The sequence below is a fragment of the Gobio gobio genome (assembly GCF_949357685.1).
Source record: "Gobio gobio genome assembly, chromosome: 18".
Taxonomy (NCBI): domain Eukaryota; kingdom Metazoa; phylum Chordata; class Actinopteri; order Cypriniformes; family Gobionidae; genus Gobio; species Gobio gobio.
Window position 1 is genome coordinate 18330721 of NC_137111.1, and position 144179 is coordinate 18474899.

General features: G+C 38.0%; 3 protein-coding genes across 5 annotated transcripts; all 3 read left to right on the forward strand.

Annotated features, from left to right (window-relative positions):
• Positions 1–7660: 7660 nt before the first annotated feature.
• pyroxd2 (pyridine nucleotide-disulphide oxidoreductase domain 2) lies at positions 7661–27313 on the forward strand. Of its 2 annotated transcripts, none has more exons than XM_079841997.1 (16): positions 7661–7734; positions 8671–8690; positions 8782–8875; positions 9172–9245; positions 12266–12421; positions 12543–12696; positions 12847–12908; positions 14290–14387; positions 14485–14626; positions 14750–14884; positions 15309–15381; positions 22643–22799; positions 23026–23180; positions 26084–26190; positions 26375–26495; positions 26663–27313. In XM_079841997.1, the coding sequence occupies exons 5-16, from the start codon at positions 12287–12289 to the stop codon at positions 26731–26733; spliced, it is 1410 nt and encodes a 469-aa protein (XP_079698123.1). In that variant the 5' UTR covers positions 7661–7734; positions 8671–8690; positions 8782–8875; positions 9172–9245; positions 12266–12286; the 3' UTR covers positions 26734–27313. The 2 variants fall into 2 exon arrangements, with proteins under 2 accessions (XP_079698123.1, XP_079698122.1); XM_079841996.1 differs by having other exon boundaries at positions 7682–7909.
• Positions 27314–28478: 1165 nt separating this feature from the next.
• Positions 28479–69541, forward strand: LOC307142657 (uncharacterized protein). Of its 2 annotated transcripts, none has more exons than XR_013818502.1 (16): positions 28479–28696; positions 33161–33234; positions 52366–52446; positions 52657–52713; positions 53296–53499; positions 53611–53736; positions 56124–56172; positions 60949–61039; positions 61127–61268; positions 61371–61475; positions 61993–62071; positions 62770–62803; positions 62910–62984; positions 63142–63180; positions 63444–63547; positions 66637–68716. XR_013818502.1 is itself a non-coding variant. In XM_079843681.1 (16 exons), the coding sequence occupies exons 1-16, from the start codon at positions 28642–28644 to the stop codon at positions 66761–66763; spliced, it is 1506 nt and encodes a 501-aa protein (XP_079699807.1). In that variant the 5' UTR covers positions 28479–28641; the 3' UTR covers positions 66764–69541. The 2 variants fall into 2 exon arrangements, 1 of the variants encoding a protein (XP_079699807.1); XM_079843681.1 differs by having other exon boundaries at positions 63078–63180; positions 66637–69541.
• A 33852-nt stretch (positions 69542–103393) lies between these two features.
• Positions 103394–139807, forward strand: loxl4 (lysyl oxidase-like 4; the record flags this gene model as incomplete). The annotated part of the gene is made up of 14 exons (XM_079842978.1): positions 103394–103688; positions 105928–106253; positions 106953–107167; positions 117503–117541; positions 117665–117878; positions 118991–119171; positions 124405–124559; positions 127833–128000; positions 129534–129696; positions 129786–130029; positions 135221–135336; positions 135420–135556; positions 139533–139644; positions 139737–139807. 14 exons carry the CDS (start codon positions 103394–103396, stop codon positions 139805–139807), a joined length of 2436 nt encoding a protein of 811 aa, XP_079699104.1.
• Positions 139808–144179: the final 4372 nt, after the last annotated feature.

Consider the following 144179-nt stretch of genomic DNA (forward strand, 5'->3'; position numbering starts at 1 on the left):
TAAGCTTTGGTTATCTTCTGTTACTTGAGTGAAATGCACAAAGCCACAAACCTCCTGTTTTTAAAACGCGCCTCTAAAAGCTGTCTGCAGTCCCATCAGCATGACGTTGATGCGTCATCTCTTAGCATATTTAGCATTGAGAGAGAGAACCACTTATGATCTGAAGAGACGGGCTCTTCAGTCAAGATGATTTCTCTTAGCTGAAGTATTCTTCTGATGGCATGGCCTTGAAGCATCTTTATTTGACGTGTCTTATGATGAAAGAAGGCTTTGAATTAACTGACGTCTCAAATAGTCAATGGGTCAAGTTAACCAGAATTAATATAAAAGGCTGATATTGAAACAGTAAATCTCAGCTAACACTTTACAATATCCTCCTGGGGCATAGACTTTTGTCCTCATGGATATTTTTGTATGAATTTTTAAGTCTGGATGTCTTGTAAAGAGCAGGATCTTTTTACCAAATGTTTGGAAGTTTCACAATGAAAACTGCCTCTGCTTGGTCTTTAAAAATGACTGACATCAATTTAGTGATCAAATTTAACACTCAAAAAAAAAAGATGCTGTTCACTTTATTTAAGCAATTCATGTTGATTTTACACAATTATATCAGGTTTCTGTTTCAAATGTAATTGATTCATGTTAAACTGACTTAAAACCGTTTCTCTTTGACATAACTTGATGTTTTCATTTTGAAATAACATGTTTCAATCAAGTAACCCAATCAAACAGGACTTTCACTTCCCATCATGCTTTGCAAAGGGGCTAAATTCGGAGAGTAAATGTTTAAATAAAGTGCTATTTGATGCATTTTTAACAAGATGAGAAAATGAAGAGACTTTTTAATGCTTAATGTTTTGTTAAAAGTTTGTGTTACCATTGTGGTGAAGTGTAGAGCGTGTGCTTGGGGTGAGGACCTGTTAATAACAATTAAAGTTGTTTTAATATTAAAAAACAACTACTTTGGGCATGCCATGAATGTAATAAAACCTGCATCTTCTGGCTTGCCAATAAGGTCTTGTAAAAGGTAGTGTAAATGTTGTAAAAAAATTGTATTCCACTAAATAAAAATATTCAATTAAACTGGATTACTTGTTTTGGTTTTTTTTTTTATATAAATTTTAGAATAATTAAACGTACTCGTTTTGGACAAAATTAAGAATGTTAACCTAATATAACTAAATGGCATTGAATTAACCTTACGTAAAAAAAATTGTTTACGGAAATAAACAATGTTAATTAAATTCAACATAACCCAATTATGTGGAACCTGTTGACATAAAAAAAATTAAGTACATCCAACGTATCATTTTTTTGAGTGTGAAAATATGATAATATTTTGTGAGTATCATTTAAATCTGACTCATTTTTGGAATGTTTGTCATAAATCTAAATCTGACTTTCTGTTACGATACAGGGCATTTATTTCATACATGTCGGACTTAAAGCATGTTTATGAATAAGGAAAGAAATTATATTTCAATATTCCTATGAAATATTAGATATTATCTTGAAAATCTTGCCAATTACTACTTCCATTATTACACTTCTTTTCCAATGTTGCCCCAAGAACACATTGCAAATTAGATACATAATGGAAAAACCCTCTTATGGCCATTAGACACACATATTGCATTAAGCAAAATTATATAGCAAATCATTCTGTTACATCTTCTTGATTGGTAATTTTTTTCTAAAAATCGCATTGTTTTTGCCTATTCATGTCTATTAATGTATGTTATATGTTTTCCCTGGTGTCCTCTACAGAGGACATAGTATAACAAATTAATAAAATATATTTAAAAAAAATTTTGCTCCAAAAAAATATTTTAATTTTTTTTTCTTATGCTCTACACAATAATGACACAAAAAAATACTAAATTCACAGAACTTTTTTTCTGGTTCTCAGGAGGATATAGTCTCATTTTATTGTTAACATTAGTTAACATGAACTAACAATGAGCAACATTTTAACAGCATTTCTTATCTTTATTAGTCAATTAATAGTGTCAACAGATTTGCAAACTTTTGATTTTAAAACGTATTGTTGGTAAATGTTGAAAATATTAATAATCAAAATTAAGAAATGTTGCAGAATTGTTCAATTGTTCTGATAATGTTTAACAAATGAAACCTTATTGTAAAGTGTTACACAAATTACCTATGAATTGAAGTACTAATACGTTTACTACTACTACTACTACTACTACTACTACTACTAAAATAACTCAGGAATTATTAGGCCTATCTATAAGAATAAACGATCTAAATTCTGAATTAAGAACAAGTCCTGCCCCAGCAACTCAAGTCTTTGCCGCCACCTATTGGAATAAAATAAAGTAGCTTTGTGGAAAAAAGTATTTTAGTGCCAATGCCTCTGCAACATGCAAATATATTCCCGTTTCCAAATGATGAATAGTTTTGTTCATATTATGTGAAAAAATTTGGTTACATTATTTTAACCATTTATCTAAAATAACAAATACATATTTTTATTTAAATGTATTTGTTAAAATGATTACATGCTATAATTCAAATTAAATTCAAATGAAACAGCTGTGCTAGCCACACATAATCGTTTATAAAATCATAAATAAAAATGAATTGTTGTACATATAAAGTATAAACTGCATGGTCAAAAAGTGGCTATAGGCAAATACTTAAGAAGATCATTAGTGATTATTGTGTTTCTAGCATGTTATATGTTTGGCTCTTCTAACCCTAATTGATGAAGTGTGTAGCTTTTCATTTCTTAAACAACCATTTTGGAAGACACATCATGGCCATATTCCAGGATGACAATGTCAATATTCATCAGGTTCAAAGTGTGAAAGAATGGTTTGGAGGGAGCATGAAGAATAATTTTCACACATGAATTGTCACCTCTGACTCCAGACCTTAAATTCAGTGAAAGTCTTTGGGATGTGCTGGAGGAGACTGCTGCAGGGGGGTTAATAAAGGCCTTCTGAAGCGAATCGATGGGTTTGTGTATCCATATTTAAAGGGGCTATATGCAACTTTTTCCCCAAAATAAACGTAACAATAGCCTTTTTATTTTACCATTTATGACTCAAACATCTCCTGATGAGCATACTGACACCTTGTCCGTTCACAGTGGGTGCACATAAGCCTGGATTATATTTTTCCTATTTTCTGGCGGGTCGTCTTTTCCCGCGCTGTCTGCGGATGTGACGTCACCACCGCTGCGAGAGCGAGCAGAAAATAAGAGCAGTTCTGTTTTTTGGCCACAGGTGTCAGTCGCGAGTTTAAATTTCAGAAAAACGCATATAGCCCCTTTAACACTTTATAAAATAAAATAGGTTCCGGCGGACCACCTTCCGTATTCAACTTACGGAAAAAGCGTAAACGATGACGTCGGACATAGAGTCACTTTCTTCGTAAGTTGAATACGGAAGGCGGTCTGCCGGAAGCTAGATATTTTACTTTATAAAGTATTAAATATGGTTATTTTTCTTACACAAACCCATTGCTTCGCTTCAGAAGGCTTTTATTATCCCCCTGGAGCATGTGGATTACTTTAATAATGGATGGATGCACTTTTTTGGGCTTCAAATAAAGCTTTTTTATATAATGATTCTATTCGTCTGAAAGAAGAATGTCATATACGCCTATGGCTTGAGGGTGAGTAAATTATGGGATAATTTTCATTTTTGGGTGAACTATCCCTTTAAATGAGATGTCAAAGAACACAAGACTTCTAAATATAACCACTGCTTCTAATTTTGCTTGCTATGTTTTCTTTTCTTTTTTTTTTTTGGTTTATCACATGTTGGGTTGGTCAGACAGCAAACTCATAGAATGCAGGCTTGCCACAAACAGGTGATCTGTTTATCTTATACAGTATAAGATAAACAGTTGTCATACTGGTCTTATAGTTCAAATAATCACAAGACAGAGCCAAATTATCTCAGATCAGAGCCACAGAAGCTCCATTGTTTTAATCTGAGATCATTTGGCTCTGTCTTGTGATTTTTTCCTTGTCCCTTGTGAGTACCAGACAAAGCTCTTTCAAATAACTTATCTTGGTGTGTACTTTTATTATGTGCTTTTATGAAGGAGCGAACGAACACACTCTCACTTTATTTATATTGAGGCATGCCGGATTAATGTTATTAGAGTAAAACACGGTTAATGCCTTATAATCTAAGGTAAATGTAAAGACCAGATTTATTTTAAATCACCCTTTGACCATCACAATTTCTACTTACCCTTGGACCTTGATCTAACACTATCAACAAGTTAGATGTTCATTGGCACTGTGAATCGTTATCCAGACGAGCAAAACAACACACAGTTAACAATGAATAACGATTTGTTGAGAGGTTGTTGAGTCCAACTGACCTTTTCACTTCACTTCTCTAGTGTCTCCACTTATTGGCAAATGCAAAAATGCTATATTCTGTAAATTTTTAGACCTCTGAATCATTTGAGTCACTGGAAAAAAGTAATAAAAGTGACTGCCAAAGGAAATGCTTTACAATGGAATCAATGCAAGAAAAAAATCTGATTTTGCTTGGGGAAAAAAAGATATCATGCACTGTATAATATATGCATGTATAAAGTTAGGTCACCATCAATGTTTAGGACAACACAAATGCTTGAATGTGAATGACAGCCCTGGTTCAAAAAACATGTATGGTAGCCTACTATGTCCAAAAACATGATAGCTTATGTTTTTATTATTATTTGTTAGTATAGTTTAATCACTTATAGCATAATCGACAAATATGATCATCATTGTGTTTTTATGTGCAAAAATGTAGTGTATATTTTCATGTATAAAGAGCAAATTTATGCTGTGAAAAAATAAAAAAATTAAATTTGGAAAATAATATTTTTTATTATATTATTATAATTTTTTTTACTCAATACTGTACTGTAATGCCATGTATTATTTAATTATATATTATTATTTTTTATTTATTTTAATCAAATTTATTTATTTAATTTAATGTTCTTTTATATTATTTATTTCTTTTTACAAATTACCTATGGAATTCCAAATCTGCCAAAATAATACACATATATACACATATATATATGTGACATATATATATATATATATATATATATATATATATATATATATATATATATATATATATATAAATAAATACGTAAATAAATCAATACGTAAATAAATACAAAGAAATGTAACAAAAGTATTCAAGCTCTTATCAGCCCTTTCCAGTGCTTTTACATGAAATGTGATTAATAGTGGATGATATTACGCGCTTTCATGTTAAAGTGTCTTGTTATTAGATCTGTTGAAGATGCGGTCTCTGTTCATGTGTGCCAAGACATTTTAGAAATCCCAACCGGGTGATGTTTTAAGGCCATGTCTGGGATAAAAAGTATGGTCACCCAATATACACACAGTTAGGGTGATACAAGATTTTGGCTTTCATTGTGTGACTTGCAAAGGCATGTCCACAAACCTCTTGCGTTTCGTTTGGTCACACCACAGGTGTCACTGTGGCCTCAAAGCTTCAGTACTGCCGCCCCCTCATTAGCATACGGACCATAGACTGTAACAAAAAAAGATGGACGACGCACTTTCACTATCTTCCATTGAAGTAAGTAAAGCCACCAGTGTCCAAATATAGCGCTGACATCTTGTAGCCTGAGTCTGAGCAGAAGTGAGTGTGAAGTGGAGCCGGTGATATCAAGATCCCGCCCACACTCACGCCAAATCAATCACACTTTTGTGAAATAAACAGTTATGGAAATGTAGAAATACAAGATAAAGCTCCAATCTTCTCCTGAAGTTCCCTAAAATGACTGTTGGTGCCTCAGTGACTACTTCGCTCAGAGAAGCTGTCAATTTCAGCTGTCAATCATAACGCCACACCCTCGTTTTAATAGCATCAAATAACTAACTAAAACCAAATGTATTTAAATAACGAACACTTGAACTCATGCTGCGTTCCAGACAGGTTTGTGAGCCCGTAAGTCACAACTTCAAACCACGACTCACGACTTTGTAGCGTTCTAGGCAAAGTCACGCCAAACTGCCTGAGCACAAGGAATTGTGGTAGCTAGATGTAAACAAAGCATGGCGTACCGTACGGGGCTGATGCTCATTTACAATAATTTATATCGCCAAAGGTGCTTACTCCTTGCTTATTTGAGGGAAACGGAGGAGGAAAAAATGGCGCATACGGCAAGAGAAGCTGTTACATTATTTTTATATTTGTTTCATAAACGCCGCATCCGTAGGAAGCTGACATTGTTGTTTCGCTGGCTATGTGACGTCAGAGCGCGTAACTGGGAGTACATCGATCTAGTACGAGTTCACGGGTGGGAAGTCACGCGTTTGACTGCCGTTCCAGTGCACTTTCACGGGTAGAAGGCTGGGAAAACACGGGTTACGGGTTGCCTGGAACGCGGCATCACATCAGTAGGGTGACCACACGTCCCGCTTTGCGTTGTACCACAGAGCATTTTCATGTCGCATATTGAGAAAATGTCCCGCATTTTCATCAGTCTGTTTGTTTTTAATGATCATATTAAGAAAACATGCATGCGTTCTTTTTCCTTTTTTAGAAAGCATTCTATTTCTTCTTTTTGCGAGTAACATCCCGCCTTACACAAATACAACAGCCGTTTTTAAAATCCTATCCAATGGTTGAAAAGAAAGGAGTAAACACGGTCACTAGTAGGTTGTGACGGCTGTCAATCAAAATGTGGAGTGGTGATTCATCCATGTGTTCCCTCTCAGAAAACGAATGGATAATTCTGTATATAAATTAATATATAAGACTGTCAATTTCATGTTGTTTTATGTTTTATTTGTTCATTTATTTTGTTGGATTGTAGTTGGACTTGGACAGAACTGTTTTAAAATAGTTATCTGCATGATGCCTGCTGCCTTTGGGCTCAGTGATGTTGAATTTAAATGACATGTAAAATAAAGATTATACAACAGTTTCAGGTTATGTTTTAGTGTTTGGTAACATGTTCCATATTGTCCCACACAAACTTAGTAATCGTCCCACATTTGGTTTGTTTGATGGAGGTCACCCTACACATCAGCGTGATAAAAACTGCCTAAAATGACAGAAACCATCTTTGGAAAAAATTAATTTGAAGTGTAATTTTACTGTTTAGTTTGTCTATGTCTCATTACATTGCATGGAGAGGGCGGAGTTTATGACCTATACATCCAGCCACCTGGGAGACGCTTTTGGTTCACTTTTCAGCACTTGTGTGGCATGCTTGTTTCATACAAAGAAATGTAAAAATACATAAATGTATAAATAAATAAATGAAAAAATAAATAAATGTGGAAAAAAAATGCAATTATACATAAATAAGGAAATTAAATGATGTACTCATTTATTTTGTTTTCCAAATTACGTAATAGGCCTATATATATATATATATATATATATATATATATATATATATATATATATATATATATATATATATATATATATATATATATATATATATATATATATATATATATATATATATATTTATTTATTTTTATTTTTTTACATTCCTTCTTATATGTAGGCTATTTATTTATTATTTTGGCACCTTTGGAATTCCACAGTCTGCTTTTCCACAGACCCCCCAGCACTCCCTATAGCGGGCCCCTGATCTTGTTGAGATTTTTTTTTATATATGTGGGGGCGGGGTGTTCTTGGGAAGGAAAGTTCTTGGGTGTACCTTGTACTTGGAGCTTTCCCCCAATATAGTGTGGTGAGAGGAGAAGTTGTGGAGTTTGAGCTTTGGGTTTGAGGGCTGTCAGGACTCGTCATGGCTGCGGCTGTCAGGGCAGGTCGCGCGCACAGAGGGTTTATTTCAGTGGCACGGCGCGGCAGCCACAGCAGCACTGCCCTCAAACCTCAATATGACGCGGTTATTATCGGCGCAGGTAGGCTACGGACATTCGCACGGCCTAAAGAATCAATAAAAATGTAGCATTGCAAGTTGCACGAATTTGAGTGCTTAAATGGGCGGGGCTTACCGCCCGTGTGTTTTCCGATTTGTTATATTACATGATTCTAAATAATTATTATTTTATGTGAACTCCCCATTGTGTATTTTTATATTTTACATTTCCCAGTGTCGTTGTCTAGCTCTAAAATATTATCCAGAGTGTTATGGAAGTAGCGAATAGACAACTTGGTCACGTGGGACCTGTTACCTTTCTCAGCGCTCCTCAGAAAGGGCAAATCACAGTCGTGTTCGAGTCGTTGTGGGGATTGTTTTATTCAAATAATTTAATAGAAACTTGACGGAATTTTAATTTTTATACCATATGCTAATCTTTAGGATCGATATTCTGTTTACAAATGTCCCCAGTGAGACCAAAAACGTCCAAAGATTTGAATGCACTTGAATAGGAAATTCGCCTTGCTGAGCCTCCATGCTCCCCCTGCAGGAATTAAAGTTTGTGTACTTTAAATTAAAACTTGCAGTGTTCTACCTTTTATACTTTTTCTTATCATTTCTAAAAAATGTTTGTCTCAAACTCCTGCATACTTTGAACCACAGTCACACTGTTTCATTAATCATCATGTTTCAGGAGAAAATACTGCTACATGCATCGGATGTTAATCAGTTATTCAACATATAGTAAATTATTGTAGAATTTTGAATAGCCTAAAATCTCTTTCTTTTATCCTTTTTTAGGTCACAATGGCCTTATCGCTGTAAGTACACACTCAATGTGTTCTCAATATATACTGTATGTTGTTGAACAGTTTAATCTCAAGAAACATTCTGTCGTAATAATTTGCCCAGTCAGCATATCTGCAAAAGGGAGGACTGAAAACAGCAGTCCTGGAGCGCAGACATGTCCTTGGAGGAGCAGCCGTATCTGAAGAGATTATTCCAGGTGTGAGTTCTGGTTTATCACCCAGACCAGGTTGCCTGAATCCCTTAGACTGGCCAAATATCTGGTTCTCAAAGCACTTTTGTTTTCATCCGTAATTACAAACTCAGCAGAACTCATACAGTATGTAGTCTAAGCATTTTTGGTTTAGGTTGATGATTGAACCTAAGGAAATATTACAATTCTGCTTTGGATCACTTTATTTTACATGGCTTTATTTAACCAGGCGAGTCACTCAAGAACAAGTTCTTATTTTCAACAACAGCCTGTACAAATGGCCTGTTTATTTTTATGTTTAGGGTTCCACTTTTCCAGGGCCTCCTATCTGCTCAGTTTACTGCGTCCACACATCTACCAGGACCTGGAGCTCAAGGTGATGTTCTTATTGATGTTACTTGCCCCATTCTCTTCTCTCACTTTAGACAGACCTGACAAACCTTGTGAAAAAGAAGTACACTTTAGCATATACTTTTAAAAAGAGTACTTATTTAGAAAATTATATAGCATACTTTAAAAGATTATACTTAAATGTGAACTGAATGTAATGTTTTTCTTTCTTTTTTTTGCATTTAAATGAAAATGTATTATAGTTTAAATTGAAATGCAATTAGCTGAAAGTTTTTGATATTTGGCATACTTAAAAAGGGATAGTTCACCCAAAAATGAAAATTACCCCATGATTTACTCACCCTCAACCCTTCCTAGGTGTATATGACATTCTTCTTTCAGATGAATACAATTGGAGTTATATTAAAACAATTTCCTTTAACAAATGTTATAATGGCAGCCCAAAATTTGAAGCCATAAAAAGTGCTTTCATCCATTTTACGCTCCAGGGGATTAATAAAGGCCTTCTGAAGCAAATCAATGGGTTTTTGTAAGAAAAATATCCGTATTTAACACGTTATAAAGTAAAATATTTCCGCCAGACCGCCTTCCTATTCAACTTACGGCTGCCATTCACTTCCATTATAATGCTTGGATCAGCCAGGGCATTTTTTTTTTAATATAACTCAGATTGTATTTGCCTGAAAGAAGAATGTCATATCCACCTAGGATGGATTGAGGGTGGGTAAACTATAGGATAGTTTTCATCTATTATCATATCAACTACCATTTTCTTAAACTATCCCTTTAATTCTTGTTTCTTTATGGAATATTGCAGTAGTTACTATAAATGATTTATCTGTGAACATCATAATTATTTTTAAAAATTCATGTGCCCTCGTATAATCTTTAATCAAAATAATTTACGCGCTACCCTTGCAGTGACATCTCTGATGACATGTTTACTGGCATGATGGCGGGACAACTTGTCACTCACATGAGATCACAGCAATAGCAATCACTGCAAACCCCAACCATCCAATCCTTTCCCAAAGTCCTGCCCTACATTTTTTCTTGTTTGATAAGCAGCTTCGCTCGGATATACTTCATAATAGGGAAGAAAAGCTATCACCAGACCAAGTTCAATCTTTTAAGATTGAACATTAGTCTGTCTGGGGATTCTGCTCTGTATTTTCTACTGCACAAGAGGCGTGATTAACCAGCATAGTTCAAATGACTCTCTATGCAATTAGACCATGGGCGTCGGAAGCAAAAAAAAATGTGGGTGGGTCCTCAGAATTTTTTTACTGGAGTAGATGCCAATTACAATAAGAACAAATATACCGCTTTGCTTGCTAAACGAAAAGTTTGGAAAGACAAAATTACGGAAATCGCCAAATCATTGAGAGCGGTAGTAGTGTAGGGGTAAGACGCACGGCATCAAGTTTTGACACAAATCGACCCGCGGTTTGAGTCCGCCTTTCGCAGAGCTCAATCTTCTCACTTTTCCCATCACATATCAGATCGGAAAGGCATTTATTTTCATTAAAAATTAAGAAAATATTAGAAAAGTGGAAATAAAGCGTCTAACGTGTTTAATAATAAGTGTTTATCGATTAGGGGTAGGTAAACAGACATGTGCTGAATGTTAGAGACGATAAAAGGGAGTGGGTCCAATATCATTGATCGTAAAAAGTGGGTGGGTCTTGTCCCAACCACATACAATGGTTCCGACACCCATGAATTAGACAGTCCTTTAACCAATCAGACCAACAATCCATCGCTTCTCTTCTGTTAAACCCACCAATAGCGCGCCAGGTGGATAAGCCGGTTTGTGACTGGTCCCCACAAATTTGTAACGGAAGCAGGATCGAAATATGTACAGGTTTCCAGCCTGAGCTGCAAGGCGAAACCAATTCGCCGGCAGATCGGCCTGGGTTTACCCAGTCTGGAAGAAAAGACTATCACAACTTCAGTTTACGTAAATCTTTAATTTCATAATTATATGTAATTTCATAATTTCTCCTGTTTTGTCCTTGAAATATGAGTTTATTGTACTGTAGTGGAATATACTGACAAGCATATATAGTAAACTAAAATATACTTTAATGTTATTTTTATTGGACCTTCTATATATACATACATTTTTCTTGTAAGTGCACATTTGTAATGATGAAGTTGCAATTTAGTACATTTAAAATATATTATGTTTAAGCAAAGTTTAAGCTAGTCCCAGACTAAAATGCATATTTGAGCTGTTTTAACTGAAAGCAACTTGCCATATCTTAAAATATGTCAGTGCCATTGTTTTGTCTCAAGATTCACAACAGTAATGTTTTTTTTTTTCTAAGGCATGTTTATAAAAGCCACTTAAATGTCCTAATTGAACTAAGGCCTAATCCTGGCTTAGTCTAAGCCCTGTCTGTGAAACCGGGCCTAAATGTAATATCAAATAACACACTACAGTTCAAATGATACTCAAACTAGTTTTAGTATCAAAATAACACATCAAAATAAGTGTACTTAAAGATTGACAAAAGATTATTAAAACAATAATTTAAAAGTAAAACTTGTGATGTAAGAAACATAAAATTGTACTCTCTTTAAGTGGCCATTTATTTCAATATCTGCAAGTACAGTTTTTTTAAAAAATATACTTTTGAGATTTAAAGTGCTCATTCAATACAATAAACACACTTCTTTTTCACAAGGGAAAGAAACAATGGTTCCGCTTTAAATGAGATATAACTACTAAGCACTAACATTTAAATCAATAATTTGATAAAATGCGCTTATTGTATACATATTGTTTTACGTTGTACCTATATTTAAAAAAATACCTGCTTGTAAAATTACATGTAATACATTTATGTAATCTAGAATGACACTGTTGAGCCTTCCCTTACATTAACCCACCCTGTAACCTACCCATACCACAGTTATGTTTTGATGTAAGTACATAGTAGTTAAAGACGCCTATTATAAAGTGTGACTGAAACAAGTTGCAGATGATTAATTACTTTTTTCTTTTAAGCTAAGATGACAGCAGTGTGTCTTTCTGTGCAGAAACACGGCCTGAAGGTGTACATGCGGGACCCCTATTCATTTACCCCCATGCTGGAGGATGGTGTGGGAGGGCGGCCACCACGGTCTTTACTGCTTGGAGCTGACCTGGCAATGACCCAGCAAGAGATTGGCAAATTCTCAGAAAAAGATGCCAAGGTTTTATGTCAACTTAGATTTTTTTCAAACTTTCCATCAAACTGAATATGGAATTTATATGATTTAATATGGGTTTTATATGGATTTAATATGGATATTTTTTTCTCTGTCCTATCACAAGGTCTTCCCTGATTTTTTAACCTATTTGGAAAGACTGGCATGTGCCATCCACCCTCTTTTAGATGCTCCACCCGTGGACATTCCAGGGCTGACTCAGGGCTCTTTGAGAAAGAGAATATCTGCCCTGAGGGGTTTGAAACCTTTGGTGAAGTCTGGTAATGATACTTCATGGTTATATAACAGACAATAAACCAGATTTCCCTCAATTATTCTGCCACTACTGAAATAAGCCAGAGAGTCTTATAAAACTAGGCCTTATAAAACTGAGGCATTAAAGTAAAATCCATGTGCTTCTATGTTTAAAGGGTTTAAGTTGGGAAGGAATATACCAGATTTCTATGAACTTGTTACAGCTCCAGTTATGAAGGTGGGTTATGCCTTCTCCTGACCTTGTCAGAAAAGAAATACATTACATTTTTGAATGTATTTGACAGCAAGTAAGCCAAACAAGAAGTAAAACTAAAAGTGTCTCTGAGAAATTAAAGAATAAATGTTATAATACTTCACAAAATTTAGATTTTTACTATATATGTATACCGATCAGGCATAACATTATGACACTGACACTGAGAGTCTTGGTCAGACTCATTGATGCATGTGGGGAGCGAAGGCTGTCCCATGTGGTCCGATCAAACAGACGAGCTACTGTAGCTCAAATTGCTCAAGAAGTTAATGCTGGTTCTGATAGAAAGGTGTCAGAATACACAGTCCATCGTAGTTTGTTACGTATGGGGCTGCATAGCTGCAGACCAGTCAGGGTGCCCATGCTGACCCCTGTCCATCCGCCGAAAGCGCCAACAGTGGGCACGTGAGCATCAGAACTGGACCACGGAGCAATGGAAGAAGGTGGTCTGGTCTGATGAATCACATTTTTTTTTTTTACATCACGTGGATGGCCGGGTGCATGTGCGTCGCTCACCTGGGGAACACATGGCACCATGCACTATGGGAAGAAGGCAAGCCGGCGGAGGCAGTGTGATGCTTTGGGCAATGCTCTGCTGGGAAACCTTGGGTCCTGCCATCCATGTGGATGTTACTTTGACACGTACCACCTACCTAAGCATTGTTACAGACCATACACCCTTTATGTAAACAGTAGCCTATTCCCTGGTGGTTGTGGCCTCTTTCAGCAGGATAATGCGCCCTGCCACAAAGCAAAAATGGTTCAGAGATGGTTTGAGGAACAAAGAGTTTAAGGTGTTGACTTGGCCTCCAAATTCCCCAGTTCTCAATCCAATCGAGCATCTGTGGGATGTGCTGAACAAACAAGTCCGATCCATGGAGGCCCCACCTCGCAACTTACAGGACTTAAAGGATATGCTACTAACATCTTGGTGCCAGATACCACAGCACACCTTCAGCAGTCTAGTGGAGTCCTTGGCTCGAGGGGATCAAGGCTGTTTTGGCAGAAAAAAGGGGACCAACACAATATTAGTAAGGTGGTCATAATGTTATGCCTGATCGGTGTATATATATAATTTTTATCAAATAAATGCAGCCTTGGTGAGCATAAGAAACTTTTTCCAAAAGCATTACAAATGGTAATTATTCCAAACTTTTGATTAGTAGTAGGCCTATATTTAAAAGTTGTATCTATCAAAACAAAACAAAATACAGATCAAAATATGCATCATTTATTTTGAGCATTGCCTAAGAAATTTATTATTTGTGAGTTTAAGGATGTTTTATGAAATGCACACAGCATTAGAAGCATTCTTTGTTGAAATGTCAGCTTTTGTTGTCTGTAGGTGCTCAATCGCTGGTTTGAATCAGAGCCGTTGATAGCCACATTAGCCACTGACTCTGTGATTGGCGCAAACACAAGCCCAAACAATCCAGGAAGTGGGTGAGGATACTTTGACATTAATGTGTTCGAACTGAGGCAGAACATCCTGTAATTGATGTTGCAGATACTGTATGATAAACTGTGCTTAAACTTGTAGATATGTCTTGCTGCACCATGTCATGGGTGAGCTGGAGAAGGAGAAAGGTGCCTGGGGTTACGTGGAGGGAGGAATGGGTGGAGTGTCTCAATCAATCGCCCGATCCGCCCGCTCTCTCGGAGCAGATATTTTTACCGACAGAGTAAGTATTCAGGAAGAAGGTGTAGCTGTTTTCTTAAGCCATTGTTTCCGTGCTAGCCATATTCATTCAAAGGAACCGGTTGTCCCATGGATATTAATCTGTGGCCTTCCTCGGGGCCTGTAGGATGTTGAACGAGTCCTTATTGGTCAGGATGGTTCTGCCAAGGGTGTTGTGCTGACGGATGGAACTGAAGTCCGTAGCAAAGTGGTTCTGTCCAACGCCACTCCCTACGTCACCTTCAAACAGCTCAGCCCACAGGTACAGCCCTGATGGTATGTCCCGAGATCATGCCAGTTCTCATTGTTAAATGTTTAAAAGCAATTAAGAGAATTTGTTTTGCATTATTGGATTTAGATATGTCATGACCTCATGATTATAGAAATGTATAGGTCATTCCTTCCACAGTTAATGTCATCCCATTCTGTCAACTGCTGTTGTAGCCTTGAGCAAATCACTTTATCTGTGTTTACTCAAGGAGTGACCCCATTCTTTAACTGACAACACTATCCACATGTGAGTGTGTTAGTTCGGTTTACACAGGCAAAAATGAAGAATCCCATTGAACCTATTTTTTATTTGTCCAATGTAAATAATAATAATAATGTGGAAAAATTAACAACCGTTCTACTTAAATGTTAATGACAACTCTGAATAATTGATGTCTGTGGTTGTCCTGGTAAAGGATGCCCTGCCAGAGGCATTCGTCACAGCCGTAGATCAGATTGACTACACCTCTCCTGTTACCAAGATAAACGGTATGATTACAGATCATGTAATGCTTCATTTCATTGAACTAAATATGCATTTTCTCATTAAAAAAACCTGTGTGCAAGGCGGCAAAAGAAGAGTGTTGGTTCTGTGTAAACATTCAAGGAAGCTTTGTTTGTTACCTTGACACTGAGCAAGCAAGCAAGACAAGAACAAAGATAATTCATTATGCAATAGAAGCATGAAAGAATACCAGCTGGAATTCATTGTACAAACACTATGATGATGTCATCACTGTCGTTGAATTTAAATGGTGAATATTCAGCTACTAATTTAATTTAAATAAATAAATTGATTGACTGAATAATTCAATAATGAAAAAAAAACGATTTATAATTAATTAGTCAAAATTAGCGTGTTAAGGCATGCGATTAATTTCTTCAGTTTAACCGTTCAAAATATTTATCGCAATTAACGCTGCATCTGTTTTTTCTGTCATCCTTGGCCTAGCATTACATTAGGCCTATGATCGCGCTCTTATTCATCCAAATCTGTCTGTGAATGTCCTGTCTATCATGTGACACACACATGGAGCACAGAAAGATGCGCGGCAGTATGACGCGCCACAATCGAGTTCTTTCTTTCGCTTGAACGAACAGTAACACACAGAATTATGCCAAAATGCCTGTTGTCGAGTATCCTCATAAGAGCCGTCTTAAATGAGTTAAATAACCCCTTAAATGAGCTTAAAGAGCTAGAAAATGAGATGCGCGACACAAGCGCGTCAGATCCGCGTCATGTGCAGCAGACATTAAAGGTCCCATTCCGCATGATCCCATTGTTCAAACTTTAGTTAGTGTGTAATGTTGCTGTTAGAGCATAAATAATACCTGTAAAATTATAAAGCTCAAAGTTCAATGCCAAGCGAGATATTTTATTTAACAGAAGTTCCCTTTCAAAGCCTACAGCGAACGGCTGGCTTGGACTACATCCTGGTACTTCCTTCTTTAATTACGTCAGTAGAACAGACTAACCTCCGCCCACAAAGAAACGCGAAAAAGGGGGCGCGGTCTTGTTGCTGTCCCACGTGGAGAAGCGGACGTGTCGCGTGGAGAAAAGGAACTGTTGCGTTGAGTGTGTTTATCGCCATGTCATCGAGACGCTGTTATTTTCATCCAGGAGTCAAATCACCTTTGTTTGGCTTTCCCAGGGACGCTGTAGAGATTATTGAACGCATACATCTCTCCGTTACGAGGCGTGACCTTTCCAACATGCGCTAAGCTGCTGTCGAATCACAACACAGGAACTGCTGGCACGTGCGCTAAGCTGCGGTCGAATTACAACACGGTAAGCGCTTGCACAATCAGAACTCGTTACGTGTTTCTGAAGGAGGGACTTCATAGAAAGAGGAAATCACCAGCCGTTTTTAGGACAGTGGAAACAGCGGTACACAGATAAGTACATTGTGTGAAAAATACTGTGTTTTTTTACACGCGAAACATGAACACATGTTATATTGCACACTGTAAACACAATCAAAGCTTCAAAAAAACACGAAGAACGGGACCTTTAAAGTGACAGCAGCCTAATTAACCAGTTGCTGTCATTAAAGTTGATCAAATTACAAAGGTAACAGAGAAAATGTTAGCTTTAATAAGGATTCATCTATATTTAATTTATTATTTATTTATGCAGATTGTTTGATAATTTAATTCAATTTCTGTATATTAGAATAATTTGTAAAACAGGGTTCCCACGCTTCTTGAAAGTACTTGAAAGTACTTGAATTTCAGACACATGGATTCAAGGCCTGGGAAGTACTTGAAAACAAATATAGGTCCTTGAAAGTGCTTGAATTAAATTTGAAATACATTTTGTTTAGAATGGTGTTATTTAAAAAATTGTCTATCAAAGACAGAATGAAACGTTGCTTATGTTTGGGGGGTGGAGGGGTAGCGGGGAAAAAAAACTTGAACCGATGGAGAGCAGTACATACACTTGCTGAAAATGAAAATGCGATTTTCTAGGCCGATATGGCTAGCTATAATAGGAACTATACTCTCATTTCTGTGTAAAAATCAAGGAACTTTGCTGCCGTACCATGGGTGGAGCGGAGCAATGAGATCACACAGCGCCTGAAAATAGGCTAACTTCCATCAACATAACCAATGTGACGACCTGCTTGCACAGAGAGCGTGCTGGGACTATTTTCAGGCTCTGTGTAATATCATTGCGCCGCTGCACCCATGGTACAGCTCAAAGCTCTTTGATTTTTACGCAGGAATGAGAGTATAGTTCCTAGCCGTATCGGCCTAGAAAATAACAACTTTTCATTTTCTGTCGCCCTTAGTACACGATGTAACTATACACATCACAACATGTAAATAGGAAAATGTTGCCATTTTTTTGTCACTTATTGAGCAGTAGGCTAGCTGGAGCCGTTTACCGCCAGTCTTTGTGCTAAGCTAGGCAAGCGGTCGGTGCGTCAGACAGAGTTGAGACACAACCAGACACGGAGATGAGAATGTATGGACTTATCTAACTCTGGGGGATACAGTGAATAAGCTAAAATCCCAAAAAGTCGGCGTGTTCCTTTAAGTAGCCTACTTTAAGAGGTCTTTCGTGATGCTAAATATGCTGGGTTATGAATCTGATAGGAGCTTGAAATAAAATAAATGGTGTTTGAAAAAGTCCTTGAAAGTCCTTGAATCTGGTGTTCATGAAAGAGTGGGAACCCTGTAATAAGTAGCCTATGATTTCTGTATACTGTTGGACAGGTAGAAAGGCTACAGGTAAATATGACATTTATTATATTGGGTTCATGTGAAGATTGTTTTAAGTGTAATTCAATTAAAAGTTTTAATTTATTTAAAGTCTAATAAATGTTGAAATTGATATAGCTTTCAAATATACTGTAATGTTTAATGTCTATCATTAATGTTTAAAAAATCACTTTCATAGAGACATCAGTAGCAGCATTAGTATCAGTGATACTGGCCTTCATTCATAAAAAGATGCCATTACAACAAAAATGTAAAATATACTGTCTTTAAAGGGTTAGTTAACCCCAAAAATTAAAATTCTGTCATTAATTACTTACCCTCATGTCGTTCGACACCAGTAAGACCTCCGTTCATCTTCGGAACACAAATGAAGATATTTTAGTTGAAATACGATGGCTCAGAAAGGCCTCCATGTACACAATGCACTTTACACTCTCAAGACTCATAAAAGGCACTAAAGACGTCGTTACAAAGTCCATCTCACTACAGTGGTTCTACAATAACTTTATGAAGCGACGAAAATAGTTTTTGTGTGAAAAAAACCCCTAAATAACGACTTATAGTGATGACCGATTTCAAAACACTGCATCATGAAGCTTCGAAGCGTTATGAATCAGCGAGGCGAATCAGCGGTTTTTAATTTTTAATTTTTGGGTGAACTAACCCTTTAAGTTGTTTCTACATTAATCTGGAGAGTAACTGAAATTATTACAAAATAAAAATATTTAAAAAAGGTTTTTAATTACAGAATTATTATATACACTGCATATATATATATACAGCACTGTAATTTAATTAAAAAAGTATAGGCCTGGTTTCACAGACAGGGCTTAGATTAAAGGTGGGGTAAGTGCTTTCTGGTAACCGATGTTGATTTCAAATCACTATTTTGATAGCTCCGCCCCACACATGCGTAACCCAGGCAACAACTATGGCGGAATCTGCTGAGGGTACGATGTCATAAATAAGTGAAAGCAATGTGTTACTATGGTAATGCAGGTCAAATGTTCAGTGAAAAATTTCAGCCCTTACATCTCAAAAACACAAACACAGTTCTCATGAACAACTCGATAGCACGAGCACGACAGTCCAACTAGCGAACATATTACAATTATGACAAGACTAGAGGGTTATAGCGATCACAAAAACACAATCAGTTCTCATGACCAACTCGATAGCACGAGCACGACAGTCCAACTAACGAACATATTACAATTATGACAAGATTACAGAGTGTATATCCATCACGAAAAGATGAACCAAAGGAAACAAACATATTAGGAGTTTATTATCTTACTTTTTGGACACACTTTGGGAGCTGACGCTTGAAACAGACAGCGAGGAGGTTTAGACGCACCAGGCTTATACGGTGTGGAAATGAATGGGTAATTATCATCGCTGAAGTTAACGACGATACGATCGCAAATAGACAAGCAAGCAAACATGACACATGAGCAAGCAAAAGCCAGCATATATTAGTTCTGTGGAACAAAACAAAATCAATGTTACTCGCTTATCGAGAAGAAATAAAGCAACCTCGGTCTTCGCCGAGTGTTTTATAAGGCCGTTATTTACACGGGTCCTACTTCTTGCTTGATCGTAAGACTTCTTTTGTTCCCCTGACATCTTCCACATTTGTTTTTATCTCCCATCTCTCTCTTTCTGTCATCGCTCGGCTAATGTCCGTCCTGTGTCGTGTCTTTTGAATAATGATGTGCACTGAGCGCTCTCTTCTCCCTGTCATTAGTAGACACGCCTCTTACTGCTGATTGGCTATAAGTTTGTTTTGGTACTCGGCAGAGGTGGGTAGAGTAGCCAAAATCTGTACTCAAGTAAAAGTACAAGTACTTACTGAAATATTTACTCAAGTAAAAGTAAAAGTAACAATCGTAATATTTACTTGAGTAAGAGTAAAAAAGTATTCGATGAGAAAACTACTCAAGTAGTTAGTTACTAGTTACTTTCGATCTGATTGATAAGAAGCGAAAACCCTGAATTTCAGGCTACTTGGAGAGCTTTCACACACCTCTCTGTAACACTTTACAATAAGGTTGTATTAGTTAACATTAGTTAATGTATTAGTTAACATGAAGTAACCATGAACAACACCTCTGTTCAGCATTAGTTAATCTTTGTCAACGTTAGTTCATAAAAATCCAGCTGTTCATGGTTTATTCATGTTAGTTCACAGTGCATTGACTAATGTTAACAATATTTTAATAATGCATTAGTAAATGTTTAAATTATCATAAAGATAAATAAGTGCTTTATAAGTGCAGTTCATTATTAGTTCATGTTAACTAATGTAAGCTAATGAACCTTATATATATATATATAATATATATATGTGTGTGTGTGTGTGTGTGTGTGTGTGTGTGTGTGTGTGTGTGTGTGTGTGATTAATGGTTAAACAGTGTAAATTAATGGTGTGCTGGGCTAACTAGAGCTCTTCTTAAAACATACTTTGTTCTTATATTTGTATAAGTATATAGGCTATTCTTTAGGTAGGAATAAAATACAATACCGTTTTTATTTGTATGTATTTTCTACTCTTCAGACAGGTGTCTGTCCGGATTTGTGTATAAATGCAAGACGTCACATTAGGCTATTCAATTTGTTTCGTTTTGTGAAGAAAAGGATATGTAAATGTGAAGATGAGAACGTTTGTTCGTGGACGTGTATTGTTTGGAGGATTCAAACGATTCATTGCTTGCACAAGAGCGCATATGAGGAAAACACTCGGACAGTGTGTGAAATAGTATTATAATAAGGGAAAATTTCCCATAGTTACCAAATGACCGTTAATAGTGTTCAAATATAGGCATCATTGTGACACTTACCGCTACATGTTCTTTTCAGGGTGGAATTCTTGTATGCTGAGAGATGTCAGTTCGTTGTGGTGCACACAACATGCATCGCATTATGAAACTATTCTTTTTGACATCTTGGAGTGAAAACATAGACTGAACTTGAGGCCACGGGCAATCTGCCTCCCGTAGCTCACACACATCTTCCGACTAAACGCGCGCTAATTATAAGCGGGTGATGCGTAGCAACCTCTCGCGAAGCAGCCTCTCCAACGTTTCGCGAGACTTGCGAAAGTCATATTCACTTATTTTAATATATATAATATAATTATTACCATTTGACAGTAACGGAGGAACGCCACCGAATGTAACTAAGTAAAAGTACAGTTTTTTCACAAGAAATTTACTTGAGTAAGAGTAAAAGTACCCATCTTTAAATCTACTCTAAAATTACAAGTTACCCAAAAAATGTACTCAAGTAAATGTAACGAAGTAAATGTAATTCGTTACTACCCACCTCTGGTACTCGGCCTGAGACACTTTTCTAAAACATTTTTGAAATACCACTTACCCCACCTTTAAGCCAGGATTAGGCCTTAGTTCGATTTAAAAACATGCCTTATGGTGTGCATCTTAAGACAAAACAATGGCACTGAGCCACTGGCATATTTTAAGAAATTTAAGAGTGCAAGTTGCTTTAAGGTAAACCAGCTCAAATATGCATTTATAGCTGCGTTTCCACCGCAGGAACTTTCCCCAGGAACTAGGAACTTTGGGGTGGTACTCGGTGTGTTTCGACCGCAGGAACCAGGGTCTAAATGAAGTTCCGGGTAAATATTTCCCCCTCCAAAAGTCCCTGCTCGCGACTGCGAGGTAGTACTTTTTCCAAGTTCAGGAACTTTCGGAGGTGGGACTTGTGCACTGAACGTGGTGATTGTTTGAGTTTACGCAGCATTTTATTTCAACCAGCATTTTTAAAAGTCATTTGTGAGGTTCGTTCTGCGTTCAGTAAATATCAGTCTTGCTCTTTCTGTCCGATGGCGCGCGTTCATCTTAACCATCTCACGGTCAATGTCTGTAATAGCTGATAACATGCGTTGTCTTATTTAAAAATCTAGCTTTACGAGCTTTCAGAATATGCTTTAGTATCAGTGCTCGTCTCTTTTCCACCATTTTGTTAATTACCTCTTTAGTAAACCAATACATAACCAGCAAAAGCAGTGCTGCTTGAATCTTCTCCACTTGTTATTGTTGCAGACACTGTGTCGCACAAAACGGAGGAGCAGTCGTGCGCAGTCCTACATCACCAGACTAATTTGCCTAATCTTCACGGTACTTTAGACCGCAGTGGAAACGCAGACAGTAGCAGGTCTGGGGAAAAAAAAGTTCCTGGTACAAATTGTTCTGGGTAATTTTGGTGGAAACAGGGCTTTAGTCTGGGACTAGCTTAAACCTTGTCTGCGAAACATGGGGATGAAGTAAAAAAAACCCCAAAAAAACACCTCAAGCAGAAATTACATACCTGTTTGTTAAGCATTTGGGTCTAAATTAGTTGCTAAAGGTTGATATGGAGAGCAAATTTCTAAACAGAATATTTGAGGAATATAAACAGTGCTGCCTTGCAAGAACCGTAATTAATGTGGTTTAATTGTTTTTTTTGTTTTTTCCTGTAAAGTTATTGATTAGTGTTATCTCTCTCTGTTTTTGCAAACGAACAGTGGCTTTGGACAAGCTGCCTAATTTCTTGGCTGCTCCGAATAGTGCGGATGGAAAACCAGGTCCACATCATCAATGTTCAATCCACCTGAACTGTGAGAGTGTGGAGGTGCTGGAGGAGGCCTACTTGGAGGGCCAGCAGGGACGCCCATCCTCCAGGTTGGCAAAACCTGGCAGTGCTGCTTATAATGGAACAACTAATATTTGCACATTACACACACATGAAGGCATCAGGATATCTGAATTTGCAAGTCATGACCAGGGTTTCACAGACAGCACATCTGTTGCTCTGGGTTGGGGTTTATGGTGATGGTTTTCCATTCTTTGCACCAAACCACATACATTTACATTAAATCCTCATTTATCTTCTGGTGTTTTTGTTTAGGCCAATGATAGAAATGACCATTCCCTCAGTGCTAGATCCGACTCTAGCGCCCCCCGGCTGTCACGTGGCGTCTCTCTTCATCCAGTTTACCCCATATTTGATGGAGGGTGGTCGTGCTTGGACCGATGAGGACAGGGAGAGATTTGCTGACACAGGTACCTAGTACCTTATTTGCATTTTTGTGTGCCGTTTGCAGGCACAGGCATTATAAAGCTTGTGTATGTAAGGTCTCGGGAGTCTTACATACAGTGTTGGGGAAAGTTACTTTTAAAAGTAATGTGTTACAATATTGCATTACTCCTTAAAAAAGTAACTAATTACATTACTTAGTCCACATTCACACAGCAGCAGTGTGTTGTCAGTCCTGTGTTTGAATCCTTAATATGGTTACATTCACACTTCAGTTATTTACAAAAGTGACGACTGCATTCTGTAACCGAATTCACACCCATACATTTTCAGGACTCACAACCGCATTGGACAACCGGACTGGGGTGCGTTTCCCGTACAACGACGTAACTCACTGCTTAACTACCATAGTACAATGCATCGTTGAAGAAATCAACTAGCTACTGGCGACTTTTTCCCAAAACCTTATTGTCGCAAATTTGTCGTTCAACCACGTTGGTTAATGATGTCATGCAGGTGGTGGAGTAATAACTTATTTTAATGGAATGGTTAAAGTTTGAATTAAAGCTTTTTTTTTTGCTATAAACTATGAACATGGCATCTGAGGACTTTTCTCAGTCATTTTGCTTTATTTCCAATTCAATCATTGGCTCGTCCTTACGTACTAGTGCACGTACGCACATGCACACTCTTTAAAAACAGTGCTTTAAATCTCTTGACAAACTAAAAGACGTAAATTATATTTGTATGTATTCTAAATAAAATATATAGATTATACTGAATGTCAGCTTGCTTATTTTGCTCAAGATAAGGATTTAATAAGTCCACATTATGCAAACAAGAAACTAGGGCTGTGCGATATTGAAGAAAAATGCGATATGCGATATCCTTGTTAAATAATGCGATATTTGATATGCGATACGATATTGCTTTAAGTGTGTAAAATCTATTTATATTATATTAAAACAAATATTTACAAACTGAGAATGATACCATTTATGTGTTTCACATTCTTTCTGGGAAAAGAAAGCATCGCTACATCTTCTGAAAGTGACCACCAGTGTTTTAGCAAAAATGTATGTCACAAATCTGACAATATAATTTTAACATCAATGTAAACAAACAAAACATGTAATGCCAATATTTAAAAATACCAAAAACTCTTTGCTTGACATGGTAATATATAGTTACAGTATATCAACCTAAAACTTAACATCAAGAACATCCAGGTAAGACACCTGAACTAGGGGTGGACGATTATTTTTGTTATTTTAATTTATCTTTGTTATTAATTTATCATTGTCTTCACATGAATTAAATATACACAAATACATAATAAAGCTACAAAGGTTATTCAGCCAAGAGCACTGAGTGATTTTCTCTTTTTCTTTTGTTGTTTGACAGACAGCGGCAGGTTTACTGTATTAGCAGGCTGTCACTTTAAGACATAATGCACGGATCCTATTGACACGCATTCGGTTTCTTTCCCCAACTGATATTGTTCACTTGAAGCATAATCGACTGTGTTTTCATGAATACTCATCAAGACCGCCATTTTGACACAACTGTGTGTGTATTTGACAGTTCAAGTGTGTAACAATAGGCTGAAAAAAGAACGGCTTGTGCGCTTATGTGTCAGACAGCAGACAGCGTGAGACTGCAAGGGGTTGTTTTTTGCAAGTTATTGTGTTTAATAACTCTTTTAACGTCAAGCAAGTCACATAAGTTACAGTCGTGGGCCCAGTCTATTCTCTGCTATATGCATCGAACTAAAACTTACAATTTGCACAATGTTGAAGTAGCCTTTTAAAATCATTCCGATATTGCGTGCCCTTGTGATATGCATATTGCGATATGTACATTTGCGATATTTCGATCATTTCAATATATTGTGCAGCCCTACAAGAAACTATGCTTCTAACCACAGGTCAAGAACTGTCGTTCCAACCACGCAACTTTGCGATGCTGTTTGCAAACGTTCGTTTGAACCACGGTTTCAGGAAACACAGACTCGTTGAACTATGCTGATAACGACGGAACTTGCGACCATAGTTGGCTAACGACGCTTTCGGGAAACGCACCCCTGGACAACTAGTGTCACAACCACCTGTCTATGAATATTTCGCAAAACTGCGATGGAACGTTTTTAGTTTAAAATTCAAGTTCTTTTTTGCAAGTGTTTAATGCAGTAATGCCTATATAACATACACATTCGTATTCCTTAAAAAACACATTTAGAATATTATTATACTGAATATTAATATTCTGACCACTTAGAGTATTTCTTGACCCCTAGACCCCTATGTATAATAAACAAAAGTTCTTTTAACATGACGGGTTATATTACTTACTGTACAAATCTTTTTATTGAAAGTTGAAATTCATGTGTTTTGTTGCTTTTGTACTGTCTGTTTCCGCACATGCACGAGTGCGCATGTCTAAGTGACTACATTATAGAGAAGACAGAGAATTTTAATTCAGTAGTGTAAAAAATGTAAAAGCAAATTAATTAAACTGAAAATTAAAGTGCATTACTTTACTTGTTACATAAAAAAAGTAATCCGATTACATAAAATGACGTTACTTATTGACACAGACGTTACACTGTGATATACTAAAGGAATAATTTATTTTACTGTTGAATGGATTTTTTTTACTAAGAACGCATTTATTCGATAAAAAAACAGTAAACAAATCACATGATCCTTCAGAAATATATAGTATAAAATATACAATTTATAATACAAGAACGGGGTTTCTTGTCTAGATTCTTTTGTGATATTTTGTGCATTTTTAAGACCGCCCCAACATTCCCACACAACCATTCCCACTCTACACAGTGACACTGTTTATGCTACCACAGTGATATCACATGCCTTGAAGTAATACAATCTTTGTCGTAATTGGTTCTTTGTTTCCCGTTTCGCAGCATTTGACTGGGTTGAACGTTACGCACCTGGATTTAAAAAGTCAATAGTGGGCAAAGACATCCTGACCCCTCCTGATCTTGAGAGGGTCTTTGGTCTCACTGGAGGGGTATGAACATATCATTTAATTCATTTAATTGACATTGACATGGACTTTTTTGTAAATGTATTGTTTTGTTAGTAATTTTAACAGTCATACAGAATCTAATAGATCGTTTTGTCTCTAAATCGTAGTTAATCGCTGTACGTTTGCTTGTCATATCATTCCAAACATGTATTTTTTTATGCAACAGAATATATTTCATGGCTCAATGTCCTTGGATCAGCTTTACCTGGCGAGACCTTTGCCCTCAGTCGCAGACTACCGCTCACCCGTCAAAGGATTGTACTTATGTGGCAGTGGCAGCCATCCAGGTCTGTGCCTGAATAAATAAAAGCTAAAATCGTGCGTGTTGGGTTTAGAAATGTCACCACATCAGTGTGATATCACGTTTCATAAAACCAGGTCAGGTAAATGTTGAGCTTGACGTGCATGACCTGCCCTGTGTTCTCCAGCATTTATCTGAGCTTGTCTCATTCAGGTGGAGGTGTTATGGGTGCAGCCGGCTGGAATTCAGCTCTTAATGTCCTGGCGGATTTCAAGCGACTGTGATCCCGGCCTTCGATGGGAGTATCAATTTCCAATGGGATATTTCAATGAAAGGAGAGATGGAGACAAATATTAAGTGTTGTTGACATTGTGTGTGATTTTTATGTCTTGCACAGCCTTTGAAACACTCCCAAAATGTTGCCCTATTTCATTTATTTTTTGTGAATTTGAGATAAAATCATGTAGTCAATTATAATGAATATAGCTCAATCCATAGCCTATGTTTTTTGTATAACCTGAAATGGAACATGTATGAAGAACATTAATTTACGTCTATGTTCATTATAGCTTGCTAACATAAGTACAACTTACTATTTCTACAGTATATACAGTAATATGTAAACTGCACACAGTATGCAAATTTCCTCCATGCTTGAAAATCTGGATGACCTACTACTGTACATAAGCCAAATGTGCATACAACACAACAATAAGAGCACAAAGTGCAAAAGTAATATAAAAGAGTGATGAATTTTTAACATCTGTTGATTAACTTGTTTGATTGATTTGCCAAAATCTACAACAAATTGTATTTTATTTTTGAATGGTAACTGGAATAAAGTCAGCATGAAATGCAAGTTGCAATGGTCTCTTCTTCCATATTGTGACATAAATCCAAGTGAAACGGCTTATGGAACTAGGGAAAAATATAGGGCGGGACTTGATTTCGTCCATTGGGATTTGATTGGATGGTTGTGGTTTGCTATTGGTCGATCTTATGTGAGTGACAGGTTGTCCCGCCCTCACGCCAGTAAACGCATCATCACAGAAGAGATGTTGCTGCAAGAGGGAGGGGAAGTTATTTAAAGATTATGAGGGCACATAAATGAAAAAAAAAGTGCATGGATAAATCAGCTATAATAAAAACGGCAATATTCCATAAAAATAATTTTGATTTCATAATGGCTTTAAAGGGATAGTTCACCCAAAAATGAAAATTCTGTCATCCTTTACTCACCCTCAAGTTGTTCCAAACCTGTATGAGTTTCTTTGTTCAGCTGGACACAAAAGAAGATATTTTGAAGAATGTTTGTAACCAAGTAGAGAGAGCAACCATTGACTACCATAGTATTTTTCCCCTACTATGGTAGTCAATGGTTGCTCTATCTGCATTGTTACAAACATTCTTCAAAATATCTTCTTTTGTGTTCAGCAGAACAAGGAAACTCATACAGGTTTGGAACAACGTGAGGGTAAAAGGAAAAAAGAGTAAAGGATGACAGAATTTTACATTTTTGGGTGAACTATCCCTTTAAGAAGCAACTTAACTTATAATGGAAATATTCAGACAGAGTTCTGAAATTGAGGAGCAACTTTATGCCATAGTGTTAATACTTTTTACAATTTATTGTATTTGTTACTGCCACTTATTCATCCATGCACTTAACTGCCACTTCAGACAATGAGACTTTTACCTCAGTATTCGTACTCAGGACTACTTCCTGTTCTCTACTTTAAAAAATATATTCTTTATCATATTTGTTACTGCCACTTGTTATTTTTCTGCCCTGCGAAATAGCACGTCACTCTCACTGCTCAGTTGTGCTATTTGTGGTCGTGTTTGCTAAATGTGTGGTCCGGTTAATCTTACTGTAAGTCTGAGCCTCGACACAAGCATTTCAATGGCCCGTTCCCCCCGGTGTAACTGCAAATGACAAATAAATGCCCCTTGACTCGACTGGTGAGAATTATGGCTCCAAGACACTGGGCCCTGCGGCCCTTTAAGACGCTCGTTCTGGGAGGTGCTTGAGTGCAGTTCAACAGACACGCCTGACGCTCCGCTCGACGCCCAGGAAGAGAAACAGCCACACATATATCGCCACAAGTTTAAATATGTCTATTCATTTAACGTTTTAGCATGTGTTTTGTCGTGTATATGTTCCTTTGGTGGCATTGAGGTAATAATGCTGGATGGTTGGACTAATGAAGTTCAGGTTGGATTTCTGCCGGTTACTGGGGCTCAGCGGTGAGTTTCACGTCTGCATGGAAACTTTGTTTCTGTCTGCCCGAGTTATAAAGTTAGTTTCAGAACGTATAACAAAGGGCACAATCCGCTTATCTCGCCGCAAGGCGCTTTAGTGACAGTGATATATAATGCGAGTCATTTTTATAGATATAAACGTGTATTAAAGAAATCATGATGCCAATTATGTAAATGTGGTTTAATATGTAACTGCGGTTGTCATCTGGATCGCTTTTATTTCTGGATGGTAATTCTGTGTCTACACGTTAATATCAATCAAATCCATATTAAATGTCTAATATCAAGTATTGCAAAGAATAGCCAACGAACCCGTTAAACTCTTAATACCTCACAGATTCTGTATTCATTTATTTACAGTTGACAATGGATTAAAGAAATGAACTGTATACGATTATCACAGGCTTTGTTTTATTATTTGAAACCGTTTCAAATACTAGAAATCTTAAAATACTAGAAATCACATGCAGCAGGCCTGTGAATCACAGACACACTAGATGTGATTTTTAACAGCTGATAAGTTCCTGTTTGAGTGTGTGTTCTGTCAAGAATAAACATTTTTAGACAAACCAATTCAGATTCATCCTAATTTAGTTATAGAATTTGTTATGGTTTTAGCATGATTTTTAAAAGCATTTTCATACAGTCATAAACAGGTTCTTCAATGTTTTTTTAGGATAGTCAACACATCATCTTATCTTAAACCATTTGGGGTTATTGAGTTACCCATATGATTCTTTGGAGATAAAAAATAAATAAATAATTATTGATCTTTGTTGGGAAATCTTAGCTGGTAGCTGTGTTTGGAACATGACTACTGGTTTTGAGAATGTGGTTGCTGGTAGTCCCGTAGATGTGTACATATACATTGGATGCCTCATTAGCGGCTGTTTCTATGGGCTGTTATACGTAAGCTGCTCTCCATATTGGAACGGTTAAAGCTCATTTGTGAACATTTGAAAGCAAGTAGTTAGACATGTATGTGCATCTGCATTAGATGATTTTGGTAGACTAACACAAAAAAAGACGAAGGCTTTGGCTAACATGACATTAAAACATGTACAAGACATGTACATGTGTAATGACAATAAACTTGAATCTCATCTCATCTCAAAAAGTTCCCACCATTTAAAAAAAAAAAAAAAAAAACGGTAATATTAAGTTAATGCAAAACAAAAAAACACACATTCTCATCTGTGGAAGGTTATCTCAGTGGTTTTTACAACCAGAGGCTGCACAATTTTGTGGCATCTAGGAAAAATCATTGGTTTCTATTGTGAGGGATGACAGCATCTGAAATTTTCATCGTGCCAAGATGGCGGACATGTCTGGGGTGCTGGCATCTACGTATACAAATGGGTGGACCAGCCAATGATCAGATAGAAACCTTTTAACGTTTCCAAAACACAGCTACCAGTTTAAAGGGATAGTTCACCCAAAATGTTTAGACTTTCGCTCATTTTCGGAAAACAAATAAAGATCTTTTTCATAAAAACTGAGACCTTCGGTCCCTCCGTTGATGCTTGACAGCTACGCAACTACTACTTTGATGCTTCAAAAATGTAATAAGATCGTAAAACAAATCCATATGAATTGAGTTTAGTCCAAATTTTCTGAAGAGACACGATCGCTTTATATGATGAACAGATTGGATTTAGGCTTTTATTTGCATATAAACCTTCATCAACTCCCACATCAGTTGTGGTTAACGGAAGCTCAAGCATGTTCGCTTGACGTGCGAGAACCAATGAGGTTCATCCTCATGTTACGTAGCACGTTTGAGCTTCCGCAACAACCAATGAGGTTCATTCTTATGTGTTATGCAGCACGTTTGAGCTTCCGCAAGAACCAATGAGGTTAATTTTCTTGTTACACAGAACTTTTGAGCTTCTGCAAGAACCAATGAGGTTCATTCTCGTGTGTTACGCAGTACATTTGAGCTTCCGCAAGAACCAATGAGGTTCACTCTCGTGTGTTACGCAGTACATTTGATCGTCTGCAAGAACCAATGAGGTTCATTCTCGTGTGTTACGCAGTACATTTGAGCTTCCGCAAGAACCAATGAAGTTCATTCTCATGTTATGCAATACGTTTAAGCTTCCGCAAGAACCAATGAGGTTCATTCTCGTGTTACGCAGCACGTTTGAGCTTCTGTTTATTTTCACTGATCAATGTTTAAATGCAAATAAAAGCCTAAATTCAATCTGCTCGTCATATAAAGCGATCAAGTCTCGAATATTTGGACTAAACAGCTCAAGTCATATGGATTAGTTTTACAATCTCATTATGAACTTTTTGAAGCATCAAAGCTCCATTGCATTGCTGCCAATGGAGGGACAGAAAACACTTCATTTGTGTTCCATAGATGAACGAAAGTTTTGCGGGTTTGGAACGACATGAGGGTGAGTAATTGATGACCGAATAAAATTTTTTGGGTGGACTATCCCTTTAAACTGGATTCTTCAAACCAGAGTTTTGGTGTCTGTACTCTGGACTCTTTAAAGCACAAATACATGGATGTACATGGATTCTTTGGGGAACTTGAAACCTTTATTTTTCATTGTGAGGTTTTTTTTTTCTCAGTTTCTTTTTTTTTGTGCATTACATGAAGTGCTGCTAGTTTGTATTGTCTAGTATTGGGCTGTACTCAACGTTGGTGGTAGAAATGTAAATGTACTTAAGAGCATGATCCATCATTAAATGCTGATGTGTACATAGCTTTTTCCCACCAGGGCTGTTGTTGTAAGTTTCTATTTGCCTGTCGGTTGCATTCACAGTAACATGATCGGAAATGTAGAAGGTTGACTGGGTATCTACCAAAATACCTTAAATAAACATCTTTGTTTAACATTGCAACATGTCCTTTTCTACATGCAAGTATTTACTTATTTGTAGTATGAATCAAGATCGCCCACTGCTGTTTTAATCAAATGGATTCCGCACTGACTGGCGGCATTGAAAACCGTATCAGTTGGGATCTTTTGCATGGAGCAGTTTGCATGATCCAAGGAAGATGTGACAAGCCAGGGGCCATCTGCGGTATCTGTATCTAACTAGGTAAATCAGTTTTTGGACCGCCATTGTCACAACAAGGCCATCGAAGTGTGAGATGAGTCACTTAAAGGGAAGTTTGCTGGTCGATGCATCACATCCCTGAAACCACAGGACTCATCTCAGATCACGGCCTGCTTCTAAGGCGACGCAGTGCAGCGTGCATTTGCCTGAGATTTGTGGTGCTACTTTGGCTGTGATTGATAACTGAAGGCGAACTGTGTGCATCTCTTTACTGTGTGTGTACACTTATGTGGGATATTAAGAGTGTTGTAATGGCTAATTAGAGTGGTTGAAGACATGGAAACCTTTTTTTCTTTAGAGCGTGTTATGTATCTTCATTCTCTGTACCAAATGAATCAGTTAACAAGCTCATGAAGTTCTTTCTGAAACAGGAATGCCATTGTTTGACTAAGTAATGCAAAAAAGAAAAGAAAAGAAAGTGGGACGTGGTCATTTTGTGCTATTTATGTCAAACAAAAATGTAGGTTTCGGACATTGTGCAGATGGTTGGTGTGTATTCATCAAAGCCCTGGGCTGAATGAAGGATAAAACTACTGTCAGGAATCCAATAAAAGAAAACAAAATGTGAAAAATGAGTCTGAAAACCATATGCTTAGATTAGCTAATGGCAAAATCCAAAAATCTGTCATTGGACGGTCTTCAGAGAAAGTATTGCTTTACTAGGCCGCCTTGTAAATGGCTTTCTTAAGGAATGTTTAGAGCTGTGTACTTTATGTGAGGCCGTGTAGCTTGGAGAAATGTCTGCGAGGTCTAATTTTACCATTGCAGCAAGGGAACTTTAGGAGAGCTGAAAACTGAATTGCTTTCCTGCAGGGCTTTAGGTCCCATGTTTGTTGAATGAGTGTGTTTTTCTTTTTGCTGATAACTCATTTTGCCCTGTTTTAGTTTGCTTTTCTGTGGCAGACATGATGTGAAATTAAAATCTTTACACAGCTGGACTCTGCAAATACTAATTAAACACAAACATCAGCAGACAAGGTGAAAAATATGACACACTGGCCTTGAGTTTATGTGCAGTTTTGTATTGTGGCTAATGCAATTAGAGAAGTAAAAACCAAGACTTGATTGATTGTGAAGGTTTTCGTGAGTTTGTAGCAATTTGAATGAAATGTGTCATTTCATAGTAACAAATGTACAGTATTTTCTTATTTTGAGTGTCATGTGAGCATTTGCATTGAATAAAGAACTAGGAAATAGTAAATGTTGGGATTTGATAATATGATACAAAACATGTGGCTTGTGTTGATTCTCATTTCTGCATTTATTTAATGTTTTAACTGTCAAACAGTGTGATGTTGGCTAATGTTATAGTGATTCTATTTCCTTGAATTGGACTTTGGATTTATGGATCGTTTTCTCTGCATCTTTCCACAGGCTCCAGTGATGAGAGGCCAGAGGAGATGGACACAGGTGCCCTCCCCGGGCAGAATGACCACACACTCTCACAGGTACAAGAACACTGGGCTTCTTTTTGTTTTGTTTTTTTATGATGTGAAAAGATAGTTAAAACCGTAATGAGAATGAGATGTCAAAATACCTGCATGTTTCCCTGTTGTTTTTGAAAGCTGCTTGCATATGTTTTCTGACCAATAGTTTAATTTACTTTACTTTTTAATTTAATACTTTAATTAAGGTCTTTTAACAACTATGGCTATTATTTTTTTGTACTATTTCTGATCGATTCCTGAGTGTAACAGTTCTCAGTAAAAAAAAATCAAACAAGGTTATTATAGTTTTTCATTTTTAAATTAGTTTTTATTTTAATATAGTTTTAAATTTTGCTATAAATTCCTAGCCTGGTCCAACCAGACCATTCTGGCCACTCTCCATTGACTAGCGTTAAAGGTCCCAAGAAAATGTCACTTTTTTTTTAACATTAATATAAGTTCCTCTAGCCTGTATATGGTCCACAAGTGGTTAGAAATTTCATTAAGTGTAAACCAAGCCCTGGGTATCCTGTATGGGATCAGTTTCCCGCCAAATTTATTGCAGTCACGCATAAAAAAATAATAAGCATGAATCAAAATTTTAAAAGCACATGTGAAAATATAACGCACAAAACTGAAAAATCAATGCAAAATTAACCAGAATCACAAACAACGCAGTCACGGAAATAAAAATAATAAGTGCAAATCAAATATTTAAACAAGTTTAAAATTATATTGCTCAAAACTGAATCATGAATTCAAAATTATCCAAATCGCTCACAAAATCATGTTTTCTGCTCTTATTTTAATTTTTTGCATGTCCGTGCTCGTTTCTCCTTTGCTCTTGTTTCCACATTCTGTGCTTGCGGTTTCAAATGTTGCAGTTCAAGTTTCATGTAAATTAGGGGCGGGTCTTAGCATCACCATTGGTCCACTAGTTTTAGATTGACAGCTCATCCTCAAGCCAATCAATTGAAGAGAGAAGTTGACGTCACTCCAATGCGACTCATGCCGCAGTTCAGCCAGCAGCTGTTGAGCTATATACGAGTATAACGTGTTCTATATCTGCAACGAAATACATTATTGTATTGTTATAAATATAATCTTAGGACTCTCTCCTTTTGTATGATAGACGTTTTAGGGGGGTTTCCTCACAATTAAAGCAGTAAAATGAACATGATCAGGACTGGGTGCTTAAAGCTTGGCTGTGAGCGAAACGCTTTCACTATCCGTGCGTCACTATGCACGGATGGGCTTTTATTTTATCCGCAACCTTATCACAAAATCCGTCGGCCCCAACGTTTTTTGACCAATGTTCAAAGCTGCATCCGCCCGCCATCCGCTGATTGTAGCTAAAGCCTTGTTGGGCGATGCAAGGCGATGCTGACGCCAGCAATCGTAATGCAAGGGACTGGCCTACATTAAACCTTTAACTAAAATAGTTATTGAGCTGTTTACACTGTCATATACAATAAAAGAGCCTGCACAGCGACAGGAAAGGAAAATAACGCAAAAAACCTGCCTACCATAGCCTATAGAGCATTTGACTGAAGGAGCTCATGCACCGCTCACTGGTAAAACGACGTGCGCTCAAATCCCGCTCCAACATGACATTTCTCTGTACTGTAGCCTACTTTACTTGTTTTAGTTTCATATGTTTAAATATTATAATGTTATTTTTTTCATTTCATTTAGCCTACGTTGATTATGAAATATTATTATGATATATGTGAGAAAACATGGGGGACAGAAATGATTTCGTTTTGTATAAATTGTTTCTTCATTTTAATCAACGTTTTGTCAACCAATTTCGAGGATTTAATAAATAATAAGCAAATATAGCAGACAATGGCATGGCGGCACCAGCGCAGCACGAACGGCTTAAATTAACAACTAGGAAAAAAAACTTTAGCTGGGGGCAGCCCTAGCTATATATTTCATATATATATATATATATATATATATATATAGGAAATATTACTGCTCAGGCATTCTGTATGCACACCGCAACGGTCACAATATGACCTCATGTATGTTTTAAAAACACAATTCAACATATAAATATTAAGCCTTTTTTTAATGGCCACGTAAAGTGTAGGGGAGCAGAACCTAATGCGGGGTTAGTTGTAACGCGCATGTTTTAACCCTTTCCACACATGCCAGAATTACAAAACTTAGTGTATTTACTAGTTGCCATATCAACATTATTTAGAGAAAAAATAGCTCCAAAATTAAAAAATTTCTGGAAGATATTACTGAACATGTTTTTAACCATAGCAAAAGTACATTTCTTACTTAAGTTTAGTTTTCATCTCTGTTTTTTTGTGTTTATTTAAAATAAGACAAATCCGATATTATTTTAATCTTATCTGTTATTTAACAGTTGCTATTGTTCTTTAATGCTGATCTAACCAGCAGAAGACACGAGCCAAGATTTAAATCCAGTTGCAGATGGGGTGTGTGTTAACACTGCGCCTATTAGAAGTATGCCATATATTATATACTTTTATGAATTCTTTTGAGAATGATAAAAGGGTGAATAATGTCTGAGAGTTAATGTTCAGAAATTATTCATTATTATTATGTTTTGAATTATGCTGTATAGCTGTATTTAGCCATGTGTTTATAGTCAAACTCAAAAATGCTTATATTTTTAATGATTAAAAAATGCCATTATTTTATTTTAAAAAGTTAATAATTGTATTTTGTTGACAAAATATTTTAGTTTGTCTTGTATATTTTTTTGATCATGTAACATTTTAAGAAGTTATTTGGTCATGTTACATTGTGCCCCACCTATGGGGCATGTTGTCACATTTCACTTCCATTCTTTCGGGGTAAATCAAGAAAAAAGTAAACACTGTATTAATGAAACAAAACCACATAATTGTACTAGACATGTGTGCAATTAATGTGGGGAAAAAATAAATAGCCTACTCTGAACCCCAAGTGGATTTACACAAACTGGGAAAGTCAAAAAGCGTTAGGTTGTGCCCCGCTCTCCCCAACAAATAAATTACTAAATGCTAAAAATAAATACATCTAAATTAACTCAAATTTGCAGCACCTCCACTTCTGCTGTTTTCTGCTGTGGATGTTATTGAATTTGTATAAGTTTAGCTCTCTCGTTCTCTCTTTTAAATGCCTATTCCCTGAGTGACTACAATGACTGGCTGTTTTAAGATATAACTAATATCGAAACAAAACCCAGGCAGTGTACGGGCTCCCTTGCAGGTTTGCTTAGTGGCCTACCAGGCGCTGCAACAATATTTAACAATGTAGGCCTATATGTTTTTTTTATTATTAATTTAAATGGTTGAACCACCCGCCCAAATTTAAAATATTAAAATATCATTTTTCGTCACGTCATCCGCCCGATCCGCGGAGTCCGCGGCTGTAACCACCCACTGCGCATCTCTAAGGCCCACTGTTTGTGCAAGGAAATATATTTGTTTACAATCATGAATATATTAAATATATCAATTTACACAATCAACATTTTAGAGGGGTTAATCATGACCCCAAATAGTTGGTTAGTGCCACTCTCATTCCAAAGAAATATTTTTCACAGCCAGTGGTGGAATGTAACCACATATGAATAATAAACATTATCACATCTATAAAACACGTCAAAACTTGATGAAGCACAATGAGAACATGTATGTTCAAATATTATAATTTTTTTTATTTATTTAATCTATGTTGATTATGAAAGTGAACAGGATAAGATGCGCAATGTGTCAGAAGACATGGGGGACAGAACTGATTTTGACACAACTTTTTTTTGACAAAACAAGTTTTGTTTTGTTGAAAGCCTTTCTTTTCAGTGAATTTCATTTTAAATAAATTGTATCTTAATTTTAATCAATGTTTTATCAACCATTTGCCTGGATTTAATAAACAATAAGCAAATATAGCAGAGTAAGCCAATGACAGGCGCCAGCGCTGTGTGAACAACGACTTAAATGAATGAATAGGCTACTAGAATTTTTATTTTATTTTTTAGTTGGGGGCAGTCCTAGCTATTTCAGATAGCCTATATTCGAACCAGCGCATGTCACAAAGGGCTTTCTGGGTTGAGGGTGCTGCGAGCGGAATGAGCTTCAGAAATTAAATAAATCTTCAGAAAGTCGCTCTGGAGGAAAATTACCGCTCTTTCTACGCAAACTGGGCCACAGATGGTAAGCACAATTACATTAACCCAAAACTAAATTAATTAAACTTTTTAAAATTATTAGAATAGACATTAATAGAATAAATTGTCATGCAAGTAGGCTACTTTTCAAATCAGGTACTCTTTTACTTAAGTAGGGTTGTCATTGTGGTACTTCTACTTTTACTAAAGTCAATATGTCTCTGGTTATTTGTAGCCTATTACTTCCACCACTGGTGATAGCGAACGCATTATAGCTCAACAGGCTGCAGTAAGTGTAAGTCAAGCGTCAGTAAGTGATAATGTTAATTTTACTGCTTTAATTTTTCCTAGTTGTTAATTTAAGCCGTTCGTGCTGCGCTGGTGCCTCCATGCCATTGTCTGCTATATTTGCTTATTATTTATTAAATCCTCGAAATTGGTTGACAAAACGTTGATTAAAATGAAGAAACAATTTATACAAAACGAAATCATTTCTGTCCCCCATGTTTTCTCACATATATCATAATAATATTTCATAATCAACGTAGGCTAAATGAAATGAAAAAAATAACATTATAATATTTAAACATATGAAACTAAAACAAGTAAAGTAGGCTACAGTACAGAGAAATGTCATGTTGGAGCGGGATTTGAGCGCACGTCGTTTTACCAGTGAGCGGTGCATGAGCTCCTTCAGTCAAATGCTCTATAGGCTATGGTAGGCAGGTTTTTTGCGTTATTTTCCTTTCCTGTCGCTGTGCAGGCTCTTTTATTGTATATGACAGTGTAAACAGCTCAATAACTATTTTAGTTAAAGGTTTAATGTAGGCCAGTCCCTTGCATTACGATTGCTGGCGTCAGCATCGCCTTGCATCGCCCAACAAGGCTTTAGCTACAATCAGCGGATGGCGGGCGGATGCAGCTTTGAACATTGGTCAAAAAACGTTGGGGCCGACGGATTTTGTGATAAGGTTGCGGATAAAATAAAAGCCCATCCATGCATAGTGACGCACGGATAGTGAAAGCGTTTCGCTCACAGCCAAGCTTTAAGCACCCAGTCCTGATCATGTTCATTTTACTGCTTTAATTGTGAGGAAACCCCCCTAAAACGTCTATCATACAAAAGGAGAGAGTCCTAAGATTATATTTATAACAATACAATAATGTATTTCGTTGCAGATATAGAACACGTTATACTCGTATATAGCTCAACAGCTGCTGGCTGAACTGCGGCATGAGTCGCATTGGAGTGACGTCAACTTCTCTCTTCAATTGATTGGCTTGAGGATGAGCTGTCAATCTAAAACTAGTGGACCAATGGTGATGCTAAGACCCGCCCCTAATTTACATGAAACTTGAACTGCAACATTTGAAACCGCAAGCACAGAATGTGGAAACAAGAGCAAAGGAGAAACGAGCACGGACATGCAAAAAATTAAAATAAGAGCAGAAAACATGATTTTGTGAGCGATTTGGATAATTTTGAATTCATGATTCAGTTTTGAGCAATATAATTTTAAACTTGTTTAAATATTTGATTTGCGCTTATTATTTTTATTTCCGTGACTGCGTTGTTTGTGATTCTGGTTAATTTTGCATTGATTTTTCAGTTTTGTGCGTTATATTTTCACATGTGCTTTTAAAATTTTGATTCATGCTTATTATTTTTTTATGCGTGATTGCAATAAATTTGGCGGGAAACTGATCCCATAATCCTGCTCTGCCTTTGAGAAAATGAAAGCTCAGACGAGCCGATCTGGAATCTTCCCTGTATGTCGTCATATGGGGGAAAGGTTACCTCCCCTTTCTCTGCTTTGCCCGCCCAGAAAATTTGGAGAAAAGGGATTCAGTTTATTTTAGTCGCAATGTCAGCCAAGGCTTTACAAACAGACTTTTACGATATGGATTTGACAGCACAGCCACAAACAGTGAGTAACAGTGATTTCTGATGTGTAGATAATCATTCAAGTTCACACAGACTTTCTTTCTAAATCGTTTAATACTGTTTATTAGGGGTGTAATGGTATATGTATTCGTACCGAACCGTTTCGGTACAGGGCTCTCTGTTCGGTGAGCGTGTGTACCGAACGGTTCCGAATGCAATCTTTAACAGAAACAGTAGGCTTGTTTTAAGCGCGGAACACACTTTAATCCTAGTTCCCTCTCTAACATATTAAGTATTCAGTCCATTTTATCACGAAATTCAAACGATAAATGACGTTTTGACGCTCTTTAATGTGATTACTGATCACTGTATATTCGCGTCAATTCAAGCGGCCGTGGCGCACGCGAGTGAACGCGATCTTCTCTTCCAGAAGAATAAACATGAATTAATATCTTAAGGTATGTTGAGGATAACACTTACTGAAACGTATCATATGTCGCGTAATCACTCAATCAGTGTTTCAATCGCGGAAAGACGTCAAACAGCTTGTAAACAATGTCACGCAGCATCATTTACATCAGAGTCAGAAGTCATTCAGTAATAATAATAATAATAATACGTTTAATTTATATAGCGCCTTTCCCAAGCTCAGTGGACATTTGCCCAGTCCAAGTAATGAGCGATTGCATTTGCAAATCGCACTACATTTGCAATACAACATGAAAAACAAAGGCAACAAACATTAATTACAGACAGCATGGTGGGCAGTTAGAGTAAAGATGCAACAGATTATTGGTAGTGAGTTAACATTGTGACTGTGTTATGTCAAGTTAACATTGTCATGACTGATAATACTGATTAAACAAATGTGTTTTGAGTTTACATTTAAATTCATTTAACGTGGTTGTTGTCGTGAGAGCCAGGGGGAGAGAGTTCCATAGCTTAGGGGCTGTAACAAAGAAAGACCTGCCACCCATAGATGATAAACGAAATCTCCACTCACAGAGGAGTTCAGTGTCCACAGCTGTTAATTCACTAGAGAAATTAACTCTTTCACTAAATATATGCACTATATTAGCATATATATATATATATATATATATATATATATATATATATATATATATATATATATATATATATATATATATATATATATATATATATATATATATATATATATATATATATATATATATATATATATATATATATATATATAATATATTCTATTTAACCTTTTAGTGATGTCTTGATTATTTAATGCTATGCTTAGATAAATCCATCATGAAAATGACAGTCACTAAGATTATACAGGGAGTGCAGAATTATTAGGCACGTTGATTTTCTGATCATATTTTTTTTCCAGGCACATTTGACCAATTCCAAACCACAGTAATCCTAATAACTACTATTGATTTAGTATTTAATAATGTATAAGTGATTTATAATTGTTCATGAAGGCTGGACATGAAAAACACCTTATATTCAGGTGTGCAGAATTATTAGGCATGTTTTCTTTTACAGATAAATTGAGCCAAAAAAGAGATTTAACTCAGACTGAAAAGTCAAAAAGTATTAAATGCCCATGAGAAGGATGCAATACTAATGCAATACTAGACATTGCAGTTAAGGCATGACCATTGGACAGTGAAATGCTCGTTGGGTCAGCAGGATCTGACAAAAACATGTGGTGAAGAAAAGACACCTGTTAACTGCAAAAGAATTAAGAATTAAGGTGAAGAATTAAGGTTGAAACCATCAGGAACCCTTTAGTCTCCAGCGCCACAATTTTCCAGAGCTGCAACCTACCTGGAGTCTCCAGAAGTGCAAGGTGTCAGGATCTCAGAGACTTCAGTTAGGTAAAGAATCCTAAAAAATGACCCCCACTAGATAAGAATCACAAGCTGAAGTGTTGTAAAATACATGAAGAAGGTTTTTTTATAGGCTTTATGGACAGATAGGTTGAGAGTGACTCTTGAAGGACCAGCACCACATCCTCTAGTATAGTGTTTCTCAACGGGGGCGGTACCGCCCCCCAGGGGGCGTTCAGAGCACAACGGGGGGCGTTGGAAGCAAGATTCTTGAAAGGGGGGCGTTCAGGTGTTCCTGGGGGGCGTTCACAAGTTTATACCAAAGATCCTATGCAAAGATCCAGGCAAGACAAAATTAAACATGTATGCTAATTACTTGCAAAATAATGCCTACCACATTATAAAATCTGCCTGTTTAATGCGACGTAAACTATATCGTTTATTTTACAATGACTAAAACGCTCAATCCGGTGGTGGCTAGAATCCAGCGCTGACTGGAATCACGCAGCGGAGGAATGGGAAGTTGACAAGCCATTAAAAAAGTATTGACTTAAGAACCACAATAAATCATGTTCATATTCACTCCGGTGATTAATTTTATTTGTATAAAGGTAAAACTTTTACATTTTTAGGCATTAATCAATGCAATGCCTAATGCCAAAATGTTTTCTTAAAAGCCCTATTCGCACGGGATTTATTGCCTGGTGACCTCTAGCCATTTGTAATAATTGCGGAGGTTGTTTGTGATCTTAATCCAGTGCGAATCGGCCATGTCTGTAATTTATAAAATTACCCCGCGAATGACCTACCATATTCCGCCGAACACACCCTGTGATAATATTAGTCCTATGCGAATCGCCATCTCTTGTGATTTGGCCAGGATTTGGAGGGTCGTATATAACTTTTGCAAGGTTTTTGTTTCCTGTGCGCATTTGTATCCACATTTCGCGAAGAACGAAGGCTGCATTCATAACGCACACCGTTATAGCCTAAATCCCTGTGCGGCTGTGCACATTATACTTTCACTTTAGAATTAGAGCCAATTTGGGAGCGAATTGCTTGAAAGGTGTGTTCAATATTATTATTAATGAAAAACACAAAAACAGAACAATACAATGACAAGCTCGCTTAAATGGGTGCTTTTACATTTAGCTTTAATCTTCTGCATTCATATTGTCAGTTCCTCACTCTTGTGATAAATGAAATCTCCTGCTGCTGGTCTGTGCTCAGTTCAGTTTTTAATTGTAACTTCTGTTCTCTAACTGAACTATTTTTATTACTAGGTTATACAAAATCAAAACGACGGTGGAAAAGTGATGTAACCGGTGTAACACCGACTATCGCAACCAGAGGCGAACCAACATTGAGTGGGGGCCCCAGGCAAAATTAACCAATGAGGCCCTATTTAAAAAAAAATTTAATACAGCCTATCTTCGTTATCTAATTTTACAACATTCAAAAAGTAGTCAAAACACATAAAACCAATATATATATATATATTTTTTTTTATATATATATTAAAAAAAAACTAAATAAAGTGCTTTTGTTTAATTAACAAAATGTCAATCTTCATCTTCATAAGAGAAGATACAATACAATATCTTCAAAATACAGTACAACCTTCATATTTATAACTAGGGATGCACCGATATGAACATTTTGGCCGATACCGATAACCGATAATTCTTAATATTTGAAAGCCGATAACCGATATATTGGCCGATAAATCTAAATACAAATTTTAATAAACTCTGAGAGCCTGATTACAAAAACAAAAGGCTCACCATTAAAAGCCATGTCCCAAACACTTCAACATAAATCAAACCTATACACTACAGTAGCCTATTTGAACCAGTGTGAGATTCCTTACCTTTTCAAATTAATTTTACACTCATATGGCCAAAAATTTTTTTTAACACTTTACAATAAGGTTTTAATTTTTGTTAGTATTAGTTAACCAACAATGAATGAACAATACTTCAACAGGATTTATTAATTTTAGTTCATGTTAATCTCAACATATTCAGACCCAAAGTTGTGTCTTTTAACATTAGGTATGAACTGTGAATGGACTGTTACAAAACACAAACATTTTATTACTAAAAGAAACAAAGGTTATTGCTCTCTGTTTGTTCATGATAGTTAATGCATTAATAAAATGAGACCTTATTTTTTAAATGTTACCAAAAATTATATTGTCTAAAAAATAAAAATAATATACCTAAATAATGCAAACAAGTAATTGAACAGCATTACTTAGGCTGCATAATAAAGAATCAGAATGCAAGTGCATGAAATAACCTCCGCACAGACGATAAAGAAATGGTTTTAATCAAACCATATTGTTGATGGAAATGATACGAGAACAATAAAAGTGCTAATTATTAAAAATAATGCTTCTGTGTTTTTGAAAAAAAAAATATGTTTAATATTACAGTAATAGTAAACATCTGTAATATTAGTCTAGTCTATTAGGAATAATGTTGCTGTTTGAGAGCGCGCTGAAGCTGGAGAGAATGAACGAACAACCATAAACTGAAGCGCTTAGAAGTTTAATTAACAACTAAACGCATCATATATGAGAACAATCAGATATTTATACAAAATAAATATAATATTACAACTTATATTAGCACAAAATCACGCATAGGTGAAGTGTTATAACTCCTGTGGATGCTCTTCCCCTGTTTGAGAGCGCGTGCTGAAGCTGAAGATGATCACCGGTACAGTGAAGCACTGCGGGTTATTGACTCAACGAAACACATCCTATATGACTTTAATCAGATGTTTATACTACAAAAACGTAATATTACGACTTACATATGCTTTAAATGACGCGAATGCACAAGCAAACTTGACTGTGCTGGTCAGAATGCGTTGTTGACGCTTCCCACAACAGCGCGCTGAAAAACAACTAAACCCAGAGAATTCACTACGTTTTATAACAGAAATATTCTCATTGCAGTGTTATGTAGCCTATAGGACAGTCCCAGTAGTTATTAATGCTGTGCATTTCTGTTTGAAATGCGCGCGCCGGTACAATGAAGTGCTTTACTGCATCGTTAATTAACTCAACCAAACGCATCCTATATGGGATTATATACACAAAATAATAAATATAATATTACAACTTACAATGGCACAAAAGGCTGTGAATGCACAAGCAAACTTGACTGTGCTCGTCATGAAGGTGTAACTCCGTGGGCGCGCGCTGAAGCTAAAGACCGTTACAATGAAGTGCTTTACTGCATCGTTTATTAACTCAACCAAACGCATCCTATATGATATTACATACACAGAATAATAATAAATATAATATTACAACTTACAATGGCACAAAAGGCTGTGAATGCACAAGCGAACTTGACTGTGCTCGTCATGAAGGTGTAACTCCGTGGGCGCGCTCTTCCCTCAACAAACGCGCTGAAACACAACGCTCTTTTACAGCCTATTCTATTCTCATTATCATTTTATGTAGATTATAGAAGACTTGCGCTGCACATGTTGCACATAACTGTATTTTCCTTTTCGAAGTGATTCCAAACATATTTAGAGCAATTCAAACCCATCATGGTGGACAGCGCGTCCGTCTCAGCTGAAGGAAATAATACATTATCTATCGGCTTGACTATATCGGTCAAATTTTCTTATTGGACCGATAACGATAACATCAAAAATAATCATTTATCGGCCGATAACGATATGTTGCCGATATATCGTGCATCCCTATTTATAACCAATTGTCACCTTAAAAACGGTGCTTTGTGTGGTGGTGACAGGAACAAGAAATTATCCGACATATAGAAATATGGTTATCATTTTAATCACTTTATTTTATTAGTTTATCAACTAGCCTATGTTAACTCAAACTAATTTAATGTAGAAGAGCTGGATATACTTATTAGCCTACTAATTAAATAGTGCACATTTATATTAGACTAATTTAATTAGGCTGCTTAAATATATAAGCTGGGTTCATGGAAGCGGCGCACACGCTTAAAGCTTGAGAAAAAACACTGGCAAAAGTAATGATTATAAATGTGTCAGAAAAAAATAACAAGGAGCCATTTTATTTGTTTATTATTAAACTAGTATTTTCTGAGTCAGTGTCGGCTGGAGAGATGAAGTTGACGATGCCGCCTCTCCGCTGCGCCTTGTGGACGCGCCTTTAGAGAGAAATGCACTTTTCATACGGATTACAACCAGAGAATATTTGTTTTCGATTTGAATTTGTTCATTTAAAAGTAGACATTTCAAGCTTTCAGGCTAGATATATTTCTCACATATATGTGAGGCAAGAAGCCTGATACGCTTAGTTTCGGTTCATTTATGAGATGCGCTGCAGACGAAAGAAAGCACGCGTCCTGTTTGCTTTCTTTATTTTATCTATTTTAACTATTTGTTGGAGCGAGCGGCCAAGCCAAACGGATAAGTTCTCTTCATGCTTAAAAAATCAAATCATGCATTTTATACAGTTTGAAGAAGGAGAGGAGGTGGCGAAAGCATAGCCTCAAAAGGCGGGGCCCCAGGCAAGTGCCTGCCTTGCCTGCCCTATTGCGACGCCTCTGATCGCAACAAGCCTAGATAACATAACAGCACGCGGTAAGGAACTGTTGTTTTATGATACATCATATGATACAGCTAAATCTATAACGAAAAAAAAACATTTATAAGTATTGACATCATATCCGGGAGATAAGTCAGTAAATACGAATAAAATCACACACTTTGCTTATCCTGTGCGAATGCATCCTGTGCGTAATTTCTAAATCACACGAGGTCCCCAGAAATACTAATCCCGTGCGAATAGGGCTAGTTCATCAAGTAGCCTAATTCACTGGTCAGGCATTATTGTTAACTCGCAAGACTGTAAGGAGAAAATGACAGTTTGACACTGTAATAACATTTAGGTAATGTATTAATTCCACCGTCACATCTGAGCGCAAAACGCTGCGTGGATAGTAGCTTATCAAGATAGTTAAAAAAAATAATTAATACTACAATAATTTAACGGTTCCTGTGTGTTTATTCTTGCTAGAAGCTTTTGTTTTTATTTTACTGATCATGAACAGGAATTAATCATGGCAAACCAAATTAGTTTTAATTTGTAGACTATTAATTAGGCTATAGCCTACCATTGATGAAAGCTGATACCAAGGAATTTAGGCCTATAATTATAATATTTATTTTATTCATGAAAAATCATGATTATATAATTTTTTTATTGAAAGTAGGCCTAAGGTTAATGATTAGAACCCTGTGAAATCCATTAATAAATAAATATATATATATATATATAAAATTTTGTTTTTATTTTTTCAAATTCCGCTAATTTTCCCCCGTAATTCCGTCTTAATTTTTCTGGATTCCGTTTTTTGGACTCCATTTTAATGGTTAAATATTTTTTTAGTAATAAAAAAAGCATGTCTAATTAATTTAAATAATGAAACCTATCAATTTTGCAAAAATTACAACTTTAGAGCCTTATGAAATAGCCTGTTTTCCCCCATCCAATTCAGTTTCATTTTTCAAATTCTGTTTTCAAATCAAATGAAGACATGAAATATTAATTTAATTTAAATTTTATTCATATGAAATTAAACAGTTTTTTGTCAACGTGAGCTTTATTGATAAAATTAAAACATGGAAGAGAACGTGATAATTCCTTAAAAATATAAGTTTTGATAATATTTTATTAGTAGTATTATTGCATTGAGACTTGTCTAAATTTTACTGTACAACAGTAATATATTTCTGTCAAATTAAACCAAACTTTTATTTTGACGGGTGGCCGTTTTCTCAAATGAACGGTAAAACGGGAAAAATGTTCAAGAAGTTCCTCTCAGAGCGGCTTGAAGATGAAGTTCATGTCAGGCTACAGAGGCTGAAAACACAGCGAGTGCTTCAGTGTGTGTGAGAACCCGCGTAATAAAACCTAAGTGCAAACATTACCGCTTTGTACACACACATATGTTGGTGCAACAACATTATGGGGACTCTTCATAGGCGGAATGATTTTTATACCGTACAAACTGTATTTTCTATCCCCCCACCCATAAACCCAACCATCACAGGAAACATTCTGCATTTTTACATTTTTAATAAAACATTGTTTAGTATGTTTTTAAAGCGATTTGATTTACAGGGACATTTAGAATGTCCTCATAAACCACTTTGATGTTGTAATACCAGTGTAATTGGTAAATGTCATTATACAAATTTGTGTCCTCATAAATCACATAAACAAGCACACACCGACACACACACACCATGTCCCCCCACCAGTAATAATGGTGGTAGATATTTCATTTACAGTGAGTATGACAAACGAGAAGAAAGCAAGAATAGAGGAGAGAGGGAGAAGGAAAACGATGGTTTTGGGAAACGAAGCCCAGTTCAGTTCGACAAAGGTCATTGGACAGGTTGGCCAACCATGTATGGAGGTGTGTGCAGGAGAGAAGGGGGAGACAACGACTTGTCTGGCAGCATTCAATGCAGAAGGCAGAAGTTTGTTTAATGCAGTTTAAATTTATGTGGCTACATAAAATTAAAATTGATGATAAATCACTATTTCCCTTTGCAGTTTGACTGGCCCATTGGTTACCTGAAACAGCAGCCCATTTTACCTGAAACAGCGGCCCATTTTACCTGAAACAGCAGCCCATTTTACCTGAAACAGCGGCCCATATCCTATATCTAAACATGAATATCAGCTGAATATAGGCTCATAGTTTGGGCTCTGCTGTTAACCTTTAATATTATAGTAATAATGTGCAAGTAAGGGCTCCCTATATAGTTTACAGCATTATCTTTAAGAAACTTTTAGTTATAATTTAAGTTATTTAAGGACCGACACATTTATTTCAGTAAACCACTGTTTAATTAAAAAAGAAATGAAAAGCCATTTTTTAAAAACTGCTGTACCGAACCGTGACTTCAAAACCGAGGTACGTACCGAACCGTCAGTTTTGTGTACCGTTACACCCCTACTGTTTATGCATCAGTGAATCAAGCCAGTGACTAAACGATCAACTTCACATGGTTTCTCTTAGTAGCATGAAACAAATCTGTTATTTAAATTGCGATTAGACTACAGAGAGTGATCAAAGAACACTCTCTTCACATGTCGCGAATATATCTGCACATTTGCCCAAACTGCCGTTATAATGAATGCTGCACAACGAAGCTCTTACTGTATTCATATCAATATTGTGTTTGCTGTTAGTTGTGGTGAAAGTATTTTGAACGAATTGCAATGACGAGATCACTGCATTCATAAACAGACTGTCTGTGTACTCAATGCTCTTCACTGCAGCCTTTCATGTGATGGGAAAAGATTAAAAAAAATAATGCTATAATCATAAAAAAATCCACGCCATGGTACCTTTTAACTTCCTTGAAGGCGGGTACTCTGTTAAAGTTTAAAACTATTGGATCTGCCCAGAGCCACTCTGGATCTGCCATAACCAGTCGTTTAACGTTTGGTCATAACGTATGTCATGTGCAAACTAGCGCACGACATCAACGTCATCGTTCTCAGCCACTCCCTCTTTTCACTTGGGAAAATGAAAATTGAGCAGAAGTACGTAGGTGTGCGGAACCAGGCTAATAAATTTCAGTTAAGTTTTAGTTTTTTACATTTCTATATAGTTTTTATATATTTAGTTTCAGTTTTAGCTTGGTAATTGTAGTTTAGCAGAGTTAACAGAACTCTTCCAGTGTAGACCAAAGCAAGACATTTAAGATTCAAAATCTTAAAATATTTTTTTGAAAATACTGTTACAAAAGTAATTTTCGTAACCATATTTTCCTTATGTCCATGACGGACATGCCCCGCACCCCAGAGTACTCGTTTTTTTGAGACCTATCGATGATCGAATTAACAAAAATGCCCATCCCTAATAGAAATAGCTCAGAAAGATTGCTGCTATATGACCGAGCATTTTACTGTACCAATCTTTTTTTTATGGCTAGTAAAATTTTGCATACAGGAGAAATGAGAATTCCATGGATTTGATTCATCATAGGCGGTTACATGCAGTCCTGTCAGACAAACTGTCCCACTTCTCCGTGATCTTCTGATTTTAATATTTCCTAATTTAGTAATAGGCCTATTATTCTGGATATAGTAAGTACATTTCAATCTTCTCATAACTCTCTGAATTTTACAAATATTTGGGATGCAAAAGATCCAATATAATTTGTGATATGTGAAATTATGTATGGAACTGACTTGAGGGCAGATTTTTTTAGCGATACAACAACATGCGACAGTGCTTTTAAAAAAAAAACTATTTTATCGGTAACAGGCTGTAGACAGCAAATTTCGCAATCTTTTTTAACGCGTATTCACTTTGTCGATAACAAACTTGGCTATAGTTATGTATATTATATTCCATTTCGTTCAATCATTCCTCATAAATATTACACACTGCACCTTAAACTCTTGTGAAGACATCTTAGTAATACAAGTAAAATAATGGTTTGAGATTGAACAAAGAACCAAATAAATGCAACTTATAAGTATACAAGTAAAATTGTGTGTGTGTTGTCCTGGTATTCCCTACATTGTAGGGAAATGTCTCCTCAAGGATAATATTATTATTAGCTGTAAATGTTTTGTAAAAACAAAGATAATAACCTGTCACCATCATGCAAACAGGAAATTTCAAACATAAAAGTACTTTACAGGTTTTTTTGCACTTGGAGGACATGTTTGGCTGTTGCACAAGTGTCTCACGCATGAAACGGGATTCTAAAAATGCTCCGCTCAAGTTAAAAAGAAGTTCAACTTGCGTCTCATAACCTTGAGTTACTTCCCATTCCACTGCCACAAAGCATTCTTTGTGAATAGCCGCAGAATTAGGACTAGAGATGTTACGGCCCTTCATTGACAGGAGAGCGGTTAATCGTACAGCCCTACTTACCTCACGTGCATGCAGCGCCATCTACAGGGATTTCCCTAAACAGCCACAGATCAGATTTCCTACCACAGGATAAGAGCTCATTAATTATGAATACAATTATACATTCATGAAATTATTTTATTTCAGTTTACGAAAATAAATTTTTCGACCAATCGATTAAGTCTTAGTTTCAGTTTTCATGTAACCGTGGTTCTCCACCAACGGTTCGGCACGCACTTGCACCACGGTTCATCTAAAATCTGACGACATGTATGCATCTATATTCAATTTCTATACCTGAGAACTACTGTTAGACACCTGAAAAGCACTGTTTATTTTATTTGTATTTTTCTCTATTGTATTTATTTGTGCTGTTGCTTGTAGTTTGATTAATTTATTTTTTTTTGACAGTAAAACATGAACTTTAATGACATCCCATTCTTAATCCGTAGGGTTTAATATGGAGTTGGCCCACCCTTTGTAGCTATAACAGCTTCTGGGAAGACTTTCCACAACTGTTAGGAGTGGTCAAAAATTCCCATAAACACATTCTTCTTGAAGCGCATTTGTGAGGTCAGGCACTGATGTTGGACGAGAAGGCCTGGTTTACAGTCTCCGCTCTAATTCATCCCAAAGGTGTTCTAGGTGTTCTATTGGGTTGAGGTCAGGACTCTGTGCAGGCCAGTCAAGTTCCTCCACACCAAACTCGCTCATCCATGTCTTTATGGACCTTGCTTTGTGCACTGTTGCGCAGTCATGTTGGAACTGGAAGGGGCCATCCCCAAATTGTTCCCACAAAGTTGGGAGCATGAAATTGTCCAAAATGTATTGGTATTCCTTTCACTGGAACTAAGGGGCCAAGCCCAACCCCTGAAAAACAACTCCACATAATAATCCCCCCTCCACCAAACTTTACATTTGGCACAATGCAGTCAGGCACAATGCAGTCAGGCAAGTACCGTTCTCCTGGCAACCGCCAAACTTAGACTCGTCCATTGGATTGCCAGACAGAGAAGAGTGATTTGACACTCCAGAGAACACGTCTCCACTTCTCTAGAGTCCAATGGCGATCCAACGTTTTGCATTGCACTTAGTGATGTAAGGCTTGAATGCAGCTGCTCAGCCATGGAAACCCATTCCATGAAGCTCTACGCACTAATCTTGAGCCACACAAAGTTTGGAGGCCTGTAGCTATTGTCTCAGCAGAAAGTTGGCGACTTCTGCTAACTGTGTGCCTCAGCATGCACTGAACCCCCTCTGTGATGGTCTCTTTTTGTTTTTTTTACGTGGCCAGTTGCTGTTGTTCAACGATTTGGAGGGGTGTCCCAATACTTTTGGCAATATAGTTAAGCACGTACCGAAATGTGATAAAAAACGAACCGCTACAAACCGTTTCTAATACTGTTCTTTCTAGTCAAAGAATCCTGAATTTCTTTTCATGGTTTCTGCAAAAACAATAAGCAGCACAACTGCTTTTAACCTTGATGATAATGATGATAATAATAAATATGTATTGAGCATCAAATCTGCATATTAGAATGATTTCTGAAGGATCATGTGACACTGAAGACTGGAGTAATGATGCTGAAAATTCAGCTTTGCCATCACAGGATGTATTATACATAATATGTGTAATAATATATAATATAATAATATTATATAATATTTAATACATACAATGTATTTAACTACAAAAGTTATTTTAAATTATAATAATATTTAAAAATATGACTTTTTATATCATATAAATGCAGCCTTTATGCGCATAAGAGACTTCTTTCAAAAACATAGAAAGAAGTGAATGAACTTTATCTTCTAGTCATGTCTGAACGTTCCAGGTCAAGGTCTGGTCAGTGTGCTCCAAACAGTTACTCCCCTCATATTTGTTGCAGTTGCTTTGAGGCTCTTTTGTTTCAAGAAACACTGTGTTATTTTGATGAATGTTTCACATTCATTGCTGAAACGTTCAAATGGTGTCTTGTATAATGTGCATTCTTCCACAGACTATATAATGTTAGACATTGTAAGAATTGTCTGCTCACCCAAAACCGTTACCCTGCGGTCATCTTTAAGAATTTTAAGCTTTGAGTTGCATTTGATTTGGTTAACCACTCATAGGGAGAGCAACACTGGCTTCATACATGTGTGCATTGTCAATCAGCATATGGATTTATGGAGGCCAAAGTCCTCCACAGTGGTTTTGTAACATTGTCAACCTTGTTTTAGTGCCTATAACTAAAGAAGTCTTTCTTTATTGGGTAAAATTGCCTTCTTAAACATCTTTGATGAAAGGCATGCTCTGAAACCGCTATTTTGCACAGTTTTTCTCTTCTGAAACTAATAAAGTTTAATTTTTGTTTTGTTTTTTGTTCCTGATACCCTGTCTCATTTGGGTTATTGTGTGTTCTACAGGATGTCTTAAATGGTGAGGAGGGTCTTAGTGAGGAGGAGAAGGCCAGGCGGAAAGCAGAGAGGCGCAAAGCCAAGAGGAAGGTGAGAGGAGATAAACTTTACCACAATAAGTACAAGAATGAATCACCTTTAACACAGTTTACTGTCAGAGCAGATCTATTAAGCATTGTTTTTTAAATTGTGCTCTTATTGTGAACACAGCCATAAATAGGCTGTATTTTATTGTATGCATTATTTTACTACCAAAAATAATAATACATTGATGATCATTTGTCTTTTTTTTTTTTCTAGCGGCAGCGGCAGCGGAAGAAACTAGAGCGGGTTAAAAAGGATGAAAATACTGAACAGGTACATTGAAACTAGTTTAATGGTGATGATGGTGTGAGAGGGCTTTGACACAGGATGTGTTCCTTCTGCATTTTTTTTTTTTTTTTTACATTGCGGCAGATCAGTGTAGCTCCTTTTCTCTCAACCACGGTTATTGGGTATTTTAAAGGGATAGTTCACCCTGAAATGAAAATAAAGCTATCTTTTACTCACCCTGCTGTTGTTCGAATGCCCTATGTCCTTCTATCTTTTTCGGACCTCAAAAGCAGACATTTATTAAATAGTCCTGCACGCGCTCATTCATGTATATCTATCCCTTTACACTAAATCTACCCATCACAGAAAACTTTATGCATTTTTACATTTTCAAAAAACATCACTTGGTATGATTTATATGCTGTTTTCCTCGTGGGGACCAAAACATTCACCACAAGGATTTTGCCAAATTTGTGGGAACATTTTGTACCCATAATATAGGGCTTGCCAGATAGACTTTGTCTATTGTCATTAAAAAAAAAAAAAAACCCTTGAATATACATTTTTTTGTATAGTCCCCTAGCTCTATTAACACGCTTTTAAAATGTGATATTTCTTTTCTTTCAGGAGGAAGAGGAGGAGGAGGAGAATGCTGGAGCTGATTCTGAACTCGACGAGTCTGAGGAGTCTGAGCCCGAGGAGATGGAAGATATTGGCCTTTCAAAGCTGGAAGAGAAGACAGTCGCTCCTCCAAGTACAAGTGTTTCTGGACCTCCACTGGCTTCAGGGAACAAAAGCAACCGGCAGCCGACGGCCCGTTCTAGTGAGGAGGTATGAAAAATGAGACGACCATACTGCCATAGCTGAGGGACTTCCAGAGTTTGCTGTTTGAATGTTTTATTGTTTAAAATGCTGACTTTGACATTGTTTCCTCATGTTCAGGACCCAGGGTGGGATGTGAACAGTGCTTTTGTTGCCAATGCTGTCAATCACATTCGACCCAAAGCTAAAAGTAAAGGAGCTCACAAGTCGAAAGAGAACAAGGAAAATGAGAGCAGGACCGGAGAAGTGAGTTTAAGTGTTTATTTAGTGTCCTGTGGAGGCCATAACTGCTGCACCTGGGTGTTGGGAATATTGGGTATTAACGTAGTTCATAAATCTGTATGGTGATGTCACGGTGGACTAGTGTTGTCACAATACAGGAATTTCCAACTTCACTACGATACCTTTCGATATACCACAGAAAAAACTGCCATATATACCGCCATACAGATATCATGTTTTTGATTAATTTGGGTAATTTGTTTGCAATAGCTTACGCACAGAACAGGGAGGCTTTATTTGAATCACTCACTGAAAAAAAGACCAGTAAACAGTCTGTAATAAAATAAGAACTAATAAACATATTGCAAACGATAGCACAAATAAATACAATTAAATAAACATGGCTTTAAGTTTTTCAGGTGAATCTAACGGTAGTATTCAGGTAAGAGATACTACAGAAATTAAATCAAGTGATCAAATTTAAAATAACTCTGGATAGTCTTTAAATACAGATTAATGCTTACATTTAAAGTTGTAATTCTCTCTTTGTCTTTTGCAGCAGGAATATTAGGCTGCTGTCACTTAAGAACTTATGCACGGATCCAATAAACTGTTACACAACATGTTTTCTCTCAAATATTTACCTTCCAAAACTGTATTTACCTGAATACTCAGCAAGACGGACATCATTTTGTATGTATTTGATCGCACTTTTTGTGTGAGCGCAAAACCTGCGGGAATTAATAAAATGATGCACAATACAACACTATTCAACTGCTGCGAATGAGACTAGTGTATGAGAGGAGGCGGTGTGTTTCAATTCGCCGTTGGAGAGATGAAAGCAAGAACGCACAGCTGGTTATCTGTGTATCGATACTGCAGAAAAGGAGATATAGAACCGTTTCAGATATTTCGATACATATCGATATTTTTGACAATACTACTGTGGACTTGCACAACAGATTTTATTCTTTAAAGGTGATAGAGCTGCCACTGTCCTGACAGATTGCATGTTTCACCATGCTATGCTTCTATCCAGCAAGCCCAGTTCACATCATGCCGGGTACACTGCACGATTTTCTCACACTGCATGACACACTCTAGCGTCTACCATTTAGTGTGCACATTACGCAACTGATCGGCGACGGGGTCACACATACACATTTCAATAGGAAGAATCACCAACAAATCTGTCTGGTCTACATTTCACAACCACACACAAATGAGAATTGATAGAGGAAATTGCATAAGATCATGCGTGAGAGAGGATTTTTTTTAAATGATGCAAGCAAGCTTGTGATCCAAGTTGTCTGTGCACCGATTTGCACAGGAGAAAATGAATGGGAGAATGGTTGCTTGTAGAAGCCATGCTTGCTAATGTTCTGTTGCAGGTCTGTGACTCCTCCCCAAGAACGTTCCCTTGCTCTCTCATTGGCTGTAGGTCGTCACAGATGTAATTTCCAATCAAAATGTTTCAATTGGCATGGCTTCAACTTTCTTTTCGATCAGCATTGGCCCTTCAACTGTCCTGAGCGTCGTTCACATTCGTGTTCTCACAACGTTGCATTGTTAACTCATAAAAAATGTTACCGGCCAACAGCTGATCGTTTCATGTACTCGCCAACGGCAATTTTCACTCGCATTTGGTGCTTGCTGAGTGTTAAAGGTGCTGTATGTAAGTTTTTCACTGCAGTACCTATTTCGACCACTGTCAATCCTACATACCGCACCTTTAATTTTAGGCACTGCTTCTTGAATGCGGCAAAATGTGCACAATGTTGCAGTATTTTGGATCAAATAAATGCAGCCTTGGGAAATAAACTTTATCTTTAATAAACATTGTACTATGGTAGTATATTATGATTTGGGATGTTATAATTATACAGTAGACAGAATTGAGATGCAGCCAGAGCTTTTGGATAATCATGTCACATTCTTCCTGATTTCGTCACACAGCAGAACTGTTTGTTCATACTTTTGAAACGGCATGGTATTTACATATTTTGAATGTCTTTTTCATGCAGCTTTAAATACGCTTTCCTTTCACTTTTACAAAATAGAGATGAGTCAGTTATTTTAATGGTAATCAGTAGCATGGCTATGCAATACATGGACATTGTTGAAAATAACCTGCAATTAATATATCAGGTAACACTTTATTTTAAGGTGACATAGTTGCACGTTACTACATGTACTGTACTTACTATAGTGATAACAGTAATTTGCATGCATACTTCCAAGTAACTAACCCTAACCGTAACTCTATAGTAAGTACAACACTATTTTTTAACTAATATTACTCTGTACAATGTAACTTCATCACCTTAAATTAAAGTGTAACCAAATATTATCCTTTGTAATATAAATATTTTATTAACCCGCAATTAATATATTATACTTTTTTTTAACAGGTCATTGGCTTATCAGATGCTAAAACTAAAAGAAGTGCCTTACTAGTAGGTGTGTAACTCTTTCTTTCTTCCACACAAAAACACACTTCTGGTCAGATTAAAGAAAGGAGGTATGTTAAGTATGTAATGTTTATTTGTAGTTCACAATTGTCATTATTTACTTACTGCTATATTGTTCCAAACTTTAAATGTGATGCTTTAGAAAAAAACTCCTGGACACTCTTTGGAAAACGAATTAAATGTCATCAATTGGCTTCAGAAGACTTGGCACATGTTTTGTATGGATTACTTTTATGGTGCTTTTTGTCTTTTTGGTAGGGATTACGGAGCCCCTAAAAGTATATGATGGTGGAAAAATACGAGATGGGTGGAACATTTTTTTCAATGCTTTTGCATTCTCTTGCAAACGTTTTGCGTTCCCCTGAGAAACGTTGCGTTTCCTCGCAAAACTATTGCATTCTCCCGAAAAACATTGCATTCGCTCGCAAAACCTTTTGCGTTTCCTCACACAACCTTTTTGCGTTTCCTCACACAACCTTTTTGCGTTTCCTCACACAACCTTTTGCGTTTCCTCACACAACCTTTTTGCGTTTCCTCACACAACCTTTGCGTTTCCTCACACAACCTTTTTGCGTTTCCTCACACAACCTTTTTGCGTTTCCTCACACAACCTTTTTGCGTTTCCTCACACAACCTTTTTGCGTTTCCTCACACAACCTTTTTGCGTTTCCTCACACAACCTTTTTGCGTTTCCTCACAAAACCTTTTGCGTTTCCTCACAACCTTTTGCGTTTCCTCACAACCTTTTGCGTTTCCTCACAAAACCTTTTTGCGTTTCCTCACACAACCTTTTTGCGTTTCCCCACACAACCTTTTTGCGTTTCCTCACACAACCTTTTTGCGTTTCCTCACAAAACCTTTTTGCGTTTCCTCACAAAACCTTTTTGCGTTTCCCCACACAACCTTTTTGCCTTTTTGCGTTTCCTCACACAACCTTTTTGCGTTTCCTCACACAACCTTTTGCGTTTCCTCACACAACCTTTTTGCGTTTCCTCACACAACCTTTTTGCGTTTCCTCACACAACCTTTTTGCGTTTCCTCACACAACCTTTTTGCGTTTCCTCACACAACCTTTTTGCGTTTCCTCACACAACCTTTTTGCGTTTCCTCACACAACCGTTTTGCGTTTCCTCACACAACCTTTTTGCGTTTCCTCACACAACCTTTTTGCGTTTCCTCACACAACCTTTTTGCGTTTCCTCACACAACCTTTTTGCGTTTCCTCACACAACCTTTTTGCGTTTCCTCACACAACCTTTTTGCGTTTCCTCACAAAACCTTTTGCGTTTCCTCACAACCTTTTGCGTTTCCTCACAAAACCTTTTTGCGTTTCCCCACACAACCTTTTTGTTTCCCCACACAACCTTTTTGCGTTTCCCCACACAACCTTTTTGCGTTTCCCCACACAACCTTTTTGCGTTTCCCCACACAACCTTTTTGCGTTTCCCCACACAACCTTTTTGCGTTTCCCCACACAACCTTTTTGCGTTTCCCCACACAACCTTTTTGCGTTTCCTCACACAACCTTTTTGCGTTTCCTCACAAAACCTTTTTGCGTTTCCTCACAAAACCTTTTTGCGTTTCCTCACAAAACCTTTTTGCGTTTCCTCACAAAACCTTTTTGCGTTTCCCCACACAACCTTTTTGCCTTTTTGCGTTTCCTCACACAACCTTTTTGCGTTTCCCCACACAACCTTTTTGCGTTTCCTCACACAACCTTTTTGCGTTTCCTCACACAACCTTTTTGCGTTTCCTCACACAACCTTTTTGCGTTTCCTCACACAACCTTTTTGCGTTTCCTCACACAACCTTTTTGCGTTTCCTCACACAACCTTTTTGCGTTTCCTCACACAACCTTTTTGCGTTTCCTCACACAACCTTTTTGCGTTTCCTCCTCACACAACCTTTTTGCGTTTCCTCCTCACACAACCTTTTTGCGTTTCCTCACACAACCTTTTTGCGTTTCCTCACAACCTTTTGCGTTTCCTCACAACCTTTTGCGTTTCCTCACAACCTTTTGCGTTTCCTCACAAAACCTTTTTGCGTTTCCTCACAAAACCTTTTTGCGTTTCCTCACACAACCTTTTTGCGTTTCCCCACACAACCTTTTTGCGTTTCCTCACACAACCTTTTTGCGTTTCCTCACAAAACCTTTTGCGTTTCCTCACAAAACCTTTTTGCGTTTCCCCACACAACCTTTTTGCGTTTCCCCACACAACCTTTTTGCGTTTCCTCACAACCTTTTGCGTTTCCTCACAAAACCTTTTTGCGTTTCCTCACACAACCTTTTTGCGTTTCCCCACACAACCTTTTTGTTTCCCCACACAACCTTTTTGCGTTTCCCCACACAACCTTTTTGCGTTTCCCCACACAACCTTTTTGCGTTTCCCCACACAACCTTTTTGCGTTTCCCCACACAACCTTTTTGCGTTTCCCCACACAACCTTTTTGCGTTTCCGTTTCCCCACACAACCTTTTTGCGTTTCCCTTTCCCCACACAACCTTTTTGCCTTTCCCCACACAACCTTTTTGCGTTTCCCCACACAACCTTTTTGCGTTTCCCCACACAACCTTTTTGCGTTTCCCCACACAACCTTTTTGCGTTTCCCCACACAACCTTTTTGCGTTTCCTCACACAACCTTTTTGCGTTTCCTCACAAAACCTTTTTGCGTTTCCTCACAAAACCTTTTTGCGTTTCCTCACAAAACCTTTTTGCGTTTCCTCACAAAACCTTTTTGCGTTTCCTCACAAAACCTTTTTGCGTTTCCCCACACAACCTTTTTGCCTTTTTGCGTTTCCTCACACAACCTTTTTGCGTTTCCCCACACAACCTTTTTGCGTTTCCCCACACAACCTTTTTGCGTTTCCCCACACAACCTTTTTGCGTTTCCCCACAAAACCTTTTTTGCGTTTCCCCACACAACCTTTTTGCGTTTCCCCACACAACCTTTTTGCGTTTCCCCACACAACCTTTTTGCGTTTCCTCACACAACCTTTTTGCGTTTCCCCACACAACCTTTTTGCGTTTCCCCACACAACCTTTTTGCGTTTCCCCACACAACCTTTTTGCGTTTCCCCACACAACCTTTTTGCCTTTTTGCGTTTCCTCACACAACCTTTTTGCCTTTTTGCGTTTCCTCACACAACCTTTTTGCGTTTCCCCATACAACCTTTTTGCGTTTCCTCACAATAGGGTTGTGCCGATGGACGATATCATCGTCCATTGTGATGGCTGACCGAAGTTTTGCTAGTATGACGTACACTACTCCTAGTCTCTTCTATAGTTAACCTAAAAACTTTGCAGGGATTGCTCTGTAAATTAAATTGAGAATATAACTAATACATATATGCTATTTTAAATAATAGTCTATGCCAGAGACGTTTATTAGTTATTTATTAGACGTGTGTAAGTCTGTGAAAATACCGTGTCAGGCAGGCTACACAAATATTGATCTTGACATTGTTAGCCTCTTGTCTTTCTTACACTGTACATTTAACTTCAAATATTTCATTTTGTACAAGAAAACAGCCCTTATTAATGAATTATTAACAGCCTATTGTAGTGTCTCAGGAAATCTTGCTCATTGTCACATAGCTCTTCTGTGGCTTTACTGCATTGAAGCGGCAGTTCAAGATAAACCCAGAATTCCGCGAACGTCAAATAACTTTTGTCTGGTTAATACTTTTAAAGACAATTAGCCTTGGCCATAATGTCACATCAAATAAGAATTAAGAATTAAGGTGATTCTAATAACACACATTTTTAAAACAGAAGAACAAGAAAACGGGAAAAACACTCAGACCGAAACTCGGCATTGCATTTCACTTATAATTAGCAGCACAATTAACTTTGTCGTGAAAAGAATACCATAGGCTACAAAATAAATTGTTATTAAAATATTGTAAAGAGGTCATATGAACTACCCGAATGAACATTTAAAAAACTATGCAAAATCAAAATTGAATAGCTCCGTAACGGATTGCGAAAAGTGCGTGCAATAACCTATTGTAAAGTGCGGATGAGTCATTAGTTGGGTTGGTAAAATAACGAAATTATAGTTAAGTAGAAAGAAATATTTATGTAAAGAGATATCGTAAAATAAAAATTGCTTATAAGTGCACTACTCTTCTTAAGTGGAAGAAATAACGTATTTCCCCCTCACGTGCAACCTATAGGAAAGTGCGGATGAGTCATTAGTTTGGTTATTAAAATAACGAAATTATAGTTAAGTACAAAATAATATTTATGTAAAGAGATATAGTAAAATATGTCCTTCAGCAACCCCCATCGCAATGTTTTAATGTAAACCTCGTCAACTGCCAATTTAGGGGACATTGCTCAACCCTACCTCACAAAACCTTTTGCGTTCTCCCGAGAAACTTTGTTTCCTTACAAAACCTATATATTTACCTATATATTTTTGTCCTCCCGTCTCATTTTCCCCCCCTTTACCATGTTCCTTTAGAGGCTCTGTACTTTGTGCCTTGACAGCACCAGTTCATATTCACTTTTATTGTATGAAAAAGATATTTCAGGATGATCTTCTGAAAGTAATACTTTTTGTGGTCCATGGAAGAAAGTCAGTCATACAGGTTTGGAATGACATGAGGTTGAGATGATGACTTAATTTTATTAATTTTTTTAGGTGAACTAGTATTCACACTTGAATTTCACGCAGTTAATCATTTATCATTTAAACATTTGTGCATTTGTTCTTTACTTATGCAGTCTCCTCCATGAGTCTTTCTTTCTCTTCACTCCAGAAAAAGGGATTCGATTTGTTCAGGAGGGCCAGTACACACAAGCTGTTAGTCTGTTTACAGAGGCCATCAAATGTGACCCCAAAGACTACAGGTGACGCTTTGATTTGACTCTAACCATATCCACATCTCTTTGCTTTTTTGTTCTTTTAATTAATTCACTCTTATAATTTGATAACAGATTTTTTGGGAATCGCTCCTACTGCTACTGTTGTCTGGAGCAGTACCCTTTGGCCCTCGCAGACGCTGAGAAGTCCATCCAGATGGCTCCTGATTGGCCCAAAGGTTATTACCGTAGGGGAAGTGCACTAATGGGGCTTAAGGTGCGACCCAGTGGCATATTAGTTTTTTTCTCCCTGTATTTGGAGTCAATCTGCATTTAGTTGAGGTATCAATAAATTTGCATGTGGATTTGTTTGTAATAGAGGTACAGTGAAGCTGAGAGAGCCATGGAACAGGTGCTAAAACTAGACCGAGACTGCGAAGAAGCCGTCAATGACCTCTTTTACTGTAAAGTGCAACAACTTACGGTAAGGACTGAAGTGGTAGACCATGGAGCTAGCATTAAGGCATCGACTGGGATTGTTTCCCAGGAAATGCACTAGTAAACATACTAATAAAATGTGTGTTAGGAATGCACAGTTACATCTTCATGAGAAAGCACACAAGATAATTAGTCATAAATCATTTACTTATGTTTTGTTGTTCCAAATCTTTGTTGTTTTCTTTTCAGTGGAACACCAATGGAAAAAAATAGCATTTCAATGACTCATTTTTAGAGCTTCATAACTGTGGTTGGAATAAAAATAACTCAGACATGCTAAGCATTTTCTGCTTTTATGTTCCACAGAAAAGCATTAGTCGAAACAGGTTTTGAATAACAACAGGATGAGTAAATGATTTTCCATTTTGAGTGAAGCATTACTTTAAGTTTCTGTTTTGAATGGGGTTAGATTTAAAAATACTTGCAAAAAACAATGCAATCCAGGAATAATGCAAAAGAAGAGGGTATCGTTTCAGGCATTTCCTTTCCTTTATTCTTATTAGGATCTTGGATATGATGAGGAGCAGAGTATTCAATTGCTGGAAAAATACAATACAGTGCAGGCTGTTGTTGCAGCGAAGGGTAAGAGCTCCTTGTTTTCCAGTCTGATTTTTCTTTAAAATGAACCACTTGAGGGTGCTATTGCTACACGCCGATTTAGTTCTAAGATATGAACATTTTGGTCAAAGAAAATAATGGGCCATGAATGATCAGAGATCACAGTACAAGTTTAACCCAACAAAGGTTTTTGTATCCTGTGGCATACAAACATTTGAGAGGCAGTGAAAGTGTAGGTCTTTTTTCTTGGTTTCATGTTGAAAAGGTGTTTGTCGGGGATATTTCGAACTAATGACTTTGTTCATACATTCTTTCTTGAGCTCATGGGCAGCATTTAAAAACAACATGTAGTGGGAAATCTACTCACCTTCAGATAAAAGTTGATGTATATCACATATTTACAATATTTGGAGGGGACTTGCATGTTTAATGCTTAATAATTTAGTTATATTGAATTCAGTTTTAGGTCAACAATACATAGATTTTATTTCAGGCGATTTCTGTCAACACTGTCTATGGCAGAAGGCAGGACAGTGTCTAGTCTAGTGTCTAAACAATAACATTTTAAAATTATGTTGTACGAATGTCCAGTCAATGTTTCTTACCATTTAAAGATTTCACAGCAAAAAAAACTATCAATCAGAGAGCAGCACACTCATCTAATTTCTCATGGCTAATTTGTCATGTTGTAATAAAAAAAAATATATATATATATATTACAGCTTCAAATCAGGACTGTGCTCTCCTTTTGCCAAGGTAAGCTGATTGCAGTATTTCTTTTCATTTCTTTTTTTATGTTTATATCTCCCTCTAATCATATGCGCATATTTCTCTTTGCCTTGCTCTCACTTGCCTTCACAAGTCCTTGCAATTCCTTGTGGGTGGGTAACGTGACCACAGAACTGACCGAGAAACATCTGCGGGACCTGTTCAAAATGTGAGATCTGATTCCACTTCGGCTTTTGCAATGATGTTAGTTCTAAAATGATTTCCTATGATTTTTGTTTTAATTTTTGATGATGTTTGCCAGTTACGGAGAAATTGACAGCATTCGGGTTCTGCATGAACGTTTCTGTGCATTTGTTAACTTTAAGAATGCCAACATGGCCTCCCGTGCAATGGAGAACCTCAATGTGAGTGAAACGCTTATAATAATTCTTTATTATGTATTGCTTGTTGTTGTTGTTGTTGTTAGCTGTTGTAGTAGTAGTGAAGACATTTTTGATCCTTAATTTATTTAAAATACTTGTAAAAATAATAATAATGGTAAATGAAATGGTAAACAAGCCTTTTTGACATATACTGAGTTGTATATTTAAAAAATATATTTTATTATTATTATTAGCAGCCCTATGTATTGTTTATATACTTGTATGCAAAACCTTTTGTAAAACAGGGACATTTTATTGAGAATACCCGGCTAGTGGTTCGATATCCAGATCGCCGGATTCAGAAAGTCCTCCCAACACCTGCCTTTCAACAACCTGCAGGGGCTGCTGGGTAATTCAATCTCTATGCTTTTAAAGGGATAGTTCACCTAAAAATGAAAATTGTCATAATTTACTCACCCTGAAGTTGTTCCGAACCTGGTAGTTTCTTTCTTCTGCTAAACACAAAAAAATATATATTTTGAAGAATGTCTGTAACAAAACATTGACTTGCATAGTACTTTTAAGGGGTGCACCAAAATCAAAATTCTGGATGCACTTGACCAAATTTAAAAAAAAAATATATATTTATTTTATAAATATAATTTTTTTTGTATAATTGTATTAATATTAGACTTTTTAAATTAAATAAATAATTATAATGATACTGAATTAAAAAAATACAAGCTAATAAATTAAACATTTTTATTGAACATAACTCAATAAAATTGGTCAGAACTGAAAGAATACATAATATATTTTTATATATATATATATATATATATATATATAATTTCATATTCTATTCTAACAGAATCAGATGTAACATTTATTTTTTGACCAATTACCTAAATAATGTATTACAAAGCTATTATTATCAGAGCATGTGAGCAGATAGCAGGGAGTGGATCGGTGAATGAGAGAGTAGCATAATTTTACCAGCGTTGCCCAGCATGGCTATACCACACCATATTAAGGCACAGTACGGCAAGTGCAATCAGAAACAAGTATACTACTACATAGACATTTCATGTTGGCAAATCATTTGAGCAGACTTGGCTTTTCTGATGAGCAAAAGCGGTAATTTTTCTTTTTTTTTTTTTGGGAAGTTAATTGGGCCCTTCAACTGTTTGGTTACCCATATTCTTCAATATATCTTTTGTGTTCAGCAGAAGAAAGACATTCATACAGGTTTTAAACAACTTGAGGGTGAGTAAATGATGACAGAATTTAAATTTTTGGGTAAACTATCCTTTTAATGATGAAAATTTTAATGTACAATGTATTGCCAAAAGTTTTGGGACAGCTGCCTTTACATGCACATGAACTTTATGACATCCCCTTCTTAAGGCCCTTTCACACCGGACACGTAACGAAAAAGCGAAGCAGAAAAACGAATATTTTGTGTGCGAATAAACATTTGCGGCGACAGCTGAGAAAACACGGACACTTCCTCATCCAGTGAAGACGAGCTTTTCATTTTATTTAAAAGACCCAAAAGAAGGTATTGGGTGCACCCAGTCTTAAAGAACAGAGAGTTTGAAGAAGAGTATGTTAATCTTGTACAGGAGCTAAAACTTTATCATGGCCTGTTCCGCACTTAATTTCAAATGTCTGTGGGACAATTTGAGGAGCTCCTCCAGAGACAGTAGCAGCGCATCTGATGAGACAAACACACACTTCAGGAACCAATCGATCCAGAGCAGCTGTGTTTCCATTTGAGTCACAATGTAAACATTTAAGTGGCACAGTCGTACTGACAGAAACGCATTCACTTTCTATAGTGGCGGACACAATTAGGTTAGAAAAAAATCAACGAGTTTTAACTCAAAAGGTTGTTATCGTTGTCTGTAGCCTACAGTGGGCAAACGCAGCTGCATCTGTACAGCTGTAAACACAACTACAGCTGTAATCTCGTGAGAAATGCGATACCTGGCAAAGATTAATGTTGATTGAATAGCTAATGACATCAACTGGACCTTTCGTGACCTTTGTTTCCTTGTATGTGATTGGTTTAAGCCTTTTCTGTCGCTGGGAGTGTAAAAAAAAACAACGAAATCGAAACGGAAAAAAATAAACATTGTTTGTTTCGCCGCAGCACATTCGCGTTCGGTGTGGAAGCACTCATTACACAAACAGCTGATCAAAAATAAAACCATAAATCGCGTCCAGTGTGAAAGACCTTTAATCCGTAGGGTTTAATATGGAGGTGGCTCCCCCTTTGCAGCTGTAACAGCTTCAACTCTTATGGGAAGGCTTTTCACATCTGTTAGGATTGTGTTTACGGGAATTTTTGACCATTCTTCTAGAAGCGCATTTGTGAGGTCAGGCACTGATGTTGGATGAGAAGGCCTGGCTCGCAGTCTCCACTTTAATTCATCCCAAAGGTGTTCTGTGCAGGCCAGTCAAGTTCCTCCACACCAAATTCGCTCATCCATGTCTTTATGGGCCTTGCTTTGTGCACTGGTGCGCAGTCATGTTGGAACAGGAAGGGATCATCCCCAAACTGTCCCCACAAAGTTGGGAGCATGACATTGTCCAAAATGTCTTGGTATGCTGAAGCATTAAGAGTTCCTTTCACTGGAACTAAGGGGCCAAGCCCAACCCCTGAAAAACAACCCCTTTGCTGGGGTAATTTGCACACCTTTGCACACCATAATCCCCCCCCTTCACCAAACTTTACACTTGACACAATGCATTCAGGCAAATACCGTTAACCGCCAAACCCAGACTCGTCCATTGGATTGCCAGACAGAGAAGCATGATTTGTCACTCCAGAGAACACGTCTCCACTGCTCTAGAGTCCAGTAGTGGTGTGCTTTACACCACTGCATCCGTCACTTTGCATTGCACTTTGTGGTGTAAGGCTTGGATGCAGCTGCTAGGCCATGGAAACCCATTCCATGAAGCTCTCTATACACTGTTCTTGAGCTAATCTGAAGGCCACACAGAGTTTGGAGGTCTGTAGCTATTGACTCTGCAGAAAGTTGGCGACTTCTGCGCACCTCAGCATGCGCTGACCCCACTCTGATTTTATGTGACCTACCACTTTGTGGCTTAGTTGCTATTGTTCCCATTTGCTTCCACTTTGTTATAATACCACTAACAGTTGACCGTAGAATATTTAGTAGTGAGGACATTTCTTGAATGGACTTGTTGCACAGGTGGCAACCTATCACGGTACCACGCTTGAATTCACTGAGCTCCTGAGAGCGACCCATTCTTTCACAAATGTTTGTAGAAGCAGTCTGCACGCCTAGATGCTTGCTTTTATACACATGTGGCACACCTGAATTCAACGATTTTGAGGGGTGTCCCAATACTTTTGGCAATTACAGTGTATTTGGATACAGTTATTTTCTTTAAGAAATTGTGACTACTGTATGTTCAAAAAAATGTTTTTTGAAAGAAATGTCCACACAAATCTGTTTTGTCTTTCAGGCCAAGACGCAGAGGTCCTGTCGACGAAGATGAGTGTTACTTCTGGAGGACCACCGGCTGTCATTTTGGAGATAGGTGTCGCTATAAGCACATTCCTGATCATCGAGGCAAAGACTGGCAACCTTGAGGCAACACTAGCCCCTCTTCCTCTCCCTAAGAACTCTGGGAGTTGACTGCATGACTGTAGGGACTGTAATCTTCACTTTGATTATCTGTAGGTCAGGACCAGTATTGTGGATCAGTGTCTTACGAAAGCTCTCTTGAGGTCAGGGTGCTTTGAACCTCACAGGGTTTCAAAGCAGACGGGACTATGGGAAAAGTGTCTCTTTTTGAGGGGAGGTTTGGGCGGGGCAGAGCGCCAGAGCATCGCTGCACCGCATCACCGTCTGCTGAGGTTTACACGGCCTCTCATATCGTACGCTCTCTTCTCTCTTCCTGTGCCAACACCACCAACCCAAAGAAGAGCCGTAGATCTGGTCTGACATTTGAGTTCATCCTGAGAGAACGACTGCCATACAGAATTGAGGTCACAACCCCTTAAGACGAGGATGGGAGAATCGTACCAAAGAATAATACTATGCCATATGTGGATTTTATGTTGATAGAGAGAGAGAGAGAGAAAGGCATTCAGGGAAAATTAGCTTAGTTTAGCGTGTGTTTTGATTTGATTCCACCACCTCAAACACACTCCAGCTTGTTCATTCATCATTTTTGTAGTAATTTTTAATTGGACTAAAGATGTTTTCCCTGCTACTTCTCTCAAACGGCCCTAAATTCAAGACCTGTGAGGGCATATCAGTATTGCAAAGGGTTAGAGCAATTGTTTGAATCTTTTAAACGCGTCACATCTCATGATAAATTATTTTCAGTTCTCCATTTTGATTTTCTTGCAGTCTTGCACTTTACCATGGTGGATGTTGTCCCCCTCCCCCCAGAGTAGATGTTTGACGACTAGATTTGCTAAAAGTATTGATGATTTGTGGTCATCGGTGGTATTTTTTCCCCCCATGGTATTTTCTAATAGCCTCTCATTGCCATTTAAATATTATTTACATTTCTCTATTAATACGAACACGGTTTTACATTCAACGCAGGGTTCAGTAGTAGATTGTCATGCTGCTCCACACAATTTAGAAAATCTTGTGGTTTTCTGTGTATATTATGCAAGAGCTCTGAGACAGGAAACTCTTGCTTTGGCACTTTTCATGCCGTCAGCACAAAGTTGGTATGGCGGTTTTCATCATTTCCTCTTTTATTTAACATTAAGTATGATACTGATTTCATCAAGCAATGCATTTGAAAACTCGTATGACCTCGTTGTGCTGTTCTGACACACTTAACCAAAGAAACACTAATGTTTACCTAGTGTACCACAGACAAACACATCTGCTACTTTTGTACATTACACTATTTAGGACTTTTTCCTCAGATTTGAGTTCTGACTGCATGGGCTTGGATGTAGTCTATAGTCACACTAGTGTTGTATTGGGCTTTAAACGTCATTTCTTGGCTCAGTGACAGTCCAGAGTGCCTTGAAAGCATTTGCTTTCCTACCAGATGAGTTATTTTAACATTAATATTTAAGCTGAGGTCCCCCATGAACAAAAAGGAAGTGACTTTTATTTTAGGCTGTGAAATGGGGGACAAACTGAATAATGGTGAAGTTGCGTGTGTTGTCACATGTTGATTTGGGATTGAAGCGTACAGCTGTGGTTCTCATTATTCTTGTTTTTATTTTTTAAACCTTGTTCAAATAAATGGGACTGACAACAGCGACAATTCCTCACTGTTGTGCTGCTCAAAGAGCACAATTCAGTCATACATTAAAGGACATTTATCACTCAAATTGAGGATTTTTTTTTGTTTTGTCATTTTCGTGAGATCTTTAAGAGTTTTGCTGATCATTTCCTCTTCTCCACATAATGAAATTATGGGTCACATTCTCCATTTTCTCTCCATTCTTTTTTCTTTCCTATTTTTAAGTCCCATTCAAGCTCCGTATTGTACTCATGTTTTCTTTTTACCCCTATTTAGCACAGCAATGGAAAGTCAGTCATTGTAATAAATGTATTGAAACTCCATTTTCTTCATCCTCTTCTTTTGGATGTGATTCATTAATTCATTTGTAGCTTGCTGCAAAGTAGCATGTGAAAAGATATGCCATGTTCATGTTTAATTCAGCAATTTTCCGTCCAGTTGTCATGGATATGCCATAAACTGTATGGTCATCCCCCCCAGTTTCTCTTGAAGCCAATTCGGAAGTGACTTAAACTGCAATTCATCGACTGGCCACTAGAGACAAGCTCCAAAAGGGAGCGGAATGTCATTGAGCTCCATTTTAAAATGCCCAACTTTACAACAGAAAAAAAAATGTTGACAGCCTGGTACAAATTGTGGGTTTGGTCTATACAGCTAATTTTGCCCTTCATGACAACTGTGAGGGGGGTGATTTTTTGTTTTGTTTTTTTGTTTTAAATAACTAATTTGTTTACATTATATAAAGCCTTAAAGTTCTGAATAATTAAGGGCGTGGCCACTTTGAGTGACAAGTGGATTGTTGTTTGTCTGCTGTCTGTTAGTCAAGTCACCTCAGCTCCGCTCCGCCCATGTCCCGCCTTTGTCCATTTTCTGTTATCCCAGAATGACGCACTGACAAGATGGCAAGGGCCGACTTTGAGGCTTCAAAACTGCTCTTCAGAACGCATGGGTGACGTCACAGACATTATTTTTTTACAGTCTGTGGGTTCACGGCACCTGTGAACACATGGAAATCTAAAAACTCATCTGATCATGCAAGTGCAATATTTTATGCTGTTCTTTTGACTAATTGAAAACACTGAATGTTAATTAATGATATATTACACAAGTTGCTTATCCTACTGCTCATAAAACATTCACTACTAGGCTTAAAGGTGCAGTGTGTAGTATTTCACGATCTATTGACAGAAATGCAATATAATATACACAACTATGTTTTCAGTGCTATATAAAGACCTTACATAATGTAACGTTATGATTGTATTATCTTAGAATGAGCCATTTCTATCGCCATACACCGTGGGTCCCCTTACAGTGAAATTGCAATTTTGCATCGTCATGTTTCTACAGTAGACCTAAACGGACAAACTTTTCTACAGAGCGCTAGTCACTCTCTCCAACGACGACATCTTTGTCCTTTGACCGGCCACCGTATAGCTTCTCTAAGTGCTTCTAAAGGGAGGGGTGAGTGTTGTGATTGCAATTTATGAGATGTAACACATTTAGATGGAAAGGATCTCAAGCTGAAGCCTACTGTTAGCCTGACAAGCCAGACCCACATCAAGATGTTGGGTCTGAGAACTCACCATTGGCAGGGCTCAATCCGAGGGGCGGGATAAACGGTTGTCTTTTTAAATTCCCTCTGCACGCAATAGCATAACGCTACAACCAACCAGAGCAACGAAGAAGGTGAAGTGGAGCTAGTTGATAGATTAAACTTTTGCCGTATCTGGTCTGCAAAACTCAGAACACATCTTCCTTTTTTTAAGAATGACTTCAGTGCTGTTCTTTGTTCTTTCCTCAAAGAAAAGCTTAACTCAAAGTCTTCCAGAGTCACGGCCAAAGTCGATTCGAAAGACCGCTGTTCGCCAGCTTCTTTGTTTACAAGTAGCACGCGGAAACGCGCCAACTCTGCCGTCATTATTTTTAAGCCCGCCCACTGACTCTATACACAATGTGATTTGGCCTGACCAGAGTTTGTTTTTTCCAGTTCGCAAGCCAACGGAGAGTTGCTAGACGCCCTGGCAGCAAATTAGATTTGCTGCCGCTAGGGTGCGTCTAGATTTCTAGGCTAGCCTACTGTAGATATAACCATTAAAATCCATGTATGAGGTTTCCTTGCATTAGTGGGGAGAATGATAGAGGCTAAAATGCTCTGCCATTCTGTTCTGCTTTTGAGCTTTTCTAAAACAAAAGACGATCAGTAACATTAACCTGTGTCAAGCGAATTATTTACGAGGCATTATGGTTAGATTACAAGTCTGAGAGAAAGCAGCTCTCCTGGATCTGGAACGGCCCGAGACTAGATGATTTCAGTAACATAACATCCCATAAACAAATGAAAAAACTGCAGCACTCACCTCCTCTTTCACCCATCATATTAGCCATCGACATCCTCTTCCAATCTGGAATAAAAACAATACAAAACAAAATACAATAAACTCTCCTCAAAAATACTCCTCCCAAAAAATACAAGAAAAACAAAAAGATAAAACTCGAAACCCCTAAAATAAGAAAAGAAAAATAAGATAAGAAAGTATCCTTAGAAATAATGAGAGCTATAACTTAAAAATATAACTATAACTGTAATATAACCATGTAGGCCCAAATGGGTACTACTCGGGGTTAACCCTATGGGCCCGGTATGAGCCCATTAAGAGACCCATCATCAACCCATCTGGGCTAACCCATGTGGGCCCTCCATGGAAACTGAGGACAAAATTAGCTGGGTCCCAGTTGGGTAACTCAGGTGGCCCCCAGATATCAGCCCATGTGCAACCCCTTTGGGCCCCACATGGGTGGGTTGGCTGGGAAGCTGCTCGGCTACTATGTTTGGTGTGTCAAATCCATGTATGGAATCACCCCTTTAAAAAAAAAAAAAACACCCACCTAGTTGACCCAAGTGGGTCAACAAGATGCCAATTTTGAGCCCATGCCCAAATCTGTAGCCCATGTTTAACTCATGTGGGCCCCACATACACGTGTTGGATGGGTTTTCTCTTTTCATGACGCGAAGCATGGCCAAATGACACATGCAATTTCCTGCCTAAACCATCCTGACAGGTCTACAATATAAACGCTTATAATAAACTTACCATAGTGAATCAAGGTAAGACAAAAGCACATTTTTGAAGTAGGATTGATGATGTATTGACTCAATATTTATATTTTATTTTGAACATAAAAGTTACAAAGTGTAATTTTAGCATTTTTAAACTCTCAACTTGCATCTGTTAACATTGTTTGTGTTAGTTTACAGTGCATTAATTAATGAACAAAGAAAAAAATTTACAAAAAAAATGCATTAGCCTACTGTTAAAATGTTTTGCCGTCATGATCATTAAATTGATCAGAAGTCCCAGAAAAGACATTATAATATTATAAAGATTTATATTTCAAATACATGTTCGTTTGAGAATCCTGAAAAAAAAAAAAAGTATCACGAAAGAAATAATACAATAAATGATAACAATCAGAAATGTTTCATGAGCAACAAGACGTCAGATTAGAATTTCTGAAAGATCATGTGACACTGATGACTGGAGTAATGGCTGCTAAAATTTAGCTTCGTCATCACATTTTAAAATGTATACAAAATTAAAAACCTTGTATAATATTTCACAATATAGCCGTTTTTACTGTATTTTTGGTCAAATAAATGCAGCCTTTGAGCTTCAGAGACTTACCAAAATCGCACCAACGTCAAACTTTAGAACAATAGTCATTAGTCCTCTTCCACCTTTCTTGAATAATAACTCCAAAATCAGGTGTGTATATCAGCTGACACTAGGGGGAGTTCTTGCACAGGATTCACAAAACCTCCTGAGTACAGTCCAAAATAAACTCCATATATCCAACATAAATCTTGATATAATGTGACTGAATATTACAGCATATATGTGACTTAATTTCTGTAAATCTAGTATGTGTAGAGCACCAGGCTAAAAATATCCAAAAATAACTGTAGCATCACAATTCTTCTTTCATCAACAGCACTTGAAAGTGACCTGTGGTTTGTCCCATATGAAGAGCACATGGCAAATGAAAATCATGAGAGTCAGGGAAAATTCTACTGTGTCTAACAGCAAGCTTCAACTCTATCGGGAAAATATGACTTATGCAACCTACGGCATATGCAACCACCAGCCTGCTGTTGTGGCCTGGACCCAGTGGTTTGTGGTCTGGATTTATTGTTTATGAAAGTCTTCTGATAACATGATTGTTGGTTAGAGGCCTTTGTAACCCAAGTCAGACCTTTCCAGGAAATGCATGTTTCTTATACTGAATTGACATTTTATAGAACATAAGCCTACGTGTAAAGCATTCTTGGTTTTACAGACTTGATTTAGATTCCGCCAGGATCAGGCCTTAGTTCAATTAGGACATTTGAGTAGCTTTTATAAACGTGCCTTAGAAAAGAACATTACTGGTGTGCATCTTGAGACATCATTAAGATATCTCCGTTGCTTTCAGTTAAAACAGCTCAAACATGCATTTTAGTCTGGCGCTATCTTAAGCAATGTCTGTGAAACCGGGGGTTAATCTTTTAACATGCATTTCAGTTGCATTGAGCCACAACCTCAGTGAATACTCATTAATTTATTGTTATTATTTTACTTTATTCATTGCTTTTTTCAAGAAAATTAATAGGCTTAGTTTAATCCCACCGGTCACAAATGTGACCACACTTTTTCTCACCTATTTTAGTGTGGTATTGCTTCTATTATGGAGCAAATGTTCATTTATAATGCAAATTTAAGATGTCTACATGAGTTCTGGGCAGGTCTAACGTTGCAGTTTGGTCATGTGACCACATATTTATTTCCTGAAACTACCATCTTAACACAATGATGACATCAAAGCTCAGAAATGACAGGCACATTTTCTAAGTTAATTTTTGAATAGCTTATAAATTTTTTTGCACACATCATCATGAAAGGGTTATCTATACACACATATTTAAATTATACTAATTTATGGTTTATTCTGTGGTCAGGCTGCAGGTAAACGAAGACGGTCACAATTGTGACAGGTGGTATAATACAGGGAGTCTATGTCCCCTATATGCTATTCTGTGTTATTCTTATGGACTCTTTCAGACTGAACTTGAGTCAAAATGTTGATCTATCTATTCTTCTGTCTATCTGTCAGACTGTCTGTCTATCCATACTTCTGTCTGTCTATCTATATTTCTGTCTGTCTATCTATACTTCTGTCTGTCTGTCTATCCATACTTCTGTCTATCTGTCTCTACATCTGTCTGTCTGTCTATATTTCTGTCTGTCTGTCTATCCATACTTCTGTCTCTCTGTCTCTACGTCTGTCTGTCTATACTTCTGTCTGTCTGTCTATTTATACTTCTATCTGTCTCTGTACTTATACTTCTGTATATTTGTCTAGCTATACTTCTGTCCGTCTATCTCTACGTCTGTCTGTCTATACTTCTGTCTGTCTGTCTGTCTGTCTGTCTGTCTGTCTGTCTGTCTGTCTATTACTTCTGTCTGTCTATTTGTCTAGCTATACTTCTGTCTGTCTATCTATACTTCTGTATATCTGTCTCTACTTCTGTCTGTCTGTCTATCCATACTTCTGTCTAACTGTCTCTACGTCTGTCTGTCTATACTTCTGTCTATCTATCCATACTTCTGTCTATCTGTCTCTACGTCTCTCTGTCTATACTTCTGTCTGTCTGTCTGTCTGTCTATTTATACTTCTATCTGTCTGTGTACTTATACTTCTGTCTATTTGTCTAGCTATACTTCTGTCTGTTTATCTCTACATCTGTCTATTTATACTTCTGTCTGTCTATTTGTCTAGCTATACTTCTGTATATGTCTCTACTTCTGTCCGTCCGTCTGTCTATTTAAACTTCTGTTTGTCTCTCTATCTATACTTCTGTCTCTATTTCTGTCCGTCTGTCTGTCTACTTATACTTCTTTCTGTCTCTCTATCTATACTTCTGTCTATCTGTCTGTATATTTATACTTCTGTCTGTCTGTCTGTGTATTTATACTTATGTCTGTCTGTTTGCCTATCTGTCTATACTTCTGTCTGTCTATCTATACTTTGTTCTGTCTATCTATACTTCTCTCTGTCTGTCTAGCAATACTTTTGTGTTTCTGTCTATACTTCTGTCTATGTGTCTGTCTATCTATACTTATGTCTATCTATCTGTCTGTCTATCTATAGCTATCTTTCTGTCTGTCTGTCTATTTATACTATTTTTACTTGAATACTTTTGAACTTTGATTTGAATATATGTTATATTATTCATTTTAATAGTTCAAAAAGTACAACAAATGTTACAATTTCAATTGAACTGTTGAAAGGTGTCTTTTTAATAAATTCAACACATTCCCAAAGTCATGTGAAATAATCGTGTTACATAATTGTGATTTCAATATTGACCAAAATAATCGTGATTATGATTTTTTCCATTATTGAGCAGCCCTACTATTTATACTTCTGTCTGTCTATTTGTCTAGCTATACTTCTGTCTGTCTATCTATACTTCTGTATATCTGTCTCTACTTCTGTCTGTCTGTCTATCCATACTTCTGTCTATCTGTTTCTACGTCTGTCTGTCTGTCTATACTTCTGTCTATCTATCCATACTTCTGTCTATCTGTCTCTATGTCTGTCTGTCTATACTTCTGTCTGTCTGTCTATTTATACTTCTGTCTGTCTATTTGTCTAGCTATACTTCTGTATATCTGTCTCTACTTCTGTCCGTCCGTCTGTCTATTTAAACTTCTGTTTGTCTATCTATACTTCTGTCTCTATTTCTGTCCGTCTGTCTGTCTACTTATACTTCTTTCTGTCTCTCTATCTATACTTCTATCTGTCTGTATATTTATACTTCTGTCTATCTGTCTCTACATCTGTCTGTCTGTCTATACTTCTGTCTATCTATCCATACTTCTGTCTATCTGTCTCTATGTCTGTCTGTCTATACTTCTGTCTGTCTGTCTGTCTATTTATACTTCTGTCTATTTGTCTAGCTATACTTCTGTATATCTGTCTCTACTTCTGTCCTTCCGTCTGTCTGTCTATTTAAACTTCTGTTTGTCTCTCTATCTATACTTCTGTCTCTATTTCTGTCCGTCTGTCTGTCTACTTATACTTCTTTCTGTCTGTCTACCTATACTTCTGTCTATCTGTCTGTATATTTATACTTCTGTCTGTCTGTCTATTTATACTTCTGTCTGTCTGTTTGCCTGTCTGTCTGTCTGTCTATTTATACTTCTGTCAGTGTACTTATACTTCTGTCTATTTGTCTAGCTATACTTCTGTCTGTCTATCTATACTTCTGTATATCTGTCTCTACTTCTGTCTGTCTGTCTGTCTGTCTGTCTATCCATACTTATGTCTATCTGTCTCTACATCTGTCTGTCTGTCTATACTTCTGTCTATATATCCATACTTCTGTCTATCTGTCTCTATGTCTGTCTGTCTATACTTCTGTCTGTCTGTCTGTCTGTCTGTCTACTTATACTTCTTTCTGTCTCTCTATCTATACTTCTGTCTATCTGTCTGTATATTTATACTTCTGTCTGTCTGTCTGTCTGTCTATCTATCTATACGTCTGTCTGTCTATTTATACTTCTGTCTGTCTGTTTGCCTGTCTGTCTATACTTCTGTCTGTCTATCTATACTTCGTTCTGTCTATCTATACTTCTCTGTCTATCAATACTTTTGTGTTTCTGTCTATACTTCTGTCTATGTGTCTGTCTATCTATACTTATGTCTATCTATCTGTCTGTCTGTCTATCTATAGCTATCTTTCTGTCTGTCTGTCTATTTATACTATTTTTACTTGAATACTTTTATACTTTGATTTGAATATATGTTATATTATTTATTTTAATAGTTCAAAAAGTACAACAAATGTTACAATTTCAATTGAACTGTTGAAAGGTGTCTTTTTAATAAATTCAACACATTCCCAAAGTCATGTGAAATAATCGTGTTACATAATTGTGATTTCAATATTGACCAAAATAATCGTGATTATGATTTTTTCCATAATCGAGCAGCCCTACTATTTATACTTCTGTCTGTCTATTTGTCTAGCTATACTTCTGTCTGTCTATCTATACTTCTGTATATCTGTCTCTACTTCTGTCTGTCTGTCTATCCATACTTCTGTATATCTGTCTCTACTTCTGTCTGTCTGTCTATCCATACTTCTGTCTATCTGTCTCTACGTCTGTCTGTCTGTCTATACTTCTGTCTATCTATCCATACTTCTGTTTATCTCTCTACGTCTGTCTGTCTATACTTCTGTCTATCTGTCTCTACGTCTGTCTGTCTATACTTCTGTCTGTCTGTCTGTCTGTATGTCTATTTATACTTCTGTCTGTGTACTTATACTTCTGTCTATTTGTCTAGCTATACTTCTGTCTGTCTATCTATACTTCTGTATATCTGTCTCTACTTCTGTCTGTCTGTCTATCCATACTTCTGTCTATCTGTTTCTATGTCTGTCTGTCTGTCTATACTTCTGTCTATCTATCCATACTTCTGTCTATCTGTCTCTATGTCTGTCTGTCTATACTTCTGTCTGTCTGTCTGTCTGTCTGTCTATTTATACTTCTGTCTGTCTATTTGTCTAGCTATACTTCTGTATATCTGTCTCTACTTCTGTCCGTCCGTCTGTCTGTCTATTTAAACTTCTTTTTTTCTCTCTATCTATACTTCTGTCTGTCTGTATATTTATACTTCTGTCTATCTATCCATACTTCTGTCTCTATGTCTGTCTGTCTATACTTCTGTCTGTCTGTCTGTCTGTCTATTTATACTTCTGTCTGTCTATTTGTCTAGCTATACTTCTGTATATCTGTCTCTACTTCTGTCCGTCCGTCTGTCTTGCTATTTAAACTTCTGTTTGTCTCTCTATCTATACTTCTGTCTCTATTTCTGTCCGTCTGTCTGTCTACTTATACTTCTTTCTGTCTCTCTATCTATACTTCTGTCTATCTGTCTGTCTATTTATACTTCTGTCTGTCTGTTTGCCTGTCTGTCTATTTATACTTCTGTCTGTGTACTTATACTTCTGTCTATTTGTCTAGCTGTACTTCTGTCTGTCTATCCATACTTCTGTCTATCTGTCTCTACATCTGTCTGTCTGTCTATACTTCTGTCTATCTATCCATACTTCTGTCTATCTGTCTCTATGTCTGTCTGTCTATACTTCTGTCTGTCTGTCTGTCTGTCTGTCTATTTATACTTCTGTCTGTCTATTTGTCTAGCTATACTTCTGTATATCTGTCTCTACTTCTGTCCTTCTGTCTGTCTGTCTATTTAAACTTCTGTTTGTCTCTCTATCTATACTTCTGTCTCTATTTCTGTCCGCCTGTCTGTCTACTTATACTTCTTTCTGTCTCTCTATCTATACTTCTGTCTATCTGTCTGTATATTTATACTTCTGTCTGTCTGTCTATTTATACTTCTGTCTGTCTGTTTGCCTGCTGTCTATACTTCTGTCTATCTATACTTCGTTCTGTCTATCTATACTTCTCTCTGTCTGACTGTACTTCTCTGTCTGTCTATCAATACTTTTGTCTTTCTGTCTATACTTATGTCTATCTATCTATCTATACTTCTATCTATCTATCTATCTATCTATACTTCTGTCTATCTGTCTGTATATTTATACTTCTGTCTGTCTGTCTATTTATACTTCTGTCTGTCTGTTTGCCTGCTGTCTATACTTCTGTCTATCTATACTTCGTTCTGTCTATCTATACTTCTCTCTGTCTGACTGTACTTCTCTGTCTGTCTATCAATACTTTTGTCTTTCTGTCTATACTTATGTCTATCTATCTATCTATCTATCTATCTATCTATCTATCTATCTATCTATCTATCTATCTATCTATCTATCTATCTATCTATCTATCTATCTATCTATCTATCTATCTATCTATCTATCTATCTATCTATCTATCTATCTATCTATCTATCTATCTATCTATCTATCTATCTATCTATCTATCTATCTATCTATCTATCTATCTATTTTACCTAATCAGTACTTATTTATTCTTTTGTTTCAGTTTATAGTGAAGTTTATAATAATGACCTTCCGGTTTCCTATAATTTCTGTCCCGTTGTCATCATTTTATTTGATTATTTGTGCCGGACTGCTGCATAGGAATGCTATATTTATCCTTTTTGAAACTTAACTAGACAATATTTACTTGGTGGAACACTTATTTAATCTGTTTAACCCAGTCTTTAAACTAATGCTGGAAAACATTTTGTAAATTCATTAACACCATAGACCTAGACTCCCTGCGTTCTACCACCGGTCACAATTGTGACCAGACATAAAATCAATTTTTTCATGGACTTTTCAATTATTTTTTTAAATAATCGACATTGATTGATTGTTTAATATCCTTACAAATACCATACAAATTCACATTTATATAAAATATCTGGGAAAATGTGGGATTAAATGGGTTCTTTAAAGGTATCATGAAAAATTTACTTTATTTACCCAATTATATTTTTTCATATTAAATCTTAAATCATGTACAATTAAATGTGTTTCACTCTGAAATATAATGGATTACTGGATTATTAAAGTCAAATGGCTTGTGAATATGACAGCTCAGATTGGTTTTGGAAGAATTTGATGAGAAATATTTGGGTTCCTATTGGGATTTCAGAATTTTGATTGCAGGCTTTAGAATCCTGGCAAACTTGAGAGAAGACATTGTTGAGAATTTTTTTTTTTAAATTGAGATTGTTTAGGTCTTCTTCTCAGGAGTAGAATACTTGCTCTGTTTGTTTCCATGCACCTATTTTTATGCGCATTTTGGTATATTTGCATAAAAAAACACTGTGGAAGGCAACGCCAAGATGCATGTATTTCTAAAAATGTTCATAAAGCATGACAAAAACATTTACCAAACCCTTCCACAAAAAAAACCTCACATGACAACCTTAACAACAGTGGATGTGATTGGATAACTGGACTAACCAGCAGACCAATTTAATTGCACAGCATCTCAGCATCCCAAAGTGCTGAGTCCCAATTTTCTACTTATACTATGCCCTAAAAGTATGTACTGTTTTTGTGAAAGGTCGCTTTATACTGGGCTCAGTCAGTACTGAAGTGTCTCACATGATTGCGTTCACAAACACCAGGCATCTGAACGCAAGATAAAACGGCAGCCATATGATTTCCTATATTTCTTCCTCGATTGCATAAACTAAAATTTTTATTACAGATATTTTGCACCAATTTGCCAGGAAGTGACGATTTTATTCTCTTGAACACATGGAATGAAAACGCTGCTTTATTCGCAAATGTTTTAGGCCAGGGGTGCCCTGTTCCTGGAATCTACCCTTATGTAAAGTTCAGCTCCAACCCTGATAACTGAACCAGCTAATTAAGATCTTCAGGAGCACTTGATAATTACAGACAGATCTGAACTCTGCAGGTAGGTACAGCCGATCTCCAGGATTGGGCATCCCTGGTTTAGGCAATATTCCAATATTGCGCATACTGTAAATTAAAGGCCCAGCGAAGTGCCTTGAAATGTGCAGCGATATTCAATGTGGTGAGGTAATTTCCACTGAAACAGGAAGACAGGGCGGGGCATATCAAGCAGCCCCTCCCCCTTTTAAAATAACCAATAGCGTTTAGTTTATATCACAGCTCAGCCAGGGCTGTTGAGCTTGGTAAAGCCGCAGTTTCCTCCTAAACTCCTCTGTAGCAAGGTTAGTTGTTATGGGAAGAAAGAGGCGGGAACTGGTGAATGTTCAATGTAACTTTGACAACAATGAAAAGTAAATGAACAAATGAAAGTAAAAGCGGCAGCCCCTCATGGACGACTGCCACGCACACATATTAAAACATAAACAAAACACAACGGGTGCGTCTCAATCAGCTCCCTAGTTCAGTAGTCCGGGCACTGGTCAGGGAGTCGGCCATTTTAAGGGCTGTATGTAGAATCCTTCCAGTGCACTGAAATGTTCGCTCCCTAAAAAGTACCACAATGCACCGCAAAACCCAGGGCGCATCGATGCTCACTATGCTCCCTTAACGGAAGCACGAAACTCAAATCACGCGAGCAACTCACTACACATAATGACCGATAACGACACGCGATATGTGTTTTTAAAAACAGAAACCATTATTTTATTATATTTCAGCATAAACATACATCGTTAGACAGGTAATGGACACAATCTAGCTAACATTTATCATTTATTTACAGCTGAAATGTTGCAAGTATATGTAACAAGCAAAGTATTTATCTTAATGTACTTTAAATAACATTACAAGTAATGTCAGAAAGATATCAGCTTTGCTGTTGTTCATAAATACCAGTAATGATGTTGTCTGTGTAGTGAGCCAGCGTCTTTTATGTCCTTACCAGTGTACACGATATACTGATTCACAAGCTCAGGAGCTAGGGACCTGAATGAGACACACCCAACGTAAAATCCAGGCCTGGTCCTCTCACGTCCTTCAATGTCATCGCTCCCGCTTTTATGCTTCCGTAGCTCCTCCATGAACGACACGAGACTGGTGTGGTGCACAGGTGATTCCTTAGCAATCACGCCACCGGCCTCGGGCCGTTCTCTCGCGTCTCTCTGCCCCGCCACATCCTCGATAACGCTTCAAACCACAGCATTCTGTGCAAAATTCGAATGGGTCCGAAACATTTTCTGGTCGGTGCCGACTAGCGCATATGATCCGCCCTGTACTATCGTGTCTCTGGACCGCTGTGGCTGTTCGCATGACACTAACGTGAAACAAGACTTAATTCGCGCCAATGGAAAGCATATATACACTGTCTAAATCGTTCCCTATCCCCTATATAGTGCACTCTGTGCCATTTACCATGTAGAAAATAATAAACGTGTGAACAAGTTACCAATTTTAGCCGGAGCTTCAGGGTCTATTTATAATGTAGGGGACGGGACGCTTTAGATAGATTCTAGAGAGCAATTGATTGGACAGAAAATCTGTGAGAGGCTGAAGTCTTTTAAATGCACATTTTGTCATTGTTTTGGAGCACACATGATTTCATGTAGACTTTAGATTCTTCAGATGAAAACAAAAACAATAGAAAGTAGTCACATGATGTTAACTTTTTTTTATTTTTAACTGTGCTCTAGTTACATCAGCAATATTGCAATTTACCGCTTTGCTCTGAAGTCTGGCAGTACATTTAAAAAACAAACTCAAGTGCTTTATGCAGCGTTTTGTGAAAAGCATGGCAGTATTTTTTTCAGACAGTGGTGCCCTTCATGGACGTGCGAGGCCTGCGTTATGAAACTTGCGACTCATGAGAAGAGAGCGAAAACAGGAGGTGACGGTGGGGGTAAACCGGAGGAGGTGCTATAATTTGAAAAGGCAGTTGTTTATTGTTGAAGAGCATGTATTTATTTCATGGCACCGCAAATTGTGGCTAAGGGCAGAGCCGGGTCTCGGTGGGTAATTACAGAGCTTGAGGCAGCGCCCCACCACAGCAGCGTCTCTTAAGAGCCTTTGCTTTCCCTTCACACACACACACACACACACACACACACAGTCAGCGAGGACTTGCCATCTATATCCATTAGACACACTGCACACACTTGCTGAGGAACCATCATCATGCTGAAGATGCCACCTGTGTTCTCAGCTAATGATGCTTCTAGCATTGTATTATGCGTTATAGGTAAAGTATGCGAACAGTCAAAGTTTGGATACACTTGTCTGAATTTGTTTATCATGGTCTTATAAACATTTTTGATGTAAAGGTTTATGCTTAAATGCTTGAAAGTACTTGGAAGACAATCTACAGTAACTTTAAAAAGTTTGGGGTTGGTAAGATTTTTAATAATAATAAAATATGTCATCTCTTATGCTCACCAAGGCTGCATTTACTGTAGTTGACCAGAACTACAGTGAAAACAGTAATATTGTGAAATATTTTTCCAATTTAAACTTTCTGTTTTTATATATTTAAGTTGGTTTGAGAGAGCCAACTTACTGAAACCATATTGTCTTCTGACCCTAAAATGTACAACTCTAACTCCTCCTAGAGCTTTAACTCTACAAACTCCAGAACTTGGTTCAGAACTTCAGAATGTTCTGACTTAGTGTGCTATATCTTTTCTAACTGATCAGACTTAAGGTTTTCCTAAAATTGACGATCAAAACTTGGAAAAATCCCATTGACTTTCATTGACGGAATGTTTAAAGGGATAGTTCACCCAAAAACAAAAATGTGATGTTTTTCTGCTTACCCATAAGGCATCCAAGATGTAGGTGTCTTCGTTTCTTCAGTAGAACACAAATGAAGATTTTTAACTCCAACCGTTGCTGTGTGTCACTCATATAATGCTTGTCGATGGGGTCTAATTCTATTAGAGTAAAAAAAACATGGACAGACAACTTCAAATTAAACCCCGCGGCTCGTGACGACACATTGATGTCTTAAGACAAGAAACGATCGGTTTCTGAGAGAAACCGAACGGTATTTATGCAAATATATCACCTCATATCAGACGAACGCTTCAGCTCTGCAGACTGCCATCACTTCCCGTGTGTGAGGTCAAAATTCTGGCCGGGTCATAGATATATACATAGATACCTCATTAGTGCCTGCGTGGATCATGCCGTGGATCGCTTGAATGAAGTATCTATGTATACATATCTATGACCCGGCCAGAATTTTGACCTCACACACGGGAGGTGATGGCAGTCTGCAGAGCTGAAGCGTTCGTCTGATATGCATAAATACCGTGTCTTAAGACATCAATGTGTCGTCACGAGCCGCGGGGTTTAATTTGAAGTTGTCTGTCCATGTTTTTTTACTCTAATATAAGTAGACCCAATCGACAAGCATTATATGAGTGACACACAGCAACGGTTGGAGTTAAAAATCTTCATTTGTGTTCTACTGAAGAAATGAAGACACCTACATCTTGGATGCCTTAGGGGTAAGCAGAAAAACATCAAATTTTCATTTTTGAGTGAACTATCCCTTTAAATGAGCCAAGACTATTCCATTCTATGTACTATTTCTAATCCACTGACACTCACTTACCTTCCATTCTATCTATTTATAATATAGCTGTCGATCTATCACTCTGAGTGAGAGTGTGTCTGAGTGAGTGAGTGAGTGAGTGAGTGTTGCGAGTGTTGCGAGAGAGTGTGTGTGTTTGTTGCTAGTGAGTGAGTGAGTGAGTGTGAGTTAGTGTGTGGGTGAGAGAGCGAGAGAGAGTGTGTGTGTGTGTGTGTGAAAGAGTGTGTATGAGAGTGTCTGTCTCCTCACTCACTCGCTTCAAACTTTCTGGTCCGCTTTCTCAAGCCAACTTCAAAGTTTGTCTCGACAATATTTTTTTTCTAGTTTATAATGTAATTTATTCTTGTTTTGCAAAGCTGATTTTCAGTACTCCAGTCTTCAGTGTCACCTTCAGAAATTATTCTAATATGCTGATTCGGTGCTCAAGAAACATTTCTTATTTTTATCAGTATTGAAAACACTTGTTCTGCTTAAAGGTAGGCTAGGGAATTTGTTTTATAAACACTTGTTGTTATACTTATTGAATTTCTCTTCACATCCTGATAGCAATCAATAACAGAAGTGGTCTAAATATTAAAACATGTACATACATCTTCTGTGGAAGTTTCAGGACCAGAAAAAAATGTTAGTTTGGTCCAAATGCAGTGATACAAATGTCCTCTCTGCCTGTCAACATATATATTTCCATACCTCCGCGCACCTTGCTCGTGCAGATATCACACGTCATCAGCACGTTCCACAAGGCAATGAATGCAGAGTTGTGGACAGACAGTCACCAAGCTCTGTGAACAAACAAACAACGGCTGTGTTCACGTCATGCCATAACAGTAATTACAAGATGGATACCTGCTGCGACATTCCACCCGGAGCTGTTCACATCCTCAGACTCCGATTTATGTGTTTCTATGTCAACACTATCACATGCCAAAATGAATCTGCAGCAGTCAGGTGGTAAAACTAGAGCTCTGTAAGTTGTTTACATTCATTATTATAATGTTATATGCTTTGAGACATGAGGTAGTTTAACGCCGTCTCTTGTCACGTGACGCTTTGCAGACTCTGCTGTGTGCATTTGTTTTGAAGGAGGCGTGGCTTTGGAGACGCTCTGAAGGGAGGGTGGGATCTCATGCTTTCAAACCTAGCTTGCTATTTTTTTCCACCTACTCTACCCTGTTTTTGTGGAAATTTTTCAGGATATATAATTTGAATTTGATCAATTTACTGGGCACTTTCTGAAAAAAGTATAAAAAAATAAAACTGACCCAAACGTTTAAATTGTACCTATAGCCTATTCATTTATTTGCAAAACTAAATTGTATTTACTTTTTTGAATAGTTGAGTTGATCCAGATTAGTTTTTTTTTATTAGAGTAAAAAAATTGTAATTGCAACTTAATTGTCACTTATATTTTGTGTAATTGTGATTTTATAATTCCCAGAGTGTTTTTATATATGTTTTATATATAATTGCAAATCTACATCTCAAGATGTTACTAAAGACACAGTTGCGACTTTGTAACTCACAATGTAACTCTGAGTGAGTACAGTTATAATCTACAGTAGACAAAGGGTGGCAACTAGGGGTGTAACGGTACACAAAGGTGATGATTTGTTCGGTACATACCTCGGATTTGAAGTCACGGTTCAGTACGGGGTCAGTACAGCAGGGGAGAGAAAACGAAATATAAAATTACTTTTTATTTATTTTTTACTAAACTGGTTTACTCAACAAATTTTCTCTGTCCTTAAATTAATGTGTTCTGAGTTTGTAACACCACAGACAAATGTGTTATTAACCACCCAGCCAAATTTGAATCATAAAAAAATCCGCCAAGTAAATAAAATAGCTTATCAAAATCCTAAAAAAAATAAGCAGCATTATCTGTTCTCAAATGCTGGGGGCGTGTCCGCTGTCAGCACTGAAACCACACCCACTCACGGGAAAGCTGCAGTTAGCACTCGACAACACTCACGTACAGTTCACGACAGCACGGATGAATGTCGTCGCGGGAGATAATCAGTTTGCCCCATTCTGCAGCGGATTATCAGTTTATCCCGGTTGTCTCCGATGAAAGTTTGTAAAACTATCCGGTGTAAAGTCACTGCAGAGGCAGGTGTTGGTGGTGATCCTCAGCTCTCCTTCAAGGTAGCTTTAGCTGTTTACAAAATTAATCCATCTCTTCTTGATATCATCGTTTTTGTTTTGTAAGCTGTTTTGTAAATTGTAGGCTGTAGTAACTAAACGGTACTGACAGTAACTCGCGATCCAGCGGGTGAACTGACGCAAATGTGCTCTAGTTAGTGATGGGGAGTCGACTCCAAAAGAGTCGATTCCTCGACTCTGAAAAGCCCCAGAGTCGGGGTCGACTCCAGCACAGGAATCGATTCTCGGTGTCGACTCTGTTGCTGTGTCCGAAATCGCTCACTTGTTTAATAATTCTCTAATCCCTATAAACTGCATGGCAGCTGAGGGCACTATAAGCAAGGAGTGAATTAAATGAAGCGAGGAATTCAGACACTGACATAAACATTGCGTCAGAGAGCTGTCGCGTTGCAGAAACTTTCACACACATTTATTTGAGTGCTTTAGCCTACTTTTAAATTGAAAACAGTCACAGCGACTTTAGTTTGTAATTATACATAGTAGGGCTGTAACGATTTGACCAAAAATAAAAACCTCGATTAATTGAACATTTTACCTCGATTGCGATTAATGAACGATTATTTTGCTCTTCTTTTTTTTTTTTGCCTCGTAAGGTTCAGTAATTTCCTGATAAGGTTTTTACTGTAAATATTTTCTACTATTAAAGGTGTTTTTTTTTCTAATGAAAAAGTGCATTTCTTTGTGATTTTAAAACACTTGAAGGAAACGGTTCACTTTCAGCAGTTATTGTCTATGGAGCAGATTTCTGCTTGTACATCAGATACAGATACATTAACACAGTAGGCCTACATTACATTTATTTGAATGCATTAATGAGAGAGTGATTGTGTGTGAATTACTCATTACCGTCTCTATTCATTATGAAGCTGCGGTTTGTACTTAGCCTACTTCAAAGGTATTAAAATATATGCTAAAACGGTTGAGTTTCTAAGCTACTTTAGTGACTTTACTTTAGTCACAGGACAGTGTTGACACTGCGTTTCTGCGCTGCTTTGCGCCTGATCTTCACGTGATGTGCGAGCTTCTGTCTGAGTGTTCGTTTGTCACAATATATCAGGCATTAGTTCAACATAATACACATCTGATGTTCTAAACTCGCTTTAATGTTCAAACTGGCAGGGCTTAAAACATACAAATGACAAAGCTTTGTGAGGATGCAGTTGAGGACGCGCGCGCGTTTAAAAGTTGAAACTGACCCAATAAACACAGAACGTTCCCCTAACGTTCCCATATGGTTCCCGTTTGGTTATTTTTGTAGGGAGCCAAATAAGAACGTTCTGGAAACGTTCTCTATTGGTTGTGTTTTTGTAACCAAAAGAGAACGTTCCCTGCAGGTTATTTTTGAGGTGTTATTTTATAACCTAAAGAGAACCTTCCCAGAACGTTCCCTGCAGGTTATTTTTGTGATTTATTTTATAACCTAAAGAGAACCTTCCCAGAACGTTCCCTGCAGGTTATTTTTGTGATTTATTTTATAACCTAAAGAGAACCTTCCCAGAACGTTCCCTGCAGGTTAATTGTGGGGTTTATTTTATAACCTAAAGAGAACCTTCCCAGAACGTTCCCTGCATGTTATTTTTGGGGTTTATTTTATAACCTAAAGAGAACCTTCCCAGAACGTTCCCTGCAGGTTATTTTTGTGATTTATTTTATAACCTAAAGAGAACCTTCCCAGAACGTTCCCTGCAGGTTATTTTTGGGGTTTATTTTATAACCTAAAGAGAACCTTCCCAGAACGTTCCCTGCAGGTTATTTTTAGATTACATTTTTTTATAATATATACGCAGGTTTATTTGTATATTTCGTTACTGCGCGCCTCTGATCTGTGCGTGCTTCTCCAGCACGCGCTTTCTTTCGTCATCCACAGAAAGACGCGCACTCGCGTAATTTAAAAATTAACGGTCATTTCGTTTTTACAGACTAACTAACATTAGTTTATCGATCTTTATTTAATAATGGGTTATAATTAATAAATATACCAGTGTAAATAGTGTGATTTCACAGAGATTTGACAAGTAATTGAAGACAACATGATGTTAACCGAGGAGATTTGGTTTACTGACCAAAAGAGAGAAGGCTACGTTCCGTTAATTCAGTGGTAAGAAAATAATGCAGTTATCCCAGTTAAAGTAATCTTTATTCATTATTAATGTCTGTGAATAAAATTCATATTTTAAAACCACATATTGTGTTGAAGTCATTGTTATTTGGCACTTAAACGTAGCCTACCTGGTTGTGGTAACTTAGTAGGTGTCGTCAGTGATACAAGTTACGAAATGCATAATTCAATCTTATTTAATCCTCCATATGAAGGTTTATGTGCTTGAATTATTTCTATTGATTAAATAAGTTCAAAACAAGACATGGTTTGTAGTAGGCTACTGATTATTGACGTCCATTCATCCGTTTTCCATGCCGCTTATACCATATGGGACGCGGGCATTGCTGGACGATTACTGACGCACAGCAGGGTAAATTATATCGGAGTAAATAGGTTAGGGGAACGTTCCGGGAACGTTCTGAGAACGTTCTGGGAAGGTTAGGGGAACGTTCTCCAAACCCTCAGGGAACGTTCTATTTACGTAAAGAGAACTTTCCTGGCTAACCAATAGAGAACGTTAGGATGTCTGTTCTGGGAACGTTCTGAGAACGTTCTGGGAACCAGAAACTAACGTTCCCAGAACGTTCTGGGAACCAAAAATTGTTATCTGGGGACACGCCTTTAAACGCATTTACTTGACAAACTTTATGAGCACGAAAGTGAAAGCGATCTAGCTTCGGGGCTTGCGTGCGCCGTGTGTGTGTGTGTGTGTGTGTGTGTGTCGGCGGCAGCGCGTATAGGCTATAAGAACGGTGATTAACTGACCTGTATATAAACTGTGTAAAACATGTAGTTACTATAGTGATTCTGGGCATCTATAAACACAGATAACTGCTCCTGCTTCTCTCTGTGTGCCTGAAAACTGCACTTGATGTGACTGACGGGGCGGAGTCACGCAAAAAACGAAATAACCGACATGGGAAAAATACGTCGGTTAGAGGTTCTGAATGTCGGTTTCGGTTATTTTTCGATTAATCGTACAGCCCTAATACATAGGCTTCCTCCATGCTAGCTTTAGTTCAATTGATAGTATATTAATGCAATATAAATTTGGTTCCCCGAGAGGGAACTTGAACTGCGTCATCGTGATGACACTTTGGGGAACGTCCCTCTTGTAAAGCGTCTGAAGAAACAGTAGAATCAGCCCAATCCGATTGGTGTTGCGTGATGACGTAGTATGTGACGGCATACCCGGAAGATACAAAGAGACGTCTGAATACAAGAGAGATAGCTTTTTTGCTCTTCAGCGTTAGCGCTCTGTGTTATCAGTCTGAAAGTGAAGTTGGTGTTGAAAACATTGTCCAAAGCAAACTATGGCGAGCGAGTGATTCAGGTTGTGTGTGCCTCCGTGTCCGCGCTACATTACGGGCACGGACACACATCAACTTTGTGTGCAGTGTCTCGGCATGCTGCACGCCCAGGCCGCTCTTGATGGAGCGGCCTGCTGTGATTGTGAACTGCTGCCGCTGAGAGGGCTGCGCTCGTGGCTGGCAGTCTTTGAGGAGACTGGCCAGCCTCGTGAGCCCTGCGGTTCTGGGCCTGCGGCTGTTGAGGCAGCGCGGCACCGTAGATCGTGGGGCTCACAGCGGGATCTGTCGAGGGGATATGGGACTGCTGAGGCATCTTCCCTATCCACCTCTGACGATTCCGATATCCTCCTGCCCCGTGTGGAAGCCCGCGATGCGGCTTCTTCCCACGGGACGGAGGGTCCGGTTCTCAGGCTGTCTGACTCTGAGGAGTCGGATGCTTTGAGGATCGAGGCGGATGATGTGGGGCTTTCGCCATCCCACACGCCCGCTATGGAGGAGCTTGTGGAGGTTTTAACCCACGCCATGGCCAAACTGAGTTTAGATTGGCCACAGGAAATAGTGCTAAGCTGGATGAACGCTTTTTCAGGCGTCGGGTTCAGCCTCCACGGCGGGGTCTTCCTTTCTTCCCCGATTTACACAACGAGTTGTGTAGATCATGGGAGAATCCCTTCTCAGCTCGTTTATCAAATCCCCCAGTGCTGGATTTTGCCAATGTGCTGGGGACGGCTGAGTAGGGTTATGCAGCGTTGCTGGTTGAAGAGGCGCTTGCGGGCCACCTCTCACCCGGGGCCGCTGCATCATTGAAGGCCCGATGCTGCCCACTAAACCTTGCCGCGATACCTCCAGGTTGGTTGGCAGGGCTTTTAGTGCGGCAGGTCGCACTGCTGGTTGTCTCCACACCATGGCGGTTCTGCAGGCATACCAAGCCGACCTCTTCAAAGAACTGGATGAGGGCGAGGGACCATCCCCGGATGATGTCACCGAGCTCCGGAAGGCGACAGATTTGTCTCTCCGCATTACCAAGGAGACGGCCCGCGCTGTGCAAAGGCAGAGTGTCGCCTCCCACGCCCCTCCTGAGGGAGCTTGGCAAAGGAGACGGCGCTCTCGCAGGAAGCCTTCTTAGCCTAAGGGCGACCTGAGGAACGTCATCCAGGCTAAGTAGGCTCCCAAGCGGTCCTAGCTTCGGCAGGGCCACTGAGAGCTGTCCCCTACAGGGTAGAACGATCGAGGTCGTTTCTACCCTGGGGCTCTCGGGGAATCGATGCTGCGTTCCCGCCGTCCAAGACGCTTCGGGCCAAGAAGGATGGTGGGTTGCATCTGATAATAGATCTCAGGTGTCTGAACCAGTCTCCGAAGAGATACAGGTTCAGGATGCTCACAATTCCAGCCATCGTGAGTCAGATCCAGTTCGAGGACTGGTTCGTCACGATAGATCTGAAGGATGCATACTTCCATATCTCTATCCTTCCATCTCACAGGAAGTTCCTGCGGTTCGCTTTCGGGGGCAAAGCGTACCAGTATCAGGTTCTTCCATTCGGCCTAGCTCTCTCCCCTTGCACCTTCACGAAGTGTATAGATGCAGCACTGGCTCCGTTGAGACTCCAGGGCATCCGTATACTCAATAATATTGACGACTGGCTCATTCTGGCTCGGTCGCACGATATGTCAGATCGACATCGAGATGTCGTTCTAGCCCACATAAGGTGCCTGGGTCTGAGACTCAACACGAAGAAAGCGTGTTGACGCCCTCCCAGAGGACTACGTTCCTGGGGGTTGTGTGGAATTCAACGCTGATGCGGGCACAGCTGTCCCCCGCACGCGTAGAGTCCATACTGGCGATGGTCTCAAGAGTAAAGCTGGGTTGCAGCCTCACTGTGAAGCAGTTTCAGAGACTGCTAGGTCTCATGGCAGCAGCGACCAACGTGATACTGTTCAGCCTGCTCCACATGAGACCCCTCCAGTGGTGGCTGAGAACCAAGGGGTTTTCCCCCAGGGTAAATCCTTTCCATATGATCAGGGTAACGCGCAGATGCCTTCGTTCCCTCATCAAATGGAAGAAGCCTTGGTTCCTGTCCCAGGGGCCAGTGTTGGGAGCGCCCTGTTGCCGGAAATCCATTTCAACAGACGCTTCCCTCACTGGTTGGGGCGCGGTCATGGAAGGCCGCTTTTCCAGAGGTCTGTGGGGGACCCGGCATTCTTCCTGGCATATCAACTGCCTGGAAAGGCTGGCGGTCTACAAGGCTCTGAGGAGCTTTCTCCCGGACCTCCGCAGCCACCATGTCCTGATACCATCTGACAACATGTCGGTGGTATCATATATAAACCACCAGGGGGGCCTGAGGTCGCGCCCTCTTTGCAGACTGGCGCATCAGGTTCTCCTGTGGTCCCAGGGGAGGTTGTCATCCCTCACGGCGATGTACATCCCCGGGGACCAAAACCAGGGAGCAGATATCCTGTCGAGACAGGGGCTGAGGCCCGGGGAATGGCGACTCCACCCCGAGGTGGTGGAGGCTATGTGCGAGCGGTTGGGCCCGGTGGAAGTGAATCTCTTCGCGTCTTGAGAGACGTCCAACTGCCCACTGTGGTTCTCCCTCACCCATCCGGCCCTGCTGGGGCTGGATGCCATGGCACAGACGTGGCCGAGGCTGCGTCTGTACGCTTTTCCCCCGATCACTCTGCTCCCGGGAGTTCTGGAACGTGTCCGCCGGGAGGGCATCAGCCTTCTCTTAGTAGCACCCTGGTGGCCCACTCGAGTATGGTTCTCCGACATCCCTCTGAGGAGGGACCTGTTATCTAAGGCCAGGGGTACGATATTCTACCCTCGGCCAGAGGTGTGGGATCTCTGGGTCTGGCCCCTGAGGGGGCCCAGTACCTAGGAGAGGGCCTGTCGGCGGGTGTCGTGGAGACCCTACTCAGTTCCAGAGCTCCTTCCACCAGGAGGTTGTACAGCCTGAAGTGGAATGTATTTTCCACTTGGTGTAGATAGCGGGAGGTGAACCCAGTTAACTGCCCGGTGGCTTCAGTGCTGGAGTTCCTTCAAGACCACTTCTCTGCCGGTCTTTCCCCTACCACACTTAAGGTGTTTGTGGCTGCCATTGGGGCTTTCCACGCACCTTTGGGTGATGGGCCGCTGGGAAGGCACCATCTGGTTGTACGATTCCTCCATGGGGCTCGGAGGATGAGGCCTGCGGCTCATTCCAGGGTCCCAACCTGGGACCTGGCGGTGGTGCTCGAAGGGTTGGCTGAGGCCCCCTTTGAGCCGCTGGAGTCGGCTGAGGCGAGAATCCTGACCTTCAAGTTGGCCTTTCTCCTTGCCATCACTTCTCTGAGGAGAGTGGGTGACCTCCAGGCCTTGGCTATCACGCCAACTTGCCTGGAGTTTGCCCCTGGCATGGTTAAGGCCATCTTGCATCCCAGTCCGGGCTACGTGCCCAAGGTGCCATCTAATGTGGCACGGTCAGTGGTTCTCCTGGCATTCCATCCTCCATCTGCGAGGCGGCTGGGTGGGCCACCCCGCACACCTTCATTCGTTACTACAGTCTGCATCTCCCTGAGACGCCTGCCGCTAGAGTACTCTCCCCCTAGTTGTGCCTGGTATCCAGCTTCACACTGGGTTCGGTATGATTGGTGCGGGATAGTTGGTACTCGTTTCCCAAAGTGTCATCCCAATGACGCAGTTTGAGTTCCCTCGAAGGGGAACGTCTCGGGTTATGACTATAACCCTTGTTCCCCGAGAAGGGAACGAGACACTGCGTCTCGTGTCCACCCAATCATCAGAGCGCTCGCTTCAAGATTCAAGATTCAAGATTCAAGATTCAAGAGTTTTATTTGTCACATACACAGTTATATACACAATATACAACTGGCAGTGAAATGTAAACAGGTCCGCTCCATGGACAGTGCAAATAACAGTTACAAGAAATTAAATAGAAATAGAATAAAATTAGAATAAAAAGTATTAACATAAGTAGAATTATAAATAAATCAAGTAAAAGATAAAAATAGGAAATAAGATAAAAATAAAAATATAAAAAATATGTGGATATGATAAGTGAGATAAACTGTAGACTTAAAAATAAGTGGTTAACATAAAATATATAATATGTATATATAAAGAAGTATAATGTGCAAGGTTTATTACAGGTTGTTACGCAGTAACAATAGGGACGTAAAGTGCAGTGCAATTGCAGTATGTGGATGTTAATGTTAAAAGACTGTATGTTTATGTGTGTGCGGGGGTGAAGTGAGTCACGTGACTGAGTTCAGGAGTCTGATGGCCTGGGGGAAGAAACTCCTCCTGAGTCTTTCAGTCTTTGCCATCAGGCTACGGAAGCGCTTACCAGATGGCAGCAGGGTGAAGTGAGAGTTTGCAGGGTGATTAATGTCTCTGATGATTTTAGTAGCTCTACCTCTGCAGCGTTTGGTGTAGATGTCCTGCAGAGACGGGAGAGCTGAGCCTGAGATGCGCTCGGATAAGCGCACCACTCTTTGCAGGGCTTTGCAGTCGTGACTGGTGCTGTTCCCGTACCACGCTGTGATGCACTGAGTCAGGACACTTTCTATCGCCCCTCGATAGAAAGTTTTCAGGATGGCTGGTGAAACCCTGAATTTCCTCAGCTGGCGCAGGTGGTACAGTCTTTGCCTGGCTTTTTTCACCTGTGTCTGGATGTGTGTAGTCCAGGTCAGATCCTCGGAGATGTTCACACCCAGGTATTTGAAGCTGCTCACTCTCTCTACCGGTGTCCCGCTGATCATGAGAGGGGAGTATGACCGATGCTGTCTCTTCCTGAAGTCCACAATCAGTTCTTTGGTCTTGTTAACATTCAGAGAGAGACAGTTGTCCTGGCACCATGATGTCAGTTGCTCCACTTCGTCCAAGTATGCCGTCTCATTGTTGTTGGAGATGAGACCCAGGACAACAGTATCATCAGCAAACTTGATGATAGAGGTGGAGCTGTGTGTGGACAAACAGTCATGGGTGTAGAGAGAGTAGAGCAGGGGACTCAGCACACAGCCCTGTGGAGCTCCAACACTCAGGGTGATGGAGGTGGAGGTGAACTGGCCTACTCTCACCGCCTGGGGTCTGCCAGTGAGGAAATCTTCAATCCAGAGGCAGAGAGAAGAATTCAGGCCTAGATCCAGGAGTTTGTGTGTTAGCTTAATGGGAACTATGGTGTTAAAGGCTGAGCTATAGTCAATAAATAGCAGCCTGACATAGTTCCCACTTTTGCTGTCGATGTGAGTGAGGCAGGAGTGAAGGACGTGAGAAATGGCATCTTCAGTCGATCTATTGGGACGATAGGCAAACTGAAGAGGGTCCAAAGTGTCAGGAATGGAGGAGCAAATGTTGTTTTTAATGAGTCTCTCAAAGACCTTCATGACTAAAGATGTGAGAGCCACTGGACGATAGTCATTTAGGCAAGAGGGTTTACTGATCTTAGGTACAGGGATGATGGAGGATCGTTTGAAGGAGGTGGGGACAACAGATGTAGCAAGGGACTCGTTGAATATGGATGTAAAGAGCCCTGCGAGCTGATCAGCACAGGACCGCAGAACACGACCTGAAATACCATCCGGCCCAGCAGCTTTCCTGACATCCACACGTTTGAGTGCCCTCCGAACCTCGTCCTCCGAGACAGAGATCACGTGACCGTTGCTGCTCTGAGGGACTCTCTCTGACGCGTCACTCGCCGGAGTCGCGCTGCCGCGATTACCATCAAAGCGAGCGTAGAAAGAGTTTAACTCGTTCACCAGCAACGGATCAGCTCTCACCTCTGCAGAGGATTTAGTTCCAAAAGCACAGATGGTTCTCAGTCCCTGCCACATCCGCCGGGAGTCGTTGAGTTGGAAATGAGATTCCACTCGGTCTTTATAGCGGAGTTTTGCGGCTTTAACGGCGCGCCGGAGGGCGTAACAAGAAGCTTTGTACTCCCTCATATCCCCCGTTTGGAGACCGGCATTGTAAGCGGTGGTGCGCGAGTTTACTGCAGTGCGAATTGAACTGTCCACCCACGGTTTCTGATTAGGGAAGGACGTTATAGTTATTGTTTGTGTGGCTTGCTCTGTCAGTGTGTTAATAAAGCAGAGCGCCACTTCTGTGAACTCGCTGACGTCCTCAGAACTCGCGCGGAACATGTCCCAGTCGACGTCATCGAGAGCTGCCTGTAGCGTGATCTCTGAATGGGATGACCAGCGTTTGACTTCCCTCCTCACCGGGGGCTCTTGAACGAGCCTTTGTTTATATTCCGGTGTGAGGAAAATGGCGGCATGGTCCGATTTGCCAAAAGCTGGCTGTGAACGAGCTTTGTAGGCGTTCTTAAACGGAGAGTAGCAATGATCCAGTGTGTTTGCTCCTCGTGTGGGACAGGAGACATGCTGGTGAAAGTTTGGCAATACTTTCTTTAGGTTTGCTTTGTTAAAATCACCCGCGACGATGAAAGCAGCGTCGGGGTGTTTGTTTATGAAGCCGCTGGTCACATCATGGAGGGCAGATAAAGCCAGCCCCGTGTCTGCTTGTGGTGGAATATAAACGGCAGTAGCGATGACCGAGGAAAACTCCCTCGGCAGGTAGAAAGGCCGGCACATGAGAGTTAAATGTTCCAAGTGAGGCGAGCAGGATCGCGAAAGAATGGAGATGTTCCTAGGATCGCACCATTTCTTGTTTATCATGAAACACACTCCACCGCCTTTAGATTTCCCGGCCTCGGCTGTTCTGTCCATCCGAAAAACAGAGAAGTTCTCGGACGGCGTCACGGCTGTATCCGGGACCGCTGGCGTGAGCCATGTTTCGGACAGACAATAGATGTTGCAGTCTCTCATGTCCCGTTGAAAACTTATCCTGGCTCTAAGATCGTCCATCTTATTCTCCAAGGATTGGACATTTGCGAGCAAAATGCTCGGGAGAGGAGGACTGAATGCTCTTTTTCTCAGTCTGTTGCGGATCCCAGCGCGTTTCCCGCGGTGTTTTTTGAATCTTCGCCGTCGACTCGAGTGGCCATTGTTCAACTCGGCGTCCCGGCGAATCTCAGATGGAAGATTGGAGAAAGTGTCCTGAAACAGGTCAGTGTAGCGGTAACCAATTTCCAGTTCTTTCCCTTCATCGCAAAGAACGCTATCTCTGTTGTGTTCAGACGTCTCTTTGTATCTTCCGTGTATGCCGTCACATACTACGTCATCACGCAACACCAATCGGATTGGGCTGATTCTACTGTTTCTTCAGACGCTTTACGCGAGGGGCGTTCCCAAAGTGTCATCACGATGATGCAGTGTCTCGTTCCCTTCTCCGGGAACAAGGGTTATAGTCATAACCCGAGACGTTTTCTATGGTTAACCTTGTGTTCATAATCATTAAACTAAATCATAAAAAAACCTCACATTTAGAAAAAAGAAACACATGAAAAAGTGTACATTATTATATTTATATCTTTAACTCACCTTTTAAGACAATGATCATGTGCGTTTAGCCCCATCACTCGACAACAGCTTTTTTCATGACTTTTTTTTCCTCTGTAAAATTAGGTAGGCTATCGGCAACAGCTAGGTAGAAACGTTGATAGCCACTCACCAAGTCATCGCTAAATTGGGCTAATTTGGACGCGAAAAGGAGCGAGGTTTTAATAAAGGGTTTTTTAAGGCTTTGTGTCGGGGGAGAAATAATTTAAGTGTGTAACAACTGCAATTTTGTCTTATTTCTGACCCTGTTTTGATGTAAAGTAATTGGAGTCGAGGAATCGATACCATAGACTCCTACAGTGGGAGTTGGGAATCGGAGTCGACTCCAAAAAATCTGGAATCGAACACCCCTAGCTCTAGTTATGATAGTGTTGGGGGAGGAGCCAGGCTCAGTGGCTCCTGTGCGTCATCGAGCCTCCGTTTTAGCCCCGCCTAAAGGTGGGCTTGTCATGTTAACTGTATAATTCATTAATGATTAAGGATGGCTTTTTAATTATTTAATAACCTTTTCGTGCATTTTTGTTCTTTATTGTGTCAATTACACAAACCAAAATGCCTAACACAATAAAACAGAAACAATGTTTTCAATAAAACAAGTCGTCATCATGAAATTAACTGTCTGACATTACTGAAGTAAATCAATGTGTGTAGAATTTAAAAGTGTATTTTATTATAGTACATTCGGAGATATGTTTGCAAAGGTGATGTTGTCGCACCGCTGCGACCCAGGTCATCTGACACCGCGTTACGTCCGCTAACCTTACATGCTGCACATGTCCTTTATTCAAAGTGGGAAAGCTAAAAAACCTTTCCCCGTTGTTTAGTTTTGCCCCCCTCTGACTTACTATTGCTGCCTATCGCACAACAAGAACGGACCATTTTATCACTGAAAATAAATTAATAAAAAAAAAACAACTCTCTAACAACAGAACCCCACAGCATTGATACCTTACAAATGGCGGCTCCGCCCATAATGCACTTCGGTTATCACGAGTGTGAGGTCACCTGACAAAGACCGATTGTTTACAAGCTGTTTTATTGATGTCATTCCGCCATTGAAACACTGACTGAACGATTACACGACATATGATACATTTCAGTAAGTGTAATGTATCCTCAACATACCTTCAATTGTTGATTTATGTTTTTTCTTTGACTAGAAAGATGATCGTGTTCACTCGCGCCGCGCTGCCACTTGAACTGATGCGCCTATTCCATGATCAGTCACGTCAAATTAAAGAGCGTCAAAACGGCATTTATCATTTGGATTTCATGATAAAATGGACAGAATACTTAACATGTTCATATCAAGCGGCAACCTCCCGCAGTTTCTCTTGAAGCCAATACGGAAGTGACGGGCGATTCTAGGATTTTCATTTTAGGGGGGCTCAGCCCCCAGTGAGGGTATGAAAAAAAATTGGTAAGACTTTAGTTTAGGGTCCAATTCTCACTATTAACTAGTAGCTTATTAGTATGCATATTAGGATATTGGCTGTTTATTATTTCGTTTCGGGGGCATGGCCCCTCGAGAAAATTTTGATTTCTATGATCTACAAATGTGAATTTAAGATGTTCTGAACGCCAAAAAAATAAATAACAATAGCTTGAAAACCATGTCAGTGGGCAGATATGACTGATAAAGTTTTTCCATTTTTGTCAGTGAAGAAAGTAAACATGTGTAACGGATATTTATGTTTTATGAATCAATCATTATCGAAGGCTAACAGGAAAGCTAGGTAACTAAATTTATTAAAATTAATTCACAATATGCACACATGCATTAGCTACTAATCTTATGCCCAATACAAGCTGAAAAAAGCTGAACTTTTTTATTTACTGAGAGCTACAAATGGAATTATTAATTTATAATATGCACACATTCATTACTATTAATCTTAGGCCTAATTGGAAGAAAACGGCTTTGTTAATATTTCTTGTTTGTTAATTATAAGCCCCCCTAAAAAGGGCCTAGTGACGCCCATGGGAAGTGACATATACTGCAATTCATCGACTGGCCGCTAGGGACAGGCTCCAGAAGTGAGCAGAATCTCATTGAGCCCCATGTTAAAATGCCCAACTTTACAGCAGATTAAAACATGTTTACAGCCTGGTACAAATTGTGGTTTTGGTCTATACGGCTAATTTTGCCCTTCATGACAACTGTGAGGGGGGTGAATTTTTTTGTAACTCATTCGTTTACATTATATAAAGCATTAAAGTTCTGCATAATTAAGGGCATGGCTACTTCGAGTGACAGGTGGATAGCCATTTATCTGCTGTCTGTTAGTCATCGCCTCATTTCAGCTCCGCCCACGTCCCGCCGTTTTGCCCATTTTCTGTTATCCGGGAGTGACGCGCGATGACACGCTGCCAAGATAGCAACGGCCATCTCGTCCATACTTTGCGCTTCAGAACGGCTCATCAGAATCCTATGGGTGACGTCACGGACAATACATCCATATTTTTTTACAGTCTATGGTTCATATAGTAACTCCGATTGAAGTATGTTTCGCGCGTAAAACAAGCCAACTGTTAAAGATTGCACACGTGCACTGTACCGGAAGTAGTAATGTTCGGTTCTTGAACGAATCGTTCTTTTGAAACAGTTCTCAGCAAGTAACCGGTCGAGCCGGTTCACTAATCGGACTGAATCGAACTTTAGTTCCGGTTTGATGACGCAAGACGAAAAAGCCGAAGTAGTGCATCCGACTAAAAGAGAAACGAATGAGTTAAGTGAGTGAAAGGCCATTCGATTGTTTCAATATGCATTGACACAGATTACTTTATTTGAATATTTCCTTGATATAACATGACACTGACAAATGCATAAAAAAGCGTAAAAGAAATGCATAGTGACATCATTGCCGAACTGTCCGAAAAGAACCGGTTCACGGAAATTAATCGGACTTTGCATCACTAACCGGAAGTCCTGTATCGATACGGTTCGGTACGAATACGTGTACCATTACACCCCTATTGGCGACAGAAAGCTAAAATATAATTATTATTTTTAAAATCATAACATAATTAATTTTGTGTTATTTAATAGTTTTTATAACTTTACCTTTATTATAAAGTGAGGAAAAACATAATAATAAGGAATGAGTTGGTGTGTCCAAACTTTTGGCCGCCAGTGTATGCCACCCATGAGTCACATATAATGTATATGTATATAGGTAGAAATAGCAATCTTGTTGATTTGAGGTGCTGGATGTATATTTTTGGCTCTTTTTTCTCTCTCTTCTGGTCATTTGGCAAGATTTCTCTTTGATTAGCAGCTCTTTCCTGTCTTGGTTTACCCAGTGGGAAGGACCTGCATTCAAGCACACAATCACACCAACTCTGGCACAAAAACAACTAAATTGCTAGTTTTCAATTGACAGCGAATATGTGAACAGAGGTTAGGTAATTAAGGAAATTGTTAAATATTTTCTCAAGATGGTAGGGCATTTTTCCCTCCGGACGTTTTAAAATTCCTCTTGTTTGTTTCTAAATCCGTGCATGGAAGTTACGGTAATTGTTGCTGAGGTGCAGCCCACCTTGTGAACAGTTATGGATGTGATTTGCTAGAAATATGCCTGTGAATCTAAAACCGTCCTTCTGAGGTTTGTTAAAACTGAAATACACTATCAACAGAACATGCTAATTTGGTCACACACTTTTCTCTCATAAAGCTCACAGACATGTAAACATTTAAAGTATGTACAAATAAAAACAAGTAGCCGTCCGGTGCTGTTTGTTTTATCGAGTGACCAAACGAAGTATGGATGAGGTAAAAACGAGTCTTGAGATATTTAAGACAATCCTTACTGTGGTTTAAAAAGAGGGATGTCTTGCCTTTTTCGGGAGTGAGGTTTGTGGTCACCTCACTGAAGAAACATCTACTATGTGGTTATGCAGCTTCTTTTAGTTACTTGGAATCGTGACATATGGAGTTATTCAAGACTCGAGATCTTCCTGTGGCTTCATGTTACAAAGTTGGCCATAAGAAGTTTAAAATGCAGTGTCAAAGGATAATAGAAAATGGTGTTTTTTTTTTTTTATATGAAAGTATAATTGAATGAAGTTCAGATGAGCCTTAAAAGCAACATGCATATGCACTATAACAAACATAATCGCTATAGTCAAATAATTACAAAACCTTTATGAAAAATAGGTTTAGTATATCAAGCATTTTAGAATAATTAATTGAACACACACACACACACATACATTTTCATGTTTTATGGGGACTTTCCATAGACATAATGATTTTTATACTTTACAAACTGTATATTCTATGCCCTAAACCTAACCCTACGCCTAAACCTACCCATCACAGAAAACTTTCTGCATTTTTGCATTTTCAAAAAAACATCACTTAGTATGATTTATAAACCGTTTTCCTCATGGGGACCAAAAAATGTCCCCACAAGGACAAAGATTTTGGATACTACCATCTTTGTGGGAACATTTTGCACCCATAATGTAGGGTTTATCAGGCCACACACACACACACACACACACACACACACACACACACACACACACACACACACACACACACACACACACACACACACACACACACACACACACACACACACACACACACACACACACGTATACAATCTCAGAAAAAAAAGTACAAAAGCTCTCACTGGGGTGGTACCCTTTTAAAAGATGCACCTTTGTACCTAAAGAGAACATATAAGTACCTCAAAAGTACATATTGGTTCCAAAAGTATACATATTAGTACATAAATGGTACATATGAAAATTTACCTTTTAAAAGGTTCTAATATGTATGTATGCACTGTATTAAATTTAGTGCAAAAGTACTACAAAGCGAACAACGGCTAAAAAAAAAAAATTCTGCTGGAGAGGCATTGATGTGAAACACGTTGAGATAAAGATGGAGAAATCTGTGGGAGGGATGTAGAAGTGATGGAGGGAGAGAGAGAGAGAGAGGGGGAGGAGAGGGACAGAGTGTATGTTCAACTCTCTCCTTCATTCATTTTCCTCCAGTCCGTGACTGACGTGACTTACGTGTGGCTGCCAGGTGAGTGAAAATTGACTTTTAACTCTTAGGCTCCTACTGATATGATTGAATATGTGTTCTCTATCTCTCTCTCTTCTTCTTCTCTTAGTGCATGCTTTATGTCATAGTTGGGTTTATTTATTGATTCATGAATTAAGTCCTTGAATTCTGGCCACTTACTGGAATGAAGTTGAAATATGTTTTGTACATTGATATCTATTTGTATCTCAAATTATGTGTCTCCATATATATATATATATATATATATATATATATATATATATATATATATATATATATATATATATATATATATATATATATATGTGTATATATTGATAAATAATAGCTTATTATTCCTGTTTGTTGTTTGGATACTTCAAATCATGTTGCTACTTAGGCCTATATAGACCTCTAAACTTTTCGTCCATCCATCGAATGCCCTAATGCAAAATCTGTTGGGTGAAATATTTCACATATACTTCACAAAACCTGTTAAGAGCATGTCTGAGTCATAATTAACTGAAAAAAAGAAGGTAAAAGAAGGAAATCAGGAATAATATTTGGGATATTAAAAGTGCTACATTACTACATTATAATGTAGTAGTATAAAGAGTGTGTAATAGTATAAATAGTTTGTTCAAACAAAGAAAAAGTGCACTTTAAATACCCGGATGGTGCACATAATTAACCCAAAAAACTACGGGTTGAATGTTGGACTCTTCACGCATTCAACTGTCGCAGATTTAGTTACGTAGCGGAGGGGGAGGGGCTATTAGACTCCGATGTTGATTGACAAAATATAAAATTAGAAAATCCTTATTAAATTCATTCACTACATGGCCTCTACTTGTTATTGGAAATTTCCTACTTCCCACTTCTAAAGTTGTGATTACGAGTTAGTCGCATTCAAAGGCTTTGTTGTCGGAAAGAACAGAAATCATGGAGGACACCAGGTTTATTCTTTATTTATTTATTGGTAAAATCGTATTAAAGCCAAAATGATATTTAGCATCCCATTCATTGACAACCATATAAACATACGCCATGCTATCTAGAGAGTCAGCTGGCTGACAATTAATTTTGGTCATATTCAGGCTATTTTCTGTGTATAAAACATGGAGTATGCTTCAAATAGTTATTCATATATGTAAATATACACTACTTTAATGACAAGACAAGGCGATGTAGCTGTTGTGGAAAAAATGAATGAAGAATATCAGTCACAGCAGCAATCCGTCTCCTCTCCGCCATGTTTAAAGTTTATGGCCCGCCCAACTCGTGAATTTGGGTATTAAAATGATCCCAGAGCTTCCCAGTGGAAAAAATGACTTGAGAGGGCATTCATGTCAACTTTTACGATAATTCTGATTGCATATGAAGGCAGCATAAGTTCATAGTGTGCAAGTGCATATAGTGTATAGTGTGTCTTTTGGGATGCTACTTCATAAAATGTATTTTAATTTTATTTTGTTAGTTTAGATTAGTTATCATAGTGCAAAAATCCTAATGGTCTTCAAAAAAGATTCTTTATACAAAATATAATTTGTAAATGTTCTTTTGGCGTAGAAGTGAAATGTGGCCTAGACCCTATTAGACTTAGTATTTCCTATATTATCTTAAGAGAGTTAGCGGACTTAGTTACACCTCTTTAAAAATCGCTTTTGCAAAATTTGTTCAGACAAAGACTCCAGTGATACCAGTAGCTTATTAAAAGCAATTTATTTTACATGTAGTGGGTCACCTCATGGAGGCTGCCATGTTGAGATCACATGACCAGTCGAATACTACTCAATTTATCTCTTATCACTTACTCAGTGCAACTTTTAAATTACTGTTCATTTCATTTAGTAGTTGATTTAGTAACAAGGACCCCTGTTATTTCCTATTCCAGAAGCCTCACCTGTGTGCAATCATGATTCGGGCCATCTGTCCCTTGTGTGTTCTTCCCATCGCGCTCCTCTTATTGTACACGGACGCACGTCCCGAATCGCCCGGCCGGTCACGGCGTGCTCCCGCTACCAAAGTGCGACTGGCAGGTATCGGCCACGGAGAAAACGAGGGACGCGTTGAAGTCCTGCACAACGGGACTTGGGGCACCGTTTGTGATGACGAGGTCGACATTAAACTCGCTAATGTGGTTTGCAGGGAACTGGGTTTCCAAAGTGGCATAACATGGGCGCACAGTGCCAAGTACGGAGAGGGAGAGGGTGAGTGAATTTCTCTATTAAAATACATGGAATGTGGGTTATGAATCTCTTTTGACTCAAAAATTAAGATTCTATCATCATTTACTCACCTTCACTGTTGTCCCCAAACCTGTATGACTTTCTTTATTTGGTAGATGTTTAGCAGAATGTCAGTGCTGCTCTTTTCCATACAATAAAAATGACGCCATGCTCCAAATTTGAGTTTTTAGGTGAACTATCCCTTTAAGTATTTTAAACACTTGCTGTCTGAATAGCTGGGGTTTAAGAGTTATAATCTCTGTTATTTTCAAATTTTACTGTGGATTATGTGAAAGACTTGAACGCAATTGTGTATGATTGCTGTTTAAAATAGCTGTTTTTCACTAGTGCAAGTGTACAGAGCTACTGTTCTTTACATCGCCCAAATCGCTCCCTGTAATTTCACTTTAAGGCAGCTATAAAGACAGCCACTAACCCAAAGCATGTATAACACTTAGTTGGCAAGACAACGTTGTCATTAAAACTAAAACAAACCGTTCAGACAGCTTCACCAGAGCTCTTTTGTAATGCTTTTGTTGGTGACACTTCTTTCACATATTAAAGAAGTATTGTGTAGCCTACATGAAGTCTGCAGACTTTTGCTTTATAAGCTACTTATGTATTATGTTATTTTTCTCTTAATATACATTGCAGCATCACCTTTTTTTTTCTCACAGTGTCTGAAATGGTTCAATCAAGGGTCCGGTGTCTCTAAACCCCTCCTTTCCGAGGGCCTAGTCTACTCTGATTGGTCGGATGACCCAGTCTATTGTGAACTGCTTACATCACATGTCGGAAACAAAATATTACCATATAATGATGCCTGTAGTGATGGCATCGGTTTAACCGCATCAATTCGAGTCTAAGTCCTCATCCTTTGGAAGTGCATGCAAAGTGGATTTGCTTTCTCAGCACAGAAAACATTTTTTTTTTACATGTTGAACCAAATTTTTCCAAGCCTCAGCAACAACTACAATGCTTGAGGGCAGGTCAAACTAGATGTTATTTGCAGGCTGGCATTATGCAAATTTGTTATAAAACTTACGTAGGTTTGTGTAGGAAGTAACGCCCTGTTTACAACTGGTATTAAGATGCATTTTGGTCGATCAGATCACAAGTCTAATGCGTTAAATACAGGTGTAAACGGGGTCTAAAACGTTTTGAGCTAGTCCACTTGCAACCACTTCCAAAGTTGAAACCGCATTTGGTCAGACTGCCTTCGTAGTGTAGATGCTCATGTCGAATGTGTTCGAACAGCCACAAAAAAAGCGACTAATGGTTAAACATTAAGGGAAGTGCGCTAGCCAGAAGGGATTGAAACTTTAGCTGCGTTTCCACCGCAGGAACTTTGGTTGGTACTCGGTGTGTTTCGACCGCAGGATCCAGGGTCTAAATGAAGTTTAGAAAGTCCCTGTTCGTGAGGTAGTACTTTTTAGGAACTTTCGGGGGTGGGACTTTGGCGCTGAACATGCTGATTGGTTGACTCCACACAGCATTTTATTTCAACCACCATTTTGTGGTCTGTTGCAGTGTGTGCAAAAGTTGTTTGCTATTCAAATCAACAATGGTGTTTAAAAAAATACGACAGATGGATAGACGACAAGGTTCAGCTTATATGCGGATGACGAAACCCAGCGGGAACTGGAAAGTCGTGCACAGACCTATGTCAACGGACTAATTTGCCTAATCTTCACGGTATATTAGACCGTGATGGAAATGCAGACAGCAACAGGTCTGGGGGGAAAAAAGTTCCTGGGACAAATTAGCGTGGCTAAGAGCAGAAACGAAAGCAACGCTCTCTGTGTTTTTCCAGTCCATAGTCCATACATTTACCTGGCCATACTTCCCCTCAAAGAAATCAGGACAAAAGTGGTTGAAAGTGGACAAAAAAGACTGATTAAAACAACAGGTGTCAACAGGAATGTCTCACTAGTCTACTTGTGATCCGATAGACCAAACGCATCTTAATACCAGGTGTAAACAGGGCCTAAGATTCTTTCTGGATTGCATTCTGGTTCATTTTTTTTGGGAGACAATAACTCCATTTGTCTTTGATCTTTGAAATCTTTGAAACTTTGATCTTTGAAACTTTGCAAGACATTTTTCATTTACAACCAGCTATATTTTACACTACATGAAAGGTAATATCTGAAAAGCTTAATAAGGGTACTTTAATGTTTTATTCATCTAGTGCTTTTGTAACCTGTAACATCTGCCACAGGCCCCATTTGGATGGATAACGTGAGGTGTGAAGGAACAGAGAAAACTCTGAAAGACTGCAAGTCGAATGGGTGGGGTGTTCATGACTGCAAACACACTGAGGATCTTGGGGTGGTCTGTAGTCCAGAAAGAAGGCTGGACCAAGTGCATCCTGGAGTCACCAGAAGAGGACACACCATCGCTCTCAGACCAAACGCAGTCACCTCGAACCGTTGGCAGGACATTTACTCCAGTTCAAGAACAGACGCACATCTCAGGCAAGGCAATGGACATTCCCAGGATCATACCAGATTGGATCAATTCTCCAGACAGCAGTTTCATAATCCGGTAAACAGAGATTGCAGTTGATCTGAAACACTTATGGTTAACTCTAAACCGAAACCTGACCGTGACGTTTTAATTCAGAAGTAATCTCATCTGCATTTTCTTTAAATTTAGATTTAGTTGAAAATTTAAATAAAGCATTTATTCATCTTCATGTCATTCTAAACACATAATCATACTTTTTAAAGAATACCCTTTAAAAAACTTAGAATATAGTGCCCTAGTTGCATTTGACCACTTTTTCAATACTTTTATAGTACCTTTCAGCTATTTTTATGCATGACACATACAAAGATCACAGAGTTTGGACCATTATTTTGTCAAGTAAGACATATTTTGTTGATCCTGGAACAACACTCCTGTCTGAAAATGTTGTCCTAACCATATCCCCACCGTAAACCTAACCCTACCCAAAAGTTATCCCTAAAATCAGGGAAATGATAACTAAATAACGCTGATGTAGAAGCACCTAACCCTGGTTGTAAGCCTAAACTTGACATAAACTGTAAACTTGTCCCTCAAATCTGATTGGTTGATTGGAATGCTGTTCAAAGATTTTAATGCAGGAACATGTAATTGATGAAATCACGTTCACCATGGATCAATATGAGGGTAAACAGTGGCAGATGTTTCATTGTTGGGCAAACTATTCCCATTGCAGGTATGTTCATGAAAAAAAATGTGTTTTCAATCTTCCTCTAGTCTGCCAGTAGGGTGAGGATTGAAGAAGTCCGACTCAAGCCAGTCTTGATGGTTACAAAGAGGCGCACTCTTGTCACGGAGGGTGTGGTGGAAGTAAAGCATGCTGGGAGATGGAGACAGGTGTGTGATAAAGGATGGAGTCTGAATAGCAGCAGAGTTGTGTGTGGGATGCTTGGCTTTCCTGACGCGGAGCAGCCCAACATGAACACCTACAAGTGAGTCCTGCACTTCTAATGAAAATGTCCGCTGGCATTAGTCTCTGCGGTTTTGGTTATGAGATAATTAGTATTATATTAAAACCCAACATGTAGTGCTAATTCAATGTTATTGGCTAATGTTAGTTTTGTAAATTTCATTATGGTATGGTTTCCCAGACTTTTGACTAACAGCATAAAATCTGGTCCAGACTGCAGCAAATTCTGTCCAAAAACTGCCCACTTGGACAGGAAAAGACTGTCTGGCTTACACGTTGCAGAACTGTAGCAGCCAGCAAGATTTTTATTTTTACATGCTTTTTAAGTAAGGGTAAATACAGGTGAAATTAGGTTAAATACTTGATGATTCTAAAGTTTAGGGTCTGTTAGGTTTTTGAATGAAGTCTTCTATGCTCGCCAAGGCTGCATTTATTTGATACAAAAAAAAAGACAATAAAAAGAGTAATATTGTGAAATATTATTACAATTTAGAATAACTGTTTTAAAATGTCATTTATTCCTGTGCTGGCAAAGCTGAATTTTTACATCATTACTCCAGTCTTCACGTGATCCTTCAGAAATCATTCTAATACATTTTTATTATAATATTTTACAGGGTCCTTTGATGAGTAGAAAGTTATTATAATTGTCTTTGCTGTCACTGTTGATCAATTAAATGCATCATTGCTGAATAAAAATATTTGACATAAGTACTATATATATATATATGAAAAGATCCTCAATAACCTTAATATTTTAAATTTCAATAGCCTATAATTTAAGAAAAAATATAGAGACACTGGTAACTGTTCTTCAAGGGATCTTATCTTTATTCTTTTCCCCCTTGTTTTGTTGGTTTTGGATTTTCTATGTTTGTTGGACCACACACGATGTAGAGAGGATGATATTGCATGTTGAAAAAGCTCATTTCTTAGCACAAAAAAAGATGTTTGTCTCTGCATGTAGTGGAAAGTGAAAGATTCACCTCCTCTGTTGGTTGGAATAGCACGTCTGTTTCCCTTATCTCTGTTCCCCAGGCACCTTTCACAAACCTGAGCACTTAAGCGATGATTAAAAGATCTTTCAAACGTACTGATGCTATCTGGACCCCGGTGTTACTGAAATGAACGGTCTGTTCTGAACGCTTAGATTTAAGTAAGAAGTCTAATATTCCTGCTGATTGTTATTGGAAAGGGACATCAGTTTAAAGCCTTCAAAGTGTCTGATGTTGGAGAAAGAGTTTCGGGTTTGTTTAATGATTTTATTGACATTGTCACTCTTGACTTTCTCCTGCCTTCTCGCATATTGTTTCCCTGAACAGTGTTGCCAGCCAAGCTGTACTGTCACAGTGTTGTATTTCTTTTTTTTAGCTTTTGATTATGTAAACAGCAGATTAATGGTGGGAGTTTCTGGGCAGTATTTCACCTTTAGCTCTTATTCTAAAAGGCCATTATACAGGTTCAAGAGCTCTATCTGTGTAATGGGTTTAAATACATATAACAGTGATGGTACTGTGAATGCTAGTCTACTGGAGCTAGATGCCTACAGACAGGAAGAGGTGCTTCCTAAAAGATGTGATGTTCTCAGAAGTCTCAGAAGTTCGGTTGGAGGTTGGCAGCTCATTCCACCAGAGAGGAACAGAGAGAGAGAAGGTTTTGGAAAGTGACTTTTTGCCTCGATGTGAGGGAAAAACAAGACGATGCTCATTCAGTGACCTGAGCGGGCAGGAGGGATCATATATTTGTAGTATTGAGTTGAGGGTAGGGGGGAACTGTTCCAGTGGTAATCCTGAAAGTCGGCGTTAGAACTTTAAAATTCTGGCCACTACTGGGAGTCCGTTGAGTGAGATCAGGAAGGATGTGACGTGGTATAAATACAGAATCAGAGAAGACGAGTTCAGTTACTGCTCTTTTCAGAAAATGTTAATTTCTTGGGGCAATTATGTGCTCATTTTTGTTGTCTTTACCTACCTACATATTATCTACCCATCAACATACCTACCTTTTTACCAACCTAAACTACTTTTTCGCCTATCTATAGTATTTGTGACAAATTGTCTTCCCCTGCTAGCTACTTACCTAATTACCTACCTATCTATCTTTTTACCATTCCAGTATTAGTTTACTGTCATTGAGTTAGTCCACCCTAACCCTAACCCTATCTTACCTAATTAGTCAGCCTATCATTCACCTACTTGCCTACCTATCTTTTTACCTTCCTACTTTTTTACCTATGTTACTTAACCACATATCCACCAACCTACTTTCTGTACTTACCCACCTACCATCCCATGTATTTTCTTCCTCTCCTACCTGCCTACTTGGATAACTACCTATAATTTACCTAGTAGACTGTTATCATAGCGGAATTGATTACTGGAAGTGCAAAGCAGTGTATTGATTCTTGTGTGCCGTTAACACCTTGTTGACCTAGAATTCCGAAAATTTTCAGAGACTGGAGAAGAGATATTCTGATGATTCAGGATTTTCCAAATTCAAAAGAACTTGTAGTTTTTTTAATCCAATAAAAGCAGAGTCTCGTAAACATACGTGATTATTTCACTACGCGGTGTCAGTGCTCGTCTAAATAGTGACATGATATTTATTTATTTCTATTAAATATTTAGTCATTATTCTGTGTAATTTTTCATTGACAATCATTTCACTATATGTAATTCAGACATTTATGCCAAAATTCTTCGCGCTGTCAACGCGCTACTGTTTAAGATTAAATTACATGTTTAACATCGTTACATTTCTTTAAGGGAGAAACTGCGCATTTTTAATACTAGTTTTACCAAAGTTAACCATGGTTTTACTACAAATCAAATCATAGTTTAACCATGGTATTTGTAGTAAAACTAATACAAATGGTAATCAATCCGCGAAGGAAAAAAACACATGGTTACTACATTTTTACTATTATAAAACCATGGTTAATTTTCGTAAGGGTGTTTATCAGTCAAATTCATTTAAAAATATAAATTCAACAGGTATGAAATATGATCAGTAAGAGAAAAACACTGTTAATAAGAAGACGAGCACTGGAATGCGACTGGTTAGTTGGGAAATAAATGTATTTATTATTCAGAATGCACATTTGAAAGGGAACATTTCAGCAGGTTGAAGATATGAGATGTAAACATCCTCAGTTTGGAAATGCATAGACCTACTGCACATAAACGTAGTCCCGCGTATTATTTTAAAAGAAGGACCTTCATCCCGCCGCATCAGTCTCACCCATGCCTTCCTCAATTCGTATTGTTTTGGGAAATCGTGAAAACTATGGTAAGGGCGTCGTTGTTTAGAAATAGAGCAGTTGGATCGCTGCACTGCAGTAACACCGGCGAGAGGATTCAGCCACATTAGTTTTGATTGCATTGCGATAGTACCGGAAGTAGCGATACACTGCTTCACTTACTGGAAATACGAAGTGTGATAAAGGTATTTTGCCTAAATAGCAACCCAATTTTTTAACCTTCCTGTCTACATACCTATACCTACATTTTTACTTACTAACTACTTATCCACCTATACACATTATCTATCTGCCTGCCTACTTATTTTCGTCTCCTGCAATCGCGTTACCGACCTACCAATCTTTATTATTATTTTTTTGAAGGGACAGTGTACATTAATCAACATTCATGACTGTAAATGTACCCAAATTAGCCAGAAGGCTAGATTTCATTGGAAGTCCCTTTGCCATATGTTATAGGCTTTTTACTATCTTAGTTATCTACCTACTTAGTCAACTACCTAGCATTTACTTACCTACATATCTTCTTAATATCCTAGTTGTCTACCTACCTGCCTACTTAGTCAACCACCTACCTACCTTTTTTTTTACACTCCTACTTAACTACCTACCTTTTTTACCTACCTAACTACTTATCCACCTATCTTCCTTCCTACTTATATTCTTACCCTACTACCTACCTACCTTCTTGGTTAACTACCTATCATTTACCAACTTGCTACATATCTACCTTTTTATTTACCTACCTACCTTTTTACCCTAACCACTTATCCACCTATCCACTGTATCTACAGTTTTTGCCTACCTCCCTACTTATTTTCTTCCCTTCCTTCCTTTTTTACCTTCATACCTACCAACCTTCTTATTTGTCTACAGCACAAACACATTTTATTTCATGAGGACAGGGTTTTTCCTGCACTGAAAATTTTTTGGCGGCCGCCAAGACAAATTTTTGGCCCGCCAAAGCCTTATTTGATGAGTTATTGTGATTTATGAGTGTAGAATAGATGACTGTTGCACGTGTGATATGGCAGTGTTAAATGAGTGACAGAGAACGAGCAGAGCTCCTCCCCCGCGCGACCGCTCTCTCTTTCTGTCGATGTCTTCTCATATTTCACATATTGGTTCATATTTCACATATTAATCAAAATCAAAAGGTCGGAAGACCGAATCCATGTTGCACGTGCCGCATTCGGATATTTTTTTTCCTTGAATTCCCGCTGAGTGTGAACTGCGCTCAAAAAACATTGATTTTTCTCTGACCAGCTGACATAAACATAAGTTTCAATAAACGGGAAAACATTATATTCTGTTATGAAGTGTATTCTGTATTGACAAATCTTTCGCGATGTTCTAACAGACGGGATTCGCACGCAAAGCGCCTGCTAATGTACGATTCGCGAACCAATGACTCCTTTGAATCGAATCATTTTAGCGACTGGTTAGAACAACTGATCCGTCCCACACTGAACGAACGAATCAGTTTATTCATTTACTCAGAACATCTGAAACGAGAACACAAGTATGCTTACCCCATTTAGCAAGAGCGGATAGTAGGAATTAGTTTAATCATCCACAGTCATTCAGCTTATTTATGTTGACAATGTGCAGTGAAATATAATTTAGTGTAGACTGGAGTTAGGTGAGACCAGAACAAAGTTGTTAGCTAGCTGATAATTTTACAAAATTGTATATGGTAGAAAATTAGGCTATTTGTACATTTTTTAATGCTACTTTTTAATATTGATATGATTATACCAAAACAATTATCAGTAAAAAGTGTAAAAAATGAGGATCAAAAGAAACAAACATCAAGGTAGAGATCATACATAATATCAGATGTCAAAATAAGATAAGCAAAAATTACAAACGGTTTCTTTGCATTTATTTTAAATGTATTGTCAGTATTGCGCTCACAGATCACGTGGGTAGGGTACTTTTTTACTGTGTGTGTGGATGACCATGTCTGTCAGACACCACCGAAGACCATTTTTGACCCAGGAAAAACCCTGGAGGAGTAATTCCATCTTACTCTGAGCAGGTTTTCTTAGGTTAGTTAATCATTTGGTTTGAAATAGGTTGCCTAACAGTTACTACCTGTTGTTCTCGTTCATGTTTTCACTTCATTTTCATTGTTGCCTTATTTTGCTCCTCTTATAGGACGCTGTTGTGGTTCAGAGGCATTTTTTTGAGTTACCACACTCACAGCTATTTCATTCCCATCGTCTGAATGGACTTTGGCCGTGCTGGCATGTTGTCCCATGTGCTCATTATAAAAAGCACCACCTTATTCTTATGGGTCTGCGGCCTCCAAGCTTTTTTAGGTTTGTGCTGGGGCGTTATAAGTGTTGTACATGCTTTCTTCTGATGATTCCTCTAAGGTCTGTCTGCTGTTGCACAACAATATGTCCTGATAAATGTGCATGAGCGTTGAGCAATTTTCTATTTTTTTATGCTCTGAAAAAGCAAATTCTTACCCAGCAGATAAGACAGTTGACAGTTTTTTTTGCTATCTTTGTTTTAGGCTTTGTGCCCTTTTTCCCGAGAATCCTAATCTTGAGGTCACAGGAACACCTAAGCATGCTTTTGTTTATGCATGACTCAAAGACATGCCACAAACTGCAACTCGAAGATGCTGTTTGAACTTAAATTAGAGCTTTTAGAGCTAGCTGTGGCTTTTGTGGTTTACGTCCTAGGGAATCTCCATTTGGCTCTTTCTCGTCTGTGAGCATGCCCAGTACCTGACCTCACCATGTAGTACGTGCATTTTGTCTCCAAAGAGCACCAGACTTGGCAGATGTACTGAAGAGCGATCCCTCACACTCCCACTCAGCGTCTCAGAGATCGCGAGCCACCCCGCCCTGACACTGCTTCTTCTGGATCGTCCGCTGAAGATGCTGTAATTAAATGTTGAGCCCCTCAGAAGATTTCCACTTTTCTGGCGAGTAAGGGAAAGGCAGATTACAATTATAGCTGCGCCCTTTGGCTGCTGTGTCAGCAGGACACACTCTGTGTCACCGAGGAAATTGAAAGACTTAAACCACAGTTTAGGCTCAAATATCCTTAGACGAGCATCTCAAGAAACGAAATGCATAATGGTTCAGATTTTGTCCTTTCAGTCTAAAGCAGTGCCCCAGTCAGACTGTGTTCCGAAAGAAAAATCCTATGGAGTTTGTACTGTAATATTTGGCTCAGTGTCATTTAATTGCAGGCTTTAAACTTATTTTAAACAAATTTTTAGTCCATTGAGAATCACCTTTGAGGTTCAAGCACCATAATCAGCATCTATGCTCAAGTTTAGACATTTGACATTCAGTGGTGTGGTGTGAGAGATTTGTCATAATTTTGTATTATTTATATGTTGTATTATATCATATACTGTATATTGTACAGGATGAGGCAAAATAATTTTTCACCTAATGAAAGGCGATGGCCAGAATTTATAACCTGCACATAGGAAATAATTGCTAAGGATATTTATGTATCCTAAGTTTTACACTTATATATACTATAAGCCCCGTTTCCACCGAAATAACCCGGAAAAATTTGTCCCAAGAACTTTTTCCCCAGGAACTCTTTTTCCCTCAGACCTGCTGTCTTCGTTTCCATCACGGTCTAAAGTACCCTGAAGATTAGTCCGGTGACGTAGGACTGTGCGTGACTTTCCAGAGCCCACTGGATTTCGTCCTCCGCAAATAAACGTAATAAAGCCTGAACCTTGTTGTCGGTCCATCAGTCGTATTTTTTAAACTCCATTGTTGATTTGAATAGCAAACGACTCTTAGTGCACGCACCGCAACAGACTTTTAGGTTCATATAAAATGCTGCGTGAGCTTAACCAATCAGCATGTTCAACGCCCAAGTCCCACCCCCGAAAGTTCCTGAACTTTGAAAAAGTTTTGAGGGGAAAATCTTTACCCAGAACTTTATTTAGACCTCGGTTCCTGCAGTCGAAAAACAAGGAGTACCACCCCAAAGTCCCTAGTTCCTGGGGAAAGTTCCCGCGGTGGAAACGCGGCTATATATATATACTGTATATATACACTATATTGCCAAAAGTTTTGGGACGTCTTCCTTTACATACACATGAACTTTAATGACATCCCATTCTTAATCCGTTGGGTTTAATATGGAGTTGACCCACCCCTTGCAGCTGTGACAGCTTCAACTCTTCTGGGAAGGCTTTCCACAAGGTTTAGGAGTGCGTTTATGGGAATTTTTTGACCATTCTTCTAGAAGCGCATTTGTGAGGTCAGACACTGATGTTGGATGAGAAGGCCTGGCTCGCAGTCTCCTCTCTAATCCATCCCTCCAGTCTAATCCATCTATCGGGTTGAGGTCAGGACAGTCAAGTTCCTCCACACCAAACTCACTTATTCATGTCTTTATGGACCTTGCTTTGTTCTTGCAGTTCATGTTGGAACTGGAAGGGATCATCCCCAAACTGTTCCCACAAAGTTGGGAGCATGAAATTGTCCAAAATGTCTTGGTATGCTGAAGCATTAAGAGTTCCTTTCACTGGAACTAAGGGGCCAATCCCGACCTCTGAAAAACAACCCCACACCATAATCTCTCTCCACCAAACTTTACACTTGGCACAATGCAGTCAGGCAAGTACCGTTCGCCTGGCAACTGCCAAACCCCGACTCGTCCATCAAATTGCCAGACAGAGAAGCGTGATTCATTACTCCACATAACATGTCTCCACTGCTCTAGAGTCCAGTGGTGGCGGGCTTTACACCACTGCATCCGACGCTTTGCATTGCACTTGGTGATGTAAGGCTTGGATGCAGTTGCTTGGCCATGGAAACCCATTCCATGAAGCTCTCTACGCACTGTTCTTGAGCTAAGGCCACACGAAGTTTGGAGGTCTGTAGCTATTGACTCTGCAGAAAGTTGCCAACTTCTGCGCACAGTGCGCCTTAACATGTGCTGACCCCGCTCTGTGATTTTACGTGACCTACCACTTTGTGGCTGTTGTTCCCAATTGCTTCCACTTTGTTATAATACCACTAACAGTTGACCGTAGAATATTTAGTAGAGAGGAAATTTCACAAATGGACTTATTGCACAGGTGGCAACCTATCACAGTACCACGCTTGAATTCACTGAGCTCCTGAGAGCGACCCAATCTTTCACAAATGTTTGTAGAAGCAGTCTGCATGCTTAGGTGCTTGATTTTTGGCCATGGAAGTGATTGGAACACCTGAATTCTATGATTTGGAGGTAGGTATATATATATATAATATACTATAATATATGCTACTATGATATATACTGTAGTGGAAGTGATGGAACACCTGGATTCTATGATTTGGAGTGGTGTGTGTGTGTATATATGTATATATATATATATATATATATATATATATATATATATATATATATATATATATATATATATATATATATATATATATATATATATACATATACATATACATATACATATACATATACATATATACATATATACATATATACACACACACACCACTCCAAATCATAGAATCCAGGTGTTCCATCACTTCCACTACAGTATATATCATAGTAGCATATATTATAGTATATTCACGAAAACTTGCATCCTTGTATTGTATTATGTCATAACTGTAGAGATTAGTCGTTTAGCTGTACTATATTTGAGTGCCCTATTGCTTAAATAAATGCTTGAACAGCATGACTATGATGTAGTGAGAGAGAAAGAGTTTTGTGTGTATGTGTATAGACTAATGCTTAAAACAGTGGCATGATTGTTGTCTCCAAACAGACCAGCTCTCTCTATCATTAAGTTTTCTTGGTTCAGCAGTAAACCAAGGGTGGAACTCTTGGACTAATTACATGAGCAGGTGGGTATTTCAGTGCCAGCAACTGTAAGAAAAAAAGACCAAAGTTATTGTCCAAAGTATCTCTTCGTGTTCAGAGCAGTACATTTGATATGTATAAGGCCAACTTAATATATACAATAATGTATTTATTTATTTGAATGCCAGCTGTAAAGGATCATTTTTAAGATGGAGTTCTGTAGCTGTAGACCAGAGTTACTAGAGTGTTACTCTGCTACAGAGTGTCATATGGTAGAAACATCCAGAACATTTAATGAGGTCATTAAACTGGAGATTGCACACAGTATTTGACTTTAGTTTCTTTCCTGTGTTGACTGATATTCTCTCTTGAATTTCATTTGTTAAGACGTCAGGAAAAGGAGTCTATTAAATCTGTATTGAATTTACATATTTTGAAAGTCCTTATTTAAGTAGACTTAAGCATACTTTTAGTAGATAAACAATTTAATGTCTGTAGTTCAGATTCAGCAAAATCAGAGTAAAATCCTTCGGGTTACCACCCCGAAACTGTAATAAATACCACATTTAGCTGGACAGATGGTGGATGATGACAGTGATTTATATAATGTGTCACTCTGATGACAGGAGCATTAGAGGGCAGGTGTTCATGGGTGAATCTCTCTCTCTCTCTCTCTCTCTCTCTCTCTCTCTCTCTCTCTCTCTCTCTCTCTCTCTCTCTCTCTCTCTCTCTCTCTCTCTCTCTCTCTCTCTCTCTCTCTCTCTCTCTCTCTCTCTCTCTCTCTCTCTTCTCTCTTTCTCTCTTTCTCTCTCTCTTTCTCTCTCTCTCTCATTCTGATTATAAGTTTGTCTCAGTTTGTTTTTTGGGAAGTCTTACTGTGCCCATTTCAGGATACCAAAATGCCAGTGGAAATATCTGTTTATAGAATGTACATATTTGAAAGCCAGTTTAGTGGTATATTAAGTTAAAACATATGTGCTTTGATGTCTGTGTCTGTGGGCCATACATTTTATTATTATAACAGCAATGTAAACAGATGAATCTTTAAAGTAGTTTAAATAAAGACACGAATGGTAATGAACCGGTCAAGACCTGGAATAGGGAGTTGTTACTCTAAGTGCCTGTATAACGACAAAATCTTGTGTGGTTTATGGCTTTCTGTACATTTATTTAGCCTTTTTCCCAGTGTAATATTTTTTTTATATTATTAATATTATTTTTATATTATTAACAGCATAATAAATTGCATAATTGTTTAGATTTTTTTCTATATATTTTGTTTTCTATTTACAGGAAAATATGGGATAAAAAAGTCAAGGATTCAACAACCAGGTGAATTCAGTTTACTCTTCTTTGCCGAATATCTACATGCACACTTAAGCATATTGCTTATCTTATTACTCTTAATTTAACTCTTCATATACTAATGCTCTTGTGCACTATGATGTCTCCTAGATTGAGTCAGATGACCAGGAAAAAGGGATTCTGGGTTGAGAAATTACATTGTCTGGGTACAGAGCCCAGCCTGGCGGAGTGCCACGCCCAGCTGTCAATCCCTCGAAGTCCCGCCCCCTGTAAAAACGGTCGCCATGCTGTGGCCCGCTGTGTCCCAGGACCACAATTTGCTCGTATGTCCTCTGGCAGACCCCAGGCGCCTCACCCTGTGCAGGTAATCCTTAAAACTGACAGCAATGATACAGGTTATATTCCGATGGTTTTTATCCTTTTAACCGGTTTTTGAAAGTCTGGACAGCAAAAAATATGTGTGTATATATATAAAAATATGGTCACACTTTAGATTAGGGTCCAATTCTCACTATCTAACTAACTATTAACTACATCTTTTGCCTCAATAAACTCCTAATTACTCCTTATTAATGGTTAGTAAGGTAGTTGTTAAGTTTAGGCATTGGTTAGGATTAAGGGATAGAATAAGGTCATTCAGAATAAGGCATTAATATGTGCTTTATTAACTAGTTAATAGTGAAAATTGGACACTAAACTAAAAGTGTTACCAATATATATATATATATATATATAAATCACTAAATAACACTAATAATTACTATAATCTAATTCAACCCTCATTATGCCATTATTTAAATTAAAATATCATGCTTTCAACAATGCTTTAAATTTTCCTCTGCACAAGTGTGCTAATTGCTTAGTGTTGATTTTTGCTTTTTTTGCTCTGATCTACAAACCTATTATTTTCAACCCTGATGTCTTGAATGAAACAACTGGCATATACAATACTGTTTAAAAGGTTACATTTTAAATATTAAGCAGCACAGTTGTTTTCAACATTAATAATAAGCATATTAGAATGATTTTTGAAGGATCATGTGACTAGATTAATGATGCTGAATATTCTGCTTTACCAACACAGGAATAAATTACATTTTAGCAAACAGTTATGCTAAATTATAAAAAAAATATTTCACTATAATGTTACAGTTTTACTGTATTTTTCATCAAATAAATGCAACCTAATGAGAGGTTAGACATTCAAAAACGTGTACAATTGTAGTGTACAATAAATTGTTTTGTCATGGGTGAAATGTCATGGGTTAAACAGATATTTAGGGTTGGGGCTATTAGAATCCGCCATTGAAGAAAAAACATATTTGTTGACCACTAATCTGAAGATTTGGGAAGGATGTCTCATTGGTGGTCCTCAAATGTCTATGTGGTTATAATAACCCTGGTACTTTGGGCCTGAGGTGGAAAAATGTGATTTCCTGAAAGTAACCTTGCCCATCTTTTTTTCTCCTCTCATAGCTGTCAGTGCGCCTGAAGGCAGGGGCACGTCTGGGAGAAGGCAGAGTCGAGGTTCTGCGTGAGGGAAAATGGGGAACTGTGGTTGACCACCTGTGGGACCGTATCTCAGCCAGCGTGGTGTGCAGAGAGCTGGGCTTTGGCTCTGCCAAAGAGGCTCTTACCGGAGCATACATGGGTCAAGGTGAGAATTACAGTAGTTGTAGCTTGTTGACCAAAAAAGAAAAAAAAAAACATTTTGTTATTATTTACTTACCCTTATTTTGATCCCAGTTCGAACTACATTAGGGTAAGTAAGTGACAGAATTGTCATTTTTGGATGAACTGTTCCTTGAATCTGCCAATATGGTGTTTTTGGGAAGAAGGTGATTCATAACTACAAACGTGGTTATTATTATATTGAGTTTGGCACAGGATTTCACAGTAGTCTGAGTCTGAGATTAATTTTGAAAGCTCTGCTTATCTGTGGGATACGCCTGTCTGCAGCTGAATATGAAAGCAGTCTATGGCGTAACATGAGGATGTCTTACATTAAGCAATATCACTCTCTCCAGGTGCAAAACATGAATGTAAGGCAATGGCGATTCTATAAGCCGAGGAACTTTCCCTGAACTTTCTGTGCCTCTGCATGTGAGTTTACTTTAGCTGAGTGAGACAAAACTCAACGCCGATCTGTATTACAAGCGGCATCTTTTCCCTTTGGCAGAGCAATTATCCCATCTCGTCGGAGTGATGACAGTAGCAATTTATTGAAGACTTCCAGATATCGCACTGATGAAAAACACAGCCACTAATTTTGGAAAGTTTTTTTTAAGATATGAAGTGAAATGACGTTTAACTCGTAAATGATGTTTTATCAGGTGCCACCATTCAAAGAAATGAAAGGATGAAATGTTGATTTATGGATTATGATAATTTTAGGGGTCTGTTACTTTAAAATATAAGCTGTAATGCACCAGTAGTGACTCATATGAAAGTACAGACACTTGAAATGAACCTGCATTAGGTTGACCATGCATTTCCATCTTCTGAAAATAATGCAATCAAGGTTTTTCATTTAACACTCACCAAGTGCCAAATTCTGTAAGTACAAATAAGCTTTATAATGTGTTACTTGCCTGTTATTGGCTGATCACTTTGTTTTTAGGAACTGCACCTTTACAATTAAATTAAAAGCAAATACCTGTTAAGTGGCAGAACTTAAATACGTTTTTTCAATTAATTTTAAATATTCCATACATGATTATTTGCGTATAGAATAGTACCCTTGCAAAAAATAAGTATACTTCAAGTTTATTTTATTAAGTATACTTAAGTAAAGTATATTTTAAGTATACTTTGTATAGTAAGCATACTATCAGTGTACTAGTTGTATACTTGTAAGTGTACTATTTCAATACTACTTGGGACTAAATTGGCCCACTTTTTAGTGTATACAAGTATATTTTTAGAGTATACTTTAAGTGTAACAGTAGTAAACTTTGAGTACACATCTAGTTTACAACTAAGTTTTTCGTTTGTACTGTAACTAGTGAACTTATAGGTATAATGACAGTTTACTGGTATAATACTTATTTTAAGCACATATTTTATTTTATGAAAGTACACTTTGAAGTATACTCTCAGTAAACTATCAGTTGCAAGTTTTCTTTAATTGAATTTAACATCATACTTATAGTTTACTATTTATATATTATTTTGTTCACTTTAGGTATACTACTTTGTTCCTATTTAGGTATTAATTTTTATACTTGAACTTTACATCTGTACCTAAGGCAGATTTGACTAAAAACACACTACAGTGGACTACAAAAAAATGCAGATACTCATAATCAGGAACATATCTGATATTTCAAGCTTACTTAAAGGTGCACTGTGAACATTTTAGCAGCGTCTAGCGGTGAGGTGTATATACAGCAACAGTAATCTAATGTACACTACTGTTCAAAGGTTTTGGGTCAATAAGATGTTTGTTTATGTATTCAGCAAGGATGCATTCAATTGATCAAAAGTGACAGTGAAGACTTTTGTAATGTTACAAAAGATTTCTATTTCAAAGAAATGCTGTTCCTTTGAACTTTCTATTCACAAAAGAATCCAGATTTTTTTTGATCATGGTTTCCACAAAAATATTAAGCAGCACAGCTGTTTTCAACATTTATAATAATAATAATAAAAATGCTACTAATAAAATTTAAAATATATTAAAGTAGAAAATAATGTAATACAATATTACTGTTTTACTGTATTTTTGATTAAATAAATGCAGCCACTGTGAGCATATGATATTTCAAGACAAAAATGCATACATTTTAAATATAACAAATAATATAAATTACAGTTTAATGTTAAATATTCTTTATCACCCTTCATTGGCAGAAGATTATTTTAGAAAGTGACTCCACTTGCTGAGTTTTGAATTCATCCATTTAAATGTAGGACTACTTGAGATCAAAGCTTATGATTTCTGTCCATCCATAGCATTGAGGTCTTTAGGTATTTAGTTGTTGTGTATAATTTCCCCAGTGCAGCCGAGGCCACAAAAACATATAGTGAGTGAAAAGAGACACAAATTAGCGTTTCAATGACAGAACAGAGCTGGACTGTTTGGGACAGGCGGTAAAAATAGGAAATCTGTTGAGATGGGCTACATGTACCAGACTGTGGTTACCACATTTAGAAATGATCCTGAATAATGGTGTTGGTACAGTGTTCTTTGCACTGCCTGGTTTTCCAGACGGTTAATATAACATAAAAGGATCGTTCACCCAAAGATGAAAATTCTGTCATCATTTACTCACTCTCATTTTGGGGTGAACTATCCCTTTAATCTACAAACAAGTTTGAAAATGGGATGTCATTGTGGCTGCATTGTGGAGCACATTCTGTCTGTGGATTTTTTTGTTCAGAAATGGTTTTATGGTGAGTTAGCATGAACTCTGTATGATAATGTAGATTTTTTAAGGCCAATGCAGCGTGAAGCAACACAATCTGTTGAGGCGTTCTCTAAGTCTGACCTCCCAGTAAGATGAAAGTAAGCATTTCTCAAGTCCCTCGATGACTTCATGTTTTTGAGATTTGTTTGAATGCTCTATCAGCTGTTTTACTTCAGTCAGCACTATAGACAAGAGATTTCAAGTCACGTTCACCCTCACGGACCAGGCAAAACGTAGGTGAGACTATTTTTGTATGCAGTACACACTGAGTTTTTCCTCTGGCTTTGAACTGATGCTGACATGCACTTGGCTAAGAGAAATATTTCTTATATAGCCATTTAATCTGCTCTTAAAATAGGGATTATAGTCATTCCATGAAAGGAAAACACCATTAATGCGGAATATATATGTTGTTTTATTTTAGGGAGAAGAAAATGTCCATTTTGCGTAAACCACACTCTAGTGAAACTATTCACTGCAGTCAGTCACAGAACCGCTCCCTTTCCATCGGCCACTTCTGGAATACTTGATCTTTGCTTCTATTTTCCTGTCATTTACTTGCCTTTTTATGCATAAACTGTTTTAGTATTCATGCTGAGATTTTGTTTTTGTTTTTTCAGCAAGAACGCAATAAATTCATCAATAGTAACCGTAAACACATTTATAAATGTTCATGTAATGTTCACATTTTTGTCCACAAAAAAATATTAAGCAGCACAACTGTTTTCAGCACTGATAATAATAACAATAAATGTATTTTGAGCACCAAATCAGCATATTAGTTAGAAAAAAATCTGGAGGATTATGTGTAATGGTGTAATGATTCTGAAAATTCAAGTATAGTAAAATAGGAAACAGCCAATATTATTTTTTTTTGATCAAATAAATGTAGCCTTGGCTGTAAGAGGCTTATTAAAAAAAAACAAACAAAAAAAAAACATTTAAAATCTTAGTAACCCCAGACAGGGTTTTTCAATGACTATTCTACTCTTGGTCTCCAATCTTTGCTTAAAACCTTGATTATATGTAATATTCTCTGTGAGGGAACATTTCCATATTAAACGTCATGGTTTTCAGCCAATTTCTAGCAATTTGCTTCCCAGAAACGCAGCCAAATAGGCTGCTGTGTTTGCTTTTGGGCTCTATCATTTTTTCTTCAACACTAAACAGCTGGTCATTATTTCATTGCTCGGTTCGAAATCTGTCTTTTTGATCAGTACGATCACCAAACTTAGCCGGGAGCAGCGCAGTAGCACATAATCACTGTTCATACAGCTTTCTACTTCATTTACCCTGAATTTCCACAGCATGTATTTCTGAGATGGGGAAAACTATAATTACTCTTACACTAATGTTGCTCTGAAATATATTTATGCTGTGTAGTGGATTTCTCATGCTTGTGAGATTCATATCTGAAGTTTTAGCACACTGCTGCTCACATTGGGCTCTGATTTTTGTGGCTTTTACGTAACAGTAAACAAAACGGGAAATGAACTGTGACATCTGAGACTTTTTATCAAGCTTTTTATCTCCATAGAACCTCAAGAATGTGATATGATAATGATTTTACACAAACAAACGCACACCTCTGAATCTGATCAGACTCGTGTGTGGCCCTCTGGTGTGTGACGAGGAATTTTGCTTTCATTTAGAACGTCCCCATTTTGGGGAAAGTTACTTTTATAAGTAATGCGTTACAATATTGCGTTAATCCCTAAAAAGTAACTAATTGTTTTACTTAGTTACTTTTTGTGTTACTTTTTCTCACCTGGGTTGGGCTTGCTTATTTGTTATAAATTTTTGGCAAATGTAAAGGCCCTTTCACATCAAAAGTGAAATGAAATAAGCCTCAGGTTAAAGGAAATGCAAATTCATGCCTGTACAGTAGAGAGCGCAACTCAAATATTTATATGCTGCCATTCTGGATTGCAGAAGAATAGGACAATAAATTCAACACTTCACCAATAAAAACAAAAATATTTGTTTATCGAAAATAAGTTTAGCTTTTTAGTGTGGTTGAATTGGATCATCAAAGGTTAGCAGCAAAGACATTACTAGTAAAAGTAAAAAGTAATCTGAAAAAAGTAATCTGATTACATAATCAGATTACTCACGTTACTTGTAATGCGTTAACCCTAAACACTGCTCATAAGAATAAATCCATCTACAACATTTTCTATAAAATGTTCTTTATTTTTTTATTTATTTATATAACAATAAATGATTCAGTTACTCAATAACGATCCTTCGTAGATTTGCATCAGTGAAGATCAAAGGTTAGTTTGAGAAAGTGACAGATGGCAGTTGGTCAGTTACGTTTTTTTCCCCAGGCAATTTCTGGAATGGGTCGGTTAGAAAGTATCTAATGTTCTCTATGGCAGAAAGAACTCAAACAGGCCTGGTGTTTATTATTTTGTTTTATATTTGAGTCTTTTAACTTGTTATTCCCCCAGTGACATTTACTGTTTGTTTGTTCTACAGGGACGGGGCCAATCCACATGAACTCAGTGCAGTGCACTGGCACAGAGCGCACCATTTTAAATTGTTACTTCCAGGAAGTCCCTCCCTGGACATTCAAACACAGCCAGGATGCTTCTGTCAAGTGCTATGTTCCTAAGACAGGCATGGACACCACGGTGAGCAAAACGATCACAATATAATTCAGATAGCTCATATCAGTCATGTTATCTGCACAGTAGCCCCATAAAATATTTGGACACTTAAAGTGTACTTTGTCGATTTTCAACCCGCTTTGTATTGTTACAATGTCGGCCGGTATTATATGCAAATTAACAATGTTTACTCATTCTCCGTGTTACCTGGACAAAGAAATTCACATTTATTTGTCAGCAAAAGAGCTTTTTAAATCAGCTTCAGAGCTTTCATGAAAACTACATATTATTCCTCTGCATTTTTGTATCCCTGGCCACGGACAGTCGGATCGACAAAGGGGTTTTTAACAAAACAGTTAATGTAAGTGTATTGTATTATCACTGAAAATTTTATTGGTTGTCTACACTTTAAACAGCATTATTGTAAAAATGGAACTATAGCAACAGCTTTATTACCTGTACATGATCGCGTTTTGCCTCCATTTGGCCTAAAACACTGTGTTTGTGGTCATCCAATTTGAAATGTTGACTACAAACATGTCGTGGCCTTCTCTCCATATTTACAATTCTTTGCAGCCTTAAATTAGCCATCCCAGTCAACAATTTGATCTCTCCATGATCTCACCATGAGCTCCCAGGATACTCGTGATGTGGTCATAATTTGTGGTCAAAGTGAGCTAAAAGTGTAACCTCACAGCACTCTCACTGGGTGCTCATACTATGGTCACAATGTGAGGTCAAAGTGCACTCACTGCACAAATACTAGGTACCCAGCATGCATTGCAGCATGAAGCTTTTGATCGTCACCATTGTTGAGATTCATATACGCTGATTCTTGACGTCTCTGTCTAAAAATGTTCAAAATGCTTGTCTTTTTATGCATTTAAAATCCTTCATAAATGACTATGACACTGCGAGATCTCATAACATATAATCACAAGGCTATTATAATAAAAAATATAAAAATAATAACTCCTCACAAAGACTGCGTACTAAATCTAGGTGATGTTTATGTTGTTATCATCAATAACAAACTAACATCACATCACCTGGGCACATGCTCTTTTGGCTTTCCTTGCCATAACAAACAAACGCAGTTACAGCAGCCAGAGAAAATATAAATGTTAAAATCAAGGGCCAAGAGCCTAACTAAAGCAAACACTGATCCCCATAATGGTGACATCAAATGAAACATCAACATCTAAACCTCTGTCAATTCTCAAGCTCGAGCTTCTGTAAATGTCTGACAGAAATAAAGTCAGTACAGGAAGTAGAATATTGTCTCCCCGGTCAACATTTTGAATTCACAATGAGCTCATATATTACTCACACTGTTTGTCACCATATGAGAGTGATGTGATGTCACTGTGATCATCGCATGATCTCACGTGTTGACTGGGATGGCCACCGACTCCGTTTACTCTTTGAATTATTGCATCCGGGTACAATACAGGTAACCACAATAATGACTGATAGTTTGCTAAGAAGTATTTCCTACTAAAGCAAGGCGGTATTTGACTCTGGTAAGCAAATCCACATGCCTAGTGCGTTATGGGTGTTAAAGTTTTCCTACGGTAAAGAAATATGGACATAGTGTCCGTGACGTCACCTGTAGATTTCTGAAGAGTATTTTTGAAGCCTAAAGTGGGCGGAGCCGGCCGTCGCCATCTTTGCAGCATGTCACCACGCGTCACTCCCGGATAACTGAAAATGGCCAAAGAAGAACTTTAAGGTTTAGTATAATTTAAACGGATGAGTTATAAAACAAAAATAAAACATTCACCCCCCTCACAGTTGTCATAAAGAGCAAAATTAGCTGTAAACATACTTTTTTCTACTGTAAAGTTGGGCATTTTAACATGGGGGAGGTACAGATTTGACTCCCTTTTGGAGCCTGTCTCTAGCGGCCAGTCGATGAATTGCAGTTTAAGTCACTTTCGTGTTGGATTCAAGAGAGAACGCGGGAGGACAACAGCTATTTTTCTCTGTTCTCTCTAGTTAGAACTTTTTTATTTTTAAATCACCTTTCTTTTGCATAGTTTTATTGAAAGCCCATTTTGCCAGCGGTGAAGTATCCCTTTTGGCCACACTTAAAATGTCTTTGCATTATATAATGCATTATATTATAGAATAAATACACATAATTAAAATGCCTTTGCATTAAGTGTATTATATGGCATTTATTTAAAATAAATATACAGATGTGGCCATTTTATATAATGTGTTATATGGTAGTCATTCATTCCTGTTGCTCAAACAGTAGAGCATAGCGCTAGCAAAAGCAAAGGTCATGAGTTCAACTCCCAGGGAATGCATACACTTATAAATAGATACGCTTTTAATGAAAGTGTCTGCCAAATGTACATTTAAAGGGTTTGTTCACCCAAAAATGAAAATTCTGTCATTAATTACTTATCCTCTTGTCGTTCGACACCCGTAAGACCTCCGTTGATCTTCGGAACACAAATGAAGATATTTTAGTTGAAATCTGATGGCTCTGAAAGGCCTCCATTGGCACAATGCACGGTTCACTCTCAAGACCCTTAAAAGGTACTAAAAACGTCGTTACAATGTCCATCTCACTACAGTGGTTCTACAATAACGTTATGAATCGGTGAGAATAGTTTTTGTGCGCAAAAAAACCCTAAATAACGACTTATATAGTGATTACGATTTCAAAACACGGAATCATGAAGCTTCGAAGCGTTATGAATCAGTGAGTCGAATCAGCAGTTTGGATCGCCAAATTTCAGCAGTTTGGTGGTTTGACACGCGATCCGAATCATGATTCGACTCACTGATTCATAACGCTTCGAATCTTCATGATTCCGTGTTTTGAAATCGTCATCACTATATAAGTCGTTATTTAGGGTTTTATTTATTTATTTATTTATTTATTTTTTAATTCTCGCCGATTCATAAAGTTATTGTAGAACCACTGTAGTGAGATTGACTTTGTAACGACGTCTTTAGTACCTTTTAAGGGTCTTGAGAGTGAACCGTGCATTGTGCCAATGGAGGCCTTTCAGATTTCATCTAAAATATCTTCATTTGTGTTCCGAAGATCAACGGAGGTCTGACGGGTGTCGAACGACATGAGGGTAAGTAATTAATGACAGAATTTTCATTTTTGGGTGAACTAACCCTTTAAATGCATTATATAGCATTTATTTTAAATATGCACACTTAATCCACCAAACGTCACAAGAAAAGTGAAGTTAGTTCTGAGAAGAGCTCTAGCATCATTTATTTGCAAAAGTGTTTGAATACATTCCTATGAGCGTGTTTGTGTTTCAGGTGCGGTTGGCAGGGGGCAGGGACTCAGCTGAGGGTCGTGTGGAGGTGCTCATGGAGGTGGCGGGCAGAAAGCGTTGGGGGACGATTTGCAGTGAGAACTGGGGAATACATGAAGCCATGGTGGTGTGCAGGCAACTGGGCTTTGGTTTCGCCTCGCTTGCCCATCAGGTGAGACTGCTGAAGAATGTTGTGTTTTCCCGTAATCCCTCTGAATATGTTTCCTATCCCTCTTTGGTTGCCTCAGTCTGTGTACATTTGAGAGCTTCCTGTGCATGTTTAGGGGGGCAGGATATTTCTAGGCAACATTAGTGTTATACAGTAGTTGTTTTGTGAAGATGAAGAGGTGGGACAGGTTTAGCAATATTTCAGAACAGGGATCAAAACAGTTATACTGCTTACCTTAATTCTGTCGCTGTAGCACATGTGCAGCACTAAACCGAACTATTTTATGAGAGTAATGTCCAGGGGCCTCATTTATAAAACTTTGCGTAGGATTTGCGTCAGAAGTGGCATACGGATGAAACATAGGACGTGCGTACGCAAAGAAATATTCGGATTTATAAAACCGTGCGCACGCACATCCTACGCAGTTTTCCCTTAATAAATCACAATCAATTCTAAATGCAGCGCAGCTTTTGCGGCTTCATGTCACGCCCATAGTTGCCCATAAATAGTCCGTGAAACGCCCACAAGTTAATATTCATCGATTGCGAAATCATGGCCAATACAGAGAGGAAATCAAAAAAACATAACTTCACTCTATGTGAAGTAGAAATTATCGTTGGCGAGGTGGAAAAGAGGAGAAAAATATTTTTTGGAGGGCACAGTGTGGGCATTACTAATGCCAAAAAGGCACTTGAGTGCCAAAAGGTTGCAGACGTTGCATCTTCCTAATTATCTATCTATCTGTCTATCTAATTGCATCTATATCTGGACACATTGACGAGAATATCAGTTTTGTACATTATTTCGTTCTGTTTACCATATTATTTATGAGGATTAATTGCATAACATGCCAATATTATTGCAGAACATATTTCACAATTTTCTTTTTTTTTTTTTTTTTTTGCATTTCTGTTGTAATTTTCGAATTGATTTTGTTTGTTTTACACTGCAGATCGATCGAACGGGTGTTCGTGTAGGCTATTAATTGTAATACTTGCTTTGTGAAGGACCGCACATTTTCCCGTCAAGTTTGCTTTTTTATAAATACCAATTATTGCGTAGAGAGTGGCGCACGCCTTCTTTTGTGCGTACGCAACGTTTATAAATGAGGCCCCTGGACCCCATTGCAACCCCAAATCACTAAGTAAATTAATAAGTAAGTACGTAAGTAGGTAGCTGAACATCATCATGTAGATTTTAAGTTAAAATGAATATGAATGAATATACGTAGGTGTGTATCCTAAGTCAAATTTTTTTATTAACTTGTTGGCTTCACCTTGTTACTTCACTTTGCTAGTAAAATCTGCATACAAACAATTATATGAATTAATTAGGTATAAATAATAATTAAGTATAAATAAGTAGGAAATGCTGAATTATAATAGTTTAGATTATTCATAACATATGAAACAAGGGGGCATATCAGCTTCCCGAAAGTATTTAATGTCAACTATTCTGATTCATAAAGTCTATACATAATGTAAAAGCGTAGCATTTCATATGCAGACAAATAAGATTTGGCCTTCCTGTGTATAGGACACATATTATTGGCAAGGAGACCCTGCGGCAGAGGAAGTTTTGTTGAGTGGGACTCACTGTGTGGGAACAGAAATGTCCATCCAGCAGTGCCGTCGGAATAATAACGTCCACTGCCCTCGAGGAGGCAGGGCTAAAGCAGCAGGCGCCACTTGTTCTGAAAGTAAGTGATTGGAATGACAAACTTTAATGCATATTATGTTTTTTTCTGCCTTGAATGATCAAACTGATTGAATCAACATGTTGTTTTAGCGGCACCTGACCTGGTTTTGGATGCACAGCTCGTGCAGGAGAGCGCTTACCTTGAAGACAGGCCTCTGCACCTGCTCACCTGTGCACATGAGGAGAACTGTCTCTCCTCCTCTGCCAGCCGTATGCAGTGGCCGTACGGGCAACGCCGCCTTCTGCGTTTCTCCTCTCGTATCATGAACTTGGGCAGAGCCGACTTCCGTCCACGTGCCTCAAGAGAGTCCTGGACCTGGCACCAGTGCCACAGGTGGGGGTTTCCTTCTTTCTTCTGTTTTAATGTTAATGCAGAATTAAACCGCAGCCTGAGAGCTGCTGGGAAAACATTGAATAGTTTGGTCATCTTGTTTTATAAAAAAGTCCCCTTGCTGAGAGTACAGAATGATGCATAAAGGTAACTGGACCCCAAGACCTGCTGTTTAAACATATTTCCAGTATGAATTCACAAAACATTTGCATCACTTTTGCACTTTTTTCTGTGAAAAAAGTCTTATTCATTATCTACCTGCAATTCAGTTTAACCAGGTGCTTAATGCACTCAAATAGCACTGTGCAATGAGTATTATATTTTTTTATAAATGTTTATTTGTATTATTTTATTAAAGTAATTTTTATTTTCTTCAGATTATTATGGTAACACTTTACAAAAAGGTCTAGTTTGTTGACATTACTTAATTTATTAACTAACATGAACTAACAATGAGCAATATATTTGTTACAGTATTTATTAATCTTTGTTGATATTAGTTAATAAAAATCCAGTTGTTCGTTGTTTGTTCATGTTAGTTCACCGTGCATTAACTAATAGAAGTATTGTTCATTATTAGTTCATGTTAACTAAAGTAGTTAACTAATGTTAACTAATGAAACCTTATTGTAAAGTGTTACAATTAATATTTGTATTATCTCGTATTCATTTTATATTAAAATTTTTACTTTTTTCCTTCATTACACTTTTTCTTTTCCTGCCTATTCCTTTTAATAATTTTTTTTATAGTTTTTGTTATAAATAGTTTTTAATAGTTAAATTATTTTAAAATTGATATTTATCATGACGATGTAAAATGTTTTAAGTGTGTATATATTAGTGCTGTCAAATCGATTAATCTCATATAACATAAAAATCTGTAAAGATACATGTGTGTATATGTAAATACATATGTATATGTAAATATATGTATATATATATATATATATATATATATATATATATATATATATATATATATATATATATATATATATATACACACACACGCACACACACACACACACACACACACACACACACACACACACACACACACATATATATATTCATACAGCCATGCAGTGTAGACGAGTGCACTTTAAAAAAAAAAAAATTTAATTTTAAAGAAACAGTTCAGGTTATTGTTAATAATATTATTATCATGTATTATTTTTATTGTTCTTAATATTTTTTATAACATAACTTTTTTACTTTGTCTTTCTTGTTTATTAATTTCAATTTATTTTAAAATTGAATTTTATATATTGTTTATTTTTCTTTCTCTTTTTCATGACTATGTTAAATCTTTTAAATGCATATATCCAGACATGTGTTATAGTCAGGCACAGTTGTCTGCATTGCGTCGGTGTACAGTCCCAGTAAAGTACATTGATCAGATTACGGTAGTCTGCTGCATCCTCCACAATTGGAACACTCGAACCAGCTTTTGCAAAATTATTTCAATAACTCAGGTACTAAAATAATGTGGACAGCACATGTAACTTAATAATATAGGAATAACCCTGACGTATGACGTATTTTATTCTGGAAGAGTATTTGTGGTTACATTTCCTTTCAGTTCAGTCAGTCATTTCAATGTGCAATGAAAGGAACGTACACTCCTGTTTATAAAACGGGTCATGGGTGGTCAGCAAGCTTGCCGTCATCTTTCTGATTAATTAGCTGCTTTGAGCACCTCCACTCCCTTTACATGTGTTCTGAAAATAATTGCAAACCCATTCTGTGGGAACAAGGCACTCTGTTGTGGAGTTGTGGGCTTTGCGTGTTTGCAGGCCAAACCTGTTTTATTAATCTTTTAAAACAACACCAGAGAAGTTGGCATTTGAAAGCCATCTATTCAGAAGAGCTGAATAAACAACTCTGCAAGCGTAACCCTGTCAGCATAACAACAACTTCCGGTAAAGGGTGTTACCGTAGCAGCCAACACCTTCATGTAGGAGCAGTGAGGTCATTAGACAGTGGTCCATAGTGAACTTTTGTTCTGCCCATGTTCACAAGCCAGAATGAAATACAAGTCAGCTACATTTTTACATATTCTGGAAAAGAGTCTGTGCAAAACTTGGCAAAACTCCCGACACTTTTCTAGGGTGTTGTGGATGAGTGGTATCACAGTCCCTTTCAAAGAAAGTCTGTTCGCTCGGCACTAATATTTGCAACGCCTCCGGGCAGCTATATCGGGCATCCAAGACCAAGTCCTATCTATTTTGAATGGGGAATCCTGACAAAATCTGACTTGTACTGTTCCATAAATGTTGTTTCTTATGCCTAAATAGCATTAAAAACCTTTATTTTTCAGGCTAGACCAGCCAATGCACGTGCAGTCCTAAGCACGCAATGAATTTCCCAATTACCTTAGGCTCTTTTATTTAGAAGGCGGAACTCATTCCACCATATTGTGCTTTGCACATTCTACCATTCATAATATGAGTGCACCATCTTAGTATATCTGAAGTCTTTGGTGGTATTTAACATATTTAACATGATTATACAGTGTGGTTGTTAGAACATTGCTATGCAGTTGCAAAGGAATTCTGAGTGGTATTTAACACATTTAATACTAGGCTGTTTTCTCAAAGAACGCAAAGAACGGACTTGCGTTATCGTGGACAACAGTCTTGCCAGGTTACCTTGAAAGAATGAACTTGGAAGGACGCGAGGACACAGAACGCATCCTTTTGAGTATTGAGATGTGCTGCGATCTTGTTGCTCAACAGTATATATTATAAGTAGCGCCCACTACACAAAAATACAACATAACATCACAAACAAATGACATAACCTATTGAAACATCAGAGACATTATAATATGCCCCAAAAATACTGCAGGCTTTTTTCAGGTCTTTACTTTATTCAAATTAAACAAAAAAAACGGACAAATGTTTAGTTTCACGAGCTGTCACGTCACTTGCAGCAGGAATGAAAGGAAGAGTAGGTGATTTTTGGAGGTTTTAGGCTAGCACTAGCGAGTTAGCTTTGACAGCATAAGATCCCACCCTCGCTTCAAAGCGTCTCCAAAGCCACGCCTCCTTTAAAACACATAAACGTGTAAAGCAGGGAGCAATTACAATAATAGTGAACTTAACTTAAAGAGCTCTGAGCTGTACCACCTGACTGCTGCAGATTCATTTCGGCATTGATAGTGTTACCATTGAAACGCATAAATTCGAGTCTCGAACCGCTCCGAGTATGACGTCACAGATTTCCATCTCTTACAGATTACAGTAGTTATGGTATGAAAATACATACGTGTAGGACAATGTATTGTTGCATTCGGACCGAATGCAATGATTGGACGAACAATTTATGGTCCTATGCCTTCCATAGACTATACAGTATATATATATATAGATAGATAGATAGATAGATAGATAGATAGATAGATAGATAGATAGATAGATAGATAGATAGATAGATAGATAGATAGATAGATAGATAGATAGATAGATAGATAGATAGATAGATAGATAGATAGATAGATAGATAGATAGATAGATAGATAGATAGATAGATAGATAGATAGATAGATAGATAGATAGATGTATTAATTGTCCACTGGGGAAAGTTGTTTCGTGTACTCATCAACAATCGAGCTGCCGCGTTCTGGACCATCTTCAGTCTGGAGATAAGAGGCCTGACTAATACAAATATAGAGGCCATTACATTAATCCAGGCGAGTTGAAATAAAAATATGCACCAGTCTTTGAAAGTCACTAAAAGACAAAAAAGATTTCACCTTGGTAAATTGTCTCATTTGAAAAAAAAAATTGATTTAACTACCGAGTGAATCTGTTTGTCCAGTTTAAAATCACTGTCCATAATAACATCTACTTTTTTTTACATAGGGCTTAGCAAGTGGACTCAGTTCACCAAGGTCCAAATCTAATGACCCATATGTACTCCTGATGTAAACAAACAGCATAACTTCAGATTTTGATCATTAAGGCTAAGGAAATGTAATAATTTGTAATGAATGTAATTAATTTCCTCCAGACATTGCAATAGGGGTGTTAAAGAGCAAGTATCTTGGCGTTTCAACGGCAGATAAATTTGCGTATCATCTGCATAACAGTGGTAGGAGACCATATTTCCTTATAATGTGCCCCAAGGGCAGCATATAAACGGAGAACAGGATAGGCCCCAAAATAGAACCCTGGGGGACCCCACACGAGGAAGAAGCTGTTGAAGAGACAAATTCTCCAAGGCAAACTGAAAAAGTTATTTCCGACAGGTAGGATCTAAACCACCCCAATGCAGTATCCTTAATCCCAACACATTGCTCTAGGCATGTGATTAAGATCTTATGGTCTACCGTGTCAAATGCAGCCGAGAGATCTAGTGTAATTAAAATCGCACAGTTCCCGGAGTAAGTAGCAAGTAGTAAGCCATTAGAAATACATTTAGACCACTTAACTTAGGCTATGTTCACACTGTGCACAAATCCGATTATTTTTGTGTATCCTATCCGATTGGAGTCTATTTTTGCCATTGAAAATGATAAAAAAAAATAAAAAAAAATTGTTATTTTTTTTATTATTATTATTGCACCCTCTTTTGGAATTATTTAAGAAATCATGCAACCATGGGTGTAATCACTAGAGGTCTCTATATGGAGAGGCTTGAGAATTCCCTAGTTCTCTTTTGAACACATAAAAAACACGTAAAAATAGCGTTTCAACCCGTGCACGTGCTCATGCAGCTTAAGGGGTTAATTATTTATTGTTTTTGTTGATGGATTTGAATATATATTTAAAAAATCTCAAAGACTATTTATTATAAAAAATTTGATTTTTTTTTTTTGTTAGAAATATCGCAATTGCAGATTTCCCATTCATTTCCTATGGTAGTCATTTTTGACCGAAGACAATGAACGCTAGTTCACAAGTGGGAGTATTTTTTTACAACCACTTAGCATGCTTGAATCATGCCCTCAATTTTCTTTTGTGTTTACATACCTAATGCTAGAAAAGTCACCAAGTTTCATATCATTCCGATGAAGCTGTGATTTTTTTTCAAAACAGAAAATTTTCCGGACCGAAGAGCACCAGTTAAAGCATACAGCATCTTCTTGGATTTCTAATGGTTCAATTCTCTCAAGTCTGCATCCGATGCATCCTCAATATCATCTTCGAAAGTTGCATGATTTAAATGATCTTTTATGTTTTAAATGCAGGCATTATCACAGCATTGAAGTGTTCACGCATTATGACCTCCTTACACTCAACGGAAGCAGAGTGGCCGAAGGACACAAAGCCAGTTTCTGTCTGGAAGACACCTACTGTCCTGATGGTAAAAGACTAGTTACGTTAAACCTAATATGAATGCGATTTGCGAGTGCAAATACTCATAGCTGTTTTTGTGTTTATCTTCAGGACTTAACAAACGCTTTTCATGTTACAATTATGGGGATCAAGGCATTTCAGTGGGTTGCTGGGACACGTACCGCCACGATATCGACTGCCAGTGGATAGACATCACCGATGTGAGACCTGGAGACTACATCATGCAGGTGAAAAGATTCAGAACATCTGAACTGTGGAAGACGGCAGTCACGCACAAAACATTTTTCACTATTCTTTCAAGAGTAGATTCTCTTTTCAGGATGCAGTTTATCCACTTTTTTCTCTGTCATTAACTTTGGAACGTGTTAATCTTCCAAATCACTGTGGGCACTGTGAGGCACTTCCGCAGCTGAGCTTCACATGCAGAACCGGCCAATCAAAGAGCCGCTTTAGGGGCCAATCAAGAGGCCTTTTATACATCCCAGTTGTAAAATATAGGTTGATGTGAAGCTTTATTTTAATTACAGTGTACCTTCGTGCGTTGACCTTTTTGAAGATTTATTTGCTCGAAATGTCGCCATGATAGATTTGCATGTATTTTAAGCACGTTTGGCAGATGCTAATTACAAACCGGCATCGGGCTGCTGCTATGTATGGCACAGCAAGGAGCCGTGGTGATACTCAAAAAGTCAGAGTTCCCATCTCCATGTAGAATGATTCCAGCTATCCCATGCCAACCCCGTCTGAGCAAAGACGCTGTGAAGCATCTATACTCCATGAACCAGGCAAACATGTTGCTCTTTCCTCGAGTTGCTTGTCTTTAATTCTACACCAAAAATAACCCAGTGCTAAGCATTCCCTTCTGGAGGAGAAAAGTGTGCTATATCCCCCTCTATTAGACATGGTCAATTAGGTTCAGAGGAATTTACGCCTGCTTTCTCTCTCAAACATATGCTCAGACAGACCCAGATCTCTATAGTCCAGAGTTAAAGTTGCACACTGTCATTAAAAGTGCAAAAAAAAAAAGAGATAAGTGAATGTGCTCAGAATAATTACCTTCGGCTGCTATGAGAAATATTTCAACAGTGATTAAAATAAAACTGTTGTATCAGCGTTTAAAAAGTTCTTAAGCCTTGTAGGCATAATCACATTAAATGTATAACGCACTGGAGCTCAAAGATGCTCTTTTGACCCTCTTCATACCCTGCTTACAGCATCTTTTTGGTCTATAAAATTATTACACTGCGATTTTATAACACTAATTTGAGAGTCTGGTTTGGTGGACCCAATTTGTAAAGTGGTTTGATGAGCAATCTGATTGCATAACATTTCCTTACAAGCTCCACGTCCTTATTGGTTCTGCATGTCTGCAACTGTGAAACTTTTACAATGCCATGATGAAACGATACCAATAGTATTATTTCAGGCTGGCATTGTAAACGACGGTAATATCCCTCCTTCGCACTTCGTAACAACTCTTTCCCTCATGGGTCAAATTGACCCAAAGCCCTAAAATTATACTCAATTTTTATTTAATTTAATTTTGATATTTTTTCAATTTTTTCATGCAATTATATTACATGATATTTCAACCCGATCTCACAGCAATTCGTACATATTTTACGAGGTGGCTAATTTGTATGACCTCACTCGTATGAATTCGTACGATTTTTGCTAAAGCGTACATATTTGACGAGTCTGCAAATTCATATGAATTTGTACGAATTACCTCCCTCTAACCCCACCCATAAACCTACCCGTCATTGCGTTTTAGACAAAACGTACAAATTCGTATGAGTGAGGTTGTACAAATTTGTGGATTCGTGGTTCAAGTTCAACAAAAGTCCTGGGGTCTTGGACCACTCCGATGAACACTTAATTTATATATATGTAAATGAATAATTATTAAGCTGGTTTTCTTTTACAGGTAAAATTAGCAAAAAAAGAGAATAACTTGCATTGATAAGTCAAAAATTATTAAATGCTTATGAGAAGGATGCAATGCTATAGAATTTGCAAAAAATAAGGTGTGACCATTGGACAAGAAATGCTCATTGTGGAAGTAAAAAACAAGTTGAGAAAAAAAGATATTAACTTCAAAGATAGAGCTTTTTTTTTTAAGTGTAGTCAAATCTTTTGATAATTTAAAATATAATGGGCCTTTGTTGACCACATTCTCAATAAATTATTCTGGAGTTTGGTTTTGTAGAAAGTTAATTTTTTTGTTTTGTAGAAAGTTAATTGCTTTCTTTAAAGTGAATTTCGTTTTGTATAAATTGTATCTTAATTTTAATTATTTATTATTACATTTTTTAGCATGAGACGACTTTCAAAAACAAAACAAAAAATAGTTCAAAAAATGTAGAAAAAATGCTCTTCTTAGTTATTTTTGTCTTGTTTCTAGTCTAAATATTTAAACATTCTTAAATCATGATGCATTTAAGTACAATTTCAACTAAATAAGAAGAGCATTTTTTTGCTCTCTCAGTCAGGTATGAAGCTCATTCATTATGCAGCTCATACTGGCTTTGTGAAGAAAAACTTTTAATTTGTCTTACAGATTTTAAATCAGTGTATTGTTTTATGTGAATGAGTAGGCTCATTGATTCTCACGTCAATTTGAAGCAAAAACTCGGTAAATACTAGGGCTGGGTAAAAAATATTGATTTCTCGATTTCTCGATTTTAATGGATTCTCACTTTTACAAAACAATATCGATTCTTAAATCCCAAGAATCGATTAGTCATCCTGTTTTCAGTTAGTGAATGAAATAAACATTGTAGCGCACCTCCCATCCAATAAATCGCAATAATCTTTGTGCTTTATTACTATTGATATGAAACAAAGTCTCAGATTTCAGATTTTCAAAAGCATAAATACCGCTTTGGCGCTGTGGCGCGAGATCGCTCTGCCGCAACTCAGCTCAAGAGGACCGGCAGCATTGAGCAAACATGAACGGATCTTCTCTTCCGCCTTAATACAAGTTACAGCGCAAAATAAACATGAATAAGCATCTGAAAATGCGTTAAAAGATACAGGACAACTTACTGAAATCCGTATCATGTCACATAGAATAGCTCAAGTGTTTTAACCGCAGAAAGACGTCAGTAAAATGGCTTGTAAACAACGGTATGTAACGTCACATATAGCTCAGAAAAACCATATCCAGTGTCCATAAAGTTTGTCAGCTTTAGTCAGCTAGAAAAAATAACTCTAGAGTGGAGCATTTTGCTAATTATATGCACCATTACATTGGCTATTCATTGTCATTTTTACTGTTCTTCAATATTTAATGCATGTATGTAGCCTATGAATAAATCTGGCAAGTTTTTATGACAGCCAAATGTTTATATAAAAAAAAAAATGAATTGGAGTAGAAATATGATTATATAATTGTAAAGTTAATATTATAACTTTATTATTATAAAAAACGAAAATCATTTAGTGTAATTTAAGTGTTTGTATACAAATCAGTTAATTTTTACCTTCACTATTAGTAGGCTAATGTAGTACCAAATGACTCCCATAGTTTACAACATTAGTTCAGAGATTTGTTTTCCTTGCAAAATTGGCCATGTATATTGTACCTGATATATATCTAAAATAATCTAAATTGAATTGAATCGAATCAAATCGAAAGCTTGTGAATCGAAATCGAATCGAATTGTGAAATTTGTGTCAATACCCAGCCCTAGTAAATACACATATTATTCAAAAGTCTTGTGAACACATATCTACTGTGTGTTTTGAGGCCTTAATTTTAAAACTTTTTTTTTTTTTTCATAAATGATGCATAAACATTTTTATCTCAAAATTACAAGCATGTACATACATGTTGCTTAGATATTATGGTAGCCCAGTTTGTGCTGAATAAATTACACTTTTGCCATTAATGTGTTTATAAGCAACTGAAAAAAACACAAATGTAAGAGCATGTCAAAACTTCTAAAGGGCCCCAAAACACCTCAGACTGCTAGGAGTTAACCATAAGGGCCACCATTTTCCAGAACTGCAAACTACCTCGAGTCTCCAGAAGTACAAGGTGTAGAAGTACAAGACCATAAACTGCTTTAAAACAACAACAAAAAAAACCCATTAGTAATTCCTGAGGGAACCCTCAATTATCCCAATTATCCTTATGGGTTGCCCTACAAATTGACCTAATTACTGAACAGCTCTATTCATTCTTGTGTGTTTTGTCAGGTTGAGGTAAATCCGTCCCTGGATATGGCTGAATCAGACTTTATGAACAACGTCATGCGTTGTCGATGTAGATATGATGGACAAAGAGTGTTTATGTATGGCTGCCATGCAGGTATGATCCCCATATCAATGAATGTTTCACAACATGCATGCTCAAGCACACTAGTATCTAAATTCCCTGTCTGATGCACTCTTCTTTCACAGGTGATGCCTACAGCGCTGAAATTGAGGATTTATTTGAACATCAGCGTCAGATCACCAATAACTTCATCTGAGCCTAGTAAAGAGAGGTGAGAGGAGGGGATGTTCATAAATAGATCATGGAAATGTGGCCTTGTGGACAATAAACCATGTGAAAGAGATCTTCCCAACTGATCTCAGAACTGTCTACCAGTAGCACCACTGAGTGGAAGAGATCTGCTACATTTTTAAAGGGGTCATGACGTGGATAAAAAATTAGGTCCACTTATAATTAGTGCTGTCAATCAATACAAAAACCAAATTATTCGCCCAATCTTCTGTAATTAATCGTGATTAATTAACAACATGAAAGTTTTTAATATATTTTAATATTGTAATAATTTCACAGTTAATCTCTAAATTAAAGTGGAACAACATAAAGACAATTATTTTAAATATTTGATCAAACAGGTAGGAAATATACAAAAATGTAATAAAGTTATCAAACACTTCAGTCTTCACTGCATAAGTTATAATACAGATGTATCCTTATTAAAAGAAAAGTCATTCACTCAAGAGCAGTGAGTGATTTTCTCTGTGTTTTGTTTGATTTACATTACTGACAGACATCACAGCAGTGGGTTTATTAGGCTGCTGTCACTTTAAGATTAACGTGGTAATTTTGACAGCCTTACTTATAATGTTAATAAAGTTTTGTTGCACTATACACCGATCAGGCATAACATTATGACATATTGTGTTGGTCCTCCTTTTGCTGCCAAAACAGCCCTGACCCCTGAAGGTGTGCTGTGGTATCTAGCACCAAGATGTTAGCAGCAGATCCTTTAAGTCCTGTAAGTTGCGAGGTGGGGCCTCTAAGGATCAGACTTGTTTGTTCAGCACATCCCACAGATGCTCAATTTGATTGAGATCTGAGGAATTTGGAGACCAAGTCAACACCTCAAACTTGTGCTACTCAAACCATTCCTGAACCAATTTTGCTTTGTGGCAGAGCGCATTATCTGCTGAAAGAGGCCACAGCCACCAGGGAATTCCGTTTCCATGAAAGGGTGTACATGGTCTGCAACAATGCTTAGGTAGGTGGTACATGTCAAAGTAACTTCCACATGGATGGCAGGACCCATGGTTTCCCAGCAGAACATTGCCCAAAGCATCACACTGCCTCCGCCGGCTTGCCTTCTTCCCATAGTGCATCCTGGTGCCATGTGTTCCCCAGGTAAGCAATGCATATGCTCCTGGCCATCCACGTGATGTAAAAGAAAACATGATTCATCAGACCAGACCACCTTCTTCCATTACTCTGTGGTCCAGTTCTGATGCTCACATGCCCACTGCTGGCGCTTTCGGCGGTGGACAGGGGCAGCATGGGCACCCTGACTGGTCTACTGCTTTGCAGCCCCATATGAAACAAACTGTGATGCACTGTGTATTCTGGCACCTTTCTATCAGAACCAGCATTAACTTCTTGAGCAATTTGAGCTGCAGTAGATCGTCTGTTCTATCGGACCACACAGGCCAGCCTTCGCTCCCCACGTGCATCAACTGGCCGTGGCCGCCCATGACCCTGTGGCCAGTTCACCACTGTTCCTTCCTTGGACCACTTAGATAGATACTGACCACTGCAGACCAGGAACACCCCACAAGAGCCCAAGTTTTGGAGATGCTCTGACCCAGTCGTCTAGCCATCACAATTTGGCCCTTGTCAAACTCACTCAAATCTTTACGCTTGCCCATTTTTCCTGCCTTTAACACATCAACTATGAGGACAAAATGTTCACTTGCTGCCTAATGTATCCCACCCACTAACAGGTGCCGTGATGAAGAGATAATCAGTGTTATTCACTTCACCTGTCATAATGTTATGCCTGATCGGTGTATATTATGAGGTGATCTGTTTTTTTGAAGGGGCGGCTCCTTTAAGCTTTGTCAGTAATACGTCAGAAAGTGAATGTGCATCTGTATACTGTATACAGTGTAGACAGCGTCAGCCATTAAGCTGCTGAATGCCAGTGGGCGGGGCCTATATTGTGATGATGCTAGGTGGCACTATTTGTCAATATCTTACTCTGGAGGCAGGCATATGCAAATGTATTTGCTTGTGTGATGTAACAAATCCCACAATATTCAAACAAGCCATTTTTGGAGCTTGATTAAATCAATGCTTTATTTATTATGAGGAGGATGTTTTAAGCTATGAAACTTACAGGTTGTTTTAATTGGACAAAGACCTCTTATATCTCAAAAGATCAAAGCAAATGTGATTTCTCATGTCATGACCCCTTTAAATGGTTTTCTCGTGGAATTGAATTTAGTTTAGCCGATGTTTGGAAATCAGTCGAAAGAATAGAAGATTAGAGGATTAGTTCACCCTTAAATGAAAATTCTGTCATAAAACATCACTTTTCATCAGAAGACATGAAATATACTTTTATGATACTTTTATATAGTGCATTATTTGTAATTTTAGAGCTTGATAGTCACAGTCCACCTTCATTATACTGAAAGAGTGGCTAGGAAATTTCTCAGAAATCCACCTTATGTAAGGAAGAAGATGCAGAATTTGTATTTTTGGGTGAACTGATCCTTTAGTTATTATCCATTGAGTAACTGGGACGTTGTTTTCAGAGACTAAGTATCATTTGTTGTGAGTTAATCTGAAAATATCCATACTAAAGAAAAAATCTTAAAGTTTATCTTAAAATAAAACATCATACAACATTTGTAGTTCTTGGGACCATAAGACATTAGAAAATAACACAATTTATTAATTGTTGTCTATATGTATGTACACATATTTATTTCCTGACATTATAGAATAATTATAGAATAAATATGCTCTTATAGAATACATACATCTGTATAATCTTAAATTTTTCATTACATTTACCCCCCCCCCCCCCCCGCCAAAAAAAATTATCTGAGCGAGTCAATTGTCTTTAATATTACCAGTATGATCTATTTTATATGTCATCCAAATGCAGTTTATTCACTATTTCTGTTCATTTATGAGTTTTATATCTAACTTCAATTCCTTTAAGTTATGCACTTTATTGATGGACCGTCAGTATTCTGGTAAAAATGGGTCATTCACTACCATCTTTCAACACACACTTCAGTCTGTCTGTTTGTTTGTTTATTAACATGCTGAAATATTTTATACCTTCTTTCCATTTTTGATAGACCTTTTCATCATTTTTCGGTGACTTTCCTGAACTCTAAAAAGATAAAGGGTGTTTTATATGCTGAAGATTAATTTATTTAATACATCGTTAAACAAATTTTCTGAATGAGAGTTTTATTAGTTTGACAATTCATAGTATTAATAAATGCTTGCTAAATGGTTGAGGGCTTTAATATTCATATAACATCTTTGATTTGTGGATGAATGGGATTTATTTCTTAGTCTAGTGTGTACTTGAAACTTTTTTTAACATCTATGAGTAAAAAAGAGTGTGTTGTTACAATGTCCTGGGGGGAAAAAGGTAGTGTAAAGCATAAAAGGGATGCTGGGAATACTATGAAGAGCTCACTACAACATTTAATGATGAGTTCAAATCTAGCTTGAACTCAGTGAATAACATTTATGGGCCAGAGCATTACATATGGTCTTAAAGTAGTCTATAAAGTCATTTTTTAGCTGTACTGTATCAGTTTTTATGTTTGTAATTATTTGCACAGTACAAGACGCTGTTGAACAATGGTTATTGTGCATGTGATCAACTGATATGTAATTTGTTCCTACTGTTTATCTCAAATCCTCATGTTATTTATCTTAAAGTATAATCCATAATGGTTGATTTTTCTTAAGTGAATCATCTGTGCCCATTTTCTGTGCAGAGATCAATTTTATGTACTTTCCTTTTTCACTGTTTTTGTAAGATCACAATATGACTTATTCTCTGCCTCTGTACCTTTACTTTCACCATGTTACTCTTGATCTGTTATTTTTCCTATACTTTTATTTATGAGTTGCATGTTACCATATAATAATATATTGGTGCATTAATTGATTTCAGTCCATAATTCACAGCAAGCTTTTTTTTTTTAAATATATATATTATTATCCTCTGGTGCCAATTGTGCACTTCTCTGGGAGTTTTTCATGGAGTAGTTGAGAGTTTAAGCTCTTAATGTAATTTGCAATACTCTCAGGGATGAAATATGTGTGTTCAGAATTATTTTTAAGGTCACTTGGACCGCCAGGACACAAATAAATGGTAAAGTCATACCAAAATCATTCCAGAAACTGCAACGTGATGTAAAACTCTTGTTACTGTTTTGTGATTACAGTGGTCAAAACTGATCTCAAATGTGAATAAATATGGCATATCAGGTCTCATTTAGCTGCCTTTAATCTGTTTTTCATGATCCATTGCACAGGAACTCCATTATCAATAAATGTGTTTTTGTGAAAGACTGTGTTTTTGTTTTAAATAGAAATGCTGT

Coding starts and splice junctions, on each gene's coding strand:
- pyroxd2 (XM_079841996.1), top strand. CDS start 7,792: ATGGCTGCGGCTGTCAGGGCAGGTCGCGCGCACAGAGGGTTTATTTCA. Junction 8,691..8,781: donor GTCACAATGGCCTTATCGCT/GTAAGTACACAC, acceptor TAATTTGCCCAG/TCAGCATATCTGCAAAAGGG. Junction 26,191..26,374: donor TCTTTGGTCTCACTGGAGGG/GTATGAACATAT, acceptor TTTATGCAACAG/AATATATTTCATGGCTCAAT.
- LOC307142657 (XM_079843681.1), top strand. CDS start 28,642: ATGGTTGGACTAATGAAGTTCAGGTTGGATTTCTGCCGGTTACTGGGG. Junction 53,737..56,123: donor ATGAGAGCAGGACCGGAGAA/GTGAGTTTAAGT, acceptor TTTTTTTAACAG/GTCATTGGCTTATCAGATGC. Junction 63,181..63,443: donor GTGCAATGGAGAACCTCAAT/GTGAGTGAAACG, acceptor TTTGTAAAACAG/GGACATTTTATTGAGAATAC.